Here is a 111613-nt window from a genome sequence, read left to right on the forward strand (position 1 = left end):
TTTTAACTCTCTACACACTCTCACTGTGCTAGCTGGACCGCTGATAGTACTTGAAACTCACGAGTGATAACTTCCTCTAATGTCATAGGACTTTTTATGACCGCCCTCCGTAATACTCGGTTTTTCTTGATGCAATAATTTACCAACAGCCATATGCATTGTAGAAATATATTTTATTTTATGAACTTCTATGTGCTACCAGTTTCGGCATTACATTGATGCCATCTTCAGGCCCCACTCGTCATAGTCGTAAAATCGCTATACACGGAAAGAGCCATATAACTGAATCCGTGAATCAATCGTCCTGCAACGGCTCTTGGTGGCCAGGCGACACACATCCATAATGGATCAACGAAGAGTAATACTCGGTGGTCCGCATCCAACAGTACACGAGGTCTGTCTGATCTTGTTTAGCTGCCGTTGTTCCTTTGCGTTTGCTCTTCACACTTATGTCACCAACAGTCAGCTTGGGCAGCACTAGAAAGGTTGAAATGACGCTGAAGGATTTGTTACTCAGGTAACTTCCAGTGAGCACTCCACGTTCGAAGTGAGTGAGCTCTGCTGACCAACCCACAGTTCTGTTACTGCTTCTGTACTGTCTTCGCAACACTCCCCGTCTCCTTTTAATACTGGCGAGTTTGTCAATCGAGACATCTAGTAATCGATTCCCCATTACGTAGGACTGTCCAGATAGACTTCAAATGCGAACATTTCAGGTTACGCTTTACCGTAACCCTTATTGACATCGAATGAAACAAGTTTACTGTTACCAATCACTGTTTGTTTATCTCCACGACGCGTTTCAAAGGTTTAAACCTCCATCGTCAGGTGGATTTACATTTGTTAGTATGCCATACGTGTGTGTTGTGTTCCGATTTTTGGAGGAACCTGTGGCACTGTCTAGTGCAGAAACAAAACACTATTTCACAACATGGTTTTGGGTTTTCTCTTTGTCATAAAACTGAACATATACCTGATGGTAAAAATAAAATCAGTAAAATAGAATACCTCCAGTGGCCACAGGTTCCTTTCACTGTCGTAACATATCCTATGTATCCAGAATGAGATTTTCACTCTGCAGCGGAGTGTGCGCTGATATGAAACTGCGTGCAGATTAAAACTGTGTGCCCGACCGAGACTCGAACTCGGGACCTTTGCCTTTCGCGGGCAAGTGCTCTACCAACTGAGCTACCATAGCACGACCCACGCCCCGTCCTCACAGCTTTACTTCTGTCAGTACCTCGTCTCCTACCTTCCAAACTTTACAGAAGCTCTCCTGCGAACCTTGCAGAACTAGCACTCCTGCAAGAAAGGATATTGCTGAGACATGGCTTAGCCACAGCCTGGGGGATGTTTCCAGAGTAAGATTTTCACTCTGCAGCGAAGTGTGCGCTGATATGAAACTTCCTGGCAGATTAAAACTGTGTGCCAGACCGAGACTTCTGTAAAGTTTGGAAGGTAGGAGACGAGGTACTGGCAGAAGTAAAGCTGTGAGGACGGGGCGTGAGTCGTGCTTGGGCAGCTCAGTTGGTAGAGCACATGCTCGCGAAAGGCAAAGGTACCGAGTTCGAGTCTCGGTCCGGCACACAGTTTTAATTTGCCAGGAAGTTTCACACACAGTTCTGACCAAGGCTTTCCTTTGGTTGTAAGGCAAATGCTGAAACTGCAAATCTCCTCCAAAACATTTTCTGTTGGGTCTCCCTCTGCCCAGTAGCAGCTCGCCTGGTATGCGGGTGTTAAGTCACTGACTGTTCAAAGAATTGCAGCTGCTCGTCGTTTATCACACTCCACAGTAATTGGACTAGCTATCTGCTAGTTATGCTCAGTTGAGTCTTCTAAGTCTTCGGTGGTTCACCCGAATGCTCTATTCGGTGTCAGCGGCTTGTCCACTGTGTGCTGCTGTTAGGTATTGGTTCGTCTGGCGAGTGTTGGCAAGTGAACGCGTCCAATACTGAGTCGGCTGTGGGTAGCTAATCATGCTGGTGGTTCATAATTTCATGTACTTTGTAAAGGAAGTTAATATTCTTGCTGGTATTTTGCTTCACTCACAGTAATTTAAGCTGATCTGTTAGGCTGCATCCTAACCACGTACCCGGAATAGGAATATATTACGAAAAAACGACGAAAAGTTTATGATTAAAGTCATTGTAAACATCTTTGCTGCACCTTTCACTCGCAGCAGTTTAGGGTGTGCTCTCAGGTCCCATCCTAACCACAACCTCGGAAACTGTCGCATATTCGAAAGAAAGAGATAAATATTTTTCTGTTTGTGGGAACTAAAATTATTAATTTCATTGGCGCAAGTGAATTTGTTGCGATCAATTTAAGCTGTGTCATTCGGTCCCAACCTAACCACAGCCTTGGAAATCATGACAGATTCGAAAAAAACAGTAAAATATTTGTGACAACCAATATTACAAATTTCATTGTTGCGACTGAATTTGTCGCAAGTAATTTAAGCTGTGTCATTAGGACCCAACCTAACCACAACCTTGGAAATCATGACATATTCGGAAAAAAAGAGCCAAATATTTGTGACAACCAATGTCAAAAATTTCGTTGTTGTAGCTGGATTTGCTGCAAGCAATTTAAGCTTTGTCATTGGGTCCCAACCTAACCACAACCTCAGAAATAGTGACATACTAAAAAAAACGCCAAATAATTGTGACAGCAAGATTATAAATTTCAGTACTTCTCGTTTCACTTGCAGCAATTTAAGCTGAGATACCATCCAACAGAACTACGACCTCGGAAATCGTGACATATTCAGAAAAAAAAAACAGCCAAATATTCGTGACAACCAAGATTATAAGACTGATAGATTCTCACTGACAACCGTTCCTATCACACGATTGGCTACGACCAACGATAACGAATCACAAACAGCATCACATTGCGGAAGAACCACGGACACCGTCAAGAGCACTTTAGCCGAATAATCCATTCACCGGCAAAATTTTAAAATTCACAAGTCCCTGACTCTATAGTGGGTCATTAATAAACCTCTCTACTAGAATGATAAGAACAAACACACACACACACACACACACACACACACACACAAGCCTCAGAATCAGTCCTCAGTCAACCTTCTTGTTGTTAAATTACGATTTCTTTACAAAACGTACATACCGCTAAGTACATCTATTACTTTATTAAATAACTACATATTTAATGATACGATTATATTATATTATATGTGTTATATTGAACATTTAAGCGTTTACTACCACTGTTAACGCTACGTGGCCGATATAGGGCTTATTCTTTCGCGCCGGCCCATTCCTCGCGCAACACAATGTCGAATGCAGTGATTATTGTTCCTGCTTCCCGCCACACTTCTATAATAGGTCAACAAAAAGTACGCAGGCTCAATAAGCTCCTGCAACTGCAACGATTTCCGACCTCCAAAGACGATCAGAAAAATTCACCAAATTTATACTCTATCTTTTTTGGAATCTGTTGATTGGTTAACTTTTACCATCTCGATATATAGCTATATGAAATTCTTGGAACTTCTTCTCTGTTGAAGCCCAGAATTCGCTCTCGTATACGTCTCCGTTCCAAAAATGAAAGGTATCAACACCGAAGCGATCGGATAAAGAGGAGTCTTTGATACGAGTCGTTGGCCTTGGCGAGTGACGTAAAAAAACGTGGGACAAGCGTCGTAAATGTTATGCCGAATGTGAGGTCATATCAGTGTGGATTTCTTCAGTGTAATAGATGGAAACATTGAGTAAAAAAAATAACAACGTCGGAAAAAAAAGACGCTTCGGATTACGAATGTCATAATGACAGAAACAGAGTTTAGAACGGAAAAGGAATCGAATAGACCCTATCGTAAAGACACACTCTACCGCTACAACTGACATCATAACGTAAAATACGAACTGGAAAGAAATGGTTCTGGTAAAAATGGAAACTCTCCGAAAATACACTTCAGTTGTATGATCATTTCGTTACGAATTTACAAATACTGTAGGTGAGCTGTTGGACACTAAATCGAATCATACCCGGGAACTATAACTGAACTATAACTAACGGTATCTGTTAAAAATCCAGAAACTACCAAAGTAAGAAATACGCAATTAATTTTCTCCAAATACAGCCCATGTAACTGACAAAAACCATGCCGCTAAACGAAAGAGTCAAAACCATCAAACCAAAACTAAACGAGAAACACGCTTAAAGGCTCAGCTACTTTTCCAAAGTCTGCTACTGTTGGTAATGCCTCCCATTATCCTCGGAAATAATGTTTGCCTTGCGAATACCGCAGCTCATGTTATACTCGTAAACAATGAAATATTTCTAATAAGCAATTCCTCGTAAATCGAGTCATATTAGGAACTAAGCCAAACGAGCATCACAACGAACATACTGATAACGTTAAAGCATTAGTAAGTTGTCTGTCGATGACAATACTCATTCGTAGATAATACCAGGTGCGGTTTTCTACTAATAACCAGTAATTGAACCACATAGTCCAATTATTCTGTTCGCAGATGATACTGTAATTTACCGTCTAGTAAGGTCATCCGAAGACCAGTATCAGTTGCAAAGCGATTTAGAAAAGATTGCTGTATGGTGTGGCAGGTGGCAGCTGACGCTAAATAACGAAAAGTGTGAGGTGATCCACATGAGTTCCAAAAGAAATCCGTTGGAATTCGATTACTCGATAAATAGTACAATTCTCAAGGCTGTCAATTCAACTAAGTACCTGGGTGTTAAAATTACGAACAACTTCAGTTGGAAAGACCACATATATAATATTGTGGGGAAGGCGAGCCAAAGGTTGCGTTTCATTGGCAGGACACTTAGAAGATGCAACAAGTCCACTAAAGAGGCAGCTTACACTACACTCGTTCGTCCTCTGTTAGAATATTGCTGCGCGGTGTGGGATCCTTACCAGGTGGGATTGACGGAGGACATCGAAAGGGTGCAAAAAAGGGCAGCTCGTTTTGTATTATCACGTAGTAGGGGAGAGAGTGTGGCAGATATGATACGCGAATTGGGATGGAAGTCATTACAGGAAAGACGTCTTTCGTCGCGGCGAGATCTATTTACGAAATTTCAGTCACCAACTTTCTCTTCCGAATGCGAAAATATTTTGTTGAGCCCACCCTACATAAGTAGGAATGACCATCAAAATAAAATAAGAGAAATCAGAGCTCGAACAGAAAGGTTTAGGTGTTCGTTTTTCCCGCGCGCTGTTCGGGAGTGGAATGGTAGAGAGATAGTATGATTGTGGTTCGACGAACCCTCTGCCAAGCACTTAAATGTAAATTGCAGAGTAGTCATGTAGATGTAGATGTAGATGTAGAAAATCGTAAATTCAAGTAGGATATTGTGGAGAGCAACACGTATCACGGCATACAATACAGATCAACCAGGCACCGTGCGTTTGTTTCCTTCGACACCCTTAACGAAATTGGCACACTACAACTAGCATAGATCTCTTGCTACACTATAGGTGAGTCTCTTACCATATGTGGTTTTCATGGCCTTAAAGAGAAAGCTGTTGAATTATAACCGAACATGGACCTCAGGCTACGCTACAATCAGTGTGTCACCAGAGAAATCTTTTCCGCTCTCAGATTCGTTGCCTTCGCCAACTCACAACCAGACAGTTGCATTCGAACCTATCCTAGACCTCAGGTTGCGCTACAGATCAGTATCTCACCATAAACACTTTTTCTATTGCAAGATTCGTTGGCTTCGCCAACTCACATTCAGATCTTCACATTCCATGCTAACCTACACCCCCGGCTAAACCAATCTATTATTGCGACATTAAGCTGTTCTATTGGCTCACGAGGTAACCACTCTCTCGTAAATTCGGTACTTCTTTAATAATTAAAAAAAAATCTCTCTTTTCACACCACCTCCTCCTCGACATGAACTAAGTTGCTATCTACAAATATGCTAACCCATCTGACATTATGACTGATCCATCTGCTATCTAACTTTTTACAAAGTGAAACATATTACAAGCTGCCACGTCTTTTATTACCTTAAAAATTATTTCTGGATAAGAGAGATTCCCTGAAACAACTGCCTCCCACACCCACGGCCCAATATCAGGACTCTCTCGTGCTGTTCGTCAATTTCTATAATAACCCCTGCCGGCCAATTTTGCTCCTCATAACAAAATCCGAACAAACTTCCCAACAAAACGAATAGCAGTCTTTAACAGTTTTACGGTCTGTTTCTGTCTCATGAACAGCAAGACAAACAGGAGATAGTAATAAAATGCTTTTCGTAGGAAGGCTCGATCTCTCAAACACGTCCCTCTACGAATAGACACCACACACGATCTTTTGCACAGTAGCACCACGTAGACAAATTGTGTGTGCGTTTCTTCGTATCTTGGACAACGTCATGTCGTTGCCATAACACCGCACTTACAATAGCAAGCAATTAAATTGTACTGCCTGCCAAAACTGATGACATTCATTGGTTCTCTCAATTCACCTACTAATTTCACAATAGTGAAATGACCGTGAGGAATATGTTGTTCCGAATTCCCACTATTTTCCACATCTTCGAAATCAGGAGCAGACCTTGTCCCGCACTTGCTTCCATATTTCGCGATTAACGAATTACTTTATGTAAAAACTAACCGGATTACGACCGACAGAGTGTAAGGCTACACAGAAATTCAATTCAGACTGCGCACCAAAACGTGACGTCACGGCAACCGTTAGTTAACAGGTCAGAGCCGACGTCTAGCATCAAACATTCGGGTGATTAGAAAAATTCACGAAACTAACACTCTATCTGTTTTGGTATCTACTGAGTGATTAATTCTTACCATCTCGATATAAATGAAATTCCTGGTACGTCTTCTCCGTTGTGGCCCAGAATTCACCCTCGTATACATCTCCGTTCCAGAAATGAAACGTATCAACACCGAAGCGGTCGTAGGGCATGCGAACGATCGTCGAGTCCACAGTCGACGGATACACGGTCGACGACGCCCCAGTCTTCATCGTAGACGGACCCGTCCTCATCGACGACGGATCCGTCTTTGCCAACGAAGGAGTTGTCTTTATCTCCGACTTGTTGTTAGTTTTCCTTCGCGACATTGTGCCAGCCAGTCGTCCTCACAGCTGCATCGCTGAGCACAGATTAAAAGAGGTCAGAGATATAGGTATCTTACGAAGAGTCAATGAACTCAACTATTGAGCTCACTGGGAAGAGCTAACGTATATGTTGTTTCACATCTCGGATAAATTCTAGTGTCCGATTCCACTCGTCAGCTTTGAACAATGGCACCATTCATAGAGGCAATCTTTGAAAACAGCAGATGATATTGGTAAACAAAGGAATGTAGCATATGATAAAATTACAATCACAATTCATGCGATTATTTACTCACTTGTTACCCACAAATTACATCGAAACAAACTGAAGATAACGGATATATATATATATATATATATATATATATATATATATATATATATATATATATATGTGTGTGTGTGTGTGTGTGTGTGTGTGTGTGTGTGAGTGAGAGTGTGGGTGGGTGTGTAAAATAAATTTAAGTCGTAATTTATGCGGTTAATAAAAGCACAGAGAATCTTTAAATTCCACTACAATATACCGCGTGGTCAAGTTGTGATATCATAATACGGCGTAAATTTATAATAATAATTATTGAGGCTAACGGAACTGACGCAGAAAAATGGGGGTTTAGGGCGAGGAGAAACTAAAATGTGACAAAACAACATTGTGAAATAAATAATAAAGTATATGAAACAGTTGCGTGAAAAACTGACACAAAGTCCTAAAAAAAAGCCAATACACAAATAACGAAAATTCAGAAAATGTAACAAATACTGGAATCGGTAACAGAGTTGACCTATGTACTCACGTTACCGATCTCATCATTAGATACTTCTTCGCAGTAGTTCAGAGGGCAATGACAAGTGCAGAAATGCCATTCCATTGCAGTGCACACGCCTTTTGCAAAAACGATCTAAATAATGAACCATGAAATGGCTGGAATCGGTAACTAGAATTGACCTCCTATGTAGCTTAATTCTAGGTACCGATTCCAACATTTGTAATTTTTTCGCAGAGCAATTACAAATGCAGAAAAACTGTTACATTTTAGTGTACTCACCCGCGGGAAAAACGATCTAAATAAGGAACCTTGAAATTGTTGGAACCGGTAACCAGAATTGAGCAATATAACAAGTCAATTCTAGTTACCGATTACAAACATTCGTTGGTGGGTCACAATTTTGAACATCTTTGCAGTAAGCGTGTGGACTCGCTTTTTGTAGGGTTTCTAGAGTTATTAGATCTCCGAACTATGGCGAAAAACTAACAAACATTGTACGTACCGATTCCAACATTTTCTTTTTCATGTAGAAATCCTATAACACTGTAGTGCACATTTGTTGCAGAAACGGCCTAAATAACGAACAGTGTAATGGTTGGAATCGGTAACTAGAATTAAAACGTACAGGTCAGCTCTAGTTATTGATTCCAAGATGTCACTTTTTAGCAGCAGTTTAGAGAGCAACTACAAATGTAAAAAACCCTATTACATTTCAGTGCACACACCTGCTGGAAAAACAATCTAAATCATCAACCATGAAATGGTAGAGATCTGTAACTAGAACTGACATATAAAGCTTAATTCTGGTTACCAATTCCAGTTTTTGTTACTTTTGTGAACTTTAGTTGCTTGTGTACTGGCCTTCCTCTGAGGATTTCTTTGTCGGTTTCTCCATATTTCATGCTTCTGTTCTTTTTATGTTTAATGTATGTTATCACATATTTCATTTCCTCGTTGTTGTGTTGGATTTTAGTTTCTTCCCACCCAAAACGCTCACAATCTCGCGGTAGTCCCGTTAGAGACAATAATTATTATTAAAAATTAACGCTATTTCACAATATTATGGATTCACCATGCGCTATGCAGCGCGGGATTAGCCGAGCTGTCTGAGGCGCTGCAGTCATGGACTGTGCGGCTGATCCCGGCGGAGGTTCGAGTCCTCCCTCGGGCATGGGTGTGTGTGTTTGTCCTTAGGATAATTTAGGTTAAGTAGTGTGTAAGCGTAGGGACTGATGACATTAGCAGTTAAGTCCCATAAGACTACACACACACACACACACACACACACACACTCACCATGCGCTACACTCTAATGGATTTAAAGGTTTTCTGTGCTTTTCTTACTTGCGTGAACTACGATAATGATTTATATCAGACATGGTAGTGGTAGCGGTAGTAGTAGTAGCGTGTGTGTGTGTGTGTGTGTGTGTGTGTGTGTGTGTGTGTGTGTGTGTGTGTGTGAGTGTGAATGTCTGTCGCCACAGAGCGCTGTTACTAATCATGGCCAAGCTAAGCACAGGATCTACTGAGTGGTTTAGTGAAGTGGAATGTTAAAAGTGAATCGGAAACGAGTGCTTTGGAGTTACGAGTGATATTTTGTAGGAGAAAGTAAGCGAATCCCAATAAGTAGGTAACCAAGACATAGATTGTACGAGGGAGAATTAGATTTTATGAAACAACAAGGAACGTGAATGCAGCTGCATAATAGATTTGCCCTGAACATTCAAATTAAGATCTACTCTTAATATTACGGTAAGTCATTTTCTTTAGAAGTTAAAAAATTTTATAACGATTGTAACTGTTCCATAAATAACTCAAAATCATCAAATTGAGCTCAATGTATCTTGACTCTTACCATGAATTTCCCATCAATTGTACATCTACAGTATAAGGTTCAAAATGCTCATCACTTCTTAACGTACACGGTAACTCAGACCTCCACATCTCACAGTGGTTTGTGGTCGCTGAATAGCTACACTGAAGTGCCAAAGAAACTGGTATAGGCAAGCGTATTCAAATACAGAGGTATTTCAATAGGCAGAATACGCCGCTGAGGCTGGCAACCCCTATACAACACGAGTGTCTGGCGCAGATGTCAGATCGGTTACTGCTGCTACTATGGCAGTTTGAGTTTGAACGTGGTGTTATAGTTGGCGCACGAGCGATAGGACACAGCATCTCCGAGATAGCGATGAAGTGGGAACTTTCCCGTACGACCATTTCACGAGTGTACCGTGAATATCAGGAATGCGGTGAAACATCAAATCTCCGACATGGCCGCGGCTGGAAAAAGATCCTACAAGAACGGGACCAACGTCGACTCAAGAGAATCGTTCAACGAAACAGTGCATGGGGGCTTAATTAAATTTTTAAGATTATGCAAATAATTTTTACTGTCTATCCGGTTACGCAGTCTCGTAAACGGTTGGCCCTGACTAGTTTTAGTACGCAATCTGACTGCATAGAATAACAACAAAGAATGAAAGAAAATTTCCGTTAACACAATTAATTAAGTCCCCAGCAACTATAAAACCTACGAAACAACACACACATGTGTAGCTGTTCTGTGTGTGAAGTGTGACTCAACGTACACATCTGGCACGGTTCTTCTTCAATAAGATAAGAAATTTTAAGTACAATTTATATTGAAGTAATTAAAAAAAATAGAAATACTATAATTACGCAAGAAAACCAGAATTACACTCTAACACAAGAACACCAGCCAGATGCTTTGTTGGCTGAACCTGTAATGACGCATTATTTAAGACACTGAAATAATAAAAAGAAAAGGGAATATTTTTTTTTACCTCATATATATTGAAGAAAACCACTCTGATCGTTACAATATCTCCATTCGAACAACATCTGCTGTCTAGCCCATCAGAACTGCATAAAACATGGAACAAGCACTCTCCACTACGGCTTCACAACAACTCTCCACTCCGACTTCACGACAAGCACTCTCCACTACATCTGAACAACAACTCTCCACTCTGACCTCACGACAAGCACTCTCCACTACATCTGAACGACTACTCTCCATTACGACTTCTCTACAAGCACTGCCAGTGGAGGCGGCTGAATAATACTCTTTGGCGCAATCTCTGGCGCTGTGGCTCAGTGTAGCCACCTCAGTGTAGCCACCTTTCAACAGAAGTGCAGCCCTTCCACAAATTGCTGCAGATTTCAATGCTGGGCCATCAACAAGTGTCAGTGTGCGAACCATTCAACGAAACATCATCTATATGGGCTTTCGAAGCCGAAGGTTCACTCGAGTACTCTTGATGATTGCACTACACAAAGTTTTACGCGTCGCCTGGGCCCACCAACATCGACATTGACTTGTGGATGACTGGAAACACGTTCCTTGGTCGAACGAGTGTCATTTCAAATTGTGTCGAGCTGATGGATGTGTACGGGTAAGGAGAGTGTCTGCTTGTCAGCAAGTGACTGTTCAAGTTGGTGGAGGTTCCATAATGGTGTGGGGCGTGTGCAGTTGGAGTGATATGGGACCCCTGATACGTCTAGATCCGACTCTGGCAGGTGACACGTACGTAAACATCCTGTCTGTTCATTTGCCTTCATTCATGTCCACTGTGCATTCCGACGGACTTGGGCAATTCCAGCAGGACAATGCGACAATCTACGCGTCCAGAATTGCTACAGAGTGGCTCCAGGGACTCTCTTGTGAGTTTAAACACTTCCACCGGCCACCAGACTCCCCAGACGTGAACATTATTGAGCATATCTGGGATGCCTTGCAACGTGCTGTTCAGAAGAGATCTCCACCCCCTCGTACTCTTACGGATTTATCGACAGCCCTGAAGGTTTCATGGCGTCAGTTCCTCCAGCACTACCTCAGACATTAGCCGAGTCCATGCAACGTCGTCCTGCGGCACTTCTGCGTGCTCGCGGGGGCCCTACACGATATTAGGCACGTCTACCAGTTTCTTTGGCTCTTCAGTGTGTAAATACTAAAGTAAAACTGTTACTCTACGTGGGCAAAGCGAAGCAAAACAAAAATATACAACCGCGCTTGATAACTAGACAAACGAAACGCAGCCATGCATCCATACTGCCACATATTGCCGCTAGCCAGACTGGTAGCCTTTGTCAAGGTACCAAAAGGATGTGCTATCCATCCGATTGCCAGGGATTGCCGCGCGACCAGCGATCAGCGACCGATCGCTGCGATTTGCCCTCACACATGCGACCTACGAAGCGATCGATCGCCCACGCGACGGATCGCTGCAATCTATAGCTGATATCAATAATATGAATAGGGTGAGCACACCAGTCTCTTGATTCTTTCTCTACGGTTGGTCATTCCTGCTGAATGCAAGTTCAGCAGTGCAGTATCGCCAGCAGTGTAGGACCTACAAAACATTTGACAACGCATGGTATCTAGCTGAAAGTTACATCCACAGTTACGCAGTTTGGGGATGTAACACAACTGCACCTCCAGATTAACAAAGATCGAGGTCAGATGTCATCAGTATATATACTTGTGATCCCGAGACTGCGTCAGTCACCTCTCGTCCAATGCCGTTTGTAGCTCCCACTTGTTGTTGTTGTGGTCTTCAGTCCAGAGACTGGTTTGACGCAGCTCTCCATGCTAACCTATCCTGTGCAAGCTTCTTCATCTCCCAGTGCCTACTGCAACCTACAGCCTTCTGAATCTGTTTAGTGTATTCATCTCTTGGTCTCCCTCTACGATTTTTACCCTGCACGCTGCCCTCCAATACTAAATTGGTGATCCCTCGATGCCTCAGAACATGTCCTGCCAAACGACCGCTTCTTCTACTCAAGTTGTTCCACAAACTCCTCTTCTCCCCAATCCTATTCAATACCTCCTCATTAGTTATGTGATCTACCCATCTAATCTTCAGCATTCTTCTGTAGCACCACGTTTCGAAAGCTTCTATTCTCTTCTTGTACAAACTATTTATCGTCCATGTTTCACTTCCATACATGGCTGCACTCCATACAAATACTTCCAGAAACGACTTCGAGACGCTTAAATCTATACTCGATGTTAACAAATTTCTCTTCTTGAGAAACGCTTTCCTTGCCATTGCCAGTCTACATTTTATATCCTCTCCACTTCGACCATCATCAGTTATTTTGCTGCCCAAATAGCAAAACTCATTTACTACTTTAGGTGTCTCATTTCCTAATCTAATTCCCTCAGCATCTTGGCCACAATAAGGCGTTCACTATACTGTTTGTAGTAGCTTACCCCACTCCTATTTTTTTTATTCATTGTTAAACCTACTCCTGCATTACCCCTATTTGATTTTGTATTTATAACCCTGTATTCACCTGACTAAAAGTCTTGTTCCTCCTGCCACCGATCTTCGATAATTCCCACTAAATCTAAGTTTAACCTATCCATTTCCCTTTTTAAATTTTCTAACTTACCTGCCCGATTAAGGGATCTGACATTCCACGCTCCGATCCGTAGAACGCCAGTTTTCTTTCTCCTGATAACAACGTCCTCTTGAGTAGTCCCCGCCCGGACATCCGAATGGGGGACTATTTTATCGCCGGAATATTTTACCCAAGAGGACGCCATCGTCATTTAACCATACAGTAAAGCTGTATGCCCTCGGGAAAAATTACGGCTGTAGTTTCCCCTTGCTTTCAGCCGTTCGCAGTACCACAACAGCAAGGCCGTTTTGGTTAGTGTTACAAGGCCAGATCAGTCAATCATCCAGACTGTTGCCCCTGCAACTACTGAAAAGGCTGCTGCCCCTCTTCAGCAACCACACGTTTCTCTGGCCTCTGAACAGATGCCCCTTCGTTGTGATTGCACCTACGGTACGGCTGTCTGTATCACTGAGGCACGCAAGCCTCCCCACCAACGGCAACTCCATGGTTCATGGACTTGTGCTCGACAATTGTGCAGTGCACGGTTCAAAATAAAATCATTATCTTTTGGTTTGCTAAAGTGTTCAGTGGCATTATAGTCCGGCAGACGCTCACATTTCGAAATGCATGTCTGTTCTTTAGTTGCAAAGCGCAAGACTGCTCATTAAATGGGCTCTGTGTCATTTGGCTCTTTCATCAGTAGGAGGTGCTACCCAAAATTTTCGAGGGTTTGAATGAATATTGTGCCCAAACAATCTTTCGTCGCCAGGTGCTTCAAGTTATGACTTTTAACTGCAAGTCTGTCACATTGTGTCATTGTGAGTGCATTGATTTGAAATTCGTTGCTGATTTCTTTACTCCGTGTTCTGCTGTGTCTAATAATTCTGAAATGGCCGCCGTGAAGGAACAAAGGATCTGCATTAAGTTTTATTTTAAGCTCCGCAAAACTGCAACTGGAACTCACTATCTGCTAGGAGAGGGTGTTGATGAGCAAGGTTTGAGATTAGCAAAAACATATGAGTTGTTTAAGAGATTTAAAGATGACCAGGAGTCTGTGGAGGATGACAAACAGTCCGGTCGAGTGTCATCCTGCACAACTTCAGAAACAATCGCGAAAGTGCGTGAAGTGACCCACAAGGACAGAAGGCGGACAGTCCGTGCAGTTTCTGAAATCACTGGAATTTCATCCGAGTTAGGTCAATGTATTCTAGCTGTTGAAATGAACATGAGAAGAATTACAGTGAAGTCGGTTCCTCGTCTTTTTAACACCAAACAATGAAACTACCAGAATTAGGTGCGCGCTGAACAGCAAACAGTGGTTCAAGATGACCCATATTTCAAGTCCAAGGTAAAAATTACCGGTGAATAATGTCTGTGGCTCACGACTCTGAAGCAAAACAGCAGTCTTCGTGGTGGAAGACACCATCCTCCCATAGGCCAGAGAAGCTCGCCAAGTTCGCAGCTGGTAGAAATGAAAAGGTTAAAGGTTCTGGTGGGGCAGAGGGGGCGATTGGGGGGGGGGGGGTGATAGGAGTGGTGGCTCTCTGCTGAAGAAGGTATGGATACTGATGTAAAAATGCCTGGGCATTTATAATTTGGGGATAATGTCCAGGATAAATGCCTAGGCAAATACTCGGGCATTTATGCATTATAAGGATTAATTGTTAAGCGGCACTTGTAAAAAAATTTAAACTGGTATTTTGTGTTGGGAAAAGTTGTTTTGCAACACTGCTTCTGTAGTGGTTAGTTAACCAAGTTGAAAAGGCTGCTTGAGAGTTAGGGAAGAGTTATTTGGGGAAATAAATGGGACTGTAAGCGTAACTATACATTTAATAAAAAAAGAAAATAAAACTCGAGTTTAAAAATAAGTATTGAAATAAAGTATACTTTATTTTCAGTAGGTATCCTGTAAGTAATCTTTTTACTTATACTTTACTACTGCAAAAACATTAGAGTAAATAAAGTTTATCCATATTGATTTTAAATAGGGATGAGTCATGTGCCGATTACGTTTCCACGAGTCCAAGAATCGCCGATTCTCTAGGAATTGACTAGTATCGGAATCGAACGATTACAGCGTCATCGGCATCGATTCTTTATTATTAAATCTAAAAAAAAAAAATAGTATCTGTTCCCGAAAGAACAAATACCTTTGATGACTGTGCATCTTCTCTAGAATGAAATGATAATTAAATCGGCACCCTAGCTGCAAACAGGCGTTGATATACATATCCTCCGTGCCCTCAGTGTCTCAGATGGATAGAGCATCTGCCATGTAAGCAGGAGATCCAGCTTTCGAGTCCCGGTCGGGGCACACATTTTCAACATGTCCCCAATGATGTATGTCAACGCTTGTTTGCAGCTAGGGTGTTGATTTAATTATCATTTCATTCTAGAGAAGCTGCACGGTGATCAATGGTATCTGTTCTTTCGGGAACAGATACTGCCTTCATATATAGTTAAAATATGGCTACCCGGCCATTGACCTTCTTGTGCGAACTCACACGCTATGCCCCAACTCGTACGGTAGATTAACCTGCCACGAGTAATGATTGTGATGGGCAAACATCTATTAGGCGCACTACGAATGTAGTGGTGTGGGCATGTTGGGAATTTGGGTCTGATGGAGAGCTTGCAAGGGATAAGTCCATGCAGGCGCACTATCCTCTGTGCCTTCGGTGGCTCAGATGGATAGGTTTATTTATTTATTTATTTATTTATTTATTTTTCCATTTTGTTCGTTGTTGATCGTTGTGTTTGGTAGTTGCGGACGTCACATAACATCCGTTAAAGTTCGTTTGTTGAGCCTTCCACTCAGTTTTCTTTTATTACAGAGGCCAACCAGCTCTCTGACTGAACACGCTGAGCTACCGTGCCGGCAGAAAAAAAAGGATGGATAGAGAGTTTGTAAGCAGGAGATCCTGAGTTCGAGTCCCGGTCGGGGCACACATTTTCAACATGTCCCCAATGATGTATATCAGTGTCTATTTGCAGCTAGGGTGTCGATTTAATTATCTTTATTTATGTTACTGTTCTCATTGTATCTTCACAGCAGTGCAGTCATACCGAAGTAGATACAGGAAGGAGCAGAATGGCAAACTATAGTCTGTCTCAAATGTGGCTACATGTGAAAATAAAGCAATTTTTTTTTCACTGAAAACTGTTTAACGTTTGAGAATACATTTAAGTATACATTTATTATCAAGAAACGGGTGCCAGCTGTTTAATACATTCAATAATAATTTTGCTATCCTTAATCACTCTTCAATAATATTCAGAGCTTTGATACTGGCTGTAAAATGTGTTATATTACAAAGCGATGACCTAAGGACAATGTTTTTTGTACCGATTATTCACCATTCAGATATTCAACGTGGTGTGTGTGTGTGTGTGTGTGTGTGTGTGTGTGTGTGTGTTTTGTGTGTGTGTATATGAGAGAGTGAGTGAGTGTAAAGAATAGAAGTGGTAAAAATAAAAAGGACATTGTAAACGAAAGCAGCTGTCAGTAATGGGCGCTCTTCTTTGGTACTGTAAGCTGGAATGCTAGTAAAGAAATAAAAGTGCTTCTCTCTTCTTTCCTATCGTTCTTAGTAAGAAAGCCAATGAACGACATACGTATGTTTAAAGTTAAACATTTACGAACTTCTAATGCTGAGAGTATCGTCCCATCCCTTATTTAAATTGGCAAATTACACGTTCTGGATGTAAAAAGTTAAAAACTACTTTTTTATAAATGCCCAGATTTTGGGCATTTAAAACTACTTTGGGCAAATTCGGGGGAAAATGCCCATTTATAAATGTCCTCCTACTGGACTTTTGCCGCGCCCACGTCACTACATGTGCAGCAGTAGAAGAAGATCCTGGTGAGGATACAGTCACTTCTTTATCACTTCTTTACTAATTTATACAGATGGATTACACCATGTGACTGCTCAGAAATGGCTCTGTAGTGTGGAAGGGCAAGAGGATGGGCACAAACAATTCTTTAATTAATACAGATGACTCATGCAGTTATTGGAGTGTGTTTCTGTCTTCAAGCACGTGAGGTAATGGCCAGAGGCGCAGGCCGCCTACACAGAGGACAAGGCGTGCTACCTCGACGGCAGCAGAGGCAACACCGCACGTGGCGCAGTCGTAGCTACGGTGCGGAGCGTGGGAGTGATGTGTGTTTAGGAATCGTTAGCTCTAGGATTTCACCCGGAACAAGTCCCGCCCACTCACCCCCAGTTTTCCCGGTCTTTGTTCGGCGCCTGGGCCTCGTTTCAGTTGACCCACGTGGTTTGCCGCGTTCGGCTGCACTTGGAGTGAATGTTAGATTAATATCTTGCTAGGTCTTAAATTTTGCCAGATAGTTAAAAAACACATTACAAAAACCGTGCACAATTGGCCTCAGCTGTGCCAGGTACTTCCACAGCAAACATAAGAGAAAACAATTTAGCACTGAATTCTTTCAATACGGGAACTCAGTATTCAGATGAAGTGAGAAAAAGCACTCAAAGCTAAAACAGGAAAAACCTACCCTCAAAGAATAATTTGCTTGGAGAAAGAGGAACCACAGTATACTTGACACTTACGTTTCAGAACTCAGAGAGTATACGTGAAACAAGCACCAATGTTCACTATACTTCCAGAGGGCATCAAAATTACTTTGTTCTTGCTAGATCGATCCAAGCTGTTTTTGCGTGTTATTCACTGACTAGTTTTGCTGAGAAGTTTTAGGGGTGGAAGAAGAGCTAGCACAGGATGAAGAACGTTTTACAGCCGTGAAACACTGCAGCATTTATTTCCTCCATAACTGCTCTGCAACAAACATACACATCACCATTATTATTTTTAAAAAATGGTTTGAATTACATTACCATATGGTCATTACTCAATATTGAAACTCTAATAAAAATTATTATACCTAAATCTAATAAAATTTTTTCTATATAAATGGAGACTATAATCAAGAAGCTTAATGATGTTAGTGTCTCGAAAGAGATAAAAAAATAGCTGAACTAGAGATAAATGTTATGTATAATGTTACTGACTGTGAATATTTAAGTACTAGATATGGAGAAAAAATTTGTATGGAGCTTAATAATGATTTTAAAGTTATTTTACCAAATAGATATTACAAATTAATTGATTCTTGGGAACTTCAAATAATTAAAAAAGGACAAATGAAACTGAAATATAGAGGAATGAAGAAACTTAAAAATGGAAATAATGAATTTCATGTAATAGAGTTCACAATGTAAAAAAATTACTTCTGTTAACTAATACATTTACTTATGTTCACAATGTTAAATTAAAAAAAATATTTTTCTAATTAAATCTATTTTATTTAAATGGACAACACTAAGCCACAATTAAGACAGTGTAGTAAATGTATGATTAAAAGAAGTATTGAAGAATTTTATAAAGATAAACATCGAACTAGTGGACATTCTTATGTATGTAATGAATGCTGGAATGAACGTCAGAAAATTAAAGTTACTTGTAAATGTGATAGAACTGTACATAAATCTTCCTTCAAAAAACATTTACAAACAACAGTTCATAATAATCTTATGGTTGCTAAAGTGGAAAGTAATTAATTTTATATATTTAATTTATCATATATATTTATTACATTCACCTAAGGGGGATGTATGTAAAATAAATTATTTTTTTATTATAGCTATTATTATATTATATTATATTATTACTAGGTAAAAGGGATAGTAGATGGATTTTGTATGTTCTGATTAACTAGGTCAATTTTGTGAAAATAACAAATATCGTGAGTGTTAACGAACAATATTTTTATTTTCATAAAATTGAGCTAGTGAACCGGAACATACAAAATCCATCTACTTGAATTAGTTAATGAAAATTTGTCCTTATTACCCTTAAAGAACATCACTTTTTTGTTTTCTATTGCTGGTGATGCTTTCAATTCTCTATAAATATTTTTATTTCTTTATGCAAATTCATATTATATTACTATCCAGAAGCAATATTTCTTATCATTACTGACAGTATAGAAGCCTCGTCGATAGCCTTGGGAGAGAGATTAATACTCTTACACACTTTGAATACTGAAGGCCTAAAACGCCTACATACAAAACGACGACGAGGCATCCTGCGGCTGCTCGAGACACGCAGACTGACGTCATCCGCCAGGCGCGAGCTATTTATAGCAGCTGACGTAAGTTTTAGCGCGGCTGGCGACTTGTTAATTTTACGACACACACGGCTTCTTAAAACAAGTGGTTCATCACTTGAAAGATAACTTCCTCCATACGCCTTATTAGACTAATGAATAATATTAAATGTCTTCCACGCAATCACGTCACGGGTAGGGAAAGAATCCAAAGAACTCTTCTTAGTGCCGGCCGCGGTGGTCTAGCGGTTCTGGCGCTGCAGTCCGGAACCGCGGGACTGCTACGGTCGCAGGTTCGAATCCTGCCTCGGGCATGGGTGTGTGTGATGTCCTTAGGTTAGTTAGGTTTAAGTAGTTCTAAGTTCTAGGGGACTTATGACCTAAGATGTTGAGTCCCATAGTGCTCAGAGCCATTTGAACCATTTTCTTCTTAGCATCACTAGCACGAACAAAGGCAATTGTTATCCAACAATTACCAGTTCCTTGCACAGACATTGCCAAACTAAATCTAGCAACAAAACCCCATCCACCTGTGAGCACCTGACAGTATAGAAGCCTCGTCGGTAGCCTTGAAAGAGAGATTAATATTAAATGTCTTCCACGCAATCACATCACGGGTAGGGAAAGAATCCAAAGAATTCTTCTTAGCATCACTAGCACGAACAAAGGGAATAGTTATCCAACCATTACCAGTTCCTTGCACAGACATTGCCAAACTAAATCTAGCAACAAAACCCATCCACCTGTGAGCACCTGACAGTATAGAAGCCTCGTCGGTAGCCTTGAAAGAGAGATTAATATTAAATGTCTTCCACGCAATCACATCACGGGTAGGGAAAGAATCCAAAGAATTCTTCTTAGCATCGCTAGCACGAACAAAGGGAATAGTTATCCAACCATTACCAGTTCCTTACACAGACATTGCCAAACTAAATCTAGCAACAAAACCCATCCACCTGTGAGCACCTGACAGTATAGAAGCCTCGTCGGTAGCCTTGAAAGAGAGATTAATATTAAATGTCTTCCACGCAATCACATCACGGGTAGGGAAAGAATCCAAAGAACTCTTCTTAGCATCACTAGCACGAACAAAGGCAATAGTTATCCAACCATTACCAGTTCCTTGCACAGACATTGCCAAACTAAATCTAGCAACAAAACCCATCCACCTGTGAGCACCTGACAGTATAGAAGCCTCGTCGGTAGCCTTGGGAGAGAAATTAATACTCTTACACTCTTTGAATACTGAAGGCCTAAAACTGCTAACTGGTAACGGTTGGATAACAATTGCCTTTGTTCGTGCTAGTGATGCTAAGAAGAGTTCTGTGGATTCTTTCCTTACCCGTGATGTGATTGCATGGAAGGTCACAGTGTTGCCAACCCAGCGGTGCCTCACACAGAGTGCATCCCAGAGTGCCCCTGAGAGCTACAACACTAAGAAGAATCGCTTCTCGGCTTTTGACAAGATCAATGTGTAGGGTTTATTTTATAAATAAAAACAAGAATAAAATTTCATACATTTATTAATCTCAAACATTACAATAATAAAACATAATATCTCCTTGTACAGCACACTTTGAAGAAAGTTCGGAATCTGTATTTGTATGGTGTAAGAGTGGTGGTTCTTTAGGGAATGATTGTGCTGTACAAGGAGATATTATATTTTATTATTGTAATGTTTGAGATTAATAAATGTATGAAATTTTATTTTTGTTTTTATTTATAAAATAAACCCTGTGACGATAACAACTTTGATGTAGCTTCCAGTTTGCGGAACTGGCGGCTGTTTAGGGGAGGGCCTTACACTACGGATAGGCGTAGGGGCGAATAGGAGGGATTTGTTCCGGGTGAAATCTTAGCGCTAGGGGCACGTCGTGTGTTTTGAGGCACGACGCTGCCCGAAGTCCCAAGTCTGGACCGACGACAGGGGAGTAATGGCGGTCGGCTGGCGCGTCGTCGGCTACCTGTGCTCGACAGCCAGGCGAGTCCCCTGTGTCGTTCCAAGGCCGCGTCAGTAGACTCGTAGAAACAACTGAGGGCGTGGCCCTGCCGTGCCGTGCATCACGTTCTCGCCAAGCACCGAGGCTTAAACGCAGCGTCTCCCTGCTGAATTCGCGTTTTCGTGTTACTCGGGAACTTCTGGAACAGGACACGGTCAGGGCCTGGCTGTAGCAACTTCTTAGAGGCTGGCCAGCGTCCCAGGTCAACGGCACGTGGAAGCGTGGCGGCAGAGAAGCGGCCACAAGGGGAGAGGTGCTTCTCTCTCCAGGACATCGAGCGCGGCTGCTGGCGTTCCAGATACGGCACTTGCACTGGCTGCAGGTCCCTTTACACAGCAACATCGAGTCAACACTAACGACTGTTTTACGTTATGAAAATGGATGTACGTTGTAAAGGGACACCCTCCTCTAGCATTACTTATCCTTAACCGTAGCAGTCGATACCAATAATATTTTTCGAATTTTGGACAGGTCAGTTTTTCTTAAAAATTTCATATAATTTCATACGCAGTATGTTATATTTTAAGCTAAAATTTATGAAAAGGAATTACTTTTTTTCATTGTTACAATCGATATGTACTAGCTCTGAAAGCATAATTAAAATCATTTTTTTAAGAAACAGTTGAAATTACAAAATACTGGGCACAGTTAACAATTTTATTATTAATTACGCAATCTAGTACTGTTTATTATGTTTATTTCTGGATTCATCTGTAAAATAATAATCTAAACTAACAGAAATTCATTTGTAAATAAAAATTGCAAATCCTTTGAAATATTGTTAGTATGGCAGAGTGAAGTAGTTGTAAGCATGCCTCTGGTGTGATCGGATGTATTTTTGTATTTTGGGCGAACAATGTAATTTCGGCTTTGATAATATGAAAATTCAAAAGACAGAGTGATATAGGAAAATGGGACACAACAAATTAATGTAAAAACAAAAATCCTGCAACGACATTCTTAAAAATTCTTGGATCAAGTGAACCGTGGGAACCTAAAATGTGAGAATCTCAGCTTCAAGACTCAGACCCCTAGACATGAAGAACTGGAGCCAACTGTGCAAGAAAAGGTAAGTAAAAAGTTTATTGTAAATCTCACTCCCCTCGAATCTCCAGAAAAGACTTTACCATAGTGGACAGTAGCAACAGCATGGAAGGAGAGGGTAGATTAGAGCGTACCCTGATGAACCAGAACATTCTGATCACCGACTTAGTAGCGATACAAACTTGTCCAGGCGGTAGCAGCGTTACCTGGCGAGGAATGACTGGTAGTGGGACACACGTATCGTGCATGCAGTGTCAGTGAGCGAGCTGTCTGTGTATAGAATGGGGAAGGCGCGCGATCTATCCGAGTTTCACCGATAACAGATTGTGATGACCCGGAGACACGGCACGAGGATTTCGGAAGCTGCACAACTTGTCGGGTATCCGGCGAGTGCTGTGGTGAGTGTCTCCAACACTAGGAGAAACCAAGGTGAAACGACATGCAGACGTCGTGGGGGTGGTCGGCCACCTGTCATTACAGATGTCAGACGTCGTAGGCTGGGCAGACTGGCGAAACAGGGCAGGCGCCGACCCGTGGCGGAACTAACATCAGACTTTAATGCCGGGCAGAGTACATGTGCGTCTGAACACGCGGTGCACCGAACACACGTAGCGATGGACCTCCGCAGCCGGCGACCCACACATGTGCCGATGTTAACACCACGATATCGGTAACTACGACTGAAACGAGCACGTGATCATCGGCACTGGACGTTGGCACAGTGGCAGAGCGTTGCGTGGTCTGATTAATTCCGATATTTTCTTCATCATTCCGATGGGAGGGCGTGAATCCGTCGTCTTCCAGGAGAACAGTCCCTTAATATGTGTGCTGTGGGACGGAGACAAGCTGGCGGCGTTCCATTATGCTCTGGGGAACATTCACGTGGGCATACAGGGGTCCAGTGGGGCTCGTGCAAGGTACCATGACGGCGAAGGAGTATCCTACAGTGGTTGTAGATCAGGTACACCCCTTCATGACGATTATGTTTCCCGATGGCAGTAGAATTTTGGAACAAAATAATACGCCATGTCATAAGGCCGGGAGTGTGATGGAGTGGTTCGAGAAACACAGTGTCAACTTCCAATTGATGTGCTGGCCTTCCCACTAGCCAGATCTGAACCCAGTCGAACATATATTGTGTGTGATTGAACGTGGCATCAGATCTCTTGGCCCCCTTCTCCCCGCCCCTCCCTGGAATTTACAGGAGTTAGGTGACTTGCGTGCGCCGAGATGAGGTGCTAACCCTCCAGCGACCTCCAGCCTCCAGTCTCATTGCTTCCATGCCACGACGCGTCGCCTAACTCCTGTAAATTCCAGGGAGGGGCGGGGAGAAGGGGGGCAAGAGATCTGATGCCATGTTCAATCACACACAATATATGTTCGACTGGGTTCAGATCTGGCGAGTAGGAAGGCCAGCACATCAATTGGAAGTTGCCACTGTGTTCCTCGAACCACTCCATCACACTCCCGGCCTTATGACATGGCGTATTATTTTGTTCCAAAATTCTACTGCCATCGGGAAACATAATCGTCATGAAGGGGTGTACCTGATCTACAACCACTGTAGGATACTCCTTGGCCGTCATGGTACCTTGCACGAGCCCCACTGGACCCCTGTGTGCCCACATGAATGTTCCCCGGACATACAGGCTGTTAAATAGGTGGTCATAATGTTCTGGCTGGTTAGTGTATATTTGTATATGTGCATATACACTCCTGGAAATGGAAAAAAGAACACATTGACACCGGTGTGTCAGACCCACCATACTTGCTCCGGACACTGCGAGAGGGCTGTACAAGCAATGATCACACGCACGGCACAGCGGACACACCAGGAACCGCGGTGTTGGCCGTCGAATGGCGCTAGCTGCGCAGCATTTGTGCACCGCCGCCGTCAGTTTCAGCCAGTTTGCCGTGGCATACGGAGCTCCATCGCAGTCTTTAACACTGGTAGCATGCCGCGACAGCGTGGACGTGAACCGTATGTGCAGTTGACGGACTTTGAGCGAGGGCGTATAGTGGGCATGCGGGAGGCCGGGTGGACGTACCGCCGAATTGCTCAACACGTGGGGCATGAGGTCTCCACAGTACATCGATGTTGTCGCCAGTGGTCGGCGGAAGGTGCACGTGCCCGTCGACCTGGGACCGGACCGCAGCGACGCACGGATGCACGCCAAGACCGTAGGATCCTACGCAGTGCCGTAGGGGACCGCACCGCCACTTCCCAGCAAATTAGGGACACTGTTGCTCCTGGGGTATCGGCGAGGACCATTCGCAACCGTCTCCATGAAGCTGGGCTACGGTCCCGCACACCGTTAGGCCGTCTTCCGCTCACGCCCCAACATCGTGCAGCCCGCCTCCAGTGGTGTCGCGACAGGCGTGAATGGAGGGACGAATGGAGACGTGTCGTCTTCAGCGATGAGAGTCGCTTCTGCCTTGGTGGTCGTATGCGTGTTTGGCGCCGTGCAGGTGAGCGCCACAATCAGGACTGCATACGACCGAGACACACAGGGCCAACACCCGGCATCATGGTGTGGGGAGCGATCTCCTACACTGGCCGTACACCACTGGTGATCGTCGAGGGGACACTGAATAGTGCACGGTACATCCAAACCGTCATCGAACCCATCGTTCTACCATTCCTAGACCGGCAAGGGAACTTGCTGTTCCAACAGGACAATGCACGTCCGCATGTATCCCGTGCCACCCAACGTGCTCTAGAAGGTGTAAGTCAACTACCCTGGCCAGCAAGATCTCCGGATCTGTCCCCCATTGAGCATGTTTGGGACTGGATGAAGCGTCGTCTCACGCGGTCTGCACGTCCAGCACGAACGCTGGTCCAACTGAGGCGCCAGGTGGAAATGGCATGGCAAGCCGTTCCACAGGACTACATCCAGCATCTCTACGATCGTCTCCATGGGAGAATAGCAGCCTGCATTGCTGCGGAAGGTGGATATACACTGTACTAGTGCCGACATTGTGCATGCTCTGTTGCCTGTGTCTATGTGCCTGTGGTTCTGTCAGTGTGATCATGTGATGTATCTGACCCCAGGAATGTGTCAATAAAGTTTCCCCTTCCTGGGACAATGAATTCACGGTGTTCTTATTTCAATTTCCAGGAGTGTACGTTGCACATCTCCTAAACCACTGGGCAGATTTCAGCCAAACTTGGTAGAGTCCACGCAGAATAGCGTCGCGTCGCCGCTAGATGCGCAATCGATAGGGCACGTGTGGGGAGGGCGGTGGTGGTGGGGGTTACGGGCGGGCGCTGTGGACCAAATGCCGAGTGCTTGAAGGGAAGGGCCGTTCTAAACTGAAGCATACACTCACAAAAAAAAAAAGAAAAAAAATGTGTGTGAAATCTTATGAGACTTAATTGCTAAGGTCATCAGTCCCTAAGCTTACACACTACTTAATCTAAATTAACCTAAGGACAAACACACATACCCATGCCCGATGGAGGACTCGAACCTCCGCCAGGACCTACACTCACATTTTTTATAAACATTAAGTAGAGCGCCACTGCACGCACATTTGCATGGTGACCACCTCTAAAAAGAATTCCGATGAAAATGCAAGAGAAACAGTGATTTATTTTCACTGGGCTTGTTACCCACTTCTAACTTTCAGAGAAGCGCCATAGAGTGCCGAATTTTGAATAACATCTACTCATTCCTCCTGTTGCCACGTTAAAATTTGCTTCTTCGCCAAAACACAGACATAACTGCGAGAGAATTCTGAAATTGTGTTTTCTTAAGTTTATTAAGTGAAAACTGCGAAAAAGTAGGGTAGGTATCTTATGAAAAAGCACATCCTCGGTACAAAAATAATCGCATAATGTCTTCACTTTCATTATTCCAAAACCCATAGCGTTCCTCGTCTCACCTGCGGTCGATGGCCCTTAAAAATTACATTCTGTCATCGAGTCAGTAGAATAACACAGTAGGTAACGAAGTTTTGCATAATTATCATATCGTACAATGCTCTCCTCTTTGCATACTGCCAAAATCACATTTCTTATCTTAAACCGTTTGTGAAATACGAGGAATATAGTGGGTATTTCACACCAGTTTAATTGCTGCTGCGCGCGATCGCAAATGAGAGTGGTACATTAATTAGTTTTCTTGAGGTTGGTGACAGACAGAGACTTCCACCCTAATTTAAAGAAAGCTTCAATAAGTTAGCGAAATTTCGTATGCAGCAACATATTATGAAATAACCACCAAATGTAATGCATCCGTGCATTAACTTCACGTGATTATGCTAAATATTATGCACATTTATACAATCGGGAATGCTCAGTAGCAGCCAAGCTACATGTTCATCTGACAGTTATGCGTCAGCAAGGAACATTAAGGATAATATCATAGGAGGCAATGCTGTGCAGCCTTAGTAGGGACAAGATCCGGCTATTCGGGGTAGGATCTTACAATCTGAAACAGTGTTCCGAGACAAACTTCCGTCACAATGTCCGCAAACGTGACGTCAGATCCGCCTGGCAACAGCGATCTAAAAGCCCATTGGCTAAAAGTTTTGATGTATACAGGGTGTTACAAAAAGGTACGGCCAAACTTTCAGGAAACATTCCTCACACACAAAGAAAGAAAAGATGTTATGTGGACATCTGTCCGGAAACGCTTAATTTCCATGTTAGACCTCATTTTAGTTTCGTGCACCTACGCTCAATGGAGCACGTTATCATGATTTCACACGGGATACTCTACCTGTGCTGCTAGAACATGTGCCTTTACAAGTGCGACACAACATGTGGTGCATGCAGGATGGAGCTCCTGCACATTTCAGTCGAAGTGTTCGTACGCTTCTCAACAACAGATTCGGTGACCGATGGATTGGTAGAGGCGGACCAATTCCATGGCCTCCACGCTCTCCTGACCTCAACCCTCTTGACTTTCATTTATGGGGGCATTTGAAAGCTCTTGTCTACGCAACCCCGGTACCAAATGTAGAGACTCTTCCTGCTCGTATTGTGGACGGCTGTGATACAATACACCATTCTCCAGGACTGCATCAGCGCATCAGGGATTCCATGCGACGGAGGGTGGATGCATGTGTCCTCGCTAACGGAGGATATATTGAACATTTCCTGTAACAAAGTGTTTTAAGTCACGCTGGTACGTTCTGTTGCTGTGTGTTTCCATTCCATGATTAATGTGATTTGAAGAGAAGTAATAAAATGAGCTCTAACATGGAAAATAAGCGTTTCCGGACATATGTCCACATAACATATTTTCTTTCTTTGTATGTGAGGAATGTTTCCTGAAAGTTTGGCTGTACTTTTTTGTAACACCCTGTATACAGGGTGAGTCACCTAACGTTACCGCTGGATATATTTCGTAAACCACATCAAATAGTGACGAACCGATTCCACAGACCGAACGTGGGGAGAGGGGCTAGTGTAATTGGTTAATACAAACCATAAAAAAATGCACGGAAGTATGTTTTTTAACACAAACCTACGTTTTTTTAAAATGGAACCACGTTAGTTTTGTTAGCACATCTGAACATATAAACAAATACGTAATCAGTGCCGTTTGTTGCATTGTAAAATGTTAATTACATCGGGAGATACTGTAACCTAAAGTTGACGCTTGAGTACCACTCCTCTGCTGTTCGATCGTGTGTATCGGAGAGCACCGAATTACATAGGGATCCAAAGGGAACGGTGATAGACCTTAGGTACAGAAGAGACTGGAACAGCACATTACGTCCACATGCTAACACCTTTTTATTTGTCTTTTTCACTGACGCACATGTACATTACCATGACGTGGAGACGCATAAATTGGCCAGCCCCTTCTCCTGATCTTACACCTCTGGACTTCTTTCTGTGGGGTACGTTAAAGGAGAATGTGTACCGTGATGTGCCTACAACCCCAGAGGATATGAAACAACGTATTGTGGCAGCCTGCGGCGACATTACACCAGATGTACTGCGGCGTGTACGACATTCATTACGCCAGAGATTGCAATTGTGTGCAGGAAATGATGGCCACCACATTGAACATCTATTGGCCTGACATGTCGGGACACACTCTATTCCACTCCGTAATTGAAAACGGAAACCACGTGTGTACGTGTACCTCACCCCTCATGGTAACGTACATGTGCGTCAGTGAAAAAGACCAATAAAAAGGTGTTAGCATGTGGGTGTAACGTGCTGTTCCAGTCTCTTCTGTACCTAAGGTCCATCACCGTTCCCTTTGAATCCCTACGTAATTGGGTGCTCTCCGATACACACGATCGAACAGCGGGGAGTGGTACTCAAGCGTCAACTTTAGGTTACAATATCTCCGGATGTAATTAACATTTTACAATGCAACAAACGACACTGATTACGTAGTTGTTTATATGTTCAGATGTGCTAACAAAACTAACGGGGTTCCATTTAAAGAAACGTAGGTTTGTGTTAAAAAACATACTTCCGTGTATTTTTTTATGGTTTGTATTAACCAATTACACTAGCCCCTCTCCTCACGTTCGATCTGTGGAATCGATTCGTCAGTATTTGATGTGATTTACGAAATATATCCAGCGGTAATGTTAGGTGACTCACCATGTATATGCGTTAGGAGACGAGTGAAGCGTCCCTGTTGGCTGAGGGAGAAAGGTGGGGTCTCCCTTGTGCGTCGGGAAGACAGGGCGAGTTAGAAGCGAGGCGCCAGTCAAACCGCACGGTTGAGTAACCGGGGGCGGCTCGAAAAGAACAGTCACGAGTAAATATTCCGGCTGTTACACAAGAGATAAAGTTAAAGTGAAGGTATTAGTTATCAGTGAACGCCACATGTTGTGGGTAGTATCTATCACGAGTACGGAAAGTGAGCATTGTGATAATGTGTTGTAAGGGGTTGAATATAACGGCGTAGGCAAGAGCCGCCATATTGGAAATTCTGTGACGTGTGTTTCGAAGTACTCTTCATTAAAACGAGTACAGTACAAAACGTTGTTAGCATTTAACAACTGGCATCCCGACGCTCTCCACTCCAGCAGGATCACAAACCTGGCGCCTGAGCGCTACTACTGTGCGACGAGCGACTACCGAAGCAGCGAGACACCAGGATAGTAATACAGAAACCAGAGAAATAAGGCAGAGTCGCTTCCTTCTCGCTACAGTACCACAGAGGGCATTTTACAAACACAAAATCATAGCGACCCCTATTTTTCAATGCATATTTTTCCGAACTTCTCTATCTTACTTAAATGCAAGTATCACAATAACTATGCCCATTAAGGAAATGAAGGGCACGTCATGATGAAGCTGACATATAACGCTCTAAGTAACGTACAACTGATCTTTATACCTAATATTTTCTGTAAAGAACTGTCATCGCAGCACGTCGCTGACCGGCCGAAAGCGGGCAAACGACATCGGCCTCCACTTACGTGTAAACGAATGAATTCGCCGAGCGCTTTGGTCGAAAATTGGTGACTGTGCGTCGGTCACCGCCTGCTATGCGGACTCCACACACATCACATTTGTCTCGAAATCATCGCTGTGGGGATAAGTCACCGATCAAAGGGGTGGATTGGGCGCAAAAAGCAGTGTAACCCACGACGCGCGAATATCCGTACTATAGTTATCCAGTATTCGAGAAAGAGAGCTCTTACAGACTTACAAAAAATTTTACACATAATTTCAAACTTTTACGAAACATTTTCTCGCTGACAATCTGCACAAAATGATGAAGGGAGAAAAAGTTTATCGCTTTCTGTAGTGGACTGACAAGACAGCCAGTCCACAGTGACGGGTAACCGAAAGGCACGCGTTTACACACGCCGGCTGGCGTTAGGTCTGAAACAGGATACGTAATGAATGCTATAAAGAAAAGTACGTAGCTGCTGGAATACTTAACTTTAATCCATCATTTGTATACAGCATTCTTGATGATACAAGTGAGACTCTCTCTAGAAATGGTTAATGGCGCCTTGCTAGGTCGTAGCCATGGACTTAGCTGAAGGCTATTCTAACTATCTCTCGGCAAATGAGAGAAAGGCTTCGTCAGTGTAGTCGCTAGCAAAGTCGTCGTACAACTGGGGCGAGTGCTAGTACGTCTCTCTAGACCTGCCGTGTGGTGGCGCTCGGTCTGCAATTACTGACAGTGGCGACACGCGGGTCCGACATGTACTAATGGAGCGCGGCCGATTTAAAGCTACCACCTAGCAAGTGTGGTGTCTGGCGGTGACACCACACTTTCTACATTATTGATGTTAGCAGGAAAACAGCAGTACATGAAGCATGCCATTTTAATTTATTAATTCATTAGTACTACTGTATTCACGACACATTTTGCAGACAGTAATCCCATATACAACTGAATGTACCAGAAAAATTATATCACTGCATGACACACAGTTCAGGATATATTATGTTATAAACACTTGTAAGTAGGCTGTTTATGTTTTCTCTATGTAACTAGGCTGTTTATATTTTCTTATTGGCAACTACGTAAGTAGGCTGTTTATGTTTTCTTATTGGTAACGTTACGTAGCGCTCTACATGAAAATCACTGGCTGTGCTGTGTGCAGTCTGTGGCTAGTTTGCATTGTTGTCTGCCATTGTAGTGTTGGGCAGCGGCAGCTGGATGTGAACAGCGCGTAGCGTTGCGCAGTTAGAGGTGAACCGCCAGCAGTGGTGGATGTGAGGAGAGAGATGGCGGAGTTTTGAAATTACATACACTCCTGGAAATTGAAATAAGAACACCGTGAATTCATTGTCCCAGGAAGGGGAAACTTTATTGACACATTCCTGGGGTCAGATACATCACATGATCACACTGACAGAACCACAGGCACATAGACACAGGCAACAGAGCATGCACAATGTCGGCACTAGTACAGTGTATATCCACCTTTCGCAGCAATGCAGGCTGCTATTCTCCCATGGAGACGATCGTAGAGATGCTGGATGTAGTCCTGTGGAACGGCTTGCCATGCCATTTCCACCTGGCGCCTCAGTTGGACCAGCGTTCGTGCTGGACGTGCAGACCGCGTGAGACGACGCTTCATCCAGTCCCAAACATGCTCAATGGGGGACAGATCCGGAGATCTTGCTGGCCAGGGTAGTTGACTTACACCTTCTAGAGCACGTTGGGTGGCACGGGATACATGCGGACGTGCATTGTCCTGTTGGAACAGCAAGTTCCCTTGCCGGTCTAGGAATGGTAGAACGATGGGTTCGATGATGGTTTGGATGTACCGTGCACTATTCAGTGTCCCCTCGACGATCACCAGTAGTGTACGGTCAGTGTAGGAGATCGCTCCCCACACCATGATGCCGGGTGTTGGCCCTGTGTGCCTCGGTCGTATGCAGTCCTGATTGTGGCGCTCACCTGCACGGCGCCAAACACGCATACGACCATCATTGGCACCAAGGCAGAAGCGACTCTCATCGCTGAAGACGACACGTCTCCATTCGTCCCTCCATTCACGCCTGTCGCGACACCACTGGAGGCGGGCTGCACGATGTTGGAGCGTGAGCAGAAGACGGCCTAGCGGTGTGCGGGACCGTAGCCCAGCTTCATGGAGACGGTTGCGAATGGTCCTCGCCGATACCCCAGGAGCAACAGTGTCCCTAATTTGCTGGGAAGTGGCGGTGCGGTCCCCTACGGCACTGCGTAGGATCCTACGGTCTTGGCGTGCATCCATGCGTCGCTGCGGTCCGGTCCCAGGTCGACGGGCACGTGCACCTTCCGCCGACCACTGGCGACAACATCGATGTACTGTGGAGACCTCACGCCCCACGTGTTGAGCAATTCGGCGGTACGTCCACCCGGCCTCCCGCATGCCCACTATACGCCCTCGCTCAAAGTCCGTCAACTGCACATACGGTTCACGTCCACGCTGTCGCGGCATGCTACCAATGTTAAAGACTGCGATGGAGCTCCGTATGCCACGGCAAACTGGCTGACACTGACGGCGGCAGTGCACAAATGCTGCGCAGCTAGCGCCATTCGACGGCCAACACCGCAGTTCCTGGTGTGTCCGCTGTGCCGTGCATGTGATCATTGCTTGTAGAGCCCTCTCGCAGTGTCCGGAGCAAGTATGGTGGGTCTGACACACCGGTGTCAATGTGTTCTTTTTTCCATTTCCAGGAGTGTATATTATGACTTGTGATGATATTAAGGTAAATACATTGTTTGTTCTCTATTAAAATCTTTCATTTGCTAACTATCCCTATCAGTAGTTTGAATCTTTTATTTAGCTGGCAGTAGTGGCGCTCGCTGTATTGCAGTAGTTCCAGTAAAGAAGATTTTTGTGAGCTGCTTGCTTTGCAAATTGGCATTTTTTTGTCATTGCTGTTTGTGTTGATTTGTTGTATGCTGCTGCATTGCCTCGTCCCTTGGTATATATATCTGAGCTCAGTAGATTTAAGTTAGCTTAAGAGGGGTAGACTATATAAGAAACTAACTATGATGACTTGGAAGAAATGTATTGAGAAGCTATATGAAAATGGTTTGGGCAAAAAAAGGATACTGTACAGTGGAGAAAAACTATTTTTGACAGAGGATGTGAACAGAATACAGAAAGCAAGCTTAAATAGGACTTTTGGGAATAATGATGAACGAAGGGAGATCTCCATGCAAAATACTGCAGTAAAACAAACCCTGTCCTTTCCTTTTGTGTTATTCCGCTATATGTTTGTGTACCCTTGTGTATTTGTGTTTTTCCTGTCTTTATGTGTTTAGCTGATGAGAGCTATGTTGTAGACTTTTTCTAATACTCTGTTATTTGCTTTGTAAAGATGTTTAGACATTATTTATTCTGTTTTAATGCTCATGTGTGAAGTTGATGTTTCGCAAGTTATTCTGATTTTTTATGTATGTACTCATGTCATAATTCCTGTAACACTGATGTATATGTTTATTTCTATTCTGTTGTAAAGCCTGTACTACAAATGTTATCTGTATTGTTATGTTTTTAATGATGTATTTTGTTCCTTTGTAATTGTATTCTCATGTTATAATATTGTAATTGACACCAGTTAATCAAATTAAGTAACTTGTAAGTTCCATTTCACTGCACACGTTTCTGTTGGTCATACTATATGGACAATATGTGAGAAGTTGGGACTGTTAGTGTTTGCACGTGTGTTAATAATTCAGCAAGGGACTGGATAACAGCATTGCTGGTTCTAAGGACAATTCCAAAAACTTTGTGAGTGCACAAGTGGTGATTATGGACTTGCTATATTAACTGCAAGACTCTTCAATGGTGATTGTGCGCCCGCACAGTCACAACAGATGGCTGCTGGCCATCTCTACAAGGACTACAGTGGGTCTGCATCTCTGATGACCCAGCAATACCATCATCTCTACAAGGACTACAGTGGGTCTGCATCTTTGATGGCCCACCAATACCATTATTTCTACATGGACTACAGTGGATCTGCATCTTTGATGACTCACCAATACCATTATTTCTACAAGGACTGCAGTGGGTCTGCACCTCTGATGGCCCACCAAAACCACAATCTCTACCAGGACTACAGTGGGTCTACTCTGTGATGACCTACCTACCAATCTTCTTCAAAACGTCGACTGACTCTGCTGTGGGTTTGCTCTGTTGTGGCCCATTACCTGTCAGCATGTCAAGAGTCAGCACTGTCTTTCTGTTGGAAGGACAACACTACTTCTTCAAGACTGCATGGACATCCACTACTTCTGTGTGCATTGTCTTTTACTGCTCAGACTTTAATAAAAGAAACGGCAGTTTTACTGTGATGAACAATCTGGACTGTCTTTATGGACTGTGAGAAAATTTTAGCTTTTGACCAACATTGTATCAATAAGTGTGTGCATTTGATATCTTTGTTATTGTAATTATGAAAAATTTTATCAGATCATTATTGGCCACTGCCCAAAAATATTTTGTAAATTTTTTTTGGGGAGCATGGGGGCTATGTAAGTAGGCTGTTTATGTTTTCTCTATGTAAGTAGGCTGTTTATATTTTCTAAGTAGGCTGTTTATGTTTTCTTATTGGCAACGTTACGTAGCGCTCTATATGAAAATCACTGGCTGTGCTGTGTGCAGTCTGTGGCTAGTTTGCATTGTTGTCTGCCATTGTAGTGTTGGGCAGCGGCAGCTGGATGTGAACAGCGCGTAGCGTTGCGCAGTTAGGTGTGAGCCGCCAGCAGTGGTGGATGTGAGGAGAGAGATGGCGGAGTTTTGAAATTACATATATTATGACTTGTGATGATATTAAGGTAAATACATTGTTTGTTCTCTATTAAAATCTTTCATTTGCTAACTATCCCTATCAGTAGTTAGTGCCTTCAGTAGTTTGAATCTTTTATTTAGTTGGCAGTAGTGGCGCTCGCTGTATTGCAGTAGTTCCAGTAACGAAGATTTTTGTGAGGTAAGTGATTTGTGAAAGGTATAGGTTAATGTTAGTCAGGGCCATTCTTTTGCAGGGATCTTTGATAGTCAGATTGCGTTGCGCTAAATAATATTGTGTGTCAGGTTAAGCACAGTCATGTATAAAATTGTTCTAAGGGGACGTTTCATACACTGAGATGTGTGAGACACTGCTGCATCACGCAAGACGTTTAAATTTTATTGCTTCGTTGCTACTCACTCTATTCACAGCACTTTTTCTGACAGAATCCACATATGCCATTGAATGTGCATACAAAAATATATCGTTGTACGACACATAGTTCAGGAGATACGCCAACATATACTGATATATGTGAAAAGCTGCAGCATCATGCAGGACGTTTTAAAATATTGCTTCTTTAATAATAACTCTATTTGCAACACATTTCACAGGCATTATTCACAAATGTCACTGACAGTACCTACAAAAGTATATCATTGTACGACACATTCTTTAGGAGATATGACGTCAAATGTTGAGCTGCAGGAAGAGCTGCCACATCATGCATGACATTGTAATTTATTACTCCTTTACTACTAACTCTATTCACAACACATTCCGCAGACAGTAACCACATACACCACTGGCTGTACATGCAAAACTAGGGGGGAGGGGGGGGAGGAGATAGACAGAGTAAGGGGGAAATGGACAGAGAGACGAGAGAAGACGACATGGACACAGAAAGGAAACAGCAGCAGATGGGTAGGTACAGGGGGAGGAAGAGACAGAGAAGAAGAATAGGCAGAGACGAACAAAGGTGAGAAGAAATAGAAAGACACAAGGAGGAGATAGAGAGAGAAGAGAGGAGGAGAAGGATAGAGGAAGGAACGCACAGGAGATGAATAGGGAGAGGTGGGAGGACGACAAGAGAAGGGGAATGAGGAGATGGAATTAGAGGGGTAGGGGGAAGAAAAGATGGGCAAAGGAGCAGATTGACAGAGGGGGTAGGGGCAAATTGATAGAAAGGGGGGAAGGAGGATATCGAAAGAGAGAGGAGCAGGAGGAGGTGCATAGAGAGTGTGCATGGATGGAGAGAGTGGGTGGAGAGAATGGACAGAGAGGGGCTGAAGGGGGATATGGGCAGAGAGAGGGGGAAGGAGAATCCTCTGCGATGTTTCGAGGAGACTGATGGAGGACGTCACACACAAATGGCGTGGGAGATTGGAGAATAAAAACTGCGTGCTGCATCATGACAATGCAAAGCATCCTCACACCCCACCAATTGCGAAGGAATTCCTGGCAAAAAGAATACTCGCTTGGTTTAGCCCCTTGAGATTTCTTTCCGAAAATGGAATTGAAGTTGTAAGGGTGGCGCTTTTAGTCGACAGAAGAAATTCAGGCGGTACCGCGACTAATTTTGAACTCGATGCAGTGAGCAGACTTTCAGCATTCCTTTCAAATAGTGAGAAAATCACGGTAAGTGTTCCACACAGATACGAGTGGACTATCTTGAAGGTGTCACTGGAAACTAAGACAGGTAAGGTTTCTTGTTTTTACGGGGATATCCTTGCAAATTTTGGGTAGCACCTCGTAGATAACGAGGACATCTAGAGGTCCAGAGAACGTCTGTCCACCGATTTTAAAGCTCCTTTTTGAGTAATGATGACATAATCATCAGCATAGAAGGTGCTTTTCGCTCTTTAGGCTAAAGCTTGCCGTTTGTGTACGACTTTTCTGCCGCAAGCTTCTGAGGAAGCAGCTATATCATCTTGGCATCTCAGGTTTTTTCCGAGAAGACGAAGATGATTCACTGTGTCAGAGGCAGATGGCGGTTTAACAGATAAACTTGGCGCACAGTTCCACAACTGTCTTTTTCAATACACAAGGTGCCCCACATACAGTCTTCATTTTCCAATGGATATCTGCCAGTGTTTGTCCTTAGGCAGCCAAGTAAAGAATAAGAGCGCGTTGGTTCTGTTTAGACGCATCTGGTACTGATATTGTTGTTGTTCACTTTTCGATATTTACGGCTCGCACGTCAGAAAGACACGATTGCCAAACTAATCCCTTGCCTACGTATGGGAGCTTATACGCCCGCATTGGAGTCGCGCTACGCTGCATATACGCTGTCGCGACGCCCTCAAACGGGAACCTTTTGATCGCCCTTTATCACGTTTCCCCAAGTTCTCCTCTACCGATCTTATACACACCTAAGCTGGAATCGCAGATCATTTCCAAGTGACACGCCAAAACAAGGAGGTGTTTACACAAGGCGCTGCTCAGTCAGAACTTTTCGTATTAATAACGTACTTCAAGTGTCCATATATAGTCCATTAAGTGTACATGTATTTGGCACAGTCGCTGCAGACCCACTTGGAACAAAAAAATGCTGTACAACTGATAACATATTCTTAAACTGAGTTTATGAGCGTAGTTCACTGAATAAACAGCCCTGTCCATTAAGCAGCCTAACACAAATTCCGACTTGTATGTTTGTTTTGAAAATTAAATTACTGTTTTAACGGACTGTCTCAGTACAACACTTTACATAGTTTTAGTACATGAGTGGTGGGAGTTAGTTGCAGATGCGTCAACGGGATAAAAGCAAAAAATTCCCAACGATGCTTAGGTCATATTATTACAGTGATCAAGTTTTATAAGACTGGAGGATTATGCAGTAAAATCTTTCAACTTTCATAGTAACTCAACTGTTTTAGTTTCAACATGGTCTATAAAATCATCAAAAATACGTTTTTGTAACAAAAACAACAGCTTATGCAAAACAGCTGATCTGGAAATAACTGTCAAGTTATTAAAATAAAAAGAAATATTATTTGTTGCAAATTCATTTGTACCATCTTGCATAGAAAGTAACACTACAGCGTTTGTCCAGGAAACATTTATTTTTAGTAATTACGGAAAAATGGTCGAAATGGAAGCATTGATGTTTAAATTGTAATAACCAAATTTGGCTGGATGAGACACCCTTCAGTACAATAGGCTGCTGCATTTGGTTTTAGACCGGCCTGCCCGTTGGGTACATGATGATGTCATACACCTGCAACAAAGAAAAGAATATCAAATCTAAGGTTTCCGTCAATATCCTGCAGAACAACGAATGAACAGCAGAAATTCTTTGCCATCTAATGTAAATTATTTAGTGTACGGTGTGACAGAGCGCATTCTCTCCTCCTGCCTTCGAAGTATTGATTGTGACGGTAGACCTCTCTGTACTGTGCCGGCCGGGGAGGCCGAGCGGTTCTACGCGCTTCAGTCTGGAACCGCGCGACCGCTACGGTCGCAGGTTCGAATCCTGCCTCGGGCATGCATGTGTGTGATGTCCTTAGGTTAGTTAGGTTGAAGTAGTTCTAAGTTCTAGGGGACAGCTGACCTCAGAAGTTAAGTCCCATAGTGCTCAGAGCCATTTGAACCATCTCTGTACAACGAAGTTTAGGTTAGGTTAAAAGATGGTTATTAGTGAGTTGGCGAAGCCAACGAACACGAATGCACTATCTTCGTTGCGGTGACGAACATATCTCGTGTAGCGTGACGTCTAGGTTCGTTCGTGGCGACATTCATTCAGAATTCAGTGACATTAGAATTCAGACTGGCTCATATTCACTCCTAATTTGAAAGACTTTTCTTTACTCATAAATAAAATCTAGAGGTAAATTCAGAAACGTTGTGTTTCATAATACACGAATCACCGAGAGGTACGAGGGGCTTTCAATAAGTAATGCTACACTTTTTTCTGCAAGCAGGATGGTTTTATTCAAGATATCAATGCACCGTACTATTCCTCCGCTCTTTCGGCTACATAAAGCTATTTTTTATCATAATCTTCGTTCGAAGCGACGTTCTTATGCCACCTTACTGAGGGGACTTGTATACCCACATGGTACCTCCCTACTGGTCGACATCGGAACCAACGTCTTGCTGCATCAATAACCTCCTCATCAGCCAAGCACTGCTTCGTAACTTACAGAGGCGAACACATTTAGTGAAACACCCTGTGTATTCTTTGTACTTTGTGATAATATTTCTCTTTTGCTATATGATCCTTGCGCCAAATAGTTTCGAGACGCCATCTTTGTTTTCCAAAATATGAAAGTATACACGGGATATGTTACGACAGTGAAAGGAACCTGTGGCCACTGGAGGTATTCTATGTTACTCATTTTATTTTTACCGTTAGATACAGGTTTAGTTTTTTTATTAAAAAACCCTTAAATCATGTTCTGAAATAGTGTTTTGTTCTTCCACTAGACAGTACCACAAATTCCTCCAAAAACCGTAACATAACACACAAATATGTCATACTAATAAATGGGAAACCACCTGATGATAGAGGTTTAAACCTTTGAAACGCGTCAGCGAGGTAATAAACAGTGACTGATAACAGTAAACTTGTTGTTTCATTCTCTGTCCCGATAGTTTTGATAAAATAGTCTGAACAGCAACACTTTCCGATATGTTGGGTTTTTAAAAGTTTTTGTCCTGGTTGTATCGTCCCAGAATTAAATTAGAAATAGTTCCCATTCCCCAGTTCAGACCAATGTTTGCGTTAGTTGTAAGGCAAATGCTGAAACTGCAAATCATCTCCAAAACATTTTCAGCTGGGTCTCCCTCTGCCCAGTAGCAGCTCGCCTGGTATTCGGCTGTAAAGTCACTGACTGTTTAAAGAATTGCAGCTGCTTGTCGTTTATCACACTCCACAATATTTGGACTAGCTATCTGATAGTTATGCTCAGGTGAGTCTTCGAAGAATCAGTCTATGGTGATTCACCCGAATGCTCTATTCGGTGTCAGCAGCTTCGCCACTGCGCCAAACAAATGGAAGTGGGGAGGTGCGAGATTCGGGCTGTAAGACTGATGAGCCGGCCGCTGTGGCCGAGCGCTTCTAGGCGCTTCAGTCCGGAACCACGCTGCTGCTGCGGTCGCAGATTCGAATCCTCCCTCAGATATGGATGTGAGTGCTGTCCTTAGCTTAGTTAGGTTTAAGTAGTTCTAAGTCTAGGGGGATTGATGGCCTCAGATGTGAAGTTCCATAGTGCTTAGAGCCATTTCAACCATTTTTTGAGATTGACGAGGAAGGGAACAGTCCAATTAAGCTTTGTGAGCTGCTCTCGGGTGCGTAGATATGTGTGAGGCAATGCGTTGTCATGGAAAAGGAGAAATTCGTTTGCATTCTTGTGACGACAAACACGGCGAAGTCGTTTCTTCAACTTCAGTTGGTCGTTGCACCATGTAGGACGACATCAAACGGAATAACTCCTTCAGGGAAATTCGCCGCTCGACGTTTCATCATTCAGAAAGCCTCAATTACATTGATTTGGAAAAAAATTATAAAGTGCCTTGTAACGGAACCTATTAAAGGCTTTACTTTACCGAAGTATGTGATACCCTCCAAATTCAACCAGTTTAACGAGTATTTATGATTATAGAAAAGTTATTGTGTATGTTAACAATGATTGCATAACATGTCTCCATAAAGTCAACCCATTAAATTATACTGAATAACTAATAACACAAAAGTTAATATCACTTGATCACTGATACAGCAAATGTCATCATGTAAAAACACTAAGTTCATCTTAAATAATTAATATGAAGTACGAAAAATAGTGGCCAACTTACGTAGTTTGGATCTCCTGAAATAAAAATCACCCAGTGAAACCTATTTGTTCACTAGGACCGTTTTCACTCAGTATTCACGTAAACATTCCTATTTTAGACGAAAACCAATGTAATTCTTAATAATTCATGTTATTTACTTATTTATGCAAATTAGAGAAGTCAATTGACAATCTTCTAAAAAACGGCCTTTTTGTAACAAAGAATTATTCTGTCAAGTCAAAAAATCTGTCTGTCATTTTAATAACCTGTTAAATTAGTCACTTGATATAAATTAATAACTTTTCTGCACAAATTACGATAACAGATGTACATGTGACTTATAAACTATATCTCTTTTTAGTAGTTCTTTGACAAGGCTATAAATACAAGCAGCAAGAACGGTCGGGAGCACAGTGGGAATGTCACTTTGGTAGAGTGTGTATATGTGTTTTTGTTCGAGGTGGATAAACAATGCAAAGAACATGTAAAAGAAGTACTACTTTGTGTTGTGTCATTGTCTTTGGTGGACAGTGGAATTAAGATGGCCACCAGAGTAATAAATATTTGAAGTTTAAATATTTGTTGGTTTTGCTCATTATTTATCATCAAAAGCACATATAAAACATGGGACCTCATCTTTTTACCCCTAGACAACCAGAGTTTGAGCCAGCATCAGCATCGAGACATAGCAGCGATCCAGCAAGCAGCAGCGATTACCACAATACATTTTAATGGCGCCAACCTAACATCAAGTGCTAACAAGCTCCGTAAATGGGAGTGAAATAGTGCGATTATAACAATATCTACGACTAGGCGACCATTATAGCCTCTACCAGTTAAATCTGAGAACTTTAAAGATGTCATGAAACTTGCCAAGAAATATGTGCCTACTTCGTTCGTGGAACTTTATAATGAAGTGGTCTGTGACTGAAGAAGAAGCACAGTGCGCTTATTACTAACCTTCCACACGCATGACTTTTATTAGGGTATCGATTTCTTTCTGTAATTCTCAGACTCCTCATCATACTCAGTAATCTGCAAAGTGCTAGCAGTTGTTGTTTGTTACTTACGTATTTTTTGACACCATATTCAGAAACAAAGTCGTTTCGCGCAAGAGCGAGAGAAATCTATTTTTTTGAAATTCAATAAATATCATAATAAATCATTCTTTGGCTATGTAGTAAGCTGTCACGTTGTGTTGGTGCCCTAAATAAAGGTTAGGAAAAGACAAGACCAGTTAATCAAGTTTCCCAGTTTCTGGACAGTTTTTTGTGTTATACTCTAAAGTATGTACCCGTGACTCATCTGATTATTGCACCATTTCCTTGAATTCTGTAGCAAATCTACGTTAAGGATATTGTCCTGAAATTTTGCGGGTCCGTCCTTTTACCCTTTTACATAGTGAGTCAACAGCGTTTTTTACCAGTCGCTTGACATTTTGCGTTCGGTGAGAGATTCTCCATAAATGCAAGCTAAGTAAGGAGCCAGTGCCGTACTGTACTTCCCAGTAAAAATGAATTGGGATTCCACATGGACCTGGTGATCTATTTGTTTTCAACTCTTTCAATCGCTTCTTAACGCCAGTGAGGCCTATGTCTGTGTTCTCCACACATAAAGCTGTGCGACGGTAAAACAGTAATACGCTTGTTCGCTATTCCTGCGCGAGTGATTTCTTAAACGCAATGTCTAAAACTTTAGCTTTTCATTTGCTGTCTTCAATTGTCATAGCAGACTGGTCGACGAATGACTGAAGGGAAGCCTTCGACCCACATACTGACTACACGTAAGACCACAGTTTTCTCGGATTCTTCGCTGAGGTATGACAGCTGAAGTTGTTGAAAGCTACACGCATATCTTCTTGTAGACGCACGAATTTCTACCAAACTTTGCCTGCCGACATTCCCGCGTAATTTTTGAACCCACAGCGCACTGTTTAATCTTTGCTCATAATTCCTAAACGCCCATCATATTGGTACTAAACAATGTCCATTAATTGTGTAAGATGGATACTAACAAGTAATTGCCTACTCCTTCCATCGTAAAAACCCTTCTAGCTTTATTGATGGATTTATTACCTTTAGTAACTGCAGTTGCTATGATGGTATCACGTCTCTACACTGACATAGTCGATAAGTTTAGGTGTGTTCGTAGCTACAAGGTTAAAGTATTTCTGCTGCATTTGGGTTGTCGAATTAGCTGCTCCAAATAGTTTTCGGAAAATATATTCAGAGTTACTTCACATGACTCTCCGTCCGTGTCAACTGCTGTGAATCCATAGAGAACCCAGTCTATATTCTACAGGTTAAAGTCGTCTCCAACGAATACTGCAGTGCTTTGCATAAGTAGTTTCTTTCTATAAGCGGATACACTTTAACGACGAGTTATTCCTTTGCGTTTACCACGTCGTACAACCCATCCGTTAAGATGATGTGGTTGGAGAGCGGATAAGTGCGGTATGTACAGTTACCAAGTTGTATTCTAGAACAGTCTGATAATATAAAACTTCACAAATCATTGTTTAAAACAATGTCATTTCCTCAGACGTTGGATAGTTCAAGAGATGAATATATTGTGCGTGACACTAATTAGCAATACAAGTCATCCAGACCTTGATAATGGCTAGATCAGACGAACAATAGACCTTAGAGTGGCTGTAGGGTAGTAATGTCATTTTGATTTTCGTATGTCATCGATGTGAACGTTAGAGAGAAAGCAAGTTACGCTACTGTTAAACAATCTTTGGTCCTGTCGTAGCACAGTCTTTGCCTCTGCGCAGTCTGATACATTCTTAGTTGAAGTGTGGTACGTGATGGACGTATTTAATGGAGCTGTGTGGTCTTTGTATCTGCTAGATGAAGAAAGGACAGCGAGGATGAATATGATGTGCACAGTGAAATGTGAAAGGAATATACACACACCAAAAAAAGTTTTCCATCACCCCAGTTCCTAGAACTCCTGAAGATAGATGTTGACTGCGGATATCGTATCACAGACACTGTCAGTTTCACTGTTCAGAGATGTCACTAAACCCGTCCAAAGATGTAAAGAACCATGCACGAGCAGCGCTTATTAGACGGAGGGGGTCCGACAGCCGATCAGTTCCAGTTATTTCACTTTGAAGGAGGTACACAGGTCGTGTTGTCTGTAGTTCAACCATGCCTAGACAGTCAATACCAAGATTCGATCGCGTCCGCATTGTTACTTTGGGCCAAGAAGGGCTTTCAACAAGGGAAGTGTCCAGGCGTCTCGGAGTGAACCAAAGCGATGTTGTTCGGACATGGAGGAGATAGAGAGAGACAGGAACTGTCGATGACATGCCCCGCTCAGGCCGCCCAAGGGTTACTACTGCAGTAGAAGACCACTACCTATGGATTATGGCTCTGAGGAACCCTGACAGCAACGCCACCATGTTGAATAATGCTTTTCGTGCAGCCACAGGACGCCATGTTAAGATTCAAGGAGGAGGGGGATATTAGTATTTAACGTCCCGTCGACAACGAGGTCATTAGAGACTGAGCGCAAGCTCGGGTGAGGGAAGGAAATCGGCCGTACCCTTTCAAAGGAACCATCCCGGAATTTGCCTGAAGCGATTTAGGAAAATCACGGAAAACCTAAATCAGGATGGCCGGAGACGGGATTGAACCGTCGTCCTCCCGAATGCGAGTCCAGTGTGCTAACCACTGCGCCACCTCGCTCGGTTTAAGATTCAAAGTGTGCGCAATAGTCTGCATGATTCGGAACTTCACTCCCGACGTCCATTGGACCGCTCAGGATTGGCATCACGTTCTCTTCACCGATGAGTGTCGCATATGCCTTCAACCAGACAATCGTCGGAGACGTGTTGGGAGGCAACTCGGTCAAGCTGAACGCCTTCGGCACACTGTCCAGCGAGTGCTGCCACGTGGAGGTTCCCTTCTGTTTTGGGATGGCATTATGTGGGGCCGACGTAAGCCGCTGGTGGTCATGGAAGGTGCCGTAACGGCTGTACGATACTTGGATGCCATCCTCCGAGCGATAGTGCAACCATATCGGCAGCATATTGGCGAGGCATTCGTCTTTATGGACGACAATTCGCGCCCCCATCGTGCACACGAGCTCCTTCAGGATAACGACATCGCTCGACTAGAGTGGCCAGCATCTTCTCCAGACATTAACTCTATCGAACATGCCTGGGATAGATTGAAAAGGGCTATTTATGGAGGACGTGACGCACCAACCACTCTGAGGGATCTATTCCGAATCGCCGTTGAGGAGTGAGACAATCTGGAGCAACAGTGCCTTGATGAACCTGTAGATAGCGCGCTACGACGAATACAAGAGGACGTGCTACTGAGTATTAGAGGTAGCGGTGTGCACAGCAATCAGGACCACCACCTCTGAAGGTCTCGCTATATGGTGGGTGAACATACAATGTGTGGTTTTCATGAGCAATAAAAAGGGCGAAAATGATGTTTATGTTGATCTCTATTCCAATTTTTTGTACAGGTTCCGGAACTCTCGGAACCGAGGTGATGCGAAACTTTTTTGTTTGTTTGTATATTTTGAATAAAGTTATTAGTTTTTGAAGAGAAGAAGTTTGAGGTAAGACTGCAACATTCAGGAAGTAGGACTGACTACTGGGTTAACATGTTTACTCATAAGCTATTTGATTTTTATAGAAATTCTGTGTTAACATTGTACCCTTTTTAAATCGTTGGTCACTTTGTTAAGCATAATATTGTTCAGACCAATGTTAATGTGTGAAGATCACGCAAAATTTTACTCTGGCTTTTGGATACATACTTCAATATAAAATCTTTGTCTTGGAATATCATGTCATAGGAATAGTCATTCCCCCACACCAATGTTTGTCATTACGCATTACCACATGCGGCAGTCTGAATGTGTATTTATAAACAGGAATCCAGCTAGGCCGCTGCCCACTTGCTTTGTGCTTTCGAGAAACCTGCAACAGTTGTGTCAAAACGCAAGGTAAGTGGAAATTTTGATTAGAGCCAGATAACTATTTTCTGCCCTTGCGCATTTAATACAAAGACACGCTGCTTTCAGATCAGTTACAGTTCAGCTCAAATTAAGTTCTATTTAGTCAACGGTTATCATATGAGTGTAAATTGGATAACAGTTTGTGAATACATACGAGGGTTGCACAGAAATTAATGCACCGCATTTTTTTTTCTCATACGAAAACAGTGTCTCCTGAGAGAGCGCCCCAAATTTCCGTCACTTCCCACAGACAGCGTAGCTGCAGGACAGTTTCAAAATGGCGTCTGTAGGTGATGTGCTTTACAAGCAACGTGCCGTCATTGAATTTCTCACTGCAGAGAAAGAAAGAGTGGGGAATGTTCACAAACGTTTGTGCAAAGTTTATGGAACATCTCCTGTCCACAGAAGTACAGTTAGTCGCTGGGCACGGAGGGTGGGGTCATCAGAAGGTGGTTCGGCGGAGCTCCACGATTTGCAGCAGTCGGGGAGACCACCCACGGTTGTCAGTCTTGACAGCCCTGTGCTAGCCCCCTGGGACTTCCACTTGTTAGGGCCATTAGAGGATGCCGTTCGTGGAAGACATTTTGAAGACGATGAGGAGGTGATTCACGCAGTGGAGCACTGGGTCCGCTATGAGGACAAGGGTTGGTACCGACAGGGCATGCACGCCCTTATTTCGCGCTGGAGGAAGGCCGTAGAACGGGATGGATATTACGTGGAAAAATATGGTGTGTAGACGAAACACCATTCTTTCGTGTGTGTAAGTCTCATTATATTTAATAAAGAACTGTTGAAGAAAAAAATGCGGTGCATTACTTTCTGTGCAACCATCGTAGTTTTGGTAATATGTAGACTTTTACAGCGTGAGTGGTAAAGTTGGGCTAAATGCTACACAGAAACAAAAGATTGTGAGGAGGTTACACGATTTACAAGCGTTCTTTTCAAGACCAACCTGGGTGCGTGGGTGCTGTGACAGCATGTACACGACGGCCTCTGCGATGTCCTCCGGCTCCATACAGGGCATTGTTTTGGCAATTTCCGGGAACTCCTGCATCACACCCATCAGCCCTTCAGTTCGTATGGCTCCGGGAGAAATCTCCTGTGAAACAGAACACAATTTTCAAGAGAAATCTAGGACATAATTACGAATTTCCCAGTCTTATTATTAAAGTATTTTCTCCTTATGTATCTACTAAAACCAAACCGAAGTCGTGCTTTATAACTACGGAGACCACGAAATACCGTACCTCGCTGGGTTTTGTTCGAATAAACTAATGTGCTTCTGGGCTTTTGAAGACGTTTCAGTCAAACATATGGTATTCGACACATACCGAAGTCTGAGTTCTAGACTGCGGCCCCTTATCGAGAAATGCGTTATTACTCGAGAGAGGTCAATCTGTAATGAAGTACTGTCCGAAAGAAGCCGCAGCACTATTCAGCCAATGGCCTGGATGTTTTGCACCGATGTATCTGCTGCGTGTGGCTGCCGAATGGCCTGCAGTGAACCACAACAGCCTGAGGAGATTTCGCTCCAGATCGCACTGCGACGGCCTTGGCTTGTTCTTGTGCCAGCAGAGTGCTACAAGGACTCAGTCTTCTACGACGTTCTTGCGTAAAGATCAGTCTGTTTCAGGCCTCTCCCACGTAGTGATTGTAGCGCTGTGTTAATTAATGGCAGATGTGGTCTGTCAGTTATAATATATAGAAATATCAGTGCCTGTGTTAATCATATTGGGGTTGAAGCTCTTCTTTCCGTGTTTGCTTTAACAATACGTATGTTTTTGGATGGGGTCTGCCTTTAGCGAAACACAATTTTCTTTTGAAACCAAACATGTTTCACTACAGTTGCAGCATCTTCAGCGGGCTTTTATTTTATGGCTGTTAAAGATAAAGAATGTTCTTTACTGTTTGTATACATGTAACTATTAGTTTTTAAATCGTAATTACAGATATTTGAAAAAAACACATAAAATTATTAATTGATTCCTTTTTACCACATGGTGTGGTTTTTCCGATGTATTGTGTTCGTACAAGGACTATTTTGTTCCACAGTTTGTCATGTGCTACCACTTTCACCTTAAAGTAGATACATTGTTTAAGCCAAAATTGCGATCTGAAAATTGTTATTCCTATGCCCACCCCCAACCTACCCTCCACCCCCCCCCCCGCCCTACACACACACACACACACACACACACACACACACACATACACAACCCTCAAACCTACTGTCACTCTCTCTCTCTCTCTCTCTCTCTCTCTCTCTCTCACACACACACACACACAAAATGCACAGACACCTCTGAAAGATTCAGAACAGCTGTCAGGAACACCTTCGACTGTTCCTCTGTCAGCCATCGTGTTTTTACACCTTCAACTGTTCCACTGTCCGCCATGTTTGTTTCACTGCTGGTAAACAGTGAAACAGTGACAGTGACAGTGACAGCGACAGCTTAATATATAGTGTTTGACAGTGATGAAGATGAGGAAAAAGAAAACGTAAGTGAAACATTATGTAAATAGACACATACACAAACATAGAATTAATTAATTTCAGGCATAGGAATAACAATTTTCAAATCTTAATTTTGGTTTAAACAATTTATCTACTTTAAGGTGTAAGTGGTTGCAGATGACACATTATGGAACAAAACAGTTACTGGAGAAACACAGTACATCAGAAAAACCACACCATGTGGCAAAAAGGTATGATTTCATAATTTTATGTGTTTTTTAAAAATATCTGTAATTATGATTTAAAAACTAATAGTTATATATATACGAACAGTAAAGAACATTCTTTATCTTTAAAAGCCATAAAATAGGAGCCCACTGAAGATTCTGCAACTGCAGTGAAACATGTTTCGGTTAAAAAACAAAATTGTGTTTTGCTACTGAAGGCAGACCCCATCCAAAAACATACGTAGTGCCTGTGTTGTTAAAAAGTACGGTTCTATGTTCTTTTGGACTTGCATGCATCAATTATAGTAGTTATGAAATAGCAGTAGCTGTGTTATTAAGAAGTACGACGCAATATTCCTTCCGATAAGCATAAAAGTCCGATGGAACACTGCATTATTCGGCCTCCACTCACAATAAGTACGTATGTCCCACCTGGACGGGAATATACGTAACGGACGAGTGTAGGTTGACAAATGGACGACGACAAATGGCAGTATGTGTCTGACCGTGATTCGTGCGCGGACAGCCGAACTTGTTAAGGACACAGTTCGCGTAAAGCGAGAAATCCGGGTTCGAGACCTGCTCCGGCACACATTTTCATTGTCATTCCAATATACAGACGATATATATTTGCAATTACGAATACAGTTCGTTTAATTACAGTAGTATCACAGGATCTGCAGCGGACTGCTTATTAGCTGTGACATTATCAATTCATTATTCTCAGCAAATGAAATGAAATGATCGAACGGCATTGATGACCGGGAGTTCCTACCTGTGTAAATTCGGCCACCAAGTCTTTTCAGTTGTTGACGCCACAATGGCTGACTTGGGTGTCGTTGATGATGAGAACAACACAACATCCAGTTCCCAAGCGAAGAAAGTCTCCGATCCGGCGGGGAATCTAACCCGGGCCTGTTGCACAGCGGTCAGACAGAGGTGCTGACCATTCAGCTAAGCGGGCGGGATCGGCAAATGATACACGGAAACTGTAGTTGGCTCTCGCCAAACCCTCGCGTACCTGCGTCGCAACGAAATTTAGCAGCGCTTCTTTGTTCCCAATGTTTCCCTGCATTTTCATTTCCAAAATCGTCTATTTTCATTAATACAGTGCCGATACCATTGACCTTTAGTTGTGATAGCTTAAAGTACAAGCAAATCCTTCTGAAAGAGCACTTTTGCTCTGCGTAAACAAAACCGAAATTTAACCTTGCGACACACAAAACGCTAGACCTAGCTGCAGAAATGTTATGGAGGTGTTAGAAGCAAAGAATTATGTGGTGTCACCGCCAGACACCACACTTGCTAGGTGGTAGCTTTAAATCGGCCGCGGTCCATTAGTACATGCCGGACCCGCGTGTCGCCACTGTCAGTAATTGCAGACCTAGCGCCACCACACGGCAGGTCTAGAGAGACGGACTAGCACTCGCCCCAGTTGTACGACGACTTTGCTAGCGACTACACTGACGAAGCCTTTCTCTCATTTGCCGAGAGATAGTTAGGATAGCCTTGAGCTAAGTCCATGGCTACGACCTAGCAAGGCGCCATTAACCATTTCTATAGAGAGTCTCACTTGTATCATCAAGAATGCTGTATACAAATGATGGATTAAAATTTAAGTATTTCAGCAGCTACGTACTTTTCTTTATAGCATTCATTACGTATCCTGTTCCAGACCTCACGCCCGTCTGCGTTAGATTATAGCGTGCATTTCGGCCTCCTCTATCTACAAGGTGTTGGCACATTTGCCAACACATCAAATTATTTCCGAGAGTGTTTGTGGGTGCTCCAAAGATTTATTATGAATTTGTATTTACTTTTTAATTACTACTTCACCTAAGACACAGTGTTGATTGTACGTCCAGTGAATGGCTTTGGCCAGTGAAAAAAAGTTTTTATGCATAGTTACTTCGTCCGCCTGCTTAGCTGGGTGGTTACGTGCTTGCCTCCCATGCAGCGGGCCCGAGTTCGAATCCCGGTCGGGCTGGGGATTTTCTCTACTCGTGGACTGGGTGTTGTGTTGTCCTCATCATCATTTCGTCCTCATCACCGGCACGCAAGTCGCCCCGTGTGGCGTCGACTGAAATAAGACTTGCGCCCTGCGGCCGAACTTCCCCAGATGGGGCCTCCCGGCCAACAATGCCATACGCTCATTTCGTTTCACAATCCTACTCTTCTCGTTAACTACATGTTGTCATTTTCCAGTTTCTATTACAGAACTGTCCGCCTCAATAGCCGGCACGGTAGCTCAGCGTGTTCGGTCAGAGAGCTGGTTGGCCTCTGTAATAAAAAACTGAATGGAAGGATCAACAAACGAACTTGAACAGATGCCACGTCACGTCCGCAATGACCAAACACAACGATCAGCAACGAGCAAATTACAAAAAAAAAAAAAAAAAAAAAAAGATAGCTGAATGGTCAGCGTGACCGGCTGCCGTCCTAAGGGGCCCGGGTTCGATTCCCGGCTGGGTCGGTGATTTTCTCCGCTCAGGGACTGGGTGTTGTGTTGTCTTCATCATCATTGCATCCCCATCCGGCGCGCAGGTTGCCCAGTGTGGCGTCGAATGTAATAAGAGCTGCACCAAGGCGGCCGGACCTGCCCCGAAAGGGGCCTCCCGGCCAATGACGCCAAACGCTCATTTCCATTACAGAATTTTGAGTTATTTAATGGCCGTCCCACACGTTACAGTTTACACTAACCTGCCTGTACCACTGAACAGTGCTCAGTATCTTTGCAGCCTAACCAAGAGCTACGCATTAAACAGTTCTGTCACGCTAAATAATTGGTAGTAGAACACAAAAATTCACCTAATAGTATGTCCAGTATATAAATAATAAATTGACCATTTCAACAGCAAGAAAGATATCATTCTAAGCAATTAATTTTTAATGAATGTAACTCAATCTTGTGTCTGGAGTATGGGACTACGGCTGGTCAATATCCCGTAAAACAATACCAATCGCCGTTATTTAGAGGCGCTGACAGTTGTCCAAGCAGCACACTTGACCGTAATAATCGTTACGAGACCAGTTAAAAGTGTTGCTGTATTACTCGATTGAGCAGGCCTGAAGATGACGTAGTGTATCGTCGAAACTGGTAGCCTAAAAATAAAATCTAAATAGCGGCGATTGGTATTGTTGTACTGGAATTAATTTTTAGTCCTTCTCTTTACCACAAAAACCTACGTCATGAGCAGACCTTTTACACATCAGCGGACAAGAGCTATACAGATAATATACTGTACAGTGTAGTATTTCAATTGACCTAGAGGACGCAATTCTTATGCTAAGTGAAACTGTCGTCGGCACTTTTGAAGTGTAGGAAGCTTGGCTACTCGCATTAAACGATTAAACCTTGAAGCTTAATTTTCTTCCTCACGCTTGTGCTTTGTTTGATATCCCACGACCATAACTGCTTGCCGTGAAAACCCATGTAGATTTAGTAGCAAGCACTTCTATAAACTTCGGTCGATCATATTGTTGTTGTTGTGGTCTTCGGTCCAGAGACTGGTTTGACGCAGCTCTCCATGCTAGCCTATCCTGTGCAAGCTTCTTCATCTCCCAGTACCTACTGCAACCTACAGCCTTCTGAATCTGTTTAGTGTATTCATCTCTTGGTCTCCCTCTACGATTTTTACCCTCCACGCTTCCCTCGAATACTAAACTGGGGATCCCTTGATGCCTCAGAATATGCCCTACCAACCGATCCCTTCTTATAGTCAAGCTGTGCCACAAATTTCTCTTCTCTCCAATTCTATTCAATACCTCCTCATTAGTTATGTGACCCACCCATCTAATCTTCAGCATTCTTCTGTAGCACCACATTTCGAAAGCTTCTATTCTCTTCCTGTCCAAACTATTTATCGTCCACGTTTCACTTCCATACATGGCTACACTCCATACAAATACTTTCAGAAACGACTTCATGACACTTAAATCTATATTCGATGTCAACAAATTTCTCTTTTTCGGAAACGCTTTCCTTGCCATTGCCAGTCTACATTTTATATCCCTTCTACTTCGACCATCATCAGTTATTTTGCTCCCCAAATAGCAAACCTCATTTGCTACTTTAAGCGTCTCACTTACTAATCTAATTCCCGCAGGAACACCCGATTTAATTCGACTACATTCCATTATCCTTGTTTTGCTTTTGTTGATGTTCATGTTATATCTTCACTTCAAGACACTGTCCATTCCGTTCAGCTGCTCTTCCAGGTCCTTTGCTGTCTCTGACAGAATTACAATGTCATCGGCGAACCTCAAAGTTTTTATTTCTTCTCCATGGATTTTAATTCCTAATCCGAATTTTTCTTTTAGTTTCCTTCACTACTTGCTCAATATACAGATGGAATAACATTGGGGATAGGCTACAACCCTGTCTCACTCCCTTCCCAACCACTGCTTCCCTCCCATACCCCTCGACTCTTACAACTGCCATCTGATTTCTGTACAAATTGTAAATAGCCTTCAGAATTTGAAAGAGAGTATCCGATCGATCATATTACTCAAAAAATCAATGAGGCACAGCATTACAGTATTATCCACACACTTTGTAGTTGGTTACAGCGCCTGGTGCACTGTAGTGTCATTTCCAACACGTTACACAGATTAAAAAATGCTGACACAATGAGAGCACTCTTTTTACGGTCGACCCTGTGCCTCACACCTGTGCCAGCTCAGGTTCCGCCACACACTCGTGTTGTGCGTCCGCTCTGGCCTTACACACGGCTTGAGGGAAACCGTCCCAAGCACTGGCTCACTGCCTCTCATTTCCATAAAAGCTTCATTTATCCTTAACTTCTAGTTTGGCCATGAATTTAGATATATACATACAGGTGGTAAGTGTGGTGTCACCGCCAGACACCACACTTGCTAGGTGGTAGCTTTAAATCGGCCGCGGTCCATTAGTACATGTCGGACCCGCGTGTCGCCACTGTCAGTAATTGCAGACCGAGCGCCACCACACGGCAGGTCTAGAGAGACGTACTAGGACTCGTCCCAGTTGTACGACGACTTTGCTAGCGAATACACTGACGAAGCCTTTCTCTCATTTGCCGAGAGACAGTTAGAATAGCCTTCAGCTAAGTCCATGGCTACGACCTAGCAAGGCGCCATTAACCGTTTCTAGAGAGAGTCTCACTTGTATCATCCAGAATGCTGTATACAAATGATGGATTAAAGTTAAGTATTCCAGCAGCTACGTACTTTTCTTTATAGCTTTCATTACGTATCCTGTTTCAGACCTAACGCCAGCCGGCGTCTGCAAACGCGTGCCTTTCGGTTACCCGTCACTGGGGACTGGCTGTCTTGTCAGTCCACTACAGTAAGAATCTTAATTTTCGAGGGTCACTCCAAAAGAAATGCACACTATTTTTTTTAATCCATCTTTTATTCTACCTGTTTGAAAGTTTTACAGTGTGTATATACTTCTTTTAGGAACAATATTTTCATTTCTCCACATAATTTCCATCCCTCTCAACTGTTACATGTATTCTCACATGGTAAAATTCTGGACCAACCTGTTGGAGCCACTGTTTGGCAGCGTGCACAAGGGAGTCATCATCTTCAAACCTTGTTCAACGAAGAGACTCTTTTAGTTAGAACTACTTAAACCCAACTAACCTGAGGACATCACACTCATCCATGGCCGAGGCAGGATTCGAACCTTCGACCGTAGCGGTGGCGCGGTTCCAGACTGTAGCGCCTAGAACCGCTCGGCCATTCCGGCCGGCCATGGAGCCAGGTCAGGACTGTAAGACAGGTGTTTCAGTATTGTCCATCCGAGTTTTGTGAACGCTTCCATGGTTTTTTGACTGACATGTGGCCGTGCATTGTCGTGCAACAGCAAAACATCCTGCTTTTGCCGATGCGTCGAACACGGCTCAGTCGACCTTGAAGTTTCTTCAGTGTCGTCACATATGCATCAGAATTTATGGTGGTTCCACTTGGCATGATGTCCACAAGCAAGAGTCCTTCGGAATCGAAAAACACAGTAGCCATAACTTTTCCAGCAGAAGGTGTGGTATTGAATTTTTTTTTGGGTGAATTTGCATGATGCCACTCCACTGATTGCCTCTTCGTCTCTGGTGAAAAATGATGGAGCCATGTTTCATCGCCTGTCACAATTCTTCCAACAAATTCATCTCCACCATTTTCGTGCTTTTCCAAAAGTTCGGTGCAAACCGTTTTTCTTGTTTATTTGTGAGCCACTGTCAACATCCTGGGAACCCATCTGGCACAAACCTTTTTTAACGCCAAAACTTTCAGTATTCTGCAAACATTTCCAGCCCCTATTCCAGCGTAGCTTGACAATTCGTTCACTGTGATGCATCTGTCAGCAGTCACCAATTCGTTAACTCTCTGCACATTGTCTGGAGTGTGTGCAGTACGAGGCCTGCCGCTGCGAGAACAATCCTCAATACTGCCGTGCCCGCTTTCTGCTTGCCCACCGACTAACTGTACTGCGATCGGTAGCAGCGTCTCCATACATCTTTTTAAACCTCTTGTGGATGTTTCCCACTGTCTCGTTTCCATAGCACAGGAATTCTATGACAGCACGTTGCTTCTGACGAACGTCAAGTGTAGCAGCCATCTTGAAGACATGGTGTGACGGCGCCACTCATGAGAACAGGTTGAACTAAGTTTGAAAACAAGCGGGAAGGATGTATCCACACACTGTAAAACTTTCACACATGCAGAATGAAAACTGTATTTTTACAAAAATAGTGTGCATTTCTTTTGGAATGACCTTCGTACATGTTTTACTACGATTTTGTTTATCATATACTGTGAGGTGACAAAAGACATGGGACATCCCCCATATCGTGTCGGACCTCCTTTTGCCCGGCGAAGTGCTTCTCCACGTGGCATGGACTCAAAAAGTCATTAGGAGTCCCATGCGGAAATATTGAGCCATGCTGCGTCTATAGCCGTCCATAATTGCGAATGTGTTGCTGGAGCAGGATTTATTGCACGAACTGACCTCTCGTTTATGTCCCATAAATGCTCGCTGGCATTCATGTTGGGCGGTCTGGGTGACCAAATCATTCGCTCAAATAGTCCAGAATGTTCTTCAGACTTGTCGCGAACAATTTTTTCCAGTCCCGTGGCGCAATGTCAGCCATAAAAATTCCATATTTGTTTGGGTACGTGAAATGCATTAATGGTTGTAAATGGTCTCCGAGTAGCCGAACATAACCATTCCCAGTCAGTGATAAGTTCAGTTGGACCAGAGGACCGACTCCATTCCATGTACACAGCACACAACATTATGGAGCGACCACCAGCTTGGACAGTGCCTTGTTGACAACTTGGATCCATGTCTTCGTGGGGTCTTCGCCACACTCGAACCGTACAGCTCTTACCAACTGAAATACGCACTCACCTGACCAGGCCACAGTTTTTGATTCGTCTAGTGTCCAATCGATATGTTCACGACCCCAGAAAAGCCCCTGCAGGCGATGTCGTGCTGTTAGCAAATGCACTCGCGATGGTCGTCTGCTCCGACAGTCGATTAACGCCAGACTTCGCCGCGCTGTCCTAACGCATACCTTCCTCGTACGTCCCACATTGACTTCTGCTGTTATTTCACGCAGTGTTGCTTGTCTTTTAGCACTGACAGCTCTACGTAAACGCCGCTGCGTCGTTAAGTGAAGGCCATCGGTCACTGCGTTGTCTGTGGTGAGAGGTAATGCCCGAAATGTGGTTTTCTCGGCACATTCTCGACACTGTGGGTCTCGGAATATTGAATTTTCTAACAATTTTAGAAATTGAATGTCCCACGCTGTACTGTTTCTCCTGGGTGGTCTTGGGTTTAAAAAATATGTAAACTCAATATTACGATAAATTTTATAAAGAACCGACTAGTTACGCGAAGGAAGAAGAGATAGAACTACAATGGACATGATATTCCATGGAGTCTTGCGCTTCTGTGCATGAACTATCTTTCCTTTGTCATTCGCTTATCTTATCTGCTTGGATTCAGACCTAAGAGGACGTTCTTGTGTAAAGCTCATCTTGCTGTACCAGCTAATAATGTAAGTTGTACTTAAAACCAGAAAAATATAATGGTTGTTTTGCCAAAAGAATTTTTGTATGCGGTCAATTAATTTGTAATCTGGTACCTGGATTGTCCAAAGTAGATATGGGCCTTAAAAAAGAATTCTCGTTGTTAGGCGACATCTTAGAAAATCAACATTTTTTCTTTTAGCTCATCTACGAGACGCGCCGTCGGTCAGGACAATTAACTTCCTTGCAGATCCTACGAGCCCGGCGGCCGCTGATAATAATTTAACAGTTTTTACTTACAGCTTTTCTTTATATAACGTGATGACATCCCAGTCAGAAAAGGTCTGGTCACAGGATTCCGGTTCCATTATAGGGTTTCATTTGTAGATGCTACTCTTATTATCTTATATTGGGGAATCGAGACGAAACCACGATATTAAGCTACATATTGCAAGTAGTTTACATCGAACGGACTTGTGGAATATTCTCTGGCGAAATAAGCACGCCACTTCTCACGAGCCTGGAATAATATCTGTGGTGTTAGGTGAAGAAGGAAAGAACAGTTAATTATCGACGATTACGTAACTACCCTGAGAACTGGGCTAGTTTATTAATTACTGATCTGTGTCGGGCTAACTTAAAACATATTACACTATTAAGAACATTCTCGTGAGTCATTCACAGAAAAGAGTTTTCAACCGCTACTATTGAGTCATTTTACGATTACATTGGCAGACTGCCGTATATTTTTTACATATCACTGTTTTTATATTTTTACATTACTAAGCTTCTACCTCCAACTACTAGTCTGTTAATTCCTGTCGTGCGGCCATAATCACGTCGGAAACCTTTTTACATGAATCACCTGAGTACAAATGACAGCTTCGCCAATGCACTACCCTTCTGTACTTTGTGTGCGCGATATGTGCATATCGGTATCCCATGACTTTTGTCACCTGAGTGCATTTACTACGTTGGCCACAATTGTCAAAGTGACCATACACAGTCTGAATTGTTTTCTTTTACTTCGAATATTTTTATCATTCAGCAGGCAGTCTGATTTTTGGACTTTGTCTTCTCTTCACACGCTCAAACCACAGTCGTCATCATGTAAGGTAATGATGCGGGTTCTTTAATTTTTCCACTGCGTGTGTGAGAGCGACGTAGAACTTACTACTGTGTCATCGTAACCTTTCCGTCATATGCCTTGCAGGATTTCCAATAACGTTACACCATCTCAAAAATAAGGCATTGTTAGTTTCTTCTCCATCTAACTACCACCTGGACGTTTCTTTCGTCTTCTACCTCATTAGACGACGTGAGCTGGCTGCTACGTACCCCAACTCGTATCTTGCTGCCCCTGGCGACCAGGTCCTTCCTCAGCCCTTCCAGGAGCACTCTGACTGCGTGCTTGCTGGCTCCGTACATGGCTCGGTCAGTGCCGAATGGCGGCAAGTGTCCCATGTCACTGGAAAAACAAACTTTGTACATTAACAAGCACGTAAAAGTATGTAGGTCTGCAGGCTTTCGTTATCATTGAAGGTGAAATTTTCTGGACGATTAGGCCCATTATAGACTTTTTCCATTTATTCCATTACACACTTTTTCTTTAGAACTCGACGCTTCGACTCCTCTGCTAGGACCTTCATCAAGACTCTTTTGTTGTCCCTGGTTGGATGAACATTGTCTAAAACAAGTATCGCGCTCATCATAATATTAATAGGTGAGCATGAAAATTGATGTATCGATTTTTAGTATTAATTATACAAGTAGGCCAATAAAACTTACATAATTCAAAGGTTACTTCGCCATAGATGTGAACAAAGTAAAAATCGTGATTACGTAGTTATTAAGAGTGGTGAAAGGAATGGTGGTTTTGTATACATAACTATGATGATACCTTCTTTACCACGCTTTTAAATCTCCAATACGTAACATCAAAAATTGGATTGCTAACAACTTCTGCCCATGCATACCGATCAAGTGCTATGGTAGAAATGACATACGAAAGAAACAATGTTTCGTTATATCGCATTCTAGGGACTTCATTTACAGTAACACACACATATCGGGCACCTACTCATACCAGGCGATAACTGCTAAGTCGATGATGTCAACACTGGAAATTAACTATATATATATATATATATATATATATATATATATATAATTGTATTAACTATGTATGTAAATAACGTTCTATATTTGCGTCGTTATTTTGCTTACTTTCCTGTGAGAGGAACTTTGTGGTCATTTGCCGACGTTATAAAATAATAAATGACATAGAAGTACTGCCAGTCTTTCACGATGATTGTGTACTTTGTATCATTCGTTTTTAGTCATAATTCTGTGACCATGTTATAGACCATTATTTGATTTAAATTCTATGGAAGACACTCCTAGCAGTGTTGAAACCCGGTTAATTCGTTAAAAATAGTGACCGAGGGCTGTTTTCTTTCAATTGTAAAAAAGTTTCGTTATATTCCCACTGCCTTTCACCACCATATCTATCCAATGATGTAATGAAGACACGTTTCTTGTAGTAGCCACTTGCGCAGCAGCTGTATATAAATTGCAGTTGTTTCAAAGAAAATGCCTTTTTTGCATGCTGCACATCGAAATTTTTATTTTTATTTATGCACCCAGACGCGTTCGACTTTTTTTACAAGGCATCTTCAGTGGGTGTCTTGAAATATTACATGATTTATCCATTTTTACACATAGGTTATGATTTCCCATCTAGGTTATAGATTTAAAAACAGTTCTTTACCTTTTTTTATGAAATGGAAAGGTACTTACAGGTAACTTCTAATTCATTGCATTAAGCAAACTGCTATTTCTCATCTGGCAACCAGGTGGACATCTCACAGTTCACTTTCAGTTCACTGTTTACGTTACACATAACTGCAACTGCCATCTTTTTAATACAGAGTTTCATTTGCTTTTCTAAGTGTTACTAACATTCTCAGTTTTCTGCATATTACCGAACGCCGTGCTGGATCCCAACGGTCTCGTATCACTAGCAGACGAGATGACAGGCATCTTATCCGCATGGCTGTAACGGATCGTGCAGCCACGTCTCGATCCCTGAGTCAACAGGTGGGGACGTTTGCAAGACAACAACCATCTGCACGAACAGTTCGACGACATTTGCAGCAGCTTGGACTATCAGCTCGGAGACCATGGCTGCGGTTACACGTCGCGGTCACCTCTTGTTCGCATTGATGACACTTTCAACAGTGGACGTTACATTTCAGATGTGTTACGACCTGTAGCTCTACCCTTCATTCGATCTCTGCTAAACCTTACATTTCAGCAGGTTAATGCACGAACGCTCCACTTCTTCAGACATTTACAGGAGAAGACATTTTTATAAACTAGTATTACCTGTGGTCGAAATTCGACTAGATGTGTTTATCAAGTAACGAAAGTTCAATTTCTTTATTTAGCTAACTGGAATTTATTCGTATGCAGATTCTTAGTTCTTACGCGCTAACACATGCAGATTTTTAGTTCTTACCTCAACGCTATTTGGAAAAAAGTAAGAAAGGGCGAAGAGGAAGCACCGTCAGTGTAATAAGAATATAACTTCCCATAACATGGTAAACAACACTACATAGATGTCAATGGACCTGATCTCTCATAAGAATGTGTGTGTGTGTGTGTGTGTGTGTGTGTGTGTGTGTGTATTAGAGAGGGAGATATTAAAAAAAAAGAAATCTTTCTCTCCCTCTCTAATATCATGTAATATTTCAGGACACCCATTGAAGATGCCTTGTAAAAAAGGCGAAACGGGTCTGGGTGCATAAATAAAAATAAAAATAAAAACTTCGATGTGCAGCATGCAAAAAAGGCATTTTCTTTGAAACAACTGCAATTTATGTAATGAAGAATTTTACAAAGTGGGGGATAAGAAATAAAACCGTAAATTTTATCAACAACATTTTTCGTGGGGCGCTCAGTAAGTAACGCAACAAATTCTTTTGAGGGAGGACATCAAACAGAATAGCCCCTTCAGAGTCCCTGAAGACTGTCGCCATGACTGTAACGGCTGAGAGTGCGACTTTTTAATTTTTTTTCGTCTGAGGAGAGGTGGTGTGGGGCCACTCTATGTACTACCGTTTTGTTTGCGATTCGAAGTGATGAAGTTATGTTTCATTGCCTGCGACGATGTTCGGCAAAATTTTGTCTCGAGCAGGCTCGTAAGGCGCAAGCAATTCCGCACAGATGGTTTTCCGCTGCTCTTTATGGTCTTTCATTAGTCGGTGAGGAACCCAGCGGTCTCACACCTTTGAGGACCCCAACTGATGGACGAGTGCGTCAGCAGTACCAACAGAGGCGTCCAGCTGAGCAGCGAGGTGTTTGATAGTGATCCGTCCATCACCTCGAATGAGAGTGTCCACGTGCTCTGACACTGCTGGAGTCACGGCTGTGTGCGGCCGGCTGGCACGCGGGAGATATGAGAGGTTGGGCCACCTTGCTGCGATGATGACAGACGCCTCGCCCAACGACTCAATGTGCTTTTGCTCACTGCCACGTCTTCCTAGGCATTATTTAAGCGGCTATGAATATCTGCGATGCTCTGGTTTTCCGCCAAAAGAAATACACTACTGGCCATTAAAATTGCTACATCAAGAAGAGATGCAAATGATAAACAGGTATTCATTGGACAAATATACAGGGTGATTCAAAAAGAATACCACAACTTTAGGAATTTAAAACTCTGCAACGACAAAAGGCAGAGCTAAGCACTATCTGTCGGCGAATTAAGGGAGCTATAAAGTTTCATTTAGTTGTACATTTGTTCGCTTGAGGCGCTGTTGACTAGGCGTCAGCGTCAGTTGATGCTAAGATGGCGACCGCTCAACAGAAAGTTTTTTGTGTTATTGAGTACGGCAGAAGTGAATCGACGACAGTTGTTCAGCGTGCATTTCGAACGAAGTATGGTGTTAAACCTCCACAATCAACTGTATGGAGAGTCCTACGAAAAAGGTTAGTTATGAAACCTTATCGTCTGAAATTGGTTCAAGCACTGTCTGCATCTGATAAGATTAAAAGAATCGATTTCTGTGATTTTATCCTTGCTCAAATGGAAACAGATGAATCTTTCGTTTCAAAGATTGTGTTTAGTGATGAAGCAACTTTCCACACTAACGGGAAAGTCAACCGTCACAATGTCTGTGTATGGGGCACTGAGAAACCGCGGGAAACAACTCAGTATGAACGTGACTCGCCTAACGTGAACGTTTTCTGTGCCATTTCAGCCAATAAAGTTTTTGGTCCCTTTTTCTTCGAATGTGCTACTGTAACTGGACTACAGTTTCTGGAGATGTTAGAGAATTGGCTGTTCCCTCAGCTTGAACAAGAAGCACAACAATTCATATTTCAGCAGGATGGAGCGCCATCACATTGGCACTTATCTGTCCGTAACTACCTGAACGTCAACTACCCGAGGCGATGGATCGGCCGTCAGGCAGCCCGTGACAGAGCACTTCATCACTGGCCTCCAAGAAGCCCTGATCTTACCACCTGCGATTTTTTCTTATGGGGGTATGTTAAGGATATGGTGTTTCGGCCACCTCTCCCAGCCACCATTGATGATTTGAAACGAGAAATAACAGCAGCTATCCAAACTGCTACGCCTGATATGCTACAGAGAGTGTGGAACGAGTTGGAGTATCGGGTTGATATTGCTCGAGTGTCTGGAGGGGGCCATATTGAACATCTCTGAACTTGTTTTTGAGTGAAAAAAAAACCTTCTTAAATACTCTTTGTAATGATGTATAACAGAAGGTTATATTATGTTTCTTTCATTAAATACACATTTTTAAAGTTGTGGTATTCTTTTTGAATCACCCTGTATTATACTAGAACTGACATGCGATTACATTTTCACGCAATTTGGGTGCATAGATCCTGAGAAATCAGTACCCTGAGCAACCACCTCTGGCCGTAATAACGGCCTCGTTACGCCTCTGCATTGAGTCAAACAGAGCTTGGATGGCGTGTACAGGTACAGCTGCCCATGCAGCTTCAACACGATACCAAAGTTCATCAAGAGTAGTGACTGGCGTATTGCGACGGCCCGTTGCTCGGCCACCATTGACCAGACGTTTTCAATAGGTGAGAGATCTGGAGAATCTGCTGGCCAGGGCAGCAGTCGAGCATTGTCTGTATCCAGAAAGGCCCGTACAGGACCTGCAACATGCGTTCGTGCATTATCCTGCTGAAATGTAAGGTTTAGCAGAGATCGAATGAAGGGTAGAGCTATAGGTCGTAACACATCTGAAATGTAACGTCCACTGTTCCAAGTGCCGTCAATGCGAACAAGAGGTGACCGAGACGTGTAACCAATGGCACCCCATACCATCACGCCGGGTGATACGCCAGTATGGCGATGACGAATACACGCTTCCAATGTGCGTCCACCGCGATGTCACCAAACACGGATGTAACCATCATGATGCTGTAAACAGAACCTGGATTCATCCGAAAAAACGACGTTTCGCCATTCGTGCACCCAGGTTCGTCGTTGAGTACACCATCACAGGCGCTCCCGTCTGTGATGCAGCGTCAAGGGTAACCGCAGCCATGGTCTCCGAGCTGATAGTCCAAGCTGCTGTAAACGTCGTCGAACTGTTCGTACAGATGGTTGTTGTCTTGCAAACGTCCCCATCTGTTGACTCAGGAATCGAGACGTGGCTGCACGATCCGTTACAGCCATGCGGATAAGATGCCTGTCATCTCGACTGCTAGTGATACGAGGCCGTTGGGATCCAGCACGGCGTTCCGTATTACCTTCCTGAACCCACCGATTCCATATTCTGCTAACAGTCATTGGATCTCGACCAACGCGAGGAGCAATGTCGCGATACGATAAACCGCAATCGCGATAAGCTACAATCCGACCTTTATCAAAGTCGGAAACGTGATGGTACGCATTTCTCCTCCCTACACGAGGCATCACAACAACGTCTGACCAGGCAACGCCGGTCAACTGCTGTTTGTCTATGAGAAATCGGTCGGAAACTTTCCTCATGTCAGCACGTTGTAGGTGTCGCCACCGGCGCCAACCTTGTGTGAGTGCTCTGAAACGGTTATCATTTGCATATCACAGCATCTTCTTCCTGTCGGTTAAATTTCGCGTCTGTAGCACGTCATCTTCGTGGTGTAAAAATTTTAAAAGCCCGTGGTGGACAATGACATGCTCTTTGCTTGGAACGTAGCTCTGTTACAGATATCATTTTGAAAGCTACGCATAGCGCCGCCACCTATCCGAACTCAGTGAAACTATAGGAACTGAAGCAGGAATATTCCGCGAGTCCCACAACAAATTCCGTATTTTTTCAACTGGAATTGGCTGAGCAAAAAATGTATAATTTATTGAACGCCCCTCACAATTATGTAAGCTTCAGCAAGGGACTTGAAAGATGAATTAAAAGGAATGGATTGTATATTAAAAAGCGGCTATAAAATGTACATCAACAAATCTAAAACAGGGGTTATGGAATGTATTCAAACCAGGCGGTGCTGAGGGAATCAGATTTGAAAATTAGGCACTGAAAGTAATAGATAAGTTCTGTTGTATGTGGAACAATGCAACTGATAACGCAACTAAACAGGATGTATAACACAAAATCGCCTTCACAAGAAAACTTTTCTCAAGAGGAGAAATAATTTAATGTTCAGGAGGAAATTAAGTTTTAAGAAATCTTTGCTAAAAACTATTTATATAGAGTGTACCCTACACCAAATGTAACATGGATAATAAGCAGTACAGACAAAAAAGGGAATAATAGAAGCTGAAGACTAGATTCGTAGATCGAATAATTAACGGAGGGTTACTGCATCAAATTAGAGATGAAAGAGCTTTATGGCACAACTCGTCTGGAAAAAGGGATAGGTTGAGCCGTTAAGGAAGAATTACATTCGTAAAGTTGAAACGCGTACGTCGCGTATGTATTCTGTAACAGCGATGGCGAGGCATGACAGAATCTCTGACCAGAGAGTTTTTTATCGTGGCTAGTCTGCGCTTGACCGCGCGAGTGCGGAGTGGCACTCTGTCTGCAGTAGTAGTCAATCAGTAGTTGTGAGTGAGGAGTCGGCGGGCGTCGACATGGGTCTCTGGTCACGGTTCTGGACGAGGTATATTGTAATCGAAGGTAATGAAGCAGCATTGCGCTCAGCTAACAACATATGCTAATTATAATTAATTTGTTCAAGAATTGCCCCAATAATAATTTTCTTTTAAAGTAACTGTTTTAAACAAAAAGATTCATTTCAAGTTAAATAATATTTCCCATGCATTCCCTCCAAGAATCAAAATTAAACATGGGCCAGCATTGCAAGGAGCTGTGCCGAAAAATAAGAGCATATAGTGATACTGTTTTACTGAGGTAAGAATTTCGGTTTCTCTATTCAGGTTTAATTATTGCACAGGGCCGAAGGTCAGCGCCGCTGCCCTTATAAAATTTGTCAGGTTTAATTATTTGTGTTCAGATGTTACAGTCAGTTCATGGTTCATTATTTAATTAACATTATTATGGGTTTAATGAGCAATCTTCATTCCTTTTGTGTGGAGTTTACACTTGCGCAATTTTTGTTCTTTAATTTTGCAAGGAGGATACGCTTGGCTCATTTTTATTATTCAGTTTTGTGGGAAGACAGCATTTGGCACATTTTTTTTTTATAATCATTGACTTTCATATTCTTGCTGGGAGGTTACGATTTCACTATTATTGACTTTTAAAATATTGCGGGGAGGTTACAAAGTGGAAGAAGACATAGGGGCAAAATTTGACACAGGTCAAGACTACAGTGAGCAGATTGAAGTGAATGTACAGGGGTTGGACAAAAGTATGGAAACACCGTGAGAAATGCGTACTCCAACATAAATGGAGATGCTAGCCCTGACTGTAGGTTGAACTGTTGTTTCTGACCACGAACTGAATCTGTGCGAAGTCCTCAATACGTTGCACGTGTCAGTCGTGGTCACAACAGCATCCTCAGTAGTTGTGAGCGCATCACGTCGGAGCTAAGTGAATTCTAACGGGCGCAAATTATTGGTGATCGTGTTCCGAGTGAGTCTGCAACTAAGGTAGCAGAAGTGTTTGATGTTTCAAGAGGCACCGTATCGAAGATTTACTCCGCTTACAGGGAGAATGGAAAAACATCATCCGCTAAATTACAACGCGGAGGGCAGTGTGTGTTGAGCGATCGTGACACACGGTCATTGAAGAGGATTGTGATGATAAATAAGATGACGACAAAAAAATGGCTCTGAGCACTATGGGACTTAACTGCTGAGGTCATCAGTCCCCTAGAACTTAGAACTACTTAAACCTAACTAACCTAAGGACATCACACACATCCATGCCCGAGGCAGGATTCGAACCTGCGACCGTAGCGGTCACGCGGTTCCAGACTGTAGCGCCTAGAACCGCACGGCCACTCCGGCCGGCTGTTTTCTGTGTATTTTGGGTAAGCCACCTAGAATAATTTACTATGAAGGTGAAAAGACTGATGGCTCAAATGGCTCTGAGCACTATGGGACTTAACTTCTGAGGTCATCAGTTCCGTAGAACTTAGAACTACTTAAACCTAACTAACCTAAGGGCATCACACACATCCATGCCCTAGGCAGGATTCGAACCTGCGACCGTAGCGGTCTCGCAGTTCCAGACAGCAGCGCCTAGAACCGCACGGCCACTTCGGCCGGCGAAAAGACTGATGTATAATACTTTCTTGTTCTTATATTGATGAAGATTTTGGAGGAATTTGAAAGGCATGTCTGTAATTATTGTAATAAGAGAATTTTGTAATTGTTACACTCATCTAATGTAGTGCAGTATTTTTGTCAATAACCAGCGTTTGATTTCTCTAAAACCAATTTTCTTTGACGTGTACCCACCTTCAAAATTCATAGAAAGTTTTGAATTTTTAAACACTGTGCATTCCACCTTGCGCCACACGAAACAGCAGATTGTTACTGACAAAAAGAACTTGGATTTGATTCTTTATCTTTAGCTGCTGCTTCTGCTGATTTGTACTTGCTTTCGAGAACGTCAGTTCTCCAGCACAAAAAACAACATACTGAGCATGAAGTAAGTCACTTTTATTTCAGGGCAGATATCACCTTGCATTACTGAGCAAACAGTGTGTAATCAGCATTGTTGGGTGTCGTGCTAGCAACTGCATTAATTTTCAGTGAACAGTGTTGGTAATTTCAAACAGTTATTTCCTTCCGAGAAGAGAAGTAATTTATTTTTGTGAATATTTTTAGTCTAACATTGCACTTCATTTTAAGCATAATGTGCTTCGGTACTGAATTTTAGTTATATACACTGAAGCGTCAAAGAAAGTGGTACAAGCGTGTGTATTCAAATACAGAGATACCGCGCTGCGGTCGGCAACGCCTATGTAAGTGAACGACTGCCTGCCGTAGTTGTTAGATCGGTTACTGCTGGTACAATTGCAGGTTATCAAGATTTCAGTGAGTTTGAACGTGGTGTTATAGTCGGCGCACGAGCGATGGGACACAGCATCTCTGAAGTATCAGTGAAGTGAGGATTTTCCCATACGACCATTTCACGAGTGTACCTTGAATATCAGGAATCCGGTAAAACATCAAATCTGTGACATCGCTGCGGCTGGAAAAAGATTCTCCAAGAACGGGGCCAATGAAGTCTGAAGTGAATCGTTCAACGTGACAGAAGTGCAGCCCTTCCGCAAATTGCTGCAGATTTCAAAGTTGGGCCATGAACAAGTGTCACCGTGCGAACCATTCAACGAAACATCATCCATCTGGGCTTTTGGTGCCGAAGGTTCAATCGTGTACCCTTGATGATTGCACGACACAAAGCTTTACGCCTCGCCTGGGCCCATCAACACCGACATTGAATTGCTGATGACTGGAAACATGTTGCCTGGTCGGACGTGTCAAATTGTATCGAGCGGATGGACGTGTACGAGTATGGAGACAACTTCATGAATACATGGACCCTGCATGTTCAAGCCGATGGAGGCTCTGTAACGGTGTGGGGCGTGTGCAGTGGGAGTGATATGGGACCCCTGATACGTCTAGGTACGACTTTGGCAGGTGACACGCACGTAAGCATTCTGTCTGATCACCTGCATGGATTCATGTCCATCGTGCATTCGACGGACTTGGGCAACTCCAGCAGGACAATGCGACACCACAAAAGTCCAGAATTGCTACAGAGTGGCTCCAGGAACACTCTTTTGCGTTTAAACACTTCCGCTGACCACTAGACTCCCCAACTAGGCATTATTGTACACATCTGGGATGCATTGCAACGTGCTGTTGAGAAGAGATCTCCACCCACTCGAACACTTACGGATTTGTGGACAGCCCTGCCGGATTCATGGTATCAATTCCCTCCAGCACTACTTCATACATTAGTCGAGTCCATGCCATGTCGTGTTAAGGCACTTCTGTGTGCTTTCAGGGACCCTACACAAAATTAGGTAGGTGTACCACTTTCTTTGGCTCTAAAGTGTAGTTTGCACTGAGCACACGATTAGTTTCTTTTGACATTTATTGAAATTCATTTACTTTATTTAAAATTTTGCATTTCATGAAATTCAGGATTTATTTCACGACACTATTCACATGCACAACACAGGGCCAATCAACAGCCAATTTTGCTCAGCAATTGAATACGTAAAGTAGACTACAATTTACATGAGGAGAAAGTTTTAAAAATCAGTGTATTCAGTTCTGACACAGACAGCTAAAATGTTATAGAAAGCTTATACATGGAACAATGGAAAAAGTCATTTGGTCGGATGACCCTTATTTCCATTGTTTCCGACGTCTGGCCGAGTTTACATCCCAAGAGTGAAGCGTGGCGTGGGTTCGGTAATGATTTGGGCAGATATATCCATGGTATCCATGGTATTCCATGGTATTCCATGGGCCTCATGGTTGCTTAACAAGTTCGCATTACTGTCAAGGATTATGCGACCATTTCGGCTGCTCACGTCCACCCCTTTGTACAACGTTTGTCCGCCAACGGTGATGCTGTGTTCCAAGACGACAGGGCTCCTTTTCAAACAGGCCGTCCAGGAATGGTTTACGCAACACGAGGATGAATTGTCGCATCACCCATGGTCACCATAGTCACCAGATCTCAACATTATTAAGCCTTGTGTAAGTAGGCTGTTTAGGTTTTTATATTGGTAACGCCACGTAGCGCTCTGTATGAAAATCACTGGATGTGCTGTGTGCAGTCTGTGGCTGGTTGGCATTGTTGTAATATTCGCTATTGTAGTGTTGGGCAGTTGGCTGTTAACAGCGCGTAGCGTAGCGCAGTTGCAGGTGAGCCGCCAGCAGTGGTGGATGTGGGGAGAGAGATGGCGGAGTTTTGAGAGCGGATGATCTGGACGTGTGTCCATCAGACTCAGTAAATTTGTAAGACTGGATGTCGTGAACTGCTATATATATTATGACTTTTGAACACTATTAAGGTAAATACATTGTTTGTTCTTTATAAAAAAAAAATGGTTCAAATGGCTCTGAGCACTATGGGACTTAAAATCTATGGTCATCAGTCCCCTAGAACTTAGAACTACTTAAACCTAACTAACCTAAGGACAGCACACAACACCCAGCCATCACGAGGCAGAGAAAATCCCTGACCCCGCCGGGAATCGAACCCGGGAACCCGGGCGTGGGAAGCGAGAACGCTACCGCACGACCACGAGATGCGGGCTGTTCTTTATCAAAATCGTTCATTTGCTAACTACGCCTATCAGTAGTTGGTCCCTTCAGTAGTTAGAATCTTTTATTTAGCTGGCAGTAGTGGCGCTCGCTGTATTGCGGTAGTTCGAGTAACGAAGATTTTTGTGAGGTAAGTGATTGACGAAAGGTATAGATTATTGTTAGTCAGGGCCATTCTTTTGTAGGGATTTTTGAAAGTCAGATTGCGTTGCGCTAAAAATATTGTGTGTCAGTTTAGTGTTGATCAGGATAGGTAAAGAGCGAAACGTCTGAGTACGTTCAGTTCTGCTCAGCTGTTTGAAAATCAAATAATGTAAGAGGTTTATCAGCATAGTAATTCATTAAATTTTCAAAGGGGACGTTTCACTTGGTAATCTACTTTGGAGAGAAGGGTTGGTGATAGCTGTCCACCTCCATCACCTTTAACTCAACTTGCTAATATTCCTTGAGAATCGTACAGGACCTGTATTTATCCATTACCAGACGACTGGAAGCTGTTTTAAATGAATGAATTATCGGTATTCTTATATTTTTGTGCAAGCCGTGTGGGGTGCAATAGTTACGCAGAGATGAAGAGATCTGCAGAGAATAGACCAACATGGAAAGTTACTTCCAACAGGTTTTAGGACTGCAGAGCACGAAAACAACAGTATCTTCTACAGGGCGATTCTTATAAACGTTTAGAAAACCACAAAGCGACGTAGATAACGCCGAGACAAGAAATTTAATAAGAAACACGTGGGGCCGCAAATGTCAGGTAATACCTCAAAAGTGTATGGCAATTATTGAACACGTGACGTCACCAGATAACGTACCTCGGCGCACGTTGATTGGACATCCAAAATACGAAAGGTATTTTCTAGCACGGACGTGAAAGGATGACTGAGCTACGAAATACTTGCATTCAAGCAAATAGTGCACATTTCGCACACATTTTGTAATTTTCATCTGTTGCAAACGCAGAAGTTAAGAAATTATTGTCCTCCTTCGACCATAGATACTAGTAGACTGGTCTTGCTGTGCAGGAGCTATGGGGCTAGTGTGGCTCCAACATAAACCACGTGACTGTTGGCAAAACGTGGCGGGATTTCAAATCAGCGGTCTGCCATCCTATGTTAGTATCGAATTCTCCCCACATTTATTAATTGACTGCCAAACGCTTCCAACAAAAATTACTTTTTAATTTGTGAAAAATTATGCTAGAACTACATTTGACGTGGATTTGTTCGCAGTACCATTTATAAAATCTAACAAATACATCGAACGCCACTCTGGTGGGCAGCGGGACGAAATTACTATAAACTACCAGTTAAAGTAACATGTCGTTAAAATTCTTGTAAACAGTAAGAGTGGGCTCGTGTCAAAACTTTAAACATTGGATTCGGCACGTTTTGAGCTCTAGTCACTTATAAAAGAAAATGGGATATGGGAATTATGTCAACTATAGGTGTCAAAATTGTTGACTTTAGGACAGGTCCATTTTAGGCTATCAATTTTAGGTGCACTTCAAAGGTTCAGTTCCCACTATTTTTACAAAAGTTTAAACTATCAGATTAAAAAAAAATGATATTTTAGATGAAAGGTGAGACTTTGAAGTTTCAGAAAATAATTTTGGAGCCTAGGTTTAAAAATGACAGACACTGTAAATACAAATTATAGATATACATTGTAAATAATAACTAATCTATCAAAACACTTCTCCGCGAAGTGCTTCTAGCAAAGGCGCGTATGTGCAAATGGCTTAAAGTTTTTCCGTTTCAGGGCCTGTATCCAAAGCTGCCTTCGGTTTTCATCCTTGGGGAACCTATGAGTAGGAAAGAGAAACGATTATACTTACTTCTGTAACCGAATTATCACAGATACTTTCCAAAATGTAATATGAGTCTGACTTTACAGGCATCACTTTCAACACTTTACTTTACGTGATATTCTATTTCGAGTGTAAAAAACATATAAAAGTCACTTCAGCAGATTTCAATAAACGCATCTGCACTATCATAGAAACACTTACACGTGAAATGTAATGCCATTTCCCCCGACAACACGCTGAGTACAGGCATAAGCGCAACACGAAACAACCATGTTTTGCCAACATTCACGTGACTTCAGCCCAGAGATGTTGGAGCCACGAAAATGACGTCAGGGCCAGTCTATTATATTTATGGTCGAAGTTGTCCTCGCAGTAATCAAGCACAAGCTGTTCTTATTTCGTGTTTCTTTGCTTTTTCCTTCTTTGTTTTCACGGAACTGATTTAGTAAAGAAATCTTAGGTCATTTACTGGTAGCGACGCAATTCGGAAGCTTACACTGAGGCGAAAAAAGTCATGGGGCACCTAATATGGTGTCCGGCGTAGTGCAGCATCTCGACGTGGCATGGACCTAACAAGTTGAAAGTCCTCATCAGAAATACTGAGCAGTGCTGGCTGTATAGCCCTCCATAACTGCGAAAGAGTTGCCGGTGCAGGATTCTGTGCACGAACTACCCTCCCGATTATGTCCCATAAACGTTTGACTGAATTCATGCCAGGCGATCAGGGAGGCCCCATCATTCGCAGTCCACAATGTTCTTCAGACCAATCGTGAAAATTGTGCCCCAGTGGCATGGAGCGTTGTCATTCACAAAAGTTCCATCCTTGTCCGGCTGCAAATGGTCTCCAAGTAACCAAACATAACCATTTCCAGCCAATTATGGATTTAGTTGGACCAGAGAACCCAGTCCATTCCATGTGAACACAGCCCACACCATTTTGGAGGCAGCGCCAGCTTGCCCAGTGCCTTTGCTGACTACTTGGTTCAAATGGTCCAAACGGCTCTGAGGACTATGGGACTTAACATCTGAGGTCATCAGTCCCCTAGAACTTAGAACTACTTAAACCTAGCTAACCTAAAGTCATCACACACATTCATGCCAGGGGCAGGATTCGAACCTGCGACCGTAGCAGCCGCGTGGTTCCAGACTGACAACTTGGGTCCACGGCTTCCTGGGCTGTACGCCACACTCGAACCCTAATATGAACTCTAACCAATTAAAATCGGGACTCACCTGAGCAAGCGACGGTTTTCCAGTCGTCCACGGTCCATCCGATATTGTCACGAGCGCAGGAGATGCGATGTCGCGCTGTTAGCAAAGCCACTCGCGTCGGCCGTCTCCTGCCATAGCCCATGAAAGCCAAATTTCGCCTCACTGTTTTCACGGGTACGTTCATCCTACGCCCAGCATTGATTTCTGCGGTTATTTCACGCAGTTCTGCTTGTCTGTTAGAACTGACCACTGTACGCAAACGCCGCTGCTCTCGGCCGATAAGTTGAAGGGCGTCGGCCACTGCGTTGTCCGTGGTGCCAGGTAATGCCTGAAATGTGGTACTCTGGGTGAGATGAGGTGAGGACGTATACGGCTTGGTTAACTGTGTCAATGTGAGCTATTGATGTGGGATTTCCAAGAGAGGCGGCGGCCTGCTATACACCTGTGTTACGTGCACATAGCAGTATAGACCGGGTGCATACTATACCTTCAGTTTTGTTTTATTGCTATGATGCTCGATTGTCACCCTCACAACTCCAGTGTGGGAGAGTGTGATTTTCTTAATTTCCACAGGGTCTCTGAAACGAGTGGAGAACAGTTGCTTCATTGCATGTGGTTTTTTAACCTACTAGGAGGGGGAGATACAGAACTGTTTTTCGTGCTGCTTTGCAGTCCTTTTTTAGGAGTTGTGGTCACCCTCTATCCAATTATTTCTTGTGTCTGCCTCCATTATTTCACCTCATTACCATGCCTATCACAGTAGCCTTTTTTTCTATTCTTCTACCTCAAACAGGACTGGATATATAATCTTTGCCATTATTACATACTGAAGCATTATGTTTCCCTTCATTCAGTGTTATCTCAATATGGCTCATAGTTTCCATGGCTCTGCTGTTTGGTGAGGGCCTACTTCTTCTTGCCTCACACTCAACTGTTGATTCTCCACCATTCTGATTGTGAATAGGTTGTGCAATTGCAGATTATGCATGCGTGATCAGCTTCCCTTGCACCCCACTACACTTTGCGCAGTGTTGCGACGTAGCTAACCGCCGCGTCTCCTTCACCATGTGGAAGGCCGTGAGCCAGCTGCGAGTGCTCGCTCACGCAGTTGCGAGTGAGAGAATTTCCAGTCGAGCGATTTCGAGGCTTGTGGAAAGCAAGTGATGTGGAGAACGAGTGTCGCTCGCACTGCTTCTCCACGCAGATGCAGTGCTCTGTAACTTATTGTTATGTAACACTGAACACATACGGAGCGTCATGAAGGATGCAGAGAATACTGACCGCAAGGTCGTTGTAGCCAGACTGGATACCGAAACATCCAAATCCACCAAAAATAGGAGCTAATATATCTGTTTAAAAAAGCGAATAAAAATTCACTTGCCGCCTTTCTCAGAAACAGTCTCCACTTCTTTCAGTCTCACTATATAAGCTTGGACCAGATGTGGTTTCAATTCAAAGAAATAATATGGAAAACACTTGAGAGCTATATACCGGTAAGATATGGCATTGATCCCCCACGGTACACAAAACAGATCAGAACACTGTTGCAGAAGCAACGAAAAAGGAGTGTCGATTTTGGGCGAACGCAAAATCCCCAGCGCGAAGTTCAGTGTTTTTAATAGTTCACATGACGAAACTTCGTCTCATAATCTGGCAGAAAATGCAAAGGGATTCTGGTCGTATGTAAATCACACGAGCGGCAAGACGCAGCCAATACCGTCACTGCATCATATCGATGTCGATGTTACTGATGACACTGTGACTAAAGCAGAGTTAATAAGCACGATTTACCGAAACTCCTTCGCCAAAGAAGTCGAAGTAAATGTTCCAGAATTTCTATCAACAACAAATGCCTGCATGAGTAACTTAGATGTGGATACCCTCTGTGCAGCGAAGCAGCATAAATCACTTAATAAAGGCAATGCCTCTGGTCCAGATTGTATACCGATTCCTTTCTGTGTTTGCTGATCCAATACATCCATTCCTAGCATTCATATATAGCCGCTCGCTCGTCGAGAGATACGTACCTAAAGACTGGAAAATTGCACAGGTCACTCCAATACTCAGAAAAGGAACAGGAGTAGCCCAATGAATTACGGACCAATATCACTGACGTTGTAATTCTTCACGCTTTCCCGGCGATCTGTTGACATCTTGGATATTCGGGAATCCAGCTGGATGTTCACGTCGTTCTCGCACGATATTTAAACAGTGTGCCTCGCTGTCTTCTTCAGGTGCTACCTGAGTCTGGTCCTTGGGTCGATCGAGTCCATTATTTATGCCTGGAAGGAGCTGGGCGTTCCACAATCGTTCCGCGCAGAGTCGATGTTCCGTCTGCGGTCCGCGCCAGCCAGACGCGGCTACATTGGCCCCCTCTGGTCGCCGGTGTTCCGACCGCCGTCAGCGCCCAGCCTGGCCGTCTTCTGAAGTCGAGTTCATGATCTGGGGCGTGTCAAATCTGGTCTCTAATGTACTTCTGGAGGATCCTGCATACAGGTCAATAGGAAGCGACCCTACAGAGAAAGTGGACAAAAAGACCAGGGCTCTGTTGCAGGAGACGGGCCTGCCTGAACAACTCGTCAAGAAGCTGCGTCCCAAAGCGCCAGCACCACCTAGACTGTATGGACTCCCCAAGGTTAACAAGGATGGGGTTCCTCTGCGACCTTTTGTCAGCAGCATTGGCGCAGCAACTTACCGTACTGCGAAATACCTGAAGAAGATGTTGGCACCACATGTGGGTAAATGTGCACATCACATCCGGAACTCAGAGGATTTGCTGCAACGGCTGAGCAAGCAACACATCACAGACATAGACATCATGGTTAGTTTCGATGTAGGGTCTCTCTTCACACAGGTACCACTGAAGGAGTCACTTGAGCTTATTGGGGAGAAGTTCGATGGAGCTCTCCTTGACCTGTTCAGGCATGTGCTGACCTCGAGGTACTTCTTATATGGAGGTCAATTTTACGAACAAACAGAAGGGGTGGCGATTGGCAGCCCTCTATCACCAGTGGTGGCGAACCTATTTATGGAAAGGTTTGAAGAGGAGGCACTCTCTTCAGCCACATATCAACCCAAGTGCTTTTTTTTTTTAGGTATGTGGATGATAACTTTGTCATCTAGCCCCATGGTAGGGAGAAGTTAGATGAATTCCTGCCACATCTGAACTCTTGCCATCCGAATATCACAATGGAAATGGAGAAGGATGGACTACATCCGTTCTTGGATGTTCTAGTGAAGAGAAAGGCAGATGGCACATTTGGGCACAGTGTGTACCGCAAACCTATGCACACTGACTAATACCTACAAGCCAGCAATTGCCACCATCTGGCACAGAACAATGAAGTGCTCAAAACACTGGTCCACAGAGCACAAACTCTGTCAGATCCTGATAGTTTGGCCACAGAAATAGAACACATACGATCAGTGTTCAGCAAGAGTGGGTACTCCTCTAGAGATATCCAGAAGGCACTTCAACCTGCCAATCAGCCAAAGGAACCAAAAGAAGAACCGGAGGAGGCAAAGAAGATGGCATACCTGCCATACGGCGGACCTATCTCTGCCAAAATCAGCAGGATTCTCCAGAAATATGACATCAAGAGCATATTTTGCCCACCCATCAAAATTGGGGCTGTGCTGGGGAATGTAAAAGATGACCTGTGGCTGCGCAAGATAGGTATTTACAACATACCATGCCAGAGTGAGATGTCATACATTGGCCGGACCACCAGAACTGTGGACATCAGGTATAAAGAACACCAGAGACATACCAGACTCAGACAGGCAACCAGATCAGCCATAGCAGAGCATTGTCTGGAACTTGGTCATTCAATGGATTACAATGACACCAAGATTGTGACACAGACCTCAATATTTTGGGACAGTGCCATTAAAGAAGCCATTGAGATTAAGGTCACAGAGAGTCTAATCAACCGTGACTCAGGATACCAAATCAGTACTGCCTGGAATCCAGCGCTTGAGCTCAACACAGGACACTCCGGGATTCTACAAGAAATAGAAGTGGAGACCGAGAGAACAGAAGTGAGACAATGTGTTGGACATTAGAGACCAGATTTGACACACCCCAGATCATGAGTTCAGAAGACAGCCAGGCCGGGCGCGGACGGCGGTCGGAACACCGGCGACCAGATGCAGCCGCGTCTGGCGAGCGCGGACCACAGACGGAACACACGACACAGCGCGGACCGATTATGGAGCGCCCAACATGAAACGGAAGTGGAAATCATAGTAACAGCCATGAGACAGAGTACCCAACATCTCAGATCGGGTCTGACACACCTCAGATGACGACCACAATCGTTGAGGACGGCCAAAACGGGCGCGGACGCCAGTCGGAACATCCGCGACTGGAGGGGGTCCATTGAAGCCGAGTCTGGCGGGCGCGGGCCACAGATGAAACACTCGACTCGGCGCGGACCGATTAGGGAAAGCCCAGCTCCTTCCAGGCATAAGTACTGGACTCGATCGACCCAAGGACCAGTCTCAGGTAGCACCTGAAGAAGACAGCGAGGCACGCTGTTGAAATGTCGTGCGAGAACGACGCGAACATCCAGCTGGATTGCCGAATATCCAAGATGTCATTACTAACGTTGGTTTGCAGTAGGATTTTGGAACATGTACTCGTCGAAAGATACGCACCTAAAGACTGGAAAATTGCACAGGTCACTCCAATACTCAAAAAAGGAACAGGAGTAACCCAGTGAATTATGGACCAATATCACTAACGTTGCTTTGCAGTAGGATTTTGGAACATGTACTAGTCGAAAGATACGCACCTAAAGACTGGAAAATTGCACAGGTCACTCCAATACTCTAAAAAGGAACAGGAGTAACCCAGTGAATTATGGACCAATATCACTAACGTTGCTTTGCAGTAGTGTTTTGGAACACATACTGTGTTCGAACGTTATGAATGACCTCGAAGAAAACGATTTATTGACAAATACCCAACACAGATTCAGAAAACATCGTTCATGTGAAACATGACCAGCTCTTTAATGTCACAAGGTAATTGCTATCGACAAGGGATGTCAAATTGAATCCTATATTTTTAAATTTCCAGAAGCTTTCTGACACTGTCCATGACAGGTGACTTCTAATCAAACTGCGTATCTATGGAGCATCGTTTCGTTGTGCGACTCGATTCGTGTTTTCCTGCCAGAAATGTCATAGTTCGTAGTAATTGAGGGAAACCAATCTAGTAAAACAGAAGCAGACTCATCTTCCGACAAAAAGGACACCTTGAAGAACTAGAAGTAGGACATTCATGTGCGTAGGACATGTAGATTAGCATGTTCTGCTGAAATGTTTAACATTTTAGTCACCTCGATTCAGCATGTGTCCTGTTTAGTAGGTACAGGGTCTGCCATAGGCCGTGATAACTTGATCCACGAGTGATGGCACCGACGCCTATAAGGCGCGAATGGCGTCCTGTGGTATAGCCATCCATGTTGCATTTACCTGGTTCCAAAGTTCATCTGTGGGGATTGGCACTGGATCACAGCGCTGCACCCACCGTTTCACCACATTCCACACATTTTCGACTGGCGACAAGTCTGATCATCTGGCGGGCCAGCACAAAAGGCTGACATCCTGTGACAGCAAGAAGGCACGTATTCGTACAGCGACATGTGGTCGTGCATTGTCTTGCTGAAAAATGGCGTTTGGAGCGTTGTGCTGAAAAGTTATGGCTATGGGTCGCAGGATGTCATTCACGTAAGTCACACTGGTCACAGTGCCCTGGACATGCAACATCCGTGATTAGTGGTTGCACGCAACAGCAACCCACACCATAAGCCCTTGAACTGGTGCTGTATGTCTTGTGCAAATGAAGTCACTGTCATGCCACTCCGCCCCGTCTGCGGCTAACTAAAATGCGCCCATAATTTTCAAACAGACAGAACCTGGATTCGTCCTAAAACACTATCTGATGCCGTTTTTGTTCCCAGTTATATCTTTCCACACACCATTGCCATCTAGCATGTTTCTGTACATTTGTCAAAGGTAGAGGTGCAGAAGTGGACGACGGGCACGAAACCTACGCAGTAATAAATGGCGACGGACTGTCACCCCTGATAATGTACGACGTATTACCCTGTTCCACTGATGTGCCAGAGCCGAGGAGGACGCAGATCTGTCGTGCACTGGCATTCAGATGACGTGTCGATCATCTCGGGAGGTTGGTCTGGTTGGTGCGACATCTAGTAGTGTTCTACGGCTTTCGCTGAACCATTCTGCACACACCTGTTCCACAAGCTAAACACTTTCTCCCATACGTGTTGCAATTTCATGGATGGATGCATCAAATTCTCTCAGGCCAATATCGCACACTTTTTGAAACTCACAGATTTGACGGTACGGTTGGCGCATACGTCTGCGAGGCATCCTGCACGTCTTCTTAAGTCACACTGATCCATTACCTTCGACTTATAACCACAATGAGAGTCGCAGACACATTTTGCCGGTGCGTGGTGTTGTGTGGGCTCTAATCTCTCTGATTTTATCCTCATGGTCTATTCGCGAGATATACGTAGGAGGGAGCAATATACTGCTTGACTCTTCGGTGAAGGTATGTTCTCGAAACTTTGACAAAAGCCCGTACCGAGCTACTGAGCGTCTCTCCTGCAGAGTCTTCCACTGGAGTTTATCTATCATCTCCGTAACGCTTTCGCGATTACTAAATGATACTGCAACGAAGCGCGCCGCCCTCCGTTGGATCTTCTCTGTATCTTCTATCAACCCTATCTGGTATGGATCCCACACTGCTGAGCAGTATTCAAGCAGTGGGCGAACAAGCGTACTGTAACCTACTTCCTTTGTTTTCGGACTGCATTTCCTTAGGATTCTTCCAATGAATCTCAGTCTGGCATCTGCTTTACCGACGATCAACATTATATGATCATTCCATTTTAAATCACCCCTAATGCGTACTCCCAGATAATTTATGGTATTAACTGCTTCCAGTTGCTGACCTGCTATTTTGTAGCTAAATGATAAAGGATCTATCTTTCTGTGTATTCGCAGCACATTACACTTGTCTACATTGAGATTCAATTGCCATTCCCTGCACCATGCGTCAATTCGCTGCAGATCCTCCTGCATTTCATTTCAGTACAATTTTCCATTGTTAGAACCTCTCGATACACCACAGCATCATCTGCAAAAAGCCTCAGTGAACTTCCGATGTCATCCACAAGGTCATTTATGTATATTGTGAATAGCAACGGTCCTATGACACTCCCCTGCGGCACACCTGAAATCACTCTTACTTCGGAAGACTTCTCTCCATTGAGAATGACATGCTGCGTCCTGTTATCTAGGAACTCCTCAATCCAATCACACAATTGGTCTGATAGTCCATATGCTCTTACTTTGTTCATTAAACGACTGTGGGGAACTGTATCGAACGCCTTGCGGAAGTCAAGAAACACGGCATCTACCTGTGAACCCGTGTCTATGGCTCTCTGAGTCTCGTGGACGAATAGCGCGAGCTGGGTTTCACATGACCGTCTTTTTCGAAACCCATGCTGATTCCTACAGAGTAGATTTCTAGTCTCCAGAAAAGTCATTATACTCGAACACAATACGTGTTCCAAAATTCTACAACTGATCGACGTTAGAGATATAGGTCTATAGTTCTGCACATCTGTTCGACGTCCCTTCTTGAAAACGGGGATGACCTGTGCCCTTTTCCAATCCTTTGGAACGCTACGCTCTTCTAGAGACCTACGGTACACCGCTGCAAGAAGGGGGGCAAGTTCCTTCGCGTACTCTGTGTAAAATTGAACTGGTATCCCATCAGGTCCAGAGGCCTTTCCTCTTTTGAGCGATTTTAATTGTTTCTCTATCCCTCTGTCGTCTATTTCGATATCTACCATTTTGTCATCTGTGCGACAATCTAGAGAAGGAACTACAGTGCAATCTTCCTTTGTGAAACAACTTTGGAAAAAGACATTTAGTATTTCGGCCTTTAATCTGTCATCCTCTGTTTCAGTACCATTTTGGTCACAGAGTGTCTGGACATTTTGTTTTGATCCACCTACCGCTTTGACATAAGACCAAAATTTCTTAGGATTTTCTGCCAAGTCAGTACATAGAACTTTACTTTCGAATTCATTGAACGCCTCTCGCATAGCCCTCCTCACACTACATTTCGCTTCGCGTAATTTTTGTTTGTCTGCAAGGCTTTGGCTATGTTTATGTTTGCTGTGAAGTTCCCTTTGCTTCCGCAGCAGTTTTCTAACTCGGTTGTTGTACCACGGTGGCTCTTTTCCATCTCTTACGATCTTACTTGGCACATACTCATCTAACGCATAATGTACGACGGTTTTGAACTTTGTCCACTGATCCTCAACACTATCTGTACTTGAGACAAAACTTTTGTGTTGAGCCAACAGGTACTCTGAAATCTGCTTTTTGTCACTTTTTCTTAACAGAAAAATCTTCCTACCCTTTTTAATATTCCTATTTACGGCTGAAATCATCGATGCCGTAACCGCTTTATGATCGCTGATTCCCTGTTCTGCGTTAACTTTTTCAAATAGTTCGGGTTTGTTTGTCACCAGAAGGTCTAATATGTTATCGCCACGAGTCGGTTCTCTGTTTAACTGCTCAAGGTGGTTTTCAGATAAAGCATTTCAAAAAATTTCACTGGATTCTTTGTCCCTGCCACCCGTTATGAACGTTTGAGTCTCCCAGTCTATATCCGACAAATTAAAATCTCCACCCAGAACGATAACATGGTGGGGAAATCTACTCGAAATATTTTCCAAATTATCCTTCAGGTGCTCAGCCACAACAGCTGCTGAGCCAGGGGGCCTATAGAGACATCCAATTACCATGTCTGAGCCTGCTTTAACCGTGACCTTCACCCAAATCATTTCACATGTCGATGTTGAACTTGAACCCATGGGCCGAGATGGCTCAAATGCTGCAGAGTGTACTGATGTACATGTCCTGTGAGTATGAAAGCCCTGCCTCTAGTCGTTCGAAATGTTCTTTCAGTACATGAGTGTGATATCTGGCGTTCTTGAAAGAAAAGTCATAGGCCTCCTGTTCCGGTTCTATATAAGTGATTTAGGAGACAATCTGAGCAGCTCTCTCGCATTGTTTGCTGATGACGCTGTTAGTCATTGTCTTGTAAAGCCATCAGATGATCAAAATCAATTGCAAAATGATTTGGACAAGGTGTCTGTGTGCCACTGACTCTAAATAATTAAAAATGTGCATGAGTACTAAAATGAACCCGCCAAATTTCAGTTACGCGATAAATCAGACAAATGTGAACTCAGCTTGTCCTTTTCTTACATGAAATTATGTGAATCATGGATGAAGGGCATCAGGCGGATTCCATGTTCCTGTTGTTGTTGTGGTCTTCAGTCCTGAGACTGGTTTGATGCAGCTCTCCATGCTACTCTATCCTGTGCAAGCTTCTTCATCTCCCAGTACCTACAGCAGCCTACATCCTTCTGAATCTGCTTAGTGTGTTCATCTCTTGGTCTCCCTCTACGATTTTTACCCTCCACACTGCCCTCCAATACTAAACTGGTGATCCCTTGATGCCTCAGAACAAGTCCTACCAACCGATCCCTTCTTCTAGTCAAGTTGTGCCACAAGCTCCTCTTCTCCCCAATTCTATTCAATACCTCCTCATTAGTTATGTGATCAACTCATCTAACCTTCAGCATTCTTCTGTAGCACCACATTTCGAAAGCTTCTACGAGTATTTATCGTCCATGTTTCACTTCCATACATGGCCACACTCCATACAAATACTTTCAGAAATGACTTCCTGACACTTAAATCTATACTCGATGTTAACAAATTTCTCTTCTTCAGAAACGCTTTCCTTGCCATTGCCAGTCTACATTTTATATCTTCTCTACTTCGACCATCATCAGCTATTTTGCTCCCCAAATAGCAAAACTCCTTTACTACTTTAAGTGTCTCATTTCCTAATCTAATTCCCTCAGCATCACCCGACTTAATTCGACTACATTCCATTATCCTTGTTTTGCTTTTGTTGATGTTCATCTTATACCCTCCTTTCAAGACACTGTCCATTCCGTTCAACTGCTCTTCCAAGTCCTTTGCTGTCTCTGACAGAATTACAATGTCATCGGCGAACCTCAAAGTTTTTATTTCTTCTCCATGGATTTTAATACCTACTCCGAACTTTTCTTTTGTTTCCTTTATTGCTTGCTCAATATACAGATTGAATAACATCGGTGATAGGCTGCAACCCTGTCCCACTCCCTTCCCAACCACTGCTTCCCTTTCATACCCCTCGACTCTTATAACTGCCATCTGGTTTCTGTACAAATTATAAATAGCCTTTCGCTCTTTGTATTTTACCCCTGCCACTTTCAGAATTTGATAGAGAGTATTTCAATCTACATTGTCAAAAGCTTTCTCTAAGTGTACAAATGCTAGAAACGTAGTTTTGCCTTTCCTTAATCTTTCTTCTAAGATAAGTCGTAGGGTCAGTATTGCCTCACGTGTTCCAACATTTCTACGGCATCCAAACTGATCTTCCCCGAGGTCGGCTTCTACCAGTTTTTCCATTCGTCTGTAAAGAATTCGCGTCAGTATTTTGCAGCTGTGACTTATTAAACTGATAGTTCGGTAATTTTCGCATCTGTCAACACCTGCTTTCTTTGGGATTGGGATTATTATATTCTTCTTTAAGTCTGTGGGTCTTTCGCCTGTCTCATACATCTTGCTCACCAGATGGTAGAGTTTTGTCAGGACTGGCTCTCCCAAGGTTGTCAGTAGTTCTAATGGAATGTTGTCTACTCCGTGGGCCTTGTTTTGACTCAGGTCTTTCAGTGCTCTGTCAAACTCTTCACGCAATATCGTATCTCCCATTTCATCTTCATCTACACCCTCTTCCATTTTCATAATATTGTCCTCAAATACATCGCCCTTGTATAGGCCCTCTATATACTCCTTCCACCTTTCTGCTTTCCCTTCTTTGCTTAGAACTGGGTTTCCATCAAAGCTCTTGATATTCATGCAAGTGGTTCTCCTTTTTCCAAAGGTCTCTTTAATTTTGCTGTAGGCAGTATCTATCTTACCCCTAGTGAGATAAGCCTCTACATCCTTACATTTGTCCTCTAGCCATCCCTCCTTAGCCATTTTGCACTTCCTGTCGATATCATTTTTGAGACGTTTGTATTCCTCTCTCCCTGCTTCATTTACTGCATTTTTATATTTTCTCCTTTCATCAATTAAATTCAATATTTCTTCTGTTACCCAAGGGTTTCTACTTGCCCTCGTCTTTTTACCTATTTGATCCTCTGCTGCCTTCACTACTTCATCCCTCAGAGCTACCCATTCTTCTTCTACTGTATTTCTCTCCCCCATTCCTGTCAATTGTTCCCTTATGCTCTCCCTGAAACTCTGTACAATGTCTGGTTCTTTCAGTTTATCCAGGTCCCATCACCTTAAATTCCCACCTTTTTGCAGTTTCTTCAGTTTTAATCTACAGTTCATAACGAATAGATTGTGGTCAGAATCCACATCTGCCCCTGAAAATGTCTTACAATTTAAAACCTGGTTCCTAAATCTCTTCCTTACCATTATACACTCCTGGAAATGGAAAAAAGAACACATTGACACCGGTGTGTCAGACCCACCATACTTGCTCCGGACACTGCGAGAGGGCTGTACAAGCAATGATCACACGCACGGCACAGCAGACACACCAGGAACCGCGGTGTTGGCCGTCGAATGGCGCTAGCAGCACAGCATTTGTGCACCGCCGCCGTCAGTGTCAGCCAGTTTGCCGTGGCATACGGAGCTCCATCGCAGTCTTTAACACTGGTAGCATGCCGCGACAGCGTGGACGTGAACCGTGTGTGCAGTTGACGGACTCTGAGCGAGGGCGTATAGTGGGCATGCGGGAGGCCGGGTGGACGTACCGCCGAATTGCTCAACACGTGGGGCGTGAGGTCTCCACAGTACATCGATGTTGTCGCCAGTGGTCGGCGGAAGGTGCACGTGCCCGTCGACCTGGGACCGGACCGCAGCGACGCACGGATGCACGCCAAGACCGTAGGATCCTACGCAGTGCCGTAGGGGACCGCACCGCCACTTCCCAGCAAATTAGGGACACTGTTTCTCCTGGGGTATCGGCGAGGACCATTCGCAACCGTCTCCATGAAGCTGGGCTACGGTCCCGCTCACCGTTAGGCCGTCTTCCGCTCACGCTCCAACATCGTGCAGCCCGCCTCCAGTGGTGTCGCGACAGACGTGAATGGAGGGACGAATGGAGACGTGTCGTCTTCAGCGATGAGAGTCGCTTGTGCCTTGGTGCCAATGATGGTCGTATGCGTGTTTGGCGCCGTGCAGGTGAGCGCCACAATCAGGACTGCATACGACCGAGGCACACAGGGCCAACACCCGGCATCATGGTGTGGGGAGCGATCTCCTACACTGGCCGTACACCACTGGTGATCGTCGAGGGGACACTGAATAGTGCACGGTACATCCAAACCGTCATCGAACCCATCGTTCTACCATTCCTAGACCAGCAAGGGAACTTGCTGTTCCAACAGGACAATGCACGTCCGCATGTATCCCGTGCCACCCAACGTGCTCTAGAAGGTGTAAGTCAACTACCCTGGCCAGCAAGATCTCCGGATCTGTCCCCCATTGAGCATGTTTGGGACTGGATGAAGCGTCGTCTCACGCGGTCTGCACGTCCAGCACGAACGCTGGTCCAATTGAGGCGCCAGGTGGAAATGGCATTGCAAGCCGTTCCACAGGACTACATCCAGCATCTCTACGATCGTCTCCATGGGTGAATAGCAGCCTGCATTGCTGCGCGAGGTGGATATACACTGTACTAGTGCCGACATTGTGCATGCTCTGTTGCCTGTGTCTATGTGCCTGTGGTTCTGTCAGTGTGATCATGTGATGTATCTGACCCCAGGAATGTGTCAATAAAGTTTCCCCTTCCTGGGACAATGAATTCACTGTGTTCTTATTTCAATTTCCAGGAGTGTATAATCTATCTGATACCTTTTAGTATCTCCAGGGTTCTTTCATGTATACAAGCTTCTTTTATGAGTTTTGAACCACGTGTTAGCTATGATTAAGTTATGCTCTGTGCAAAATTCTACCAGGCAGCTTCCTCTTTCATTTCTTAGCCCCAATCCATATTCACCTACTATGTTTCCTTCCCTCCCTTTCCTACTGACGAATTCCAGTCACCCATGACTATTAAATTTTCGTCTCCCTTCACTACCTGAATAACTTCTTTTATTTCATCATACATTTCATCAATTTCTTCGTCATCTGCAGAGCTAGTTGGCATATAAACTTATACAACTGTAGTAGGCGTGGGCTTCATGTCTATCTTGGCCACAATAATGCGTCCACTATGCTGTTTGTAGTAGCTTACCCATACACCTATTTTTTTTATTCATTATTAAACCTACTCCTGCATTACTCCTATTTGATTTTGTATTTATAACCCTGTATTCACCTGACCAGAAGTCTTGTTCCTCCTGCCACCGAACTTCACTAATTCCCACTATATCTGACTTTAACCTATCCATTTCCCTTTTTAAATTTTCTAACCTACCTGCCCGATTAAGGGATCTGACATTCCACGCTCCGATCCGTAGAACGCCAGTTTTCTTTCTCCTGATAACAACATCCTCTTGAGTAGTCCCCACCCGGAGATCCGAATGGGGGACTATTTTACCTCCGGAATATTTTACCCAAGAGGACGCCATCATCATTTAATCATACAGTAAAGCTGCATGCCCTCGGGAAAAATTACGGCTGTAGTTTCCCCTTGCTTTCAACCGTTCGCAGTACCAGAACAGCAAGGCCATTTTGGTTAGTGTTACAAGGCCAGATCAGTCAATCATCCAGACTGTTGCCCCTTCAACTACTGAAAAGGCTGCTGCCCCTCTTCAGGAACCACACGTTTGTCTGGCCTCTCAACAAATACCCCTCCGTTGTGGTTGCACCTACGGTACGGCTACCTGTATCACTGAGGCACGCAAGCCTCCGCACCAGCGGCAAGGTCCATGGTTCATGGGGGGGGGGGGGGGGGGTCATGTTCCTATCAATTACAAAGTGATTTGGACAAGGTGTCTGTGTGCCACTGACTCTAAATAATTAAAAATGTGCATGAGTACTAAAATGAACCCGCCAAATTTCAGTTACGCGATAAATCAGACAAATGTGAACTCAGCTTGTCCTTTTCTCACATGAGATTATGTGAATCATGGATGAAGGACATCAGGCGGATTCCATGTTCCTAGATTTCCGTAAAACTTTTGACGCGGTGCCATACTGTCGGCTGTTAATGAAGGTACTAGCATAATGAACAGGTTCCCAGGTATGTGCGTGGCTCAAAGACTCCTAAAGTAACAGAACCTGGTATGTTGTCGTAGACGGCGAGTGTTCCTCACATACAAGGGTATCGTCAGCAGTGCTCCGGGGAAATGTGATAGGGCGGCTGTTAGTTTCTGTATACATAAATGATCTGGCGGGTAGGGTAAGCAGCAGTCTGGGGCTGTTTGCTGATTATGGTGTGGTGTATGGTGAGTAGAAAAAACAAATCCACAATGTTCGAAAACAGTATTAGAAGTGTGTTGCCTGACACAGTCACATCGATTAAATACACTCCTGGAAACTGAAGTAAGAACACAGTGAATTCATTGTCCCAGGAAGGGGAAACTTTATTGACACATTCCTGGGGTCAGATACATCACATGATCACACTGACAGAACCACAGGCACATAGACACAGGCAACAGAGCATGCACAATGTCGGCACTAGTACAGTGTATATCCACCTTTCGCAGCAATGCAGGCTGCTATTCTCCCATGGAGACGATCGTAGAGATGCTGGATGTAGTCCTGTGGAACGGCTTGCCATGCCATTTCCACCTGGCGCCTCAGTTGGACCAGCGTTCGTGCTGGACGTGCAGACCGCGTGAGACTACGCTTCATCCAGTCCCAAACATGCTCAATGGGGGACAGATCCGGAGATCTTGCTGGCCAGGGTAGTTGACTTACACCTTCTAGAGCACGTTGGGTGGCACGGGATACATGCGGACGTGCATTGTCCTGTTGGAACAGCAAGTTCCCTTGCCGGTCTAGGAATGGTAGAACGATGGGTTCGATGACGGTTTGGATGTACCGTGCACTATTCAGTGTCCCCTCGACGATCACCAGTGGTGTACGGCCAGTGTAGGAGATCGCTCCCCAAACCATGATGCCGGGTGTTGGCCCTGTGTGCCTCGGTCGTATGCAGTCCTGATTGTGGCGCTCACCTGCACGGCGCCAAACACGCATACGACCATCATTGGCACCAAGGCAGAAGCGACTCTCATCGCTGAAGACGACACGTCTCCATTCGTCCCTCCATTCACGCCTGTCGCGACACCACTGGAGGCGGGCTGCACGATGTTGGGGCGTGAGCGGAAGACGGCCTAACGGTGTGCGGGACCGTAGCCCAGCTTCATGGAGACGGTTGCGAATGGTCCTCGCCGATACCCCAGGAGCAACAGTGTCTCTAATTTGCTGGGAAGTGGCGGTGCGGTCCCCTACGGCACTGCGTAGGATCCTACGGTCTTGGCGTGCATCCGTGCGTCGCTGCGGTCCGGTCCCAGGTCGACGGGCACGTGCACCTTCCGCCGACCACTGGCGACAACATCGATGTACTGTGGAGACCTCACGCCCCACGTGTTGAGCAATTCGGCGGTACGTCCACCCGGCCTCCCGCATGCCCACTATACGCCCTCGCTCAAAGTCCGTCAACTGCACATACGGTTCACGTCCACGCTGTCGCGGCATGCTACCAGTGTTAAAGACTGCGATGGAGCTCCGTATGCTACGGCAAACTGGCTGACACTGACGGCGGCGGTGCACGAATGCTGCGCAGCTAGCGCCATTCGACGGCCAACACCGCGGTTCCTGGTGTGTCCGCTGTGCCGTGCGTGTGACCATTGCTTGTACAGCCCTCTCGCAGTGTCCGGAGCAAGTATGGTGGGTCTGACACACCGGTGTCAATGTGTTCTTTTTTCCATTTCCAGGAGTGTATGTAAGCGTAACATCGCAAAGCAATATGAAATCGAGTGAGCATGTAAGGACCGTAGTAGGTGAGGCAAATGGTCGACTCGGTTTACTAGGACAATTTTAGGAAATTGTGGTTCATCTGTAAGGGATGCCGCATGATTATTCCTTGCTACTGTAGTGTTATCTTGGAGCTCTCAGAAAGGAGGACGAGCGTTCCAAGGTGCGGAAGCAGAGACTATGCTGAGGGCAGACGAAACTAGGAGAGATATTATTACATGAAGAAAACCGTAAGGGGAGAGCCTTGCGAAAATGCAGACGCCCCCAGGCGCAATCCCAGGGCGTTAGTTACTCTTCAAGGAATTAACATGTAACTTCATATGTCGTCTAGACGCTGTAGTAGGTTGTCACCGTAGAACTTTGTAACCAAGAGGCACGTACTAGCGTATAAAGTCAGCTTGATACCAGCCCTGAGAACACAACGTCAGTTAGCTCCCAAAGGTTAGAAAGAGAGCGAAAACGCCAAAAACTGTTGACCTAGCAGTCCCTACTCCGGGGAGCCCGAGGGGCGTGGCTAAATGACGTATAACTATAATGTTGCAAGCCTTATTTAGCAGAGCAGTTACGTTTAGCTTTCAGCTTCTCCTTCTTCTTCTTCCGTGTCCGAATGCACCAATTATATCTCCCCTTCCCAGTAATTAGCAACGTATATTGCTTTGTCATTGACTTTCATAATATCATCTTTAGTGCATGTTATAGACATATCTGGGCAGATCAGTAGGTGGTCCAAGTCCTGTATTGCTCCGCATTCACACCTGTCGCCATCACTGTAACCCCATTTAAATAAGTTTGATTTGCACCCAGTTACTCCAGTGCGCAGCCGGTTTAATGACCTCCAAGTTGTAAAAGGTAGTTGAAATCCTGCAGATCCCTCCTCAAGTAGTTCCATTGTGGAGTGTGGCACCATTTCTTCCCAGAGAGATAGCCGCCTTGCGGCGGGCTTGGTGGCGAGCTCTTCAGTAGTTTCAATGAAACTCCTGCGGGATTTCAGCCGGACACGTTGTTTTCGGTGCATATGCATCGGGTGTCGAGGATCATTCTTTTGTTTTGATCTTTCGATCTCGGCGGCTACTTGTCTGCGGATAGTGGGTGGTGCTATGCCTATGATGGGGTAAATGATGTCTATGGGAGTTGGTTTGAGGCATCCTGTGGCAATACGTACAGTTTCGTTTACGGCGACGTCAACTTGCTTAGTGTGAACAGAGTTCCTCCAAACTGGCGCCGCATATTCCGCTGCTGAGATACTCAGCACCAGACCCGTGGTGCGCAAAACATGTGGTTGAGCTCCCCACGATGAACCTGTTAGCTTCCGCAGTATGTTGTTCCTGGCACAGACCTTTTTTTTAGTGTTGTGACAGTGCTGCTTAAAAGTAAGTGCTCTGTCCAATGTTACTCCCAGGTATTTTGGGCTGTTTGTATGTTTCAGCTCTTCCCCTTGCCACATGACTCGGAGTTTCCGTTTGGCTTGTTTGTTCCTAAGATGGAAGGCGGATACTTGAGATTTACTAGGGTTTGGTTTGAGATTATTGCCGTCGTAATAGGTAGCAAGTTCTGTTAAGGCTCCTGTGAGATTCTCCTCCACTTGTTCAAAGGTTTTATCCTGTGTGGCCACTGCTGCATCATCAGCATATATGAACATCCGTGTCTGGCGGCTGATGGGAAGATCATTGGTATAGATGTTAAATAATATTGGAGCCAAGACACTACCCTGTGCAAGTCCATTTTTCTGTGTCCTCCATCGACTGTTTTTAGATTGTAAGGTTACATAGTAGCGTCTGTTTTGTAGCAGACATTGCACGAACATAGAAAGGGTGTAGTCCTTAGTGACATTATACACTTTCTGAGTAAGCAACTTATGGTTAACTGTGTCATATGCAGCACTGAGATCCAGGAATGCGACCCCAGTTACTTCTCCTCTCTGATAGCCGTCTTCGATGTACTGTGTGAGATTAAGGATTTGGCCACAGCATGATTTTCCTGGTCGGAATCCAGCTTGTTCGTTAATGAGGGCTTTGTCCACATAATCAGCTATGCGTTTGAGGACCATTCGCTCCAGCACTTTAAATAAATGACAAAGCAGTGACACAGGCCGGAAATTTTTAGCTTCAGCTGGGTCTTTCCCTGGTTTTAGTAACGCAATAACCCGAGCTTTCCTCCACAGTTTAGGAATTTGCATTGTTGTAATACAGTTATTCATTAGCTCTAGGATCCATGCTTGTACTCCCGGTCCAAAATGTTTAATTTGCTCAGATCTCAGATCGTCGAGGCCAGCGGCCTTATTGTTTTTCAAATCATTGATGGCATCTTGTAGCTCCGGAATGAAGAACGGGCGAGCTAGGAAGCTAATCTCCTCGTTCAATTTTCTTTTAATTTTGCCATTCCTGATCTTCCTTTTAGTTTTTCCGTTCATGAGTAGTTGGTGAGCTATCTGATCAGGTGTAACTTCACTGTAGCTTGGTTGTGGTTCTGTTGGGTCGTTGTTGAGACTTTTGACCAGTTTCCATGCCTTCCTACTGCTGTGCTTCATGTCCGTCTCTTGTAGGAGGTTGCACCACTTGTCCTTTCTCGCTTCGGAGATACCAGACATCAGTACCTCACCTGCCTGGATCGTTTCCTCTGAGAAGGGGTGCTTATTGTACAGTTCTTCATACTTTTTCAGAGCTTCCTTGCTGCTACCATTTAGTCCAGCGATATACTGGGTGCGGCACCCTCTAGGTATGCGCCGTCGAGAGTTTTTCTTGACAAGGTCTATAAAAGTTTCATATGATTGTATCTCTGGTTTAATTTCCAACATCTCCTTATCAAGGTCCTCTGTAAAAAGTTCCCAATGAGCTTTTTTGAAATTGAAGCGTCTCTTAAAGGGCATTACATCTGATTTGATTACTGCAGTAATGCAGCAAGTTATTGCTCTGTGTTGCGATCTTGGAATTGGGTCCTCGATTTGCTTTACAGTTTGCAGGGATACCTTTTCGGAGACAAAGATGTTATCTGGATTATATCCTCGTTTCCATCTTCCGCTGTTAAATGATGCAGGCAACTTTGGGTCATGTATCAATTTCAGTTTAGCCTGGTCTGCCCAGGTCTCCAGCATTTCGCCATCGTCATTTGTCTCTTTATAACCCCATGCGAGACCGTGGCAGTTAAAATCTCTTAGCACAACTTTAATGGTTTTTGAATGGAAATTTCCAGGCTCCGTAAATTTGAACCTCGCACTGGGTGGTTTGTACACGGATGTTACAGTACATGAATGTAGCTCAATAGTTAAAATTTCTATATTTTCTTCGCAGGTCAGAGCACAGGAGCATACGTCTAAGTTCGGTTTCACAAATATAGCACTTCCGTACCTTTCGTGTGGTCTCTCGAGAACTAATTTCATGCCCTGTATTTTTGGTCTATGGCTAGTTGGTGCTCTGTGTGTTTCTTGTAACACTAAAATGTTACAGTTGTTTCGTTTGCACATGTCAGATAATAAAATTTCTTTATTTACAGATAAGCCTTCAATATTGTAGGAAGTTGTCACTAGTGATGGTCTTGATAAAGGCCTTTTTTGAGTCTCTTCGGAGAGTTGTTTTGTCATCTTTGGTTTTGGTGCTCAGCTTTCAGCTGAACAATGTTGATACCAAATACGGACTTAGTTAGTGCAACTGCATTAACATCCCCGCCTTAGGAGCAGTAGAGGGGACCTAACTAAACCATGATTGGCAGGCACCTGCAAGAGACCTACGGGATCGGCTGGGTGGCTTTAAGTGGAAAAAGCAGTGCCCTCACGCGACTCTTTAAAACCCCTAGATACCGCATTTTGGCAGAGTTCTCAGTCAGACGATCTGGGTGCCGAATCAGCGTCGACTCCAGCCTCTGTGCAGCTCCGCGTAATTCTGCTCTATCTATCTCTCTCTCTCTCACTTGGAGAGCCTCAGTAAACAGTGTCACATTCATTATGTTATGTTTTGCAACTAAGTTGTTGCCTTAAGATGCTGCTAGTGTTTGCTACTGTGGTTAGCATCCACTCCTGGGACTTCTTGCACTGGCTTCTGTTGTAACAGTGTTATTCATGCTTTTTCTAACCCTAGACTAGCCTCCAGTGTATTAGTTAGACCTGTCTGGAATAAACAACTATTTCGAAACCCTATTTGTCCAAGAGTCTCCTCAACGAGTTCCCTACCGAGTCTCACCACCTGCATTCCTAGTAAACGCCTGTACCAGTGTTGGCTCAGATAGAAGAAAACAATCAAATGCCTTCACTGTGAATTGTCCTTCTGCCTTCTGCTCTGTACCGCTCGGGAGCGCAGACTGACCAGCAACCCCTTTTTCCCTCTCCCACCTATGTCAGGACACGACAATGTAGAACATTTGTGTGACCCTCTGTTGAGTACTGTTCGAATGTTTGGGATCCGCACTAGGTCGGATTAAAGGAATACATCGAAGCAGTTTAGGGGCGCGCTCCTAGGTTCGTTGCCGTTAGGTTCGATCAGCACGCAAATATTACGGAGATGCTTCGTGAACTCAAAAGGAAATCACAGGAGGGAAGACAACGTTCTTTTCGGAAAGTACTATTGGGAAAATTTAGAGAATCGGGATGTGAGGCTGACTGCAGAACGATTCTACTGCCGCCAACATGCACTTCGCAAAAGGACGTCGAAGGCAAGATAAGAGAAATTAGGGCTTATAGAGAGTCGTTTTCCCTTCGATCTGTTTTAGAGTGGAACAGAAAACGAAATGACAAGTGGTGGTACAAGGTACGCTCCGCCATGCACGATATGGTGGATTGCGGTGCACGTATATAGAAGTAGATGTAGAATGTAATGGCTGTGAATTCAACTAAATTCTTATGGATTATAATTACGAATAACTTAAATTCGAAAGATCAGATAGATAACGTTGTAGGGAAAGCGAACCAAAGACTGCGCTGTATTGGCAGAACGCTTAGAAGATGCAACAGGTCCAGCAAAAGAGACTGCCTACACTACACTTGTCCGCCCTCTTCTGGAGTACTGCTGCGTGGTGTGCGATGGGCATCCGATAGCACTGACGAAAGACATTGAAAAAGTTCAAAGCAAGGCAGCTCCTTGTGTAGTATCGCGAAATAGGCAAGAGAGTGCTACGGAAAAGATACCTAAATGGAAGTGGCAATCATTAAAACAAAGGCTTTTTCGTTGCGGCTAGATCTTTTCATGAAATTTCAATCCCCGACTTTCTCCTACGGATGCGGAAATATTTGTACATTCAATAAATTTGCATTTGTAATTGAAAGTCGCTTGCCCGGTATCGGCAGATAAAAACCGGCCAAGCGACTTTCAAGTACAACGTTAGACCTGTATGGGAACATACACAATGTATGTACGAGTACAGGTCGTGGAAGCACTGTTGACGACGTATGGAAGTTTGGTTGTGGCCGTGAGTCGTGCACGGATAGCCAAATGGCAAGGCGATCTCTCACGACAGTGTGGGAAATACATGTTCGAGTCCTGGTTCGGCACAAATTTTCAGTGTCGTCATTCCATTCAACAGCTGATGGTTGTCATTATTTCCAATTCCGAATTCATTTAATGTATTTGATAACGGCTGTAGCTGCCACAGTGGCTGCGTGCATGTCCAAACGAATTTGGCATCGTAATCAGAATAACTCAGGCACTGTGATACAATATCGCGAAAATATTTTGTTGTTGTCCGCCTACATACGGAGAAATCATAAAAAAAGTAAGTAAAATCAGACTTCACACTATTGGAGAGTGGAACGGTGGAGAAGGTCCTTGAAGGTAGTTTGATGAATCCTCTTCCAGGCACTTAATTATGAACTACAGAGTAGTGATGTAGAGGTAGATCTAGAAAGTCTTTTACAGGTACCCACCTGTTGATGTGGATGATGAAGCCGTCGTCGACGCCCCTGCCTAGCATGTCCTGCACGGCCTCCCTGGTGCAGATGCTCAGACCCAGCACGTTCACGTCCAGGATGCTCTTCCAGTCCTCCGTCTTGCCAGCTGTTAATACAGGAAAAAGCACATCATCCATAAAAGGGAAGCATTAGGAGTGGAAAATGATGTTAGTATAACTCAGAGAGAAATTAAGTGTCCTTAGGTTGCTTGAACGGACACAAGACTTTAATGAATGTCTGTATCAAAAAATAAAATATCGATACAGATGAGATTGCAAATGGCTGACCATGGTGATTTTGGCAACTTCTTTTAGTTATTACGAAATCCTCGGAAACTTACACTGATGGGATCTGGTGACATATCTCGCTTGTTGTTAAGGCAAGCTTATTTACAAATACAGAAATTTGCTGTGTACTTTCAACAAAAGTTCTCGGAGCCGAATTTTAGATTAGATGAATGGGACAGCAAATTGCTCGCGCCGTTTTCGAAGGAATAATCCAAGCATTCACCCCAAATTATCCTGGAGAAAACGAGAGAAACTCAATTCATGTTGAACGAGAGTGGATTTGAACACATTGGTCTCCTGAATACTACTCCCGTGACTTAACCACTGTCTTTCCTCACGGACTGTGTCCCTCATATCTGTCGCCTTCCAGTAACTATGCATGGGAAAAGCTACGAGACTCGCAAGTGGACCATCAGACCTGTTAATCACGGATATGATGAGTCTTATGTGTTTTGTAGATGTACCTGTCATAAATGGCTGGGCAACACAGTTTCATGCGAGGGCCCTTAGTTTCAGAGAAGATCGCTTTTGAAGTTTTATTAATACAACATGAAACATGATGCGGTCTACGATTACTTATGAAATTTATATGTAGCTCAGACCTCTCCATGTTTAAGAGTTGCTGTCAAACTTAGATAAACAGATAATTCTCGTATCTTACATGCTACGGGAGCCGCAGGGAAGACGGCTGCGTTGTTGACCAGCACGTCGACTCCGCCCAGGTTGTCCTTGATCCATTTGAAAGCAGACAGAATACTGTCTTCGCTGCTGATGTCTGTCTGAATGGCGTGCAGTTTGCCTGGGGCCTCTTTCAGTTCCAGCTCCTTATATAATACAAACACAGAGTAAACAAACATTTACAGAAGTAGCGAAAAGTGTTTGTAGTGTTGAGCAGAGATATATTACTGTCTGAGAACGCAATACGAAAGCAAAAACACAAGTGGTGAGAAGCGATGAGTGATTAGGCTTGAGAAAAAGCAAAAGTAACCGGGAAACAATACTTATTGCTTGCTTGATGACAGAAGGAAGACTACATAGATATCTGATTGGCATCTCATGGCATTCTTCGCCTTAAAGGCAATCTTTTTCAGCATAAAATGGAATAAAATTGTCGGGACTATGAGAGAAACAACGACACTGAGCATACAACGATAAATAAAGTAAATGTCATTTTACATGATGGAATGGTGTAATAAGCTCTGTGACTAATGTGAATATAAGAAAAATTATACATTGTGTAACAGGTATAAGTACAGATATTCATACTGGAGACTGAAGACAGTGTACTGAAAAACGTTACACAAGCACTTACCCAATTTGCAGGGAAATAATTATAACTATTACAAGTCACACGTTTTTAGGTTGGGTAGTATCTCCAAGTGTATGTGGCAAGAGCAAGCCATTAATGCTTATCTTCCCCCGAGCATTAAGTCAGGCGTTGAAACGTGAACATGTCGATGTAGAACGATTACTCCGTACTGACAGGAGTAGTCCAGTCCACTTTGTGGTGCAGTATGACTGTGCAGAAAACATCTGGTTGCCAAGTGTGTGACACAGAGAAGAAACAACCAGCTCATTGATGTGTGACCGAGAAAGGTGATGCAGTGGTTAGCACACTTAACTTGCAGTTGCAGGACGGTGGTTCAAACCCGCGACCAGCCATCCTGATTTAGGTTTTCAGTGATTTCCGTCATTCGCTTCTGGCAAATGCCAGGATGGCTCCTGTGAAAGGGCACAGCCGACTTTCTTCCCCATTCTTCCCCAATCCGATGGGCTCCTCCTCTTAATCAACTAAGCGACTAACTTATGTGTGTACATATCAAGGTACCAGATATAAAAACATCTGCACTTATACCTGTTAATACAGGCAAACAACAATAATTCATATACTAAAGAAACTTTGAAATAAAATAAAGATGTTTCGTCATGATTATGTCAATCATTAATACCGTGACTAATGTTACTAAACCAAAGTTCTTTGGCATTGCACGTGGTAACCTTAAATGAGCATATAGTTGTGAAGGTTACAAGATAGATTACTTACAAGGGACCCAGTGTTAAAAAAATTACATCGACGAGGTGCACCTGAGAATGTTAGACTGTTGTGGTTAAGCTCATTTTATTATGCGTGAAATATCGTTTGTGTGTGTTCTTTGTGTATGTGTATGCAATATGTTTACACTCACTAATATGGGTTTCCACATTGCCTTGATTCTGAAACTGCACTTTAAACTTACACTGTGCCACGGTTTACAAAGTAAGACAGAGAGATGACAAACACATTAAACTGTGTTCTGGGGAAAACTGTGAATCTTGTTTTGCCCTTAGGCTTTGAGGTGTGTGTGTGTGTGTGTGTGTGTGTGTGTGTGTGTGTGTGTGTTTTATGGATTAGTGTTGTTTGACAGTTCTTCGAGGACAGAGAACAAAATTCTATTGGAGGGAGCTGTGTATTTATGTGTTGTTTCCTTTCCAGTACTTGTTTCTGTGGAGAACTATTGCTGTACCTAATGCGATAATTCTCAAATGCAGCAACAACTCTTCAGAAACTAATAATTGAAGAAAACTACGAAACACAGATAGCGATAGCAGAAGGAAAGGAAATATTAAATCAATGCAAATTCTCTGCAATGCAACTCCGTTCTCTTCCAACTGCCAGACTGTTCAGAACCGAAAACACACACGCTCCCAACCATCTCTCTCGACCAATTCACCATCAGAGATTCTCATTTACTGACTCGCTGACACACGCAGAGACACAAAAATACACACGCTCACACACAGACACACAGAATACACACAGAAAATAAAAATTCTCGATTAAAAAATCATTTTACATTCAGTTCTGTGTTGTTGCAGATGACAGACTGGGAAAGGAAAGTAGCTATAACGCAAAGTACTGCAAACTGTAGAAGCCACAGCATGCGTTAACAACGTGTATTTTGAAAAAAATGTGTGATCATATTTGTCAATATTTTACTTAAAAATTAAATTCTATATTGAGGCAGTAAAATGGGATATTATTTGTTGTTAATCCTTTGTGGCCCAAGGAACCAAACTGAGTTTTGAAAAAAAATATTTTGTACAATTACATTACAAATGATATATAAAACTAATATATAAAGTGAGAAAAGTAGTCGAGTGTTTACACATGTTTTTATAAGACATGGGTACATAGAGAAACCACTGGTCCAGTACAAAAAGTTATGACGTACGGTTCTCAATATGTTTTGTGGTACATAGCAAAACAGTTTTCACATTACTGACGCAGAGACCTTCGCCACATATTTCACAGCTCCATTTTGTGCGATGAGGCCTTAGCTGCTGTGCTACAAAGTCCACATCTACAGTATGTGTTCCTCACAGGTAAGTGTTTTGCATTATCGAAGAGTTTCTCTGGTGCTACATAGGGCTTGAAAGAGTTTTATTTTTTTGAAAGTCTCTTTCCTCCACTGGGGGACAACTTTGTAGCTCCTATCAGACCTGCGATGACTGCAAGGCGAAACTCTTTGAGTGACATGGATCTTCTCTCTTGACATCTGTTGTTGAAGATTAGGTATGAGTTAACAACAGTTACATCTACATAGTGCCACAGCATACGATTTTTACTTTTTCTGTCAGTTTCATACACGGATTTGGACGTACCTGCATTGTCCACATAACCCATAAGGTTGTTGTAATCGTTGACTAAATGTGGACATGAAATTACAGCGACATGGATCTTCTCTCTTGACATCTGTTGTTGAAGATTAGGTATGAGTTAACAACAGTTACATCCACATAGTGCCACAGTATACGATGCCACCACTTTTTACTTTTTCTGTCAGTTTCATACACGGATTTGGACGTATCTGCATTGTCCACATAACCCATAAGGTTGTTGTAATCGTTGACTAAATGTGGACATGAAATTACAGCGACTACACCATCCTTATTTTTCATTGTGGCTGTTGACACGTCCTCTACGCTGTGATAATTGGAGAGAAACAAGATTCCTTTTTTATCCTTCCGCAACATAGCAACAATTCCTGTCTCAGAACACCTGAACTGGAAGTATCCCCTACCCATTGTCTTTTCACTGGTGAAATCTGTAGGCATCCCAGCTCGTCTTTGTCGAACAGTTCCACATGCATACACTTGATGTTGCAGGAGGTGCTTCATGAGATATAATGAAGTAAAATAATTATTGACAAAAATCTTGTGACCCAATCCATGTAGACTTTCAGTCATAGTTTCGACAACTCTAGCACCATTTTCATTTGCTCACACCCATACTTTATATCCTCTTTTTATTGGCTTCTGGGGTAAACATTGCTTCAAATTGGAACGTCTTTTGAATGTAATCATCGATTCATCCACACTCTGGTTCTCTGTTGGTAAAAAGTGGAGGAGAGGAAACTTAGAAGAGGGTGTATCTTATATAATGTGTCATAGCCTCCTTCTCCGTTCCTTGGCTGCTTGTCATTGTCATTTAGGTGAATGTTACCTACCAACCAAGAAATTATGTTGCGTGAAAATGTTACAGAAATGTACGTATCTCGCATTGCAGGATCAGAAGACCAGTAATTCTTATAACTGGGTGATTTCCTTATGCCCATTAGTAGATTTATTGCAAGAAATTTACGTATTTCGTCTTCATTTGTATGCACAAAATTTGTTGAGCCACCCATTTGCATTGCATATAGATTTGTTTCATATGCTATCATTCGTAACTGCTCTGGAGGGAATAGTGTTAGAAAAATGTCTTTTGGTGTTTCTTTTTCCTCTTCAATATTATTTGCCTGTATCACCACAAAACTGTTTTGGCCCTTTCGAAATTGGAAACTGTTCCCATACAACAGCAGCATCAGCTGTTTCCAGCACATCTTGCTCTCCTTTTGGAGGGTCACATTCAGTTACGGAAGGTGGTACAGCTTCATCATCAAAACGAAGTCTGTTTGGTGCTTCAGAAATTTGTATTTCGTTGTCGTCACTTTCACTATCTGATATGCAAGACTCAGCACACTTGGTATGTCATCACGTATTTGCATCAGCGTTTCGGTATTCATTTCACTTGCGTTGAATCTTCCTCTAGAAGCCTTGATCAAAAACACTACACCTACAACAAAGACCAGCCCCCACTAACCGATGTGTCACAGTGGTTTCGTAGCGAAAACATACATATTTTTTGTGTTTACATAACAGCTACGCAAGAAGTGGATCAAACTAAATTATTAGTCTATTCTACAATGCATAACTACGCCGGCTCAGATGATAATACAGCGGAAAACACAATATGTCACCACATGATCCTCAGCAACAGCCAACTTCGGAAAACATTGCACAAATGGATTGCCCGAGCCGGCAGCGTGTTGTTGTTTATATCGACAAAAGAGGGTACCACACTCCAGTGCTGTGGTGGTTTCGCGGAGCAGCCACTGAGCCACTTTTGAGACATTAAATTAAAGGTGGTTTCACTGTGAAACCAGTTGTACGCAAAGAGTTAAATAGAGAACAAATAAAAAATACACTGATGATGAAGTGAATACAGCGAAACATGTGTATGTGGAGAACAAGAAAGAAGTTGTACTGGCTTAAGGTGGAACCTGTTGTTGTTGTGGTCTTCGGTCCGAAGACTGGTTTGATGCTGCTATGTCTACACCTGTCCGAAAACAAATTTATGTCGAGAATTTCATTAACAGCAGTCTGGTGCTTCATGGTGAAACAGTTTCCGTGGGGTTATTGTAGGCTATCATTATATCCAGACCCAGATCTAGGGAGGGGGCAAACCGGGGTAAGTGACACGGGCGGCAATTTCAGGGGGGCGCCAAATTCATATTCTGGAAGAAAACAACATAGTTTCACAAAGTACCTAGCATCCAGCGCACGTTGGTCTATCGATAGTCGTATGATTTTGAAACGCATCGCTGCTGGTTTTTTGAACATTTTTGAACACATTTAAGTTTATTTCTGAATCAATCATACGTTGAGTTTTGAATGCTTGCACAGTGTACGTGATATCTCTGACAGGGGAATCCCCGTCGCATCCCCCAGACAAAAGGGGACGCCGGCCGCTGTGGCCGAGCGGTTCTAGGCGCTTCAGTCCGCAACCGCGCTGCTGCTGCGCTCGCAGGCTCGAATCCTGCCTTGGGCATGGCTGTGTGTGATGTCCTTAGGTTAGTTAGGTTTAAATAGTTCTAAGTCTAGGGGGCTGATGGCCTCAGTTGTTACGTCCCATAGTGCTTAGAGCTATTTGAACCAAAAGGGGACGTCGCTATACGAGCTGAGCCGAAGAAACTAGAACGGGTGAACAATCGTTGTTTGTTTATGTGGTTGACTGGGTATGCAAATTATATGCGTTATAATTACTAGCGAAGTCCATAGATTCAGACTACCAGAGTGAAAATAAACAGGTATAACAGGTAAGAAAGATTACATACTATCTTCTCGGTGTATCCAAGAAAATGAAATTTTGACAGAAAATTTGTGCCAGATTGCTACACTACTAAGGGCCAGTTGTACAGTGCCCGATTAGCAGTCACTTAAATTCTATTCGCGGAATATCACGGAAAACGCGCTGTACGAACACGTAATAACGCCTAACCGGAGAATAAATGCGGAATAAACAAACCGGTGATTCTGGCAGGGTTAGTGAAGTTAACTGGAGAATTTAGTTTTGAGAATGGCAGAAACAGTTACAGAATTAGTGATGGCAGGATTGTTTCTTAGTACAAGGAAGGAGAGGTAACGGGGACAACACACAAATCATATGGAAGAGTACGATGATTCCAAATTTATGTAAAAAATTTCGTACTACTACTATCTTTCGACCTCATGCTTGAAAAACTGGAGCATCCGAATGAAATGTGAAACTTTTTCCTAACTTAAAACTTCTTGCTTGTAATAGGCCTAATAGGAATTCGATACTGGTAGTACATTAATTATATTTTGTCGTGTTATTTAAGTAAATTAGGTAGATAAAAATGACCATTTGTGCTAAAACAGACTCGCTTATTTTGCGTGTATTGCAATGCTGCAATATTAGAAAGTCCTATTCCGTTTTATCTATCAGACAGTGACAAAATTGAGCTAATCAGATCGAGAAAACACGCCACTCTTGGGTACTATTCGTATAACAGCTTTTTTTAACATTAGACAACGACACTTTGATTTTACTTGTAGCAAAACGTTTGACGAACTTTGGAGCGGTAATAGATTCTTTCGCAGAAAGGAAATAACGCCGTGTAAAGCTGTAGCAAGAGTAGACAGAAACAAATGCTGGGACCTAAGGATTGGAGAAATGTGTACTGTCTTGCTTGTCTCTTCCCTTTAATGGTTTTTTGGATCCTATATTTAATTTTACGTCACACAAAAGAGAAAGTGATTAGCTAATAGGGAACAAAGAGCGAAAATTCTCTGAGGAGTTCTTATTGTCTTGATTACAAATAATCCCATCCAATATTAACCGTGAGTTTTTTAAATGGGGGTTAGGATACGAAACCGGCCGACTGGGAGCAGGAGAGGCACCACAGGACATTTTAATTTCCACTGTCCTGAATGTGGGTTTGATGGCTTTCATTACAAAATAAACACGTTTGAATTCCACACAGCGAAATACAGTGACGTGTGATAGAAGAATACTGTGTGAAGAGTCGTGGAACTGCACTTTGGCACACTTAAGACCAAATAACAAGTTTTCTATTTCCTCGAACATAAAAAGATCTACACTGAAGAGTCAAAGACACTGGTACATCTCTCTAATATCGAGTAGGGCCCCATGAGTACGCAGAAGTACCGCAAAACGACGTGCCATGGACTCGGCTAATGTCTGAAGTAGTGCTGGAGGGGATTGACACCGTGAATCGTGCAAGGCTGTCCATAAATCCTTAAGAGTACGAGGGGGTGGAGACCTCTTCTGAACAGCATGATGCAAGACATCCCGGATGTGCTCAATAATGTTCATGTCTGGGGAGTTTGGTGGCCAGCGGAAGAGTTTAAGCTTAGAAGAGTGTTCCTGAAGCCACTCTGTAGCAATTCTGGACGTGTGGGATGTCCCATTGTCCTGCTGGAATTGCCCGAGTCCGCCGGAATGCACGATGGACATGAATGGATTCAGGTGATCAGACAGGATGCTTACGTAAGTGTCACCTTTCAGAGTCGTATCTAGATGTAGCAAGGGCCCCACATCACTCCAACAGCACACGCCCCACACCATTACACAGCCTCCACCAGCTAGCAGTCCGCTGCTGACATGCAGGGTACATGGATTCGTTAGGTTGCCTCCATACCCATACATGTGCAACCTCTCGATACAGTTTTAAACGAGACTCGTCGCACCAGGCAGCATGTTTACAGTCATCAACAGTCCCAATATCGGTGTTGACGGGCCCAGGCGAGTCGGAAAGCATTGTGTCGTACATCAAGAGTACACCAGCGGGCTTTCGGCGCCAAAAGCCCATACCGACGATGTTTCGTTGAATGGTTCGCACACTGACACTTGCTGACGGCCCAGCACTGAAATCTGCAGCAGTTTGCGGGAGGGTTGCACTTCTGTTTCCTTGAACGATTCTCTTGAGTCGACGTTGGTCCCGTTCTTGCAGGATCCTTTTCCGGCCGCAGCGATGTTGGAGGTTTGACGTTTTGCCGGATTCCTGATATTCACAGTACACTCGTGAAATGGTCGTACGGGAAAATCCCCGCTTCATCGCTACCTCGAAGATGCTGTGTCCCATCGCTCGTGCGCCGACTGCATCACCACGTTCAGACTCACTTAAATCTTGATAGAATGCCACTGAAGCAGCAGTAAACGATCTAACAACTGCAGCAGACACTTGTCTTACATACGCGTTGCCGACCGCAGCACCGTACTCTGCCTGTTAACATATCTCTGTATTTGAATACGCATGCCTATACCACTTAATTTGGGGCTTAAGTGTATACAGTGTGTATCATAATTAATGGCGTAAACGCATACAGTGGAAAGTACATGATACTAGAAGCAAAAATGTATCAGTAAACATAGGGTCGAAAATGCATACCTTTAGTGATACGAACAATTTTTCATCTTCGATACTGTAAAGCAGATCTCTTCTACTGAAAGCTGTTTGCTTTCCATATTTTGGGAAATGGTAATGTGGATCAAAAAAAGAAAAAAGTCTAGTAAACATGTGCTCTAAAATGCATACCTTAAGAGCTATTAGCACGTGCTCATCTTCATTACTTGGAAACACAACTCTTCTAATGAACAATTGCTCATAACTTTTAAGGTATGAACTTTAAAGCACATGTTTACTGGACATTTTTTTCTTGTTTTAGTCTATACTACTACTTCCCAAACTGTGGAAAGTAAAGAGCTTGCATTAGAAGAGATTTGCTTCATGTGGTGTGCGTGCTGTAAGACCTTCAGTACACACACCATCAGATTATTTGTCTTGTCGCTCTAACGAAGTAGGCGAGTGTCAGCAATATGTCTCGTGGTCCTATCGTGCCGTGTTTATCTTCTGTCGTTAGGTCAGATGACAGAAATGCCACTTGCACACTTAGAGTAGCAGATTGATGGTGACCAACTTTAAACAGAACTTGATTAATTTTCACACACATTTATTAAAATAATAACAAGCATAAAAATTACTTAACTTGGTTCTGGATGCTATTTACAATTGACAAAATGGAGTTCCTTTGGTATTGGTAAATTAATCTTATTCTCACATATATCTCTGATACTTGACAAAAGTGTCTATACATTTATATTCATGGCTATGTACAGGCATATGGTAATCTTATTGGGCGCAGACTGAAACTTGACCATAAACTGGTACAGACTGGTGCAAACAAATGGAGACTGGTGCAGACAAATGCAGACTGACTAATCGGAGGTCTGTACACTCGTTATAATACCTCGCGCATTCATGTATCACTGCGCGAGTGTGATCTGCGAGGAGAAAAGGTTCTACGTTAGCAGCAATCTCATTGGCTGCATTACATATTAACAGGCGGATCGGCGGAAGCAGAATTTGGTCCGTCTCTATGGCAGCGCCATCTCGTAGTGCGGAGACGGACGAGCGCTGCGCCTGCACTGCTGTGCTTAGCGTGGCGCGCTCTAGTGGGAAAGTTGTGTATGCGCTGACTACGCGGAACTATGTACACAACACTTCACAGTATAGAAGATGAAAAATTGCTCGTAGCTCTTAATGTATGCATTTTCGACCCTATGTTTACTGAGACTTTTATGCTTCTAGTATTGTGTAGCTTCATCTGTATGCGTTTATGCTATTAATTATGATATACCCTGTATATCGTACTCCTTAGATAGAGTTGAGTTACAAGATGAAAATATTTTTGAAAAATCGATTTTTTAAAATTTTTGACTATCTCAAACGCTCGAGTTGGAGCGCGGGGGACGGGGGGGGGGGGGGGGCGCCACTACTAGTTTTTGACACGGTTCGGAATTATCGTAGATCAGGGGCTGGTAATATATGGTTAGAGTAGAGTAGTGTTTTCCTAAAGTGCGCGTCATTTATGTTGGCGGCCGAGTTTAGGTTCGTTCTGCGCATCTGACGTCACAAAACACAGTTAGCCAATGAACAGAGAACGACGTTGCCAGATCTCGACTGCAGTGCAGAGCATGGACGAGTGTCTTCAGTTTTAGAAACGTTCAGTCATAAATAATGTAATAGAACAAAAGCAATGTCTTGATAGCAGACTTTCTTTTATAGAAAGTTTGGAAAAAGCATTCTTTATACCAACTGCTTCATATTCTATTAATTAATTAAACAAAACAAGCAATAAGACTCCTAATTCAGGCGATAGCAAGGAAAGGTGTTCGTATCAATCTCACGAACTGCTTTTTCACAATAAAGAACAGCGGTAATTGTTTATTTCCTATTGTACTTCGACGAAGCGTGAATATTCATAGTGCGGAGACGGACGAGCGCTGCGCCTGCACTGCTGTGCTTAGCGTGGCGCGCTCTAGTGGGAAAGTTGTGTATGCGCTGACTACGCGGAACTATGTACACAACACTTCACAGTATAGAAGATGAAAAATTGCTCGTAGCTCTTAATGTATGCATTTTCGACCCTATGTTTACTGAGACTTTTATGCTTCTAGTATTGTGTAGCTTCATCTGTATGCGTTTATGCTATTAATTATGATATACCCTGTATATCGTACTCCTTAGATAGAGTTGAGTTACAAGATGAAAATATTTTTGAAAAATCGATTTTTTAAAATTTTTGACTATCTCAAACGCTCGAGTTGGAGCGCGGGGGACGGGGGGGGGGGGGGGGGGGGGGCGCCACTACTAGTTTTTGACACGGTTCGGAATTATCGTAGATCAGGGGCTGGTAATATATGGTTTTTGTTTGTCAGTATTTTGCGTGACTTGTTATACTTCTCAAGGAGTAACTGATATATATCAGCTGCGTTAGCGTAACGGTGAAAGTGTTCCGTTTCTACGTGAAAGGTTATGAGATCAATCCTTGTGAGGTGCATAATATTTTCTTTATTTAAAAACAATATTGAAGTGCCACGCTTAACGAATTTTATTCGTTTGAATTCAATTTTTCGAAATCTCTAGTGCTTTGTCTCTTCATTAACCCTTTCGCTGTTGCAGACACGTGCTCCCCGCATTCCGCGCCGTGCGCGGTTTTGTCATCACTGCACTGCTCGCCTGTGCAGACACATGGTGTTCCCACTGCTTTGACACACTTATCATTCGATTTCACAAAAACTATTTGGCCCAAAAATTTGATTTTTACACGTCTTCTTGACTGATACCTTTTCCCCATAAATGACTTAATTTTGTTTCGATGTCTTATTATGCAGCATTAAATGTAGTAAACCATTGCACGAAATTTTGAAGAGTTTGCAGAAGTAAAAGTCCATAGCGTATACTTTCCGTATGGTCGATTTTAGTTGCCACAGTGTTGAGAATGAAATGTGGACAAGATACCTAAATTTCATATAAAATTTACTGTATAACATCATCTCATGTAATATAAGTACCACATAGGTGTCGTATGTAATATTGAGAAATATTCCGTCTTTCGCGACTGTAATAAAAGTTTTATTTACACCGGGCGCGTTTGGCTTTATTTTAAAGCACTTCAATCAATGAAAGGTATGGCACATACACAATGGTACTCATGTTCTCTTTCTTGTTTTTGTTCCACAGTCGCAGTTTTAGCAATGGTATTGAAATATATTCCTCTTCTGCAACTGTAATAAGCGACTTATTTAGACCAAACGCGTATCTCTCTTTTGAAGCATCTTCAGTGGACAGTATTTTGTCTCCTCCATTGCCAAGTCACCTTTCGTAGTTTTGTGCTGCGGTAACACAATATTCAACGTTTGTGTTGGCTGATCGGTGTTTTAGCAAATAAATGTTGTTTGTGTGTGCACACACAAAAATTATATTTGACATAGCTCAGAGGACTTCACTGATAGACGTTATAGTCAAGTCCTAAGGTTTTTGTAAGTCCACAGTTTTGTTTAATGTATTTTGTGTACTGCCTTTTGATTGATTGAAGTGCTTTAAAATAAAGCCAGACGTGCCTGGTGTAAATAAAACTTTTGTTACAGTCGCGAAAGATGGAATATTTCTCAATATTACATACGACACCTATGTGGTACTTAAATTAAATGAGATATTGTTATACAGTAAATTTTATATGAAATTTAGGTATCTTGTCCACATTTCATTCTCAACATTGTGGCAACTAAAAACGACCATACGGAAAGTATACTCTATGAACTTTTACCTCTGCAAACTCTTCAAAATTTCGTGCAATGGTTAACTATATTTAATGCTGCATAATAACTGCGTTGAACATCGAAACAAAATTAAGTCATTTATGGGGGGAAGGTATCAGTCAAGAAGGTGTGTAAAAATCTAATTTTTGGGCCAAATAGTTTTAGTGGAATCGAATGATAAGAGTGTCAAAGCAGTGGGAACACCATGTGTCTGCACAGGCGAGCAGTGCAGTGACAAAATCGCGCACAGCGCGGAATGCGGGGAGCACGTCTCTGTAGCAGCGAAAGGGTTAATGCGGCCGTGGTGGCTTTACTTCACGTACTGCGCACTCCCCCCTAAACGTAAGTTTGCGAACTATGCTATACTATGGCGCTGCTTCTCGTGGCGCGTGCGTCGTGTGCAACTGGCAACGCAGCAATCTCCCGCGTCTGGGCAGGCATGCGCGAGCCGCCAAGATAAAAGAATTAGAGTTGGGCAAAACTGTTCTTTTCAGAGATTGGATCAGAACTGTTCGCTCCCTGAAATGAATTAGCTCTTTCTCATGACTCACCACTCATTTACAATAGAAAATAAATGGAAGGCACATTGCCCTTTAAACTTGGTTTATTCCAGTACTATACCTGTATTTTGATCTTATTTGATCCTATTTTGAAGTAACACAGATAATGAGTAAGAATTTTGTATTGTTTATTGAAATTTCCACGATATGACAAAGTTTTTGATTATTGATTTATTTTGCACTATTGTGGTTTTCTGGGTGATCGGAAAATGTTGTAACTTGAGATTTACATTAACAATATATGTGGCTACAATGTATTAAAATTTCATTAACCTCATACAAATACATCGCAAGCCATATATTTTTAAAGTGAACGTTTCCTTCCGAAGACGCCTAAAATCGCAAAATCCGTACCAGAATAAGAAAAAAAAATATAAATTTGACTGTAAAACGAAAGTGCTGCATATAGCCTGACGCAGAATAAAACAAGAAAAATATTGGTGTATCACATTTTGCGATACGTTTATCGGTTCGCTCGTAATTAAATCTAATCAGTTTAAACAAATAAAAATAAAATAAAAACAATTGATGTATACATAACATAATAATGTAATATACATAGCGGTATTACTACGAAGAACAATATCCAGTAGGGACGAACTCCGATGCAGAGGCGCTGAGTCGAGCAGGTCGAGCCGCGAGCTGTATTACTGCGTGAGCTGAGACCGCAGAGACCAGAGTGACACCTGAGTCGCTTTGCTCAACGCTCTGGCTAGAGTCGAGACGGTGGGGTGAGCGTTGAGCGGGCGAGTTCCGAGGGTGGGGGGGAGCGGTGAACTCACCCGCTCCGAGACAAATCGTCCGTTCCCTTGCGAGCAGGTTGTTGCAAGTAGTTCCTATGTTATCCGCTAGGTGGCTCTCTGTCCTGTTGCTCGCATCATCTGCTCAGAGGGCAGGACGTGCGACTGAAACGATCGCCGACAGAGTGCGATGCGAAGTTAAGCTGCGCCAGACACTGCAAGCGGCAGACGACGCACAGAGACGGCACGGCATATGTGAAACACAAAATCCAATGGGGCACTGCACAATGCAGGCAGCCAAGGTAGAAGCAGGGCAGAGGCCGGCGCTGGCTGTGTTGTGTGGCGTGCACTGTGCTCTGACCAGCAGAGGCGCTGCTGATATGCTCTGTCTCTCTCTCTCTCTCTCTCTCTCTCTCTGCCGTGGGAAACGTTTGGAGCTACCGTTCTTGTTTTCTGAATCACTGATTGTTCACTCCTTTGAAAGATTGAACTCTATGAATTAGTTCAAGAGCGGATCCCCCATCTCTAAAAAGAATTCAACTTATAATATCGTCGGTTCCTTCCGCGGGGCACAGCGGCCTCCTGTAAACTCACTTGATCCATTTGATTAGCACTCACTAGCGGACGCTGGGGCAAGGACAGTGTGCTGGCGGAGCCCGGACTCACCTTGACCTTGTCCGGCCTCCTGGCGAGTCCCACGACGCTGAGGCCCTGCCGCAGCAGCTGCCGCGCCACGGCGGCGCCCACTCCCTGGCTGGCTCCTGTCACCACGGCAACGCGCCCCCTGTACCTGTCCATGGCCGTGTCCGTGACGTGTACACGCTAGTCTCGTCGTGTCCGTACGGCTCGGCGGAACGCCGCGTACTGGGCGAGGTGCAGCGGCGTCCGCCAGGACATACGCCGCGGGAAGGTTGCCTCGTATCTGTGCAACACGGCGCAGCTGCGGCCGATGAGTTATCGGGCGTCAGTGCAACCCATTTTTGATAACGCAGTCGGTACTCGAGAGGCTATACCGCGTATCTACAGATAAGGTGTTCGTATACTGTCGACGCCGTTGCTCGTACTTGAACTGGACATCCGTACCCAATGCTGAATAGAATATCATGTGTATCAGTATGCGACAGGAATCGAATCGCGTGACAATTAAGATGGGAGAGAAAGGAGGAAGATATGCGGGTGATTCCAAAACTAGTCGTAAGCTACACCTTATTTGCAGATAAGAGAGCATTTTACTTTATTTCCAGTTTTGCTGTTTCACAAACGTGAAGTGAATGTATGAGCACTGCAGTATGTACGGAGCAAGGAGTGAGTGGTAGGTTCGCACGCTGGCTAGCCATCTGGCTGTCTGGCGCTTTCAGAGCCAGTGGGATGAGGTGCCGACGCAGAAATCGCTCGTGAAGTCAGGAAAGAGATGTGTAGGGGAAGTACGTTTCTTCTGGCGCGAATCAAGTAACTGTTATTAATAAATATTTGATAGCAAAGGTTGCTATTTGACAGTCAGACATTAGGAAGAGTCTTCAGGTCACAAATACAGTCTTCCAGTAATTTTACAAAAAAATGGTTCAAATGGTTCTGAGTACTATGGGACTTAACTTCTGAGGACATCAGTCCCCTAGAACTTAGAACTACTTAAACCTAACTAATCTAAGGTCATCACACACATCCATGCCCGAGGTAGGATTCGAACCTGCGACCGTAGCGGTCGCGCGGAGTAATTTTTCAATACCAGGAAACGTTGATATTAACAACTACATGAATAACTTTGGCATAAACGAAAATATACTATTTTATAAGTACTATACCGATCGTACACTCAAGTTACAGACTGTACATCATAGGTGGCAGACATCGATAGGATACCTTTCGTTCTAATCATGGGGTAGACAGTGTTCTCATACCGTTAATTGTTAGTTTACAATCAGTGTGAACAAGTTAATTTTGCGGTGTTTCTTAAATAAACGCGCCATAATGGCATCCACTGTAAAAATTATTTGGACAACAAAAATTTCTTCCCGCTTCATTACGTAAAACATAGACAGCAGTACTTCACTTTCAGAATCCGACGGTGCTGCTACGGCTCTGCAGGGGGACATAAAACTACGAGGGCATCTCTACGTAACAGGCAGGAAGAATTTCTATGCGACGGCCCACTAAGTCAGTTCAAGGACGGACTGGCTTAATTATCGCAAAACTCTGCTGGGAAAGCGTGGCCAGTTATTCAAAAAAATGGTTCAAATGGTTCTGAGCACTATGCGACTTAACTTCTGAGGTCATCAGTCGCCTAGAACTTAGAACTAATTAAACCTAACTAACCTAAGGACATCACACACATCCATGCCCGAGGCAGGATTCGAACCTGCGACCGTAGCGGTCGCTCGGCTCCAGACTGCAGCGCCCAGAACCGCACGGCCACTCCGGCCGGCCAGTTATTCTGTACGCCCCTTATACTACAGCCTTCGGACTCATCAGGTAAACTGAGACATTTCTGGAGGCTTAGTACGGTTGGGGGATTCCTGCGTAGTGCCTCTCACCTATATATATTGTAAATTAAAATCCCCTACCGCATTTTTCTGTCTCAACAGCTACTCTAGTGATTTTGATACGGTCTCCACTAATAGACAGGGTGATCCGCAAGAAAGATTTTTGTATTTAATTGATTATTTATAGTAATGATGAGCGTGTAACATATGTATTGTTATACTGTTATCTTTTCCGTACTTAATTGGCCTTTGGAACGACACCTCCTGGCAATGATGGGAGCTACGATCTAGTCAGCTAGAGAGGAGGCAGTAACTGGCTGCAAAAGCGGTTAACAGCCTCTGCAACTCTATAGAACAGCGAAGCTTCGCCAGTATCTATACCTAACTATACATGTAGAATGTCCCTGCAGTAATGATCACTACTGAGGGCAGGAACGATCATCCGAAGCAAAAATGTCTAGTAAATATGGACTCAAAAATGCATACCTTAAATACTGTGACCACTTCTTCATCTTCTATACTGTGAAATAAATCGATTCTACTTCAAATTCTTTGCTTTCCATAGTTTGATAGGAGCTAATATAGACCAAAAATGTAAAAAATTGTTGGTAAACGTGGGCTCCAAAAAGCATACCTTAAGAGCTATGAGCACTTGTTCAGTAGAAGTTATATCTTTAACAGTAGCAAAGATGAACAGATTCTCCTGGGATACTCTGTATTATAAATCAAAGTTTTTTCCATGACTTTCTGTCCGTATGTGAAGGCTAATCTCAGAAACTATTGGTTCAAATGGCTCTGAGCACTATGGGACTTAACATCTGAGGTCATCAGTCCCCTAGAACGTAGAGCTACTTAAACCTAACTAACCTAAGGACATCACACACATCCATGCCCGAGGCAGGATTCGAACCTGCGACCGTAGCCGTCGCGTGGTTCCAGAATGTAGCGCCTAGAACCGCTCGGCCACACCGGCCGGCTATTGATGACTAAAGTCTCTGTTAGGTGTATCTGTTGTTTTTATTAAACGCTACGAACTTATGTAGCAA

The 111613-nt window shown here is 43.5% G+C and overlaps 1 protein-coding gene across 1 annotated transcript; it reads right to left on the bottom strand.

Annotated features, from left to right (window-relative positions):
- Positions 1–37482: 37482 nt before the first annotated feature.
- Positions 37483–108906, bottom strand: LOC126161437 (dehydrogenase/reductase SDR family member 11-like). Its single transcript, XM_049917238.1, has 6 exons — positions 108754–108906; positions 94722–94884; positions 93750–93879; positions 57357–57486; positions 46279–46425; positions 37483–37785 (listed from the first exon to the last, which is right to left on the bottom strand). The coding sequence occupies exons 1-6, from the start codon at positions 108883–108885 to the stop codon at positions 37744–37746; spliced, it is 744 nt and encodes a 247-aa protein (XP_049773195.1). The 5' UTR covers positions 108886–108906; the 3' UTR covers positions 37483–37743.
- Positions 108907–111613: the final 2707 nt, after the last annotated feature.

This window comes from Schistocerca cancellata, chromosome 2 (genome assembly GCF_023864275.1).
Source record: "Schistocerca cancellata isolate TAMUIC-IGC-003103 chromosome 2, iqSchCanc2.1, whole genome shotgun sequence".
NCBI lineage: Eukaryota > Metazoa > Arthropoda > Insecta > Orthoptera > Acrididae > Schistocerca > Schistocerca cancellata.

Bases quoted from the DNA above. Each gene is read 5' to 3' on its own strand.
- LOC126161437 (XM_049917238.1), bottom strand. From the start codon at position 108,885: ATGGACAGGTACAGGGGGCGCGTTGCCGTGGTGACAGGAGCCAGCCAG. The intron at 57,487-93,749 runs GTGGGTACCTGT...TTGTTTTTCCAG, and splicing joins TTCATCATCCACATCAACAG to TGACATGGGACACTTGCCGC. The intron at 37,786-46,278 runs GTTGGTCTTGAA...TCTTTGTTGCAG, and splicing joins CACAGCACCCACGCACCCAG to GTGTATGACATCATCATGTA.